The sequence below is a fragment of the Heliconius melpomene genome, chromosome 17 (genome assembly GCF_056956725.1).
Source record: "Heliconius melpomene rosina isolate 202511_hmr_F chromosome 17, ASM5695672v1, whole genome shotgun sequence".
Lineage (NCBI taxonomy): Eukaryota > Metazoa > Arthropoda > Insecta > Lepidoptera > Nymphalidae > Heliconius > Heliconius melpomene.
In genome coordinates, this window is record NC_140405.1 from 13,584,839 (window position 1) to 13,690,347 (window position 105,509).

Consider the following 105,509-nt stretch of genomic DNA (forward strand, 5'->3'; position numbering starts at 1 on the left):
GCTGAATTTGACCCATTTGTATGTTATGCGTAGTAGTAGTAGTTCCATACGTTTGGAAGTTATGCGTAGCTTAGATGACAATATATATTATAATAAGCTGGTCTGATGACGGAGCCAGGTCCTGAACAGTGGATCTTCTACAATTAAATAACTCTACCTATACTGATAAATATAGGTATATGAGTTGTAGTTGAAAATAAAATTGATATATTTTTTAAATTTAAGTAAGTAAGTCAGTACAAGCGCTTTTGAATTACCAGTTAACATATTGTATGGTAGTATTGTCAGTCCTGTAGGAAACTATCACCTACCAACCATCACCATGTATATGAAAGGAAGGCTGAGAAGAATCGCCCAAAAACTATTCCGTTGCGCATTATAAAATTATTTATTAAGTTTGACGCTGTATCTCATATATAGTGTTAAATAGTTGAACCTTAGTGTTAAAGCTCTCTGTGCTTCAAATTCCAACCAATTTTCGAGACATTTCATGCTACGTGGGCTTTTACGTCGCGTTTTGTATTGTTCCACGACCACGACCAGCGCGAGGGATACCGTTGAGTGACGGAACTTAACGCAACATTTTGTCGTGCCAAAGCAGAGAAATGAAAATATTTCGTTTCACCAGAATATACCTAAGTCCCAAAAATAGCAAAAATCATAAAAATATGAAAAGCCTGCTTAGTTCAAAATTGTATGCCGAATTTCAGTATATATATGTGTAATTTATTTAATTTAAGACGATAGTGTCGCAGATTTATAGTATGTGATTCTTAATGTGATGTCGCCTCGATGCCCACTCTGTAATTAATTATTTTAATATCTCTGCTTTGATAAGACAAAACGCGGCGCTAAGTACTGCAACTCAACGCAATCCCTCTAATTCGAGTAGACAGAGAATTGGAGGGCGGAGTGTCGCAACATTAGTTTCCTACTACATTAGGTACCTACCCTGCAATGAGTTGTTGCTTCTTTTTTTTTAATAAGCATAAGCTTCACGCGGTATCCCTAGCGGGGTAGTCAGGGAGAAGTCGGGGTAGTCGCTAAACGCTACGGTTAAAGAATAAGGCAGTAAAAAAAATATTGATTTAATATTAATAAGTAGCAAGCAAAAGTATATATAAGTCGGACACGTGGTTCAACCACAATGTGGCGGATTGCATGTATGTGGATGATCTCAGAGATCAAATGACAGCCTTTGTAATATCCTAGAACTACTAACTCAGAGCAAATCAGAAGCTTCGTGCTGTATTCCGTATATAATTGTAGCAAAGTAGGCAGAAAATACCTAGTGTTACGGCACTCCGTTCAACAACGAATGCAAGACATTCTCTTTATGGTGGCGTAACATTAACTATAACATTAACTATAACTTTAATAATATTTCTTTAATTTATAAATAAAAACAATATTACTTTCATATTAGATAAATATTCAAAAAAGTCAGTGGTTCTCAAATATTTTTTCGTAGATTCCACGATTTGAATATCATTAGAAATGACAATAAAAAGTATATTGTTTTTTTTTGTTAATATTTTGTTTATTTTTCCATGATTAAATTTATGGCGGGTAGATTTTTCTTTAGAAAACGTTATTCACTTATTTGATATATTTTTTTTAATCTTTGGAAAAACATATTATTAATTGACGATATCTAAGACAAAAGTAAATGAAAACAAAAAGCAACTTTAAAATGATATCTATATGCAAAAATTAAAACAATTTTCAAAAGTAGAAAAATAATGTTTTAATGACTTCAAAGCAATCGCTATCTATATATATCTTTCAAAGCAATAGCTATCGATACCTATATACGTATTTACTATTTTAATTCGGTTATTTTTCGAGTCGGTGCTAATCTTGTTTAGAGTTTTATTTTATAAAATAATTTAATTTAGCTTTTATTTCATTCACTTATAATAGTATAATAGCTTCACGCTGGATTTCCTATATAGACGAGTAGGTTAAGAGAACCTAGTGTAGGACATTCTCCACTTTCCGTCCTATTTTCGAATAGCCATAGGATGTCTTGATAGCCAGATAAAAAAATAATTGCCTCTCATTTATTCAGAAGTTTTCTATTAATAGACTTTTTGCCTTCTCTGGCCTCTTCATTTTTGAACTCGGATAAAATTACAATTACTGAGACGACATTAAATAACTTAACTACTTTCCTTTGCGCATTATTCGATAAATTTTCTACCACAGATAGCAATTGTTACAAATCTTCTGAATGTTCCGAATATTCAAACCAATAAACTAAAAGCTCTTACTGAATACCGAATTTCAAATCGTCTAAATCAATAGCTGGCATTACTATGATTGATTTCTCGCAAATTTTAAATGTTTAACGTTTTTAAGCGTTTGATAAACGTTATCAATGTATATAAAGAGAATTTGGATGTATGTTTGCGAATTTAATTTTTTTAATCTAATTATTATTTTGCTAACTTCTGTCATATTTTCAATATTTTTAGTAAATTACATGGAGATTTACAAAAAAAAAATTGTTTTATGAACAATTTATATGTGGAGTGACAAATATAACATTATAGAGGCCGTAGTGGTGAAGTGACACAGCGGCTGACTGTTAACATGATGGTTGTAGGTTTGATCCTTTCTCGAGGCAATGACTTATTTTCACCTCCCCGCTTTAGTAAGAACACAAAGTGTGGCGTCGAGTTTCGCCACGCAAGTCTACATATTTTAAAAATTGGTCGAAAGATATGGTTATTTTACTCTATTAGTACAGAGTGTCTTAATACTAGGTTATGTATGCCTGATTTGGTTTGCGGAATACATCGTGAACCTAATACAAATTACTAAAACAATTTATGTTGCAGTGTACTGGCCCAAGAGCTCTATTTTAATTAGATAACGTGAAGTAAAGACACTTAATTTATCACATAACCGGTGCCGGTACTAACAACGAAGTTAGGACTATACAATATATAGTTTCAAAGCGATCGCAAATATTTGTTAAAGTTAACAAATTGTTTGATGCGAGTCACGACCTATCCTATCCAGCCGTAAGTGGGAGTAATAAAGCGTTTTCTACTAAAACAGGTTATTCCCTTCGGATTCATAACCTAGGAGAATGTCTGAAACAGTCGATATATTTGTAAAGGATGCTAAACTATGTAATTCATTGTAGGATATAATTGCCATTTAGAATGCTGTCCAATTGATTCAATTGGTGTTAGTATTTAACGTCATTTAAAACTGACTTACTAAATGATTAGTAAAGCGGTAGGCGCAACGCGAAGCCCTACAACATAAAAGAGGGGCTGAGCTAGAGACATACGCGTCGCCACCGTACTTACTGCGGACTTGTACTCGGGTCTCTTTTCTTCTCGAGGCGGTAGATAGGGACAAAAAAAGTGGTTTGTGGCGTGGTGACGTCACAGTGCGGGGAGGGTGAATAGTCAGTGTACGGCCGGCCGCCGAACCGAGCGGAAGAGTGCACGATGCACGCACGGTAAACAAAACAATCGCGATGCTGTTCGAGAATCCCAACGCGAAACTGTTCCCGGCTTTCAACATCCCGCCGCCCGTTAGGCTCAGGTGAGCGAGCCTTTATACCTAACCAGCGTAGCCTGTATGAGTGCGTCAGTGACCAGTGTCAAGTGTTCTGAAGCCGTAAAAACGCCGATAGAGTGATATTTCAACGGTTCGGCGGTGCGACACCGTGCCTGTCTCGCTTTGCGGCTCCGCAAACCAAACGTCGATACAACTTTACTGCTCCGTTTTTTCTGCGTGGTCGTGATTCTTTGGAACGTGTCGATGTCCTGACATTCATTGAGACCACGCTTCAAGAGATCGTTCGACTCCATGTCAATTTATTATTGCCAGTAAATTAGGATCATTTTGATTCAGCAATGTCACGTTACGAGTGGTGGTCGTGTATTGATGTGAAGTTCAGACCGACACCGGCTCATTGTAAACAAAAGACGTTATGTGCTGTGTCGCCCTCTTCCGTTGAAGCGTGGTTTTGTTTTTATACCAGTGTTAAAACACTATTTGATGTTTCAGCCGCCGCCCTTACGACTGTCACAATCCGAAGCAACAGATATTTGAGGCACAGATTTCATTTATGATAAGCTCCACTTCTATTTTCTGACTTATTCCGTACATCCATACTATGGAAGTATATTAAGTTTCTCCTGACTCTAATGTGTCAAAGATAGATTCTTGGAAATACATTTTAAACATGTCGACCATTCCTGAGAAGCATTATATAAACGCTATACCATTAGAAGAAACTAACCTTGAAAACTTACTTAGAGTGAACTTGCATTTGGTAAATTGAGGTGCTTAGAAAGTAAAAGTATGAGAATAAATAATGTATCAACAATTTCAACGATTTACATATATTGTATTAGATAAATATAGCTTCACTTTATTTCACGCTCGAGTAGTTTGTTGCTTACATACGCGCATACATTTTTTGTTCGGACGAGTAGTTACGAGAAACCTTTGTTTTAATTATACAAAAAAATCTTGCCGGTATGAAACTAGCAACGTTTTTCAATGAACATTTTTAATTTGGTCTTTTTATTGAAGATTATGCCTTCATTTATGCTTAAATAGGTGCATCAAATTATTAAGGTTATAAAATACTACAAGAGGTTTACATATTTGTACTGAATTTTCAAACGACATGCAATAACTATTATCGATTTTATAAGCCTAAACGTTCATTGGATATATAGATGCAAGGACGTTCAAACTTTATTAGGCTTCTTTGATCAATATCCAAAGGAACATGAAACCGTTTGACTTTTTGTTGGAACATCAGCTTGAGTTGAATATTTTCCATTAAATAAGAACGCAATTAGTAAGTCAAACAAACATTATATAATGCAAAGATATAAAGAAAGCAATTTATTTTAAAGAAACCATTTAATTAATTTTAATAAAAAGCGTTTTTAAAATCTATTGCCTAGATTTTATGAAAGTAAAATGCTTTTTTATTCAGAAATAACTAATCAAGGCAATGTCAGATAATTAAGAAGGGATTTTAAGTGATATTGGGTTCAATTTCCACTTACGGGAACCAACCATACGGGAATCAAACCATAAAAATTTTTTTATGGTTTATCCAATTTAATAAAGCAAAGTGTGGTGCTCCACTACCTTATACATAAAGTCTCCAAAAAATTACATATAATACTGAAGACACGTGGGAACGCATATAAATAATTAAACTTTTATGGAAGATCATGAAATCTCTTCGTGCAGTAGATTGTCTAAATTAGTCTTGCCTATAAATCAAGAAACAACCAATAGATATGTAACTATATACGGTTGAAACGGTCAAGGTGATTCTTATACTTTATCTATCTTCGTCACAGACAACGATCTCACATTGCGGCAATATACAAGTATAAATATAAACATTCATTTATCACAATTCTCATACAAAAATGCCAGCTGTTGCTCTTGTTCTGCATGAAGGAGAGCGACATAATTTTAAAATTTGACGTTTAATTATTGAGTAGCCTACTTCTAAAAAGCTACTATAGACTTTAGAGCTTACGATTTTTTAAATGGTGGCGTTTCATCAAAATATTTAATTATTTATTAGATGTATGAAGTTGTACATTCTAGAATGGTAAATTTTATTGTTTTATTCTTTTTTACCTCCACACAGCTCCGGCATCATGCAGAGTAAGAGAGGTTCTCTAATGATCTATCACTCCGTCCTTCATTTTCCATCTATAACGTAGTCTCGGGGGGTAAAACGTTCTGCTTTACTAATAAAATGAGGAAATAACTTAAAATATTTTATATACAAGCAATAAGTATTCTCTTGAGTGAAAATCAATTTTGTGATGAATTGGGCAAATATTTGTGTTTGCCGTATGAGGTGCTTTAGAACTCAGAATCAATATTCGAAACATATTGCCCATCATGTTGTCTACATAAAATGTTCAGCTTAAAGCCACCTATTAACGTTCAAAGTTATGAACAGAAAATAGATTACAAGGTATAATACGCGCATATTAAAGTGAAAGTAACTTTTAACCAATAAACGCTCTAGTTCCTCAATCAATTTTCGATTATCTTTGTACTTCTTTCCGTAATACACAAAGTCATAAAAGTGCGGTGTAAACAAGTGGTTAGTTCAAAAGAAAGATTTACGAATGTTTATACGAATACATCAGTAGTTGTTTTAAATATATGTTTCAATTCGCTAATAATATTTGCTGTTGCATTGAAAAAATTAACTACTCAACGATTCTTTATATAAATTATTTACCTGTTAAAAGTACTGGAGGAATATTTTTTTTTACATTAAAGCGTTTTTATTTCTAATTCTGAATTGAGTTTTAATTAAAATAAATATTAGGTCTAATTGTTGTACCACTGGGGTGCAGTTTTGTGTCTGATTCTAATTGTGGTAGTTGTGGGTTCGATATAGATTTCACCATTATTCGAACCCGAAAGAGACCTCCACCTATCTCGAAATAAAGCGAAAGACATATTTATAACCCACACTCATTGAAATAAAACATTAATAGTCTAAGCTAAAAATATCTCAATGTTACCATTTACGATCAAAGCAAAGGATAGTTTGGCAATAACTGCACTGCGCCCGGACTGACCTCATGTAACGAATTATTGTTTTTTTAGTATTTTGGCTCACGACCAATAGTAGTCAGGAAGGAAGTAGTTTTCGAGTGACTGTGATTGTGAGTGTCACTACCAAGCGTAAGTGGTTAGACAAAGCGGATTACTGCTTAAAATTTAAACTAAACTTGCGGTAATTGCACTCTGTATCCTGCGTATATGTATGGTGAAAGCTAAAACCCGTTTTACTAAAACAACTATCTCGTGCATCTTATTGTCTTGACACTCTCATCAGTAAATTCATTTTTTTCTTTTCTGCACTTGTAGTAAGTTCTGAGGCAACATGTGCTGGTTTGCAAAACTATATAAGGATCATTTTATTATTTTTAAATGGGATTTGAATCTAAACTTATAGTGTGTACAATTAGAGATTTTCCATGAAATCATATTGAACAAACAGAGAACATTAAGTATTGTATTTGAATTCCTTGAAGCCTCACCATATTGACACTATGCAATTGGATGACTGCCAACAACGCTTAATTCATTTTAAGGCTTGGCCATACGATAACTCCAGAATGAATGAATCGACTCTGAGTAAAGTTTTCCTATTATGTTGCGCAGGTTCTATTTTATTTAATTTTTTTAGCTTCACGCAGTATGCCGATTATAGTAGGGTATGCAGAGAGATCCTAGTATGATGAAAGTCTGTTTTCCCACTTTTGTCTAATTTTGGAGCTATTATGTGTGATTAGTGGCGGATCTCAATGCCACTCTTTGTCTTTTTACTAGAGCGAGGAAATAAATAATTTATCTCATGAGTGGGAATTGAAACCACAACCGTCGCGTTTTCAACTACTCGCTAGGTTACTGCGCCACTTTTTAATTACATAAAATAATAATATAAATAAAAGTATCGGTTGTTTAAATCATTTTTTGCTTTCCGTTTGAACAGAAAGTAATAAAAAACATAAATACAATATGTAATTAAAGTATCTATAAATAGACCAACGAATGTATTAAAACATGTTGAAAGTAGATTCTTGAGCAATTTCTCTTCAAAGGTTCTATCGGAGGCGGATACTTTAAACCATTTACTCTTGAGAATATAATTATTATTTTGTACGTTATAAGATATTCTTAAAAAGAAAATAATGTTTTACGTTTAATATTTCAAACGTCACAAAATAAATATAGATAATTTACCTCTTACCTTTTTTATATACTTAGATGGAAATGGATAGAATTAGTTGGAAAACATAGAAATGTTGTCTATGAATGACAATGCCTCAATAAGTAATAAATAAGTAATTAAATCAAACCTGAAGATTCAATCAGATTAAATAACCTATACTATAAAATATTTGTCCTATATTCTTTGTATTTTATAACAAATACAAAAATCAGAATACATTCGCTTTTGTAATGTAAATAAGATTATTATTTCTAAAATTACACAAAAATGTTTTTAACATAAATCTTAATAAACAATCAAAGTTTAATATAACGAATTCATAATGTTGGTGTTCCGCAACTGAAGTTTGGAAAGTTGTGGAAACTTAGAAAATGGCGACTTTCTTAGGGAAAGCTTTTATTTAATTATTTTTACTTTATTTTACGACTGATGTTCATGATTTATTTCAAAAATTTTACTGTTTATTTTAAAAAAGGGAAAATGTAAAAATCCAATATATCTATACTTCATATAATTATTATTTTCAAACAAATATTTTAGCAAAACGCTTGTGCAGGAGTGGGTTCGTTTGCACACGAGAAAATTAAATATTTAATATTTTCATTTCTTCGTTCTGGTGTCGAGGCGAAGCGTGATGTTGAGTTTCGCCATTCCTTAAGAATTCGGCGGAAAGTGAAGAACAAAATATCTTTATGGGAACTCTAGATTCCCAGATGCCTACTATAATGTAACTTCTATACTACGAGCATTATGTAATATTACGAAGCCGACGAGTTTATCTGGTTGACGGCGCTAATGACAGGAACAACGGGTTTGAATTGGAAACATCTTTTTGTGTTGTAGATATCGTTAATTTATCGAGGTAAGCTATTACCTCGGACACTTAGAATGTGTCATATGTCATACACGACTTCAGTTATATCGACTTCATTGGTCGATTTGGTCGACATTTAAAAAGAGAATACAAGTACACATAGATATTTGCACTGTATTGCTAGGGAGCTTCGTTGTCTCCTCGCTTCGCTTGCCAACGCTCGCTTCGCTTCTTGTAATATTGAAACAAATGAAGTATAATGATGTTAAATATCATTTGTATCACAGCACTTACTTATGCCAGAAGACGCATAAAACTTATAAGTAAATTACAAAGTAAATAATTAGAAACTAGATTTAACTTTTAAATAAAAATGCTTAGATTTAAATTAAATTATGTAAACATTAGACGAGAATATACGAAAGGGCATTGATGATATAAATATAAAATAAAAAAATATGTTTTCAAGATAAACATGGATTTGATGATCATTTGTTTTTTGAGGCCTGTCGTGGCCATGGCAACTTTTATACTTAATTTTTAAGTATAATATAGTTAATGTTACTCGATCTAATATTTCCGAAATGGTTACCTTGTTTAAGTGCATTTACTTTCAAAATCTCGCAGATCCAGGTAAAAAAAAACACAAAAAGGTTAACTAGTTTTTTATAAAACAATTGTGTTCACTTTGTGTGCCTATTCAATTTTTGAAATGAGCTTCATGGATACTCTAAGACCAGCTTCAATTCTTTGGTGGCTGGTGGAATTACTTAAAATACTTTAGTATAATGATGAAGCCTGTTATAGAGCAGTGGCACAAGCAATTATAAACGTGACAGGTTGTAGGTTTGATTCCCACTCGAGGAAATAAAATATTGAAATATATTATTCGCTCTGGTAACGAGCCACTTAACACGCAATGCCTCTAGAATTTAGAAAAATGTAAGAAACGGAAGTGCTTAATGAAGAAGTTCCCAAGTTGCCATCCCTGCTAGGTGCGAGATACCGCGTGAAGCTGAAAAGAGATAAATCTGAACAAAAATACAAGTTAAAGGTTGAAGAAGTTTGATTTTAATAATATACTAAATATATTTTTTTTAAACAAGTGAGTACAGGAAAATGTCAAAGATCATTCACCTACCTGTGGAGTGTTGTGAACGGTGCGGCGGTACGCAGTAGGGTTGTCGAGTTGAACCTAATACAAAACAAAAAAAAATAATCTTAAAGTTTCGTTTTCTTAAATAATGAATTTTTGTTGAAGTTCTGAAGTGGAAAATGAAGACTATTATTACTTATTGTTATACAGCAAATTTAGCAGATATTAGAAAGTTAGAAAGAACACGTAGCTACAGCTGTTTCGAATCATCGTTTTGCTTCGTTAGTTTTCAATAAATAATGAAAGTAAAACTTTTTGTTGAAATAGAACGCAATGCAGTTTGGAAGGGATTTAAATTCTTGAATTATTTAATTACATTTTTATTCAATACAAACATATTACAAAAGTAGCTTCACGCTTTTTCCTGCATAGCGGGACAAGTAGTGTGCAACCTACAATTAAGACACTGTATTCCTCTCAACTCCACTGTATCACTCTTCGCTCAGTTTTAGAAACATTGCAACAAGCTTTTAATCTTAATACTATTTACACTTCTATGATTCTTATGCTTCATGCAGGAGAAAATAAAAGATGAAAAAAGAAACTAAAATATTTGTATTCGACAAGCGTCAGCCCTACCTGACAGCGTGATGGCGTGTAAACGACTCATCTTTCTTTGTTCGATCATCTTTGTTTCCGATTGTTTCTACACAGGAATATTTTACAAGATTATGTTCAAAAGAAAATATTGTATATATTAAGAAATTATTATAGAACTGGTGTATTAAATATTCTAAGACATCCTCTCAAGACAGGCTCTAGTCGATGCAAATATATTATTTTCATTTTCCCGATACTGTTGACAAAGAGCGGCGTTAAGTTCCACCACACAGGACGCAATATCGAATGCGCTTACGATAGTGATTGTGAGTTTGATTCCTACTCGAGAAAATTAAATATTTAATGTTTGCATTTTCTCGCTCTGACGACATCAATGCCTTCAGTGACACTTCGTTCTCATTGCTCTTGAAATCGTCGTGCCGCAGTGGAACAAGGTCTGGCTGTGAACGTCATGGTGGAAGGTCGATTCTCATTCCGGAGATAAATTAATTTAATTTTGCTCCGAAAAGTCCAGGCACTCAGCACGGAATATGTGGATAAAAAACAAAGTGTTACCTTTACCGAGATGAGAACTTGCTACCCATATTTCAACCAGAAGGTTCAAATTAAAAATAAATATTTTTCCCATTTCCGAATGAGAATCGATTGTAACACGAGCGGGACATCTGTCGCTGTTGCCTGCGAATTGGCAACAGCGCCTCATCTTACAAAACGCTATATTCATAATTATGAAACTACTTCTTAAGATAATAAAAAAATAGACTGTGAACGCGACGGTTGTGGGTTCGATTCCCATGAGGGGTAATGTGTTTTCATTTTCTCGCACTGGTTAAATGACGTTGAGTTCTGTCACTCAACATGCAATGTATTTGAAATTGGGCCGTGCGAGGAGAACGGAATATCTTAATACTAGGTTCCCTCTGCCTGCACTGCTACGTGCAGGATTAGCTTGAAGCTAAAAACATATTAATATTTCTATACAAGAGCTGGATCTCAACGCCATTCTTTGTTTAATTTGATATTTAAAAAAAAATGAATCTACTAGTTGATGTAATGATTGTGTTACAATAATTAATAATTGTAGCTTAGTCATTACACCTCACGGTAATCGAAGCCACAACCGCCACCTTTACACGTAGACGCTATCACGTCACACACTGTACCGCGACGGCCCTTAAATAACAATATTACTCGAAGTGTGACGTCATTTGTGAACCCTTCACGAGATTCCACACAAAAGGAGAGACCAAGGTGAAATCCTACGGGACGGGCACCTGTCTCGCTCGCACAGCACTAGTTTATTAGTACGTGTGAAAGAGACAAAACATACATTGTTAACATGCCCAGATTGCCTGATCCTTTACAAATGAAATTGTGTTTTTGGTCTATATTTTATAAATAAATTTTGTAAGGCGCAGTGGCTCAGCATGTGACTGTAAGTGCGATGGGTGTGGATTCAGTTGCCATTCGAGGGAATAAAGTATTTAATATTTTCAATGAATTGGTAAGAAGACGGTTGATTGGTTGAGTAAAATTCCTGAATAAAAGGCCCATTCAATACAAAAAGAGTTTTTCAATTTCAACCCATAGTTCCTGAGATTTCAAAGCGTTCATCCAGACATACTCTTCAGCTTTATAATATTAGTATGGAATGACCTACAGATTACTGATATTTTCTCAGTCTCATAGAACAAAACCCGACGTTAAGTTTCGCTTCTCAACTTACAACATCTTAACACTAAGCTCCCTCTGTATATTCTGGAATATACGGGATAGCGGGATAGCAAGTATTAAAAAATACATTAGTTTACATCACAAACTAAATCATTCACAGCTCAAGTCTATTAAGAAGTATATAAAAGAAAATATAGATGCGCGTGAGCATCGTTTACGGATAACTTATTACAAACATTAAACTCTGTAGAGACACCACGTATAATAAATTTCTAGGATTTAATTAACTCGCCCTAATTTAATTAATGCGCTTTTTTCGCATTTTACGTAGAGCAGGCAGAACGGACTTAGTAATTAGTCACAATTCTTTATGCCTTGTCTAAAAAAAAAAAATTGTGTTGAGATTATGTACAATGTTAGATGATAATAGCAATTATGACTTAAAACTACTACAGTGATTTGAAGCCATTTTGCCGCAGCGGTACATCATCTGTAAACGACGGTTATGAGTTCTATTTCCACTCCAAGGATTGAATTATTTAATTTCCCCGATCTAGTAATAGAGCAAAACTCGGCGTTGTATTTTATCTCTTTCAAAAGTTGGGCAATAAGTGTGGAACGGAGTGTAATTAACACCAGATTAGAAAAAAACTATGAATAGCCATTAGAATAGCCAGTCACTAGATCCTTTTTGCGTACCCCGCTAATATTTAACATGTGTAAAGTTACAGATTTATATATTCTTGCCATTACTTTTTATAGATTGCAATCTTAAATATTTATAAACATTTTTACATAACAAGTGCTATTAAATATTTAATTGCTTCATTAACAATCATAGTAAGTAATTTAATAAACATTACCATTTCATATTCGAAAACCTACGTGTTAGAATTATATATGAAAAATTGTATAAATTAAAGTCCTTGTGACTCAACGCAACTAATATGTATTTGACTAAACGTAATGTGTCGAAGGTTAAGTTTCAAATCCTATTTTATATAATTAATTACATTTAATAAAAAATTACATTTTATTAAAAAAAATACATTTTATTAAATGTCCTTATGAATAAATATATTCCCTTTTTTCTGCACGCCTTATCTCTCATACTGCAGGATAGGCAGAATTCATAAGCTTCCCTCTGTGCTCAGATCAAAATTGAAAGCTGCGGGCGGGTCGTTAAGTTTTAAAATATAATAAATTAAATCATAATTAATCAACTCAGATTAATGAAGATATATTTAATACATAATGATACAGGTTTTTGGGCTATATTTCTTTACTCAGTTCTATATTAATTTCAAGTCCTGCAGTTTTAGTCATCATGGTAACTCTACAACGTATACATTCCACACACTATCCGTCTTTCAATAATCACTGTAGATTTCACTTTTGTTGAAGATATATTTTTTTAACATAAATATATGGTTTTTCTTTTATTTTTTTTATAAAGTAGGAAAGAAAATCTTTTAATATTGGATTTAAATCTGCACTTGTTAGTTTTACGCTGTTCCCCACATAAAATAGGCTAGGTAGAGGGAACCTAGTGTAGTACACTCCGCTCCCGTTAAGACACTTCCGTTCTCCTCTTTCAGCCCAATTCTTGAGGTATTTGCGTAAGCGGCGGAAGTCAATACCTCGCTTTGTTTGGTCTTATTTTTGCTTAATAATAAAATGCCTAAATTCAATAGTCAATCAGCAAATAATGAATATTGTAGCTCCACAGCTGTCTAATAAACTGAGATAAAAGCTTATTTTCTTTTACTTATAGCTTCATGCTCTACTCTCTCTCTAGACAGCAAGGAGACAGAGATGGTTTAATTTTCACTTTACCTTCGAATTTGTGATAATGCGTGTTAAATGATGTGCATTGCGTGTTAATTTTCTTTTTTTAAAACGTCTGAGAAAAGCACTTTCCTGCTTCAAATTACCTATTGTTTCAATTCATATTAGAATTTATTAAAAACTTACACTACTTATTTAATATAGCGAGGCCATCGTGGCATTGTCTGATTGTAAAAGTGTTTTTTTGGGTTCAATTCACAGTCAGGGAATTATTATATATTTTTCTTCTGAAAGATAAACCGCGTTGAGTTCCCCCACTCCACACGCATAGTCTCGAAATTGGATGAAAACGAAGTGTCTTACCACAAGGTTCCCTCTGCCTACACTGCTATATGCGTAACTGTTGTATAGTAATTATACATACATTATGCATGAAAAACAAATGCCATCGAAGAAAGTGATGGACGTCTTATAATGTTATATCAATATTGAAAGCGATCACCCTTTCTATATAATTTTAAGCCGATTTAATTTCACGCTCGATACACTCGCATGTGGCAGAGTAGATAAAAGGAACCTAGAGTTAAGACTCTCCGTTCTCCGCATTGCGCATGAATCCGAGACATTGTTGGTTGTATGGCGGAACCTAACGCTGCACTTTAACTTGTTGCCAGACCTTGTCGTACTGTACCATAGTGATTACACCTTAACTCTGCCCTTTTAGTATTAAATACATTTATTTATAAATGCTTAAAATAAATAATAATTGATATCGCCACAAAAATATCAAAAGAGCTAGTTAGTAGTTTTAACATTACACTAAGGTTTTTGTAGATTCACGCTTCGACAAGACTGGATTTAGATTATTTATATGGAGGTACAAACAAAAATAAAGTACCTGTATGAGAATATAATCTAATAAATAGTTACTTTAGAAAGATGAAGGAAGCAGCTTACCTTTCATTCCTTGAACAATCAATTCACGATATGACTTTTAAATGCTGAACTTGCAACTTCATGGGAGCCTTACTGCTTAGGTATACCTATATAAAACTATGCAATATGTGTGTGTGTGTAAATAAGATTGTTGTGGGTTCGATTCTCATTTAAAGAAATGGTTATATTTTAAACTAGCGGACGCGCGCAGCTTCGCCCGCTTATTTGCACCCTTAGGGGTGAATTAAAATAAACCACGAAACATGTGTTCAATGAATATTTTTAAGAGTCTAAATTTCAAATTTTATAAAAATTTTACCCCTTTAGGGTTAAAATTTTTCAAAATCCCTTCTTAGTGGATGTCCAGATTACGAAAGTTAACATCTGTCCAAATTTCAAGTTTCTACTTACAGCGGTTACGGCTGTGTGCGCGTCTTACCTCAGTCAGTGAGGACAAGTCCTTTTATATATATAGATTATGTTTATTTCTTGCTTCGGAGGACAATCCACTGCGTTGAGTTCTGCAGCTCTACACGTAAATTCTTATCGAAATTGGGCTGAAAGAGGCAAATTAAATATATCAATACCGACGTCCCTCTGTCTATCCTTTTATACGGGCAAATGCTTGAAGCTGCTTATAAAGTTAGCTATGAAGAAGTCGAATCGAGTCTGAAATTAAGAGTGGTGGGTTCTAGGTATAGATTTTTTGTTCTTTCTTTAGTTTGTTAAACTGCGAAATGCCATTAGGCTCCTAGTGAGCATTGAACCTACAATCATCCCGTGTTTTCATTGATCCACTGAGCTACGACGACACGACCGGTGGCGGAACCTAACGCCGCGCCTTGTTAATAAACAAAACAAAGTATATTTTAGAACTGTAGTTTGAGTGTCACGGACGACCGGATTTCAAACGCGACCACACTGCGACCGCGCCCTTCCGCAATCAAAACAATGGACGCTAAAATTTACTGTTATATATATACGTATATCTGACTAGGTTTATCTTATGACTTTACTTATATGAATAATTAAATTATTTTGTTAAAAGAGTATAAATTATAAGATGTTTATTCGAGGGTTGGCTCTATGGTAGTAAGATGAAACGCGACGTTAAATCTCGAGATTTAGGCGGTATGTGGGGAACGTAGTGTCTAAACACTAGGTTCCCTCTGACTACCTTGGTATGTGCAGGATACAGCGTGAAGATAAAAACAAACCAATTGCTACAGCGTAATGTTAAAGAAACAGTCGTTTCAAAGTAAGTGTATTAATGGGAACGGATCGTCTTAACACGAGGTTCCCAGGTTCCCTCTGCCTACCCTGCTAAGTGGGATACAGCGTGAAGCTAAAAGAAAAGAATCCACAATCATTTGGTGTATTTCCAACGAGCAAGTAGGTCAGTATCCCCCAACTCAAAATTCACATTATAATGATACCCTGAGGCTTGAATATTTCATAATTTCGCATTTCAAAAACTATCCGCGTAACGATTTTACTTTAAAATTAAAATTTTTCGTCCAACAAAGAACTGTTTTTTGTTGGACAGTTCGAAATGAGATTTTAAGATTAAAAAAAATGGGAATATTAGACAGTAATTGATAAAAGGGTAGCAGATTTTTACATGTTTTTAAATATCTACTTTAGATGACAAAAAGTGAGTGCGTGAGGTAACTTCGACCTTCGACTATTAATAATACCTACAGCCTTCATCATTAAATGGAAAAAAAAATGAAATGTTTTTCTTCAATTCGAACCAGTAGTTCCTGAGATTAGCGCGTGCAATCAAACCAATAGTTTCTAACCTTATAATAATCGTATATGTTAGTTTAAAGGTAAATACCCGTATATTACGTGTGACAGCCGATGTAAATAGCTATCATATAGAGAGGTCGTATTCGTATCGTGACACTGATCTCAAGGAGGTCCTACATTGAATCCATTTTTAATACTCATCCCTATATGACTCGAAAAGCTTCATGATATAGCTTTTTAATTATAATTATATTTAGTTTATTTTCATTTCCCACTGGGGTAGACAAAGTGTAGTTTAGTTGCGCCACTCAACATGTAATGCTTCGAAGATTAGGCGTTGTGGGTTCGATTTTCTTTTGGATTCTTTGTTACACTTTCTGCCCCTTTTTACACACATAATATATGTCATGTTTATATTACGGAAATCTATCTTACTAGATTACAATATTACAAACTCCTAAATATTTATTAAATGAGCCTTAGTAAAGGGGTTCCGTTTACCTTTGGGTACGGAACTCTAAAACGAGAAAAATGAGCTTCTTTTTTTATCGCATGGCAGTCTAACAGTGTAAAACATGTGTTCTCCATCTACCAGAATTCTGAACTTTGCCTGTTAAGTGATAGAACTCAACGCTGGGGGGAAATAAGAAAGAATAATTCCTCTTAAAGGAACCCATAACCGTTACCTCTCGTAAACGTAATATAATATTAATTCAACATAATTATGACATCTAGAGAATATTAGCATAGCGTTTTTCATTGAAATACTACAGAGTATTTCTATAGGAAGTTGCCTCCGTTGAGTTTTCTTGTCGAGGGATAAAGGAACCCTGACCTATTTTGTTTGCGGAGTCCGTGCCTGTGTCACACCGAAGCGAGCGTGAAATATAATAGAAAGGAACATATTTTTAATAGTATAAAAATAAATAATGGTAATAGGATTTTTTTTCCGTATACAGTTTATTTTTATACTCTAAAGTAGTCTATTGAATAGTGGAACTAAACGCCGCCGTATCTTTAAATAACATGTTTGACATTGATATAATTAATTACCTCAGATTTATCGATTCCATGACCACTGTAATGTTGGATTTGTCTATTCTCAATTTTTTATATTTATTCGTGGACATGTTCCAGTAACATCTAATCGTAAATTATAAAAAAATGTAAATCAAGATCCGAAGCCATATTTTATATTGAAATCATCTGTTACAATTAAAATAGATATTAGTTCGCCTTTTTACACTTTTCACTTGTCAGTGGTAATTTATTTTACATTCATAATGTAATGTTTTCAAAATGTACACACGAATATATATTTTTTTCAAAGTTTATTTTAGTTATGGATATAGTGGTGCGATGGGAGAGTGAGTATATAAGCGATGGTTTTGGGTTCGATTCAAACTCGGGAATGATTTATTTAAATTGAGTTTTGACGGTTGGTGGTTCGTTCGGAGTAATCAATTATTTTCATTTACCCACTAAGTATGTAACAAAACAAACCGTGGCGTTAAGTTCCGTCACTTCACTTCACATCACTATGTATACTCTGCCTACTCTGCCTACCCTGCTATATGCGCGAGAAAGCGTGGAACTGAAAAAATAAATAAGTGACATCCGCCACTAAACCACAGATTCTAAGAACATGTAAGAAAAACAATTTGAATGCTTAAGAGCCATCATAAAAATAAATTCCGTATTTACGATGTTAGTTTATGTTTATGAATGTTGTATCTGTCTTTATGGCGAAGGTTGGGAGTTCGAATAAAACTAGGTTAACAAATGATTTCTTCACCCGTTTTCACTCTAAATCAAGTGGCCTTCATTTTACAATGTTAAAAAGTTAATGAAAAATATAGCGTCTAACTGTTAGCGCGAAGGTTATGAAATCGATTCCCACACGATCATGATCTTTGAGTTCCGCCACTCATCAAACAACGTCTCAAAGATGGGGCAGTGCGTGGGGAATGGGTTCTTGACACCAGGTTCCCTTTAACTACTCTGCTACATAGGCGATACAGCGTGATGACCGGACAAGCGTGAGTCGGGCTCGACCACCTAGGGTTGCGTAAAAAATTGAAGATCCCGAGCTTTTTCTGAAATTTAAGCTCAGCTTAACCACAGGTTATCTGATACCTTACTTCAACTAGCGGCTTTAATACTAAATTTTGCCCCCGTTTTTAAGACTATTATTTTACAATAAATTAATTTTTAACAAAAACAAAAACCGACTTCTAACAATGAACTAAAAAGTGAAAAATAATTTTACAAAGATTTTATAATTTTGAAGTCCAGATTTCCAGATTTTTTCCTGAATTAGTACCACCTGTAGCGATATAATATTATATCTTTTTTAAGTAACCGTTACCGTAAAGTAACAGACCATAATATTAAGCTTTCCTGAAATAAAGGTTCCTGACCGATAGACAGACGGACAGACAACAAAGTGGTTCCTTTTTTCCTTAAAAGGTACGAAACAATAAAAATAAAAAATGTTAATTAAATTACATTCGTTAAATTCGATTTTTATATAACTACTTACTTAAAAACCGGCGAAAGTTCAAAACGGCATTGAGTACCTCCACTAAAGCATAAAAAATAGTGCCTTATTACTAGGTCGCCTACTGTCTCCACTTACCGTGGTGTAAACAGAAAAATAATGTTTAATTAGAAAAATAGAAAAAATAAAAATAAATGAGATATTTTATGTAGCGGTGTGAGTGGCGGACGGCTAACGTCAGTTCTCTGAGATCTGACATGAGGCGTATTGTATTCTTATTACAATATCATCTGTGCAAAATGAATTTTAATTAAAATGTATATAAAATATGTATTTAAATACTAAAGTTAGCCGTCGTGGCGTAGAGGCACAGGGTCTGAATGTAAGCGCGAGGGTAATGAATTTGATTCCTATTCGGAGAAATGACTTATGTATGTACTTTCATTTTCTCTCTTTGATAACAGGGCAAAGCGCAGCGGTAAGTTCTGCCATTGAAAGCGTAATGCCTCCAAATGTTGCTGAAAGTGGAGAACAAAGTGTCTTGACACTAAGGCCTCACTGCCTGTTGTGCTATATGCGAGATACAGCGTGAAATAAAATAAAATATAAAAACGATTCATATTGTAATGTATATATAATTATATACCTATACATACATGATACTGTCGGAATTGGCAAATATTTGAGGTTAATTATCTCTATTTGGGCTATCAAGCACGTATGCAAAATTTCGTAAATGTATGTATGTATGTCCACAAATTTCTCGATAACTAAAAGTCATATCAAGATGATCTTTTTAGGCACGATTAAATTTTTGGAGTATCCTCCCAAGTAACATTAAAAGGTAAATAAAAAATCAGCTCCACGCTGTATCCTACACACTGCAGGTTAGGCAGAAAGAACGCCTTAACACTAGGTGTTAAGGCACTCTGTTCCTCTGTGTGTGTGTGGCGGAATTCAACGCCGCGCTTTGCCTCGACACCAGAGCGAAAAAATGAAAATATAAATTTAAATAAATATATCATTTCCTCGAATGGCGATCGAACCAACAACCAGCCGCATTTACACTTTGTGCCTCAAAAGTTCACTAGTTTTTTAAGATATAGGTGTCCATGTACAATCTAGGTATATAAAAAATACTTGTAATGATTCCTGGCGTGGAAATCAAACCTGCAACTACTGAAAATTTTCAGAAAGTCATAACTATCACAACTATGTCGCAATAGTGTTTTTCTCTACAATTAAGTAAAAGCAGAAAGAGCGCATTCATCATAGCAATTTACAAAAGGAAATAGGAAATTAGATACGTTTTATAGCCTTGTATAAATTATTGGTTATTGATGTTTTTATTTATAATACGTCTATTAATTTTTATGAGACTTTAGATTCCCACTCAGTAAATAAAATATTTTATTTTTTCATTTCTCCCCTTTGATAACGAGGTAAAGCGCGGCGTTGAGCTACGGTACTCAACACGCAATGAATTGAGAATTCCGCCGAAGGTGACGAATGGAAGTGTGTTATTGGGAACGGAGTATCTTAACACTAGGTTCCCGGGTTCCCCTGTCAACTAAAAAAATCTTTTAAGTTAATAGTATCTCAAAACCAAAATTTTATTTATATCAAAATTCCTCTCACGTGTGAAAGTTTCCCATGAAGAACGTTGTAATTCGATTTACCTACTTGTAACATTGTATTAGGGGCGTGATTTAATATTGTATAACCTATTTTACTCTAAAAACGAAATAAACGCGACAGTTTTATATTTATGTAAGTATATACAGGCGTGTATTGGCCTGAGTGGGCTTCATCACGGTCACCGACAGGATAGGAAGGAGGCTGACACCGATTCTAAGATGAATCTCACCTTTTATATTTTTTTTATAATTATTATGAAGTTTTAATATGAGAAACGAGGTCATGTTTATTTGCACGTAAAACTTACCCGCATTTAGTAAGTAGGTGAGGAAACCTAATGATAAAATACTCCGTTTCCACATGCTAATTTTATAGAGATATTGAGTGTTGAGTGTGGAGAGATCCAACACTACCCTTGTTACCAGAGCGAGAATTTAAAAATAATTACATTATCCGAGTGGGAATCGAAACCAAAATCGTCGTCTGTTAAATCAGATTCTTTACGCTAACACGGTTTTTATTTTTATGTATTTATATATATTTTTAAAAATATTAACCTTTTTGTTACAGGTAAATAAAAAAGAAAAATGGCTATAATAAGTCTGCGAGTGGTGAGTTGCATAAAACTTTCAAGAATTGTTATTTAAAATGATGGGGCTCGTTGAGTTCTCCCACTCAATAAGCAGTGGGCGGTGTATGAGGAAAGAAGTCCTTCTGCCTAGCCTAGCCTGCTCTGTATGCGTGGTTCAAGAAAAGTCTGTCTCATTCGAGGTGCAAACCTTGTAAATAGCATCAATATTTGTTTACCCAATAATTTAAACAACGTATGAGCATCCTCGACCTCTATCCGTTTTCCGTTTTTACCATTATTCTGCAATTTTCCTTATAAAATAACCTTTTGTAGCAGTGTTGAGTCTAATTGAGATAGAGTTCAAGCTCTTTAACCCATTTAGACCCATAGCCAAACTAGCAGTAAATAAAAGGTTTTTTAGGTAATAATTGATAGATATCGATGTAAGAAAATAAAAAACGTAAAAAAAATATTATTATTTTTTAATTTAAATATTAAAAAAATACCGTCCTTAAATGGGGCCAATGGGCACATGTAGTATCTAAATTTTCGAAACTATTTTTTCGACACGAAATGTTTTATAACACTTTCTACACTATCAACGCGTTTTTTTATGGCACATTGCACGTCTCAGTTGCTAGCAAAATTTTTGGGAGTAGTGATCTACCCCGTGGTGCTGCAGACTTGGTACTGCAGATGCTGCTGGTCGCATAAATACGTTGATGTTTTCGTCTCTTAAATCGTGACGAGCGATGTAACAAAAAATCAAGCTAATCTATCCTGTTTATATTAGTTAGCAAGTGAAGGTGCCGCGAATTTGCAACAGCAAGATCCTATGTATGTGTGGATAAAACCTACCACCATTTATTGCCACGTACAGCATTGCTATATAGGTAAAAAGATTGATCAGCCTGATCAACCCCTCCCATACCACACTGTAAAACCTTCGCACTAATAAAATTTAGTTAACTTGGTAAAAGCAGTAATCAAAATCGGCTCGGTTTTTCTTTTCATATCCTTTACTGCTGAGTTTCATCTTTTAACAATTCTTAAATTTCTCAAGACGACCTTGTATACTAGTCGTAGTAAAATCACTTTTACACCAACGGGGTTGCTCAAGATTACGGTTCCTCTATGTCTCTTAACAAAAGGTTGATAAATGCTTCTATTAGTAAGCAGGCAGATTAGGAGTGCTTTGTATATCTACATCTTCTTCTTCGTCGATTACCACACCTGGTTTTAGAGGCAGCGCAACTAAATATACCTCTCCGAAGTCTTTTTCTTCATTAATTATAACTGCGATTGCTTCTTGAAGACCCTTATATTCATTGCCGCTACATATAACCGCTAAATATCCTAAGAGTCGTTATAAACTTTGGATGGACATGCATATAAAAACATAAAAATTTACCTCTGATGTGCCCATTGGCCCCAATTGGGGACAGCATCGTAAAAGTTGAATTTGTACTATTACGACTCTTCTTTTCTAATCAAATGTAATTATATTACATAGAATACTAAGTACTTAAGTATATTTTGTACCAAAACAAATGTATTTAGAAGAAAAATTTAAAAATAAATATACTTACATTTTGCCTTCACAGATTTTGTGAAACAGATTTACAAAAGGCACGAAATGAACGATTGTAAAAAATTTTAAATTGGATTTTACGGCTACAACATAAGGATATACTACTTATCTTTACAATTCTAGACATAAACTGCATAAAAATAAAAATATAAAAAAAACAAGGGTACTATTGTAGGTGTACCCATTTAGGCACGGCGGGTCTATATGGGTTAAGTGTTTTTAAAAATACTAAGTATATTAATTGAGGATGTTGTGGCGTAGTTGCACAGCATCTGATTGTAAATGAAATTTTCATTTCTATACATTACTAACTATAGATTTCTTCTGTTAACCCTCTTATATGCGAGATATAGAGCGAAGCTAAAAAAAAATCTATACTAATTTCTAACTAAGCTAATATTAGCTAACAAAATCCTCATCATCATTATTATCATTATAACAAGCTAAGTCCAATCTTGAACGCTTTTTTGGGATGGGTTTATTTTTTTTAAATTCTCATATAGCAGTTTCACCATAACCCCGAGTGGATATCGAACTTACAACCGTCGCGTCAGTGAGATGCTGTGCCATCGCACCACGACGGCCTCTAGACCCAAGCTGTATAGGATATACATAACTAGGTATAAAGCGGGCGACCGTGAGTGAGGTCGTCGCCCGGCTCATTACCGTGTAGAGTAGATTCTAGTAGAGATTACAATGGGATTTTTTATTTTTTTATGTTTTTGGTGTTAGTGTTTCTTTTTATCTGTGTGTTGTATTGATGTATGTTGGTTGTAGTTTGATTTAGGGAATATATAATCTATGGTTTTTAATTTCATTTATGTGTTAAGTGGCTAGCCTAAGGCTGTGCTATATATATATATATATATATATATATATATATACTATATTCTTTTATTTCTTTCTATTTCTGCCTCAAGGGATTTTGGAGTTATAATCATCATCATTTGAAACAAGTCGTTCATTTGAAACAACAATTATATACTAAACTTTTTTATAGCTTTAGTTTTATCAATCTTAAACGCCACTTTTCTCCTATCATCAACTCTTCATATATGTTTTCTCATGATTTTCACGCGTTATTTCTTCTCAATTTTGCTTCATATCTCTGAAACTCACAACCAATATGCCATTGTTTTAATTAATTATATTGTAGAATTCATAATATAAGTGTTTTATAACAATTCAAACAACTGCACTACACTTGTGAATAAATAAAATTAACTGAGCGTACATAAACAATTAAGTGAGAGTGATAGATCTATCATAAAATGATCTATGTTACCTCGCAAAATGCAATAAATATTTTTTATTTACAAAACAATATTTTCTTCATCACTTGCAACAAATGCTATTGAATATGCTTAAATCCAAATGGTATAATAGTAGCTTTTGAAGAGAGTTGCTATTCTGATTCCAGTTCCATCATCAGACCAGAATCAGAAAATTTATCGTAACCAAAGCTACGTACGAGGATATGAAATATTTATTTAAATTTATATTTTGTGTGGAGGCAAAGCCGGCGTTGTGTTTTACCACTCAACACGCAACACCTCCAGAATTCGGTGGAAAATGGGGAACGGAGTTAATACTAGATTCCAGAGGGAACCTAGTGTTAAGACATGAGGCATTACATTACATAGGCAGATGCCTACCCTGCTGTGTGCGAGATACAACTAATTTATTTATTTTGACTTATTTAAAAATCAAACCTTACTACATAGTCTCTATAGTAAAATACTCTGTACCTACACACAAAAGATTAGTGGTAGAGCAATACACAATAACATAGACACGCCACGCTCCGACGGCTAACTAACATTTAAATATTTTAATTTATATATAATTGTATTAATGACAGTGGACGATGGACGCAGGTTCAATTCCTATTTGGAGAACGAATTATTTAAAATTTTGCATTTCTTGCCTCTTGTAACCAAGTAAAGCATAACGTTAAATTCAACCACTCAACACGCAAAGTCTTGAATTCATGCATCAATTAGAGGACGTAAGTAGTGCCTCGACACTAAGCTGTAGGTTCTGCCTTTTTGTGTATTGTGTATGAGTTAAGCTTAAATAAAAATATTTGACGCATTTTCTATCTGTAAACGATGACTGTGGGTTCGATTCTACATAGAGGGTATATTTTTTTAATTTCTTTCTTATTTTCAATGCGTGATGAATTCGGCGGAAAGTGAGGAACGGAAATGTCTTAATGGGAACGGAGTGTCTTAAGATTAGTTTCCCTGGTTCCCCCTGCCTACCTTAGTACGTGCGGGATACAGTCATTTAAATGTTTTATTCATTGGAACCTAGCGTGGAAAGTTATTTTATATATGAAATACAATAAGCAGAGGAAATATAGTGTCAATGTTTTGCCACTAAATGATTATTCTACTTCCTCTCAAAACATTTACGGAACTCAACGCTGCAAGAAAGATAAGAAGCATTTAATAGCCTTAGAACTCAAAAAGGTTCAATTTTCTATTGTATTTAAAACATTTACATAATTTGAAATATATATAGAATATATTAGTTCAACAAACTATGTAGAGCAAGTACGAGCTTCAAGAAGCAAAACCCGATTTCCGAATGACTTAGTAAATTATTATGAAACTGCTTTTTTATTCAAAAATATATTAATGACCCATCGTGGTGCTGGGGCACAAGCGTAAGACTGTAAAAAAGACAGGTTGTGGGTTCGATTAACACTCGCTCTGGTAACTTGGCATAGCACGGCGTTGAGTTCCGCCACTCAACACGAAATTCTCTTTGGTTTGTTCTCTCAGTAGGTAAAAAAATACTAATAGGGTTTGAATGTAATCTTGACGGTTTAGGGTTCGAGTCCTAAGGTATTTTTTTTCACATCTTTACCGCGGGGAACGTAGTATCTGAACACTACTAGGTTCCCTTTGCCTACCCTGCTATAATATGGAGCTAGTTATGCGCTATATAGATTACATTTATATTATGATCAAGAAGAAAGAATTTTTTTTTTGCGCCTACATGCGAAACAAATTATAACGAAACAGTCAAAATCGTATAGGCATTCCTTGGGAGGTGAGCAAGATCGCAAAAGGAACATCCCTTATCCATAATTTGGAAACCAAATTCACAATTTCAATACCTTCCTTTGCAACCTAATAAGGACCATATGTCAAGATCTGATTAAAACTTCTAAGGTCATGTACCAATTAACCCCAAATGTAAGGGGATGAAAATGGGGTGGCCCTTAATATATTGCTCTAAGGTTACAAGTTCATAGAATTAGGTGTCGATAATGAAATTGTATGTATGTACAGTATGGTCTACGAGTAGCACCTACAACCGCCGCTTTTAGAAGCACAAGCTACGGTTGAAATAATACTTCCTAATTTTTAAATTACTCTAAACACTCTTCTCTCCTTAAATTACTGCTTGGCGTATCACTTTAAACTAGAGAACCAATTGACGCGTAACCCGCGTTGCCATAGCAACGTGTCTACAACGAGCAATATTAATAGTCCTACTAATATTAATAGCACATAGGCTATTTAGTTACGGATTTTGTATAAATTGGCTATAATATAACAATAAGTTGATAAGATGAGTGACCCGCTCGCAACTTCACCCGCTTGAACTTAACAATTATTTATATGTTTAAAGACAAATTAATTTTAAATTATAAATGTCCCGAATTTCATCCACTTCCGTCCGCAAAATACTTCACGTACTAATATATAGATACTGCTTTGCAATCAGAGCTTAGGAGCTATTCTTTCTCAGCATCCATTCTTGTTCAGCGACCCATTTAAGGCTAGTTTTGAGCTGTAATCTTCCTATTGTTTGGACTTGCTTGTGGATTGTTTACCTGTGTGTATGTATGTGTATATATATATACTAAACTATTTTTTACTTGTGGCTTCGCCCACATGACCATGTTATGTAATATCATAGTTGTGACAGATTCAAATTGTCTAAGGTAACTCTGATGTATACGGTAAGGATTCAATACAAATATAATTGTCCAATTCGTTCCTGAAATTACTGTGTTCAACCAAACAAAATTTTTAGTTAATATCGCGTTTACAGTCGATATTTTTCTTATTCTTTAAAGGAAAGATGAAGAAATAGGTAAAAAAGATATACCTATATATACCTATCTTTCAATAGTAACAAAAAAAGAACAAAGACCATATTGTATGTCGTTAAAAAGCGTGCGCTCCATTCTTACTAAAAGATACTTCCCGCTCTCATTATAAAAGTACTGAACGAACTTTGATGCGGTTTCCTTTGACCTATATTTGCAGAAATTATTTGATATTTATTTATTTTTGTTTGTAAATATAATATAGTGGGTTTATATTCAGTAAACATATAATACAACATGTGATTGTAAAGTCAAGGGCTGTGGGTTCGATTTCCACTCAGGAAATTGAATTATTTTCATTTTCTTACTCCAGTGACAAAATGAAACTTGGCGTTAAGTTTGGCCCGAAAAAGCGCAATGTTTCGGAAATGGGTCGTGTCTTGACACTACGTTCTATTTTTCTACCCTGATAAGAAGGAAAAAGTATGCAGCTACAGAATCAGTAAAAGTGCAACGTTAAGTTCCGCAAGTAAAAAAAATAATTAACAATTAAATATAGATTATCTTATCTATAATATTTACCAAACGTATAAATTTGGGTGTAACATATGGAACGGAGTGAATGAACACTAGGTTCTCTCTTCCTTCCCTGACGTGCGGCAAAAACGTGGTTGCTTTTGCTAAACAGTTCTTCAAGTGGCAATTGAACCCTTTACTATTTTATAACTATATAGCAACTAAAGTAAGGAACAAAAGGTAATTCAATATTATATATTACCTATATAGGTATGACCTCTCAGATGCCCCTCCTTCCGGTTCCGGAGTCTTGTCAAATAGTGTAAATTTATTGCATTCAGTTATTTTCATATGAGAATTCATTAAATTTGGTATTATTTATTAATTTTTTATTTGACCGAAGGAATCTTTAGTAAAAAAGTTTGGTGTTAATGATATAGTAGGTTCAATTTTAATATTTATATATTTTTCATTAGCTTATAACTGTGGCTACGCTCCAGTGGATATAACGAAGACTTCTAAGTGTCCGGTAACTTTGACCGCAGGTATAGTGCGTTACATAAAAATAATTAACTTCATAAAATACATATAGGTATTTCATCAAGGTAATTATATTGATGAGTGTATTGAACCAAAGAAACTTTTAGAATAAGAAGTTTTGATACTTGGTTCTCTCTTCTACACTGCTGTATGTAGGGAAAGGGATTAATCTGTAAAAAAAGGAGTATTCTTGTACTAATAGATTATTGAGAAACATATATGCAGGAAATGTAAACAGACCGACATTTTAAAATAAACCAAATTTTATTACTTAGAGATCAATGAAAGTATTTTTATACTATAGTTGCCTTAGATAATAAACATATTGGTTTTATTGAAGATACTATCTGGTGTCTAGAACATACATTTTATAATTTTTTTCGGATTTTCGCTGTAGTCCACATATAGTACGGTAAGCAGAGGGCACTTAGTGTTAAGACGAAACTGTTGAGGCATTGCGTGCTTATTTAACGTGACATTCGACGCCACGCTTTATCCTATTACCAGAGCGAGGAAAATAACACATTTCCCTCAGTTGGAATCGAACCTAAAACCAAGGCGCTTACAGTCAGTCATTATACTGCTATACCAAAACGCGATCGAAAACACTTCAATTAGTAGAGTATATAATTATAACAAAAAATGTCCTGAATTGCTATTTTAGATCATATAAATTTCAAAAAAATTGACATCTAAAGATGTCAATTTTTTTATATTTATTAATTTTATCATTTAACTAACAAGCTTTCCGAAACTAAAAAAAATATTTTTAAACATTTTGGCAAGCTTACGTGTGCCACTTCTATTACTGTCACGTTCTATGATTTCGTCGTATGAAAATTCATTTCTTTGACGTCATAAATTTATCCACCCGTCCCTTTCACTCAACGAATATTTCATAAGATAAAAAGAGATGGCTATATATAAATCAACGAATACGTCACTATCTAGAAATATACAGTAAAAGCCCAAATAGTTATAATCACGCATATCAATAAAAATATATAAATATTTAGATTTTATGTTTTGAATTAAAATGATTGGAAATTTAAAATTTAAAATTGGATGAAATTGTAGTGTGTTGACACTTGGGTTTCTCTACGTTCTTTATTTTACGTTTAATTATATGTCCCATGGGCATCTACTAAGATAACTAGGAGGTTAAGGTGTTTTGTTGCAGAACTTAAAGCCAATTCTTGTCTAAACAGATCGTATTTTTTTTTAATCAAAACATTTAAAAAATCGGAAATGTACGAATTTGCTGTTTGAGACCGTTGCAGTTCAGCAGCGTGCCATTTTACTGTAGACGCGGCGCATTTCAGCTTTAAGCTGTATTTCGCACATAGCAGGATAGGCAGGGGGAACCTGGGAACTTAGTGCTAAATTCTTGAAGCATTGCGTACTGAGTGACGGAACTCATTGTCACTCAGAGCGAGAAAATGAAAAATATTAAATATTTCATTTCATTTCCTCAAGTGGGAATCGAGCCTACAATCGTTGCATATTTACAATCGCACGCTTGGGCCCCTGTGCGACGACGGCCTCAACTACTACTTGGGCAATATTCAAGCAATTTGGTTTATTTTCGGTACACTTGTAACAAGGAGAAGGAGTTTATTAATATTTTAATAATTACTAAAGAAACGTAAAGAAAAACTGGTAGGGTGCTAAAAAAATAAAATAGAAACTTTGCTCATATAAAATGCATAGGCGCTTGGCGTGGACACCCTCTTTGTTTTGATAAGGCACGGCGTTGATTTACGTCACGCACCACGCAATATCTTAGGTTTGGTTGGAAAGTACAGGACAGAGTATCTCAACAGTAAGTGCGTTTATATGAGGGATACGACGTGAAACTATAAAAACATGTAATTTTCTATTTATACATATAAATCCTATTCGAAATCGAACCTGCTATCCATTCAATACGATTGCGTCATAATAACAAATGGTCAACAACTGTCCAGACGTATTGTTAATTAGTTGGATTTATAACAGCGGCTGTTAGGGCGTCGCGTAAGTGTTTTATTATTAGACCAAACTAAAATCCGAGTGACCTACAGGGATTAATATAATTAACAGAATTTTGTCTACATATACTCTTAAGTCCTTTACTACGATGGGGAAGGCCTATGTCCAACAGTGGACAAAAGATGGCTGTTGATGATGATGATACTCTTAAGTATGTAATTTAAAAAAAACACTTTTCTTGTATGGGTGCTTAGAATTAGCGTTAGAATTATTTTATACTGTTTTTACTATTTGTTCTCATACTGTCTAACTGTAATTGGTAATGAGATACAGCCTGGTAACAATCAGACAGACGAACGGTCGGACAACAGAGTGTTAGTAATACGGGACCTCGTTTTACCCTTTCGAGACGGAATCCCGTAAAAAAATTGTATTGAAGTTTTTAGAGGAGCTTAGCGCCCACTTTTGTCTTGCCAGAGCGCGAAAACGAAATTAATTAATTAACTTATAACAATCGCGGTCATCATCAGACACTGTGTAGCTGTACCACGACGACCTCATGGAAAAAATGAAATATTTATACGTAGAATTATTCTCCTCCTTCAGCCTTGCTAAAGCATAAAAGCATAGCATATTCGTGGATAAAAGAAATCGTTGACCAAAAAGATCGATAACCTTTTCCTTTTCAAAGTCGGTTAAAACATATTTACTAACGCATAGACAGGAGGCGTTGCTAGTCAAATATAATAAATTAGATCAAATTTGTCTCCCGTAAATTCCACTAACTCCAAATATAATTCTAGATGACGCAACCGTAAAAGCGTCCATCAATATCGATATTTCCGACGCGCGCGCATCGCTCGTGGATCAATTGATTGGGGCCAATGTTTTTGGCCGACTTCGAAAAAAGAAGGTTATCAATTTGGCGTATTCTATGTTTGTATTTCGTAGTACTGTAATCGATTATTTATATCGGTAAAGGATCTAAAATTATTTTTCTCATTGATCTCAGCTTCCAGATTGCCAATTCAGCTGATTTTTGGTGTTCAGAAATTGAAAAAAATGATCATTTTTTTAGATCATATTTCAACTCTCTTCAGTTAGGCCAAGATTTTCCGTCTCCTTTATCGGGGAGTTTCTAAGAACAAACAAATCAAAATAGTCTAATGTAGATTTGACGCAAACTTATTTCCTGTTCGAAGGTGATTTAAAATTCTAGTATTTATTTATTATATTTTTTTTTGCTCATGCTTTTTTTGCTGTGACGTTTACCGACTGACAAATGGCAAACTGCGTGTCATTGTAATTACACTTATTGTACGTTTAGTTTAAGAGTAGACTGCCTCTTATATATTTACAGATATATTTATTAAACTTTTTTTATCTTATCTCTCTCTTTTTCTTTTATATCGGGCTTGGAGCAGAGTAGTAGTGTGTTCAGTGGCGGAATTTTAGAAGTCGTGTTACCAGAGCGAGAAAATGAAAATATTAAATTAGAAAGTTCGACGGCCTCACTATTTAAGTATGACATGTTTAGAAATAAATTCTATTAACTATGTTAAATACTATGTTAATAATAGAAACGAAAAAAATTCTGGACGAAGAAACTAATATCGAAGAGCCTTGCTAAAGTCTTGACTTTAAAAGCATGGCGGGTTATTCAACTACTGTACATGAAAGTAGGCTTAAGCGTCTTTTCAAGATGCTTTTGACTTCTATAGTCGAGTATCAACTTGGGAATAGAGCTCTCGATACACCACTCGCTGAAAGAACCCATTCGATACTGAAAAATGCCTGTAAAATGTTACGATTATCGATTTTTTTTACTGTATAAAAGTTTTTTTACTCTGTTTTTCAAATAAACTATGAATTGTATAATGGTGGTATAAAGTGTTTAAAATTTTTAGGCTACACGCTGTATCCCGCATTTAGCCGAACCATTATTTTTATTAGTTTTTATTTATTTTACGTTACTTTTATGGGTACGCCGTTCAAGTGGGGAGTCGAATGGGTTATTTGGGACTCATGGATCGTCAGATGCAGACCATCCACACTACCCTCGACTGCCACCGACTACGGGAGCCAAGGGAGTCTTGGCTCCCGTGGATTCTAGTGTTAAGATACTCTAGTCAAACTTCAAGTTTATACTACGACCAATTTTCTTGTACATTTTCTAAATAAACCTAGTTTTCATATAACTGAATTATGCGTGCGTCTCTCACAACATACCAAAAAAGATCAAAAAGATCAATTCAACAGTTAAATTAGAACCGAAGTTAAATTTACATAATTATTAGCTTGCAACTTCATTTGTGTGGACTTCAAAACGTAAAATCCAGTTTTTTCCTCAAAACATCCTATGCTGATAAAATTTTTTTTATTAACCAAAAACGAATAATGAAACCTGCACTTAAATCGGTTAACCCGTTTCTGAGATAAGCGAGCAGAAACGCACAGATAAACGGACAAATATTTTAAAAATCTTAGTTTTGAGTTCTATTACATTGATATGCATATATCAACTTAATAGCCAATAATAGATTTTCTCATATATCTTCCACGTACGAACAGCGATCAGTTACAATTTTATTATATTTATAGATAATTATAATTATATATAGATTATGACACCTCTAAACCATATTATTATAAAATTTCTAGTATGAAACTAAATTATAAGGATTGCGTAAAGCAATTAAAGTGGGATGATATGGATATAAAATGTATAGGGCTGTCTCCATACATAATATTTTTAAATAAAATAATATAACTGTTACTTTTATTTTTTTACTCTGGTAACAAGATAAAGACAGGCTTTGGGCTCCGCCGTAAAGATTGAAAAAAGCTCTATGAAAAAAAAAGTGTATGTATATTTGTAATAAATACGATATCACATTCTTTTTTATTTTATTTTATTTTCATGCTATATCCCGCACAAAGCAGGGTAGGCAGAGGGAACTTGGAAACCTAGTGTTAACTCCGGAAACTCTGTTCCCCATTAATACACTTTTGTTTCCCACCGAATTTTCGAGACCGTAATCTGCAAATAACCAAACTCGCATCAAACTACCCTTGAAGTGTATCCTTTCCAATAAAAAACAATAATTGAAATCAGTTGGCGGGATATCGAATTATTCGTACATTTATCGCGCACATACTTGATGCAAATTTAAGACTTATGTAATTTTCTCATGGATAACATTATCAAAAATGGACCACACGGGAAGCACTAGCTTTCAAATAAACAAAGAATCATTAAAATCGGTTCACTCAGTTAGAAGTTCTAGTCAGGTAAAAAACATAAAAAATAATAATTGTAAAACAGTCGAATTGATGACCTCCTCCTTACGGAAGTCAGAAAAACTACCTTAGTATATATTTGCGATAGCAATCTTAGCAAACAAACTCGACCTAAAAGCGAGTACAATATAGGTACACATTTACTATCATTTATAATAGAAATGCCTTTATAATGAAAAAAATAATAATGACAAACCTACACAAGGATGCTCTATATCCTTTTAAATAATTAAAAAAAAATGAGAAAATAATGAAATTATATAAAATATTAAATAAAATTTTCTAAAGGCACATTATGCTGTGTCAGACGTCTGCCACTTGACCGATTTCACTTTGTGTTTTATTATTATTATGAAATTCAAATTTATTTATAAACTAATTTTAGCTCGGGGCTTCGTTTGCATGGATCCTATGGTTCTTGCGTGAGGTTTATAACCCTTGAATTTTAGGATATCATTTTTAGATTCCCCACGGAAGCAATATTTACATTTTAACCCGTTCCTGTCCTGTAGGAATTTTGAGAAATCCTCTCTTAGTTCTTCCTTATACTCCTTAACCGAAACCGAGAACGTCAAAAACGTGGATAGTAATTTATTAAATAGAAAGGTTTTCTTTTCTTTTCATATTTAGATCTAAATTGATTTCACTATACATTATTTACAAAGTAAGTGTAGAACAATATCTCTTCTGAAATTCTTTAGATTACGCAACCGATTTTAATGCGGCTTTTATTCATTTAATAGAGGGATTCAAGGGGAAGGCGAACGAACCTGTGAGTAGATTCTCTCGCATAGCAGAATATTTAGAGAGACTCTGTTACCAATTTTCCGCCCAATTTTCATAATATATTGAACGGCGGAAATCAACGCCGCGGCTCGTCTGGTTATCAGAGCTAGAAAGAAGAAATAATTTACTCCCCAGTCGTATTCAAAGAAATAAGCTGTTCCACTGCGCTACAAGTTCTGGTGGCCTCAGCAAGAGATCATTAGTATTGTATATAATTGTATTATAACTATAAACTAATACAAAACAATCAAAACAAGAATTGTGGCTAAGAATCTAATTTATAAACTGTATTTCGACGAAGTTTAAACAAAGTTTTCTAACACTATCTCGCTGTAACATTTAACATAGTTACGTGTTACCCTAAGAATAAGGGAGGGGAGAGAGGGGGGATGGGTAGGAACTGCCGTCAAACTACGGTAACTTCTGAGTTAGGCTATACAGATAAACTGAATGTTTAAGTCTGAAATTATAAAGCTGATGAGTGTGTTTGGTTGAAAGCGCGAATCTAAGGAAATAGTTTTTCAAATTGAAGTTAGGGTAAGTTATTTATTTCAAAGTTTAAAAATGTTATTATTTTATTATGTGAGGTGAGGTGGAGGAGCCGTCCCGGATATGCAAGCGTACGACTGTAAACGCGACGGTCGTGGGTTCGATTCTCCCTCAGGGGCTTTTTGATAATTTCATTTCCTCGCTCTGGTAAATAGCAAAAGACTGTGTTGGGTTTAGCCACTCAGCACGTTATATCACAAGAATTCGGCGTAAAGTGGGGAACAGAAATGTCTTAATTGGAACAGAGTGTCTTAACATTTATTTATTTATTTTATTTAAACACTTATTTTATATAACATGTTTTTTATTCGTATAATTCACAAGTGTACTTATTTATTTATTGACTAGTGGTTACTGGTGGCTTCGTTTGGGTGTTCAAATAGAAATAACTAACTTCAAAAGCTTTCAAGTTCTCCTGTTTTAGGGCACAGCGAAATAAATAGTAGTTCTTAAGATTAGGATGTTCGACCAACAACTATAAACTATTCAGCATTTAAATTATAATATTTTATTTATCTGTGAATATCAATACACAGATAAATAATATACATATATTACCTATAATTTAAACATGACAACCCTAATTGGTACAGCTGTGACGAGACGGACGGACGGTTTTAGACCGACATTTATATGACTGTGATTTTCATTACACGTCATATACAAACGTTGCAAAGGAAATTGTTTTATATATACATATGTATATCTTATATTATAAAGTTGAAGTTTGTTTGGTTGAACGCACAAATCTCAGGAACTACTCAAAAATCTTTGTTTACTTTTTAGTATTTGTTTTTATAATATATCTTATCTATGCGTACGCCTAATTAGATCACGAAATAGAACGCCGCGCTCGTTGTAATTAGAAGAAAAAAAAATTTTTAATCGAACCTATTATCCCAGTACACTCCTTTAGAATACACACAAGAATTCTTGATTGAGGTTAAATCGTAAATTCCATCATTTGTATTAAAATAAATTGGCGCAATAACGACAAAACAAAATAAACTGACTGATTTTGTATATACAAGAAACGTAATTAATTTTATTATAAATAGAAGCTAGCATTTGACTGTGAACGCGATGGTTATGAGTTCGATTCCCATTGGCGGAATGAATTATTTTAATTTCGTCGCTCTGGAGACAAACCGAAGCCCGGCGTTGAGTTCCGCTGATCAATGTCTTAATACTAGATTCATTCTGCCTTTCCTGCTATATGCAGGATAAAGTGTGAAGCCGAAAATGGTAGTATCTAAATTATTAGACTTTATAATAGTAGGCGGTTCAATTAAGTATAAAAGGACACGGCTTCAAATTGTATAGAAAAAATACGTGTTGAAACTGTCATGGCAGCATGGCACAGGGGCACAGCAGTGCTGCCCTGTTAAAGGGGCAAAGCGTGGCGTTGAGTACCACGTTACACGTAATGCTACGAGGATTCGGCGAAAATTGCGGAATGGAAGTGTTTTAATGGGAACAGAGTGTACCACTAACACTAGGTTTCCATTTTAACCTAAGCTGGGAAGAAAAAAGCATTTCAATTCCCCAAAAGCCAAATAATTAAGACTACCTCAGACAAATCCAAATAATCATGCTAGTTCAGAGCATATGCATTAAGTTTCATTTGTTAGGCCCCAGGTGTTTGCGACGCGGCATTGTAACGGCGACATTTAGGTGTGACTTAGATTTAGTGGTTCAATATTACAAACTAACTAATATAGGAGAGGCCAGCCGTGGCGCAGTTCCTTCACTCAATATGCAATGTCTCGAAAACTGGGCGGAAAGTGGAGAAAGGTCACTAGACACTAGACTCCCTCTAGAGCTAGAATTTAAAAAATATAATATAAATTTAATGAAATAAAAATTAAATTTAAACAAACATACATAATTTGTTGACTCTATAACATAGAATAAAATAAATATTTAAAGGGGCTTCCATACAATAACGTGATATTTTTGTCGGTTTTCAAGATTATGGTACGGATAAATAATATAAACTTTCTATGACTTCTTATGACTCACGCTTGACCGGTTTTCTTAATGTGCTTATATTTACAGGAAAAGAACACAGATATAAACATATATGAAAAAAGGTATTTTTAAATTCATTTTTTAACTACCAATGCCTGTATGTGGCAGGTGTCATCGCAATTTGGCGACGGAACCCTAATTAATGACATATCGACCATCGAATGATTGATGGGTTAACACAAATTGCAGGATAATTTTTAAGTAACATATGGTGTTCCAGGTCGCCGTGGCGCAGTGAAACAGTGTTTAAACGCAAACTCGGTGGTTGGGTGTTCGATTCCCACTCGAAGGAATAAATTATTTTCATTTTCTCACTCTGGTGAGATGGCAAATTGCGGCGTTGACGAATATTGTTCCATAAATTGCGTAGGTACGAACTATCCTAACACTAGGTTACTAGTTCGGTTCACAATGTGCATTTGCTGGAAATTGAGAAAATAGAAGTATTTAATTTATTTTTATAATTAAAATATTTAAAACCTTTTAAATAATATTGTCTCTACAAAATAATGTTCTTTGTAATAAATAAAAGCTTTGTAAAAACTTTCTTACAGAAGTGCCAACGACAAACGAACGTTGTAAATATAAAAAGGAATTAAGTATAAAGAAAGAAAGACGTTATTTCTGTGATAAAAGTATGTACTACTGTTACTTTAAGCTAATAACTATTAGAACAATTTTTACACGACTGCGCGACACAAAGAGGAGTAATGTATTTCGGTGTCGGTCGGTCTATACATGAATGTATATAAACGTTAACCAATTTTGTTTATACTGGCGACTTCTTATTTATTTGGTTTGACAACATTTGATATTTTGGGCTTGATAGCTTTTTATACATTCGGGTTTTATGGTTTCATTTTTTTAAATTTAGGATCCAATTGAAATAATACATATTCTTAATGTTTAGTGAATCTTTCTAAAATACAATAGTGAAAACTGCATATGAATCAGTCAAGCCGTTTCCGAGATCAGCGTGCACAAACACACAGACAAATAGACAAAAAAATAATTGTTTTGGGTTCTGTTATATTGATAAATGCGAGTTGAGTTTAAAGCCAGACGCTTTACTGCGCCCGACGGCCCATTAAATACTTCTTAAAAGTGTCAAATACTTAGGGGAACTTCATAATAAAATTCTTAGACAACTTACACACGCTAATTAGTTTACGAACTAGACTAGAGTATCTAACTAACGATAACGATTCAAAGTTTCCCCCTGTATCCCGCATCATCCCCACGTGACGAGGCGGTAAGTGGGTTCGATGCCCGGACAGTGCATTTAAATTAATGTCGATAATATAATGTGTACTCTAACAATTAAAATACTAAGTAGGTTAAGCGACATTTACTTTAGAAAATGATGGATGTTGCTGTGATCGAAAGTAGAAAAGCTTGTAATGTTGGATGTTAGGTTGCGGAACCCAACGCCGTAGTTTGTCTTTCAAAAATAAGGAAACATAAATATTTAACACATTCCAAATGGAAATCGAATCTGCAATATTTGCTAAGTCTGTCATTTTTAACGTCGTCGCTCGGTATTGGGACAGTGTATGACTAAACGTGATGACTATAGGTTCGATTCCGAATCGAGGGAATAATTACGAGTATATTTAAATTATCCCGCTTTGATAGATAAAGCGCGGCGTTGAGTTACGTCTCCATCACGCAATGCCTCGATAATTGTGTGGTACGAAGAGAGCGAAGTGTCTTACCTCTAGTGTGAGTAAATGTCTTACAATAAAAATTAAGACACTACGCAAATTAAAACATGAAAAATTTCACCCTTTGCCACATGTTGTATAGGTACATACATACCCATATATGTGTTTCATTTGACTTTTATAATTCAATATCAAGCGACCAGGCAACGACCTCGTTACGCGAAAATGTGAAAAAAACATATTTTAATTAAGCATTTTGTTCATACATTTACTAACATACGTACGTCTGTATGTATTTGTATGTACTCGTATGTAGATGCTATTGAATTTTAGTTGGTGAAGCTAAAGTGTGTTTTAAGAAAATTTTAATACCGTCTAGCTAGCAATTTTAACTATTACCTTTGTAATTCGCCTTTTTCGTATTTGTTGTTCGAGAGTATATCTGTATGTTTGTATGTATATATGTATACTATAATGTTTAGTTATCTACTGGCATGGAAAGGGGACCTGGGAACCAAATCTTGAGGCACTCCGACACATGTTATAATTTTCAATCATTTGTACACCAATCCATTTTCTAATTAAATAACCCATTTAGTATGTCAACAAATCATATTAATCCCGTATATTTTCAATATTAATTTAATTGCACTGTCTCGGCATCGAACCCGTGTACCATTTATAACAATTATGATCAAATTTAATCTATTTCAAATATTTTGAACGCGAGTAGGCTATTAATTGTACAGACAATGGCTAAGTAATGTCATCCCCACGCCCAATGAGTTATGATATAAAGGTATATCCTATTGTTCTATGGAATTTTGATAATTTATAGTTTGTATACTCCGTTGCGGTTCAGTTGTCAATGTGTATGACCTAATTGGATGATTATGGGTTCGAATCTTGAGGTTTTCTATAATAAAGTTACTTTTTAACTTGTATAAAATAACTTTTTAATTTAGTGTTAAGACATTTCGTTCTCCGGTTTCATTTTATCGAAATCTGTTTAGTTACTTTTGCGTAATTAAGGAATGCAGCTACCGACAAAATCTTTTTAAGGTTCACTCTGTATCCCGCATATAGCAGGATAGGTAAAGGGAACCTATAACATTCCACTTCCCACCCATTTCTAGAATAACGAAACCCAACTCGTCACTCAAGTATTATATTTTTTTCTGTCGATTTAAGCCACTAGTAAAAAACTATACTAACATACTCTTACCCGTACAACTTAAACTTTGACAATCAAGAAGTCGTATTTACGGCCTGCCAGCTCGCCTCGGCACTGCGCCAACAACGTCCCGAGGCATGGCAGGACTAAGTGTCATAATTGTAATTACTTAAATACTTTAAATTATTACTTTAAAGGAGAAACTGTGGAAATATATCAGTTTTATGTCAATATAACTAACTATAAATGCGATGGACCAATGGTTGTATGAAAACGGAGAATGGAGTGTTTTGATACTAGGGTTATTTTATTTACTATGTTGTGCAAGAAAGCGCGTGTAACTGATGAGAATAATAAAGGTATATAAGTTAGGTGACTTAAATGCTATGTAAGGAATTATATTGGAAGTGGATGTGACCCACCCACAAACAACATCCTCGTCACAAAATACTATATTTATAAAAAGTATTTTTGGATTTTTAGGCTTTCGTGGTGCAGCGGGACAGCATCGATTCTTACCCAGTGAAAGATATTCATGAAAGTTTTCTTTTTCTCATTCACGTAACAAGACAAAATGAGGCACTGAGTTTCGCCATTCAACACTCAATGCTTCTTAAATTTAGAGGTGCGTGGGTAACGGAGGGTTGCCTCTACCTACTCTGCTATATGCGGGATACAGCGTGAATAAACAAAAAAACAACAAACTTAGCAATGTAAAAAAATAATGTATATTTTATACTACTATTTTACGATCGTCAGCGTGGTTTCGATATAAGCCGTCTGGAAAATTGAAATGCGTAATCTTTGACTATAAAATGGTGATACCATTCTGGTTTACCAATGTTTTTCACGTCTGTCTGACAACGTTATGGCTGTGGGTTTGATTCCTAGTCATGGAATTGAACTATTTCCATTTCTTTGTTCTCGGTAGAGTTGAGGTTGAGTTCCGTCTCTCAACACGCAATATCTCTGGAATTATGCAGGAAGTGGAGAGTTTTAAATAATAGATTCCTGTACTTCTCTCTACGTATATATAATATGTAAAACCGTTTCAAACATTTCAATAGGCATTGTAATTAGAGATCCCTTGCATTCGCACCATAAATCCTTCCTATTGTACGTACGGCACCCATAAGCTAATAAGGTGTAAATCTGTCACAGCCATTGTGAAGGAAATCGTTCTTATTCCTTTACAATGTTAGGAATTTCTTTTATATATATACAAATTTTATTAGACGCCGTTTTATCACAGTGGGCCCAAAACGTGTTGCAATGGTTGCATGTTCGATTCTCACTCTGGGAATTGATATTTGAAGTCTTTTAATTTCCGCACTGTGGTATACAAAGTAAGGTATGGTGTTCCATTGTTCAACGCAATGTTTAATTACGAGTATTTTTGATATTTTTATTTTCACAGAGCGGAATGTTTTAGCACTAGGTTTTTTTTATTATTAAGTACTATTTATTTTAACTAAACACTACTTGAGTCACTGGCGCAAGAGTACCAGCCTTGGACTGTAACCACGACAGGTTGTGAGTTCGATTTCCAAACGAGAAAATAAGATATTTAATATTTTCATCTCCTCGCTCTGGTAACGAAGGAAAGCGCAGTGTTGAGGTCCGCCACTCAACACAAAATGCCTCCAGAATGCAGAAAGTGGGGAACGAAAGTGTGTTAATGGGAACAGGATGTCTTAACTCTAGGTTCGCAGGTACCCTCTGCCTACCCTATTGTGCGGCTATGAAGCTAAAAAAAATAAGAAATTATATTTTCTATGAACAGTCATACAATAACAAACAATTAAGTGCATAAATACATACTCTTAATAGTTAAATTGTATGTGCCAGGCCATTAGTGAGGACGGACAGACATTCATTTTATATATATAATTAGATTTTCATCATAAATCATTTTACCCGCACCTGTGGTTGACCGTACAGGAGCGACGACAAGGCGTTAGTGGGTTAAAGGTTGATTAAAGTTTACGATCATAGGTACCGTGTTCACTTGTAGGCTTACCTATAACAACATGTTAAAGTCGTTTACTATTTTAATTGAACGATTGTGGGTTCAATTCTTGCTCGGGGAACTTTTATATTCAATATTTTCATTTCCTCGCTCTGGCACTGAGTCAAAGTGCGGCGTTGAGTTCCTCCACCCACGAGCATGACCCAACATACAATGCCTCAAGAATTCAGCGAAAAGTGGGGACGAACGGTAGTCTTTATAGGGAACTAAATGACTTAACACTAGGTTCCCTGGTTTAGCACCAAAAAAATTACAAAAATATTTTTGACACTTTTTGCTATATCCGTTTCCCACGCACCGCCTATTTATTAAGACTGCGTGTTTAATGGCGGAACACAAGCAGGAAATAAAAATAACTCATTTCAAATCGAACCTACGACCATCGCTCTAATGAAATATAGCCCACCGCTTTCCACTCACCACTATTAATAAAATAACCAAAGCGATAACTCGGTAACTGCTATAACGATACATTTAACTATTCAGAAGGCACTCTATAACTTTGCAGTGGCAGATGTACTTTAAGTTTACGAACGAAATTATTAATTAATATTTCACGACATAAACCAGTTACATTAGAGCTTGGGAACGCATTATTACTTTTAATTTTGATGTAAAATTTTCTAGAGCAATACAAAGCGCGACGTTTAGTACCGCGAATTAACACCGATGTCTTAAAAGTTGGGCGGAAAGTGACTAAGGAAAGGTTTTTTAATACATTGTATCGTGCATATAGCATTGTAGACAAAAGGTAAGCTAATGTTAAGACATTCTATTGACGACACCCATTTTTAAGACATAGCGAGTCGTGTGGCGTACCACAACACCGCGTTTTGTCAACAGAGCGAGAATATGGAAATAATTTGTTCCCTCAAGTGGAAATCTAAATTCTAAAATTAAAAAGAATATTTTGTAATAGTATTCGAACAGAGAGCGGAGAGCTGACTGTCTTGTCACTTCGATCTCTTTACACTCGCTATAAATAAATATATTTTAACCTAAATTCTAAAATATAATGTTATTTACTTCCGCCGCGAATAGTTTATATTACAAAATTAACTGCGCAAGTGTACGTATTAAAAGTTATTTTTGTTTATCAATATGTCAGCATCCGCTATCTCGGGAACGACGGATTGAGATGAAAAGATTATTTGCTTATAATGTGAACTAAATCTAAATATTAATTACACGCTGTCGTGGCTTAGCGGAATAGAGTCTGACTGTCAACGCTATTCTTGAGACATTGCGTGTTGAGTGGCGTAACTCAACGCCGCGTTGCCTCGTTATCAATATATTAAATATTTCACTCCTCCGAGTAAGAATCGAACCCTGTCGTGTTTACAGTCGCACGCTTGCCCGCGGCTGGCATTTATACTTTTTATGACAATAAACTTTTATTATAATAAATAGTTATTTATAGTTCAAAGAACAATTCAAGGATAGCTCAAGCTAATCTGGTTATTACACACGATTGCATGCAAAATGTATGAGCGCGCGTTATCTTCCACGTTTCATTGGTTTTCCGAAATCAATGGCATTTATGCTGCAGCTGGTGTCTTCAGTTGAGAGGTGTTTTAATACTCGCGATGGTTGTCGGTTCGAATGTGATTTAGGGATGTATTTAATAATGGTTTAGTTATTAGAGAAAGGTCAGTAATTAAATATGGTACAGCATAACACTGAAAAAATAATAATGTAATATGAAAAAATATTTTTATAGCTTTACGTGGTATTTCGCATATACTTAGTGTTAAGATACTCCGTTTCCCTAATTGTTTGTTGAGTAATGAAACTCAATGCTTTGTTACCAGAACGAGGAAATAAAATTCTTTGCCTAAACTGAGAATCGAATCCACAACTTACACGAACACTTTTAAAAATAAAAATGTTTAATAAAATCGTTGTATTTTTTCAGGTATTTATAAAGGACATCACATGCATGGACACCCATTTTTCCTATACACACATATATTAACAAATCTGTGGGAGAAGAGAAGCTTATAATATGAGGTAACTTTATATAAATTTAAATATTGTTCCCCACGCTAGTTTAGTACTGCTTACTGTAGGGACTGGAGTTCAAATCCTGAATTTCACATAGCATATTAAGATAGGCAAGGAAAATCTAGTGATTCATTTTTATTTTCTCCACTTTTCATTTATTCAGAGTTTATCTTTGCAGAATTATTTTAAATTTGGTTAGGTGGAATGGAATGCTAATTATAGTGAGTACGCTAGCGGAACCTAAAACTCCGCTCATCTTGATATGATAATACATATATAGCCCTGCGACCCAAATCTGTATTTAGGTTAATAAAGGGTCGTCGATTGAATTCCCAATAGACGAATGCTTGTATATATTTAATATAAAATTAAAAATAAATATTTGAATACCTATATGAATAATATATACTTTTATACTTAATAAAATTTTAATAGTAAAGAGTTTTGTTCGGTTGAATGCCCCAATCTCATGAACTACTTCGAATTATTTTGTTTTTATGCTAGATAGTCCATATTTTGTTGAAGAAGGCTATAGGACACATAACATCACGTTAATCCTTTGTAAAGACCAAAAAGTCCTGTTTTAGAGAAAACACAAATATTGAAGCATTAGAAGACAGAAAACAATACATAAAATTAACTAGCAAATTAACTAGAAAATTAACATTAACATAAAAAATATTTCAACTTTGTAAAATAAATTATAAAAACAAGTTTTGTGGGTTAGAGGGCTAGAATTACTTATTTGTATGGAAAAATGACTTTTCATACATACATACATCAATTAAAGGATTTTTGTATCCGCTCCAGGTTAATTATGGAGGTGAGCCTTATGACAATACTGCCATTGACTCGTTGATGAGCACTCGGAGACATGTGAGCACAGACATACCATATATTCATGAATCAATAATGGTTTGAAAGTCTTTATACCGCAGTGGGCTAGAGACGAGAGTGAGTTCGATTTCGTTGCGTTGAGATACAGGAATCAACACAAAATATTTCGAAAACTGGGCAGATAATGGGAAAAGGATTGTCTAACACTAGGTTCGCTCTGCCTACGCTATTACAAGGAGGATGAAGCGCTAAGCTACTAAAAATGTATATTAACGTTCATACAATGTCGTCTCTAAAATGAACGGGAAATGAAGATAGGAGTGTTGTAACACCAGGTTCTTCTAAATGCGACGACATATGAAGTTTTTTTTAGGTCAAAACAGTCGTGGAGGAATGAGACCACGTCTGACTGTTTATGGATTCGATCCCCACGGCGTTGAGTTCCGCCACTAAACACATAAATTCTCGAAATTTCGAGCATACATTTTAAATAAATATTTTAAATCTTACAACGCGTACTTGTCCTATTTTTTAAGAGTTGTATCAAATAGTTTCGAATAGACGACCAACGTCTCACATCGCCTGGCACTGAGCCACTTATGAAAAATGATATTAATTATGCAACGTTCAAATGGCGACAGTTGATCTCTGAGCGACGTTTTGGCAAAATTTCCTGCACGATTGTAATCTTGATGTGTGTGTGTCCATGTGTTCGTCATATCATATGATATTTAATTGAGATTATCTATATTTAGTTCGTTCGCATAGAATTATAATATTATCTATATATATAAAAGGACTTGTCCTCACTGACTGAGGTAAGACGCACGCACAACCGTAACCGCTGATGGTAGAAACGTGAAATTTGAACAAAAGTTTACTTTCGTAATCTGGGCATCCACTAAGAAGGGATTTTCAAAAATTTTAACCCTAAAGGGGTGAAATAGGGGTTCAAAGTTTGTATGGAAAAAAAATTAAATCGGCACCGATTTTTATAAAATTTGAAATTTAGATTTTTAAAAGTATTTAATTGAACACGTGTTTCATCGTTTTCTAGAATTCTCCCCCTAAGGGTGCAAATAAGGGGTTGAAAGTTTGTATAGGTTTTTTTTAAATCGTCACCAATTTTTATAAAATTTGAAATTCAGACTCTTAAACGTATATAATTAAACACATGTTTCATGATTTTATAGAATTCACCCCCTAAGGGTGCAAATAAGGGGTTGAAAGTTTTTATGGGAAAATTCTTAAATCGCCACCGATTTTTATAAAAATTGATATTTAGACTCTTAAAAATATTTAATTGAACATATGTTTCATGGTTTTCTAGAATTCACCCCCTAAGGGTGCAAATAAGGGGTTGAAAGTTTGTATGGAAAAATCTTTAAACCGCCACCGATTTTTATAAAATTTGAAATTTAGACTCTTAAAAATATTTCATTGAACACATGTTTCGTGGTTTATTAGAATTCACCCCTAATTACGCAAGCGAAGCTGCGCGCGTCCGCTAGTCTATATATAAAAGGACTTGTCCTCACTGACTGAGGTAAGACGCGCGCACAGCCTTAACCTCTGTGCGTAGAAACGTGAAATTTGGACAGATGTTTACTTTCGTTATCTGGACATCCACTAAGAAGGGATTTTGAAAAATTTTAACCCTAAGGGGGTGAAATTGGGGTTGAAAGTTTGTATGGATTTTTTTGAAATCGGCACCGATTTTTATAAAATTTGAAATTTAGATTTTTAAAAGTATTTAATTGAACATTGAACGCGTGTTTCATCGTTTTCTAGAATTTTCCTCCTAAGGGTGCAAATAAGGGGTTGAAAGTTTGTATACATTTTTTTTTAAATCGGCATCAATTTTTATAAAATTTGAAATTCAGACTCTTAAAACTATTTAATTGAACACATTTTTAATGGTTTTCTAGAATTCTTCCCTTAAGGGTGCTAACAAGGGGCTGAAACTTTGTATGGTAAAATCTTTAAATCGCCACCGATTTTTATAAAGTTTGAAATTTAGACTTTTAAAAATATTTGATTGAACACATGTTTCATGGTTTATTAGAATTCACCCCTAAATAAGCAAGCGAAGCTGCGCGCGTCCGCTAGTACTATATATATAGGAAGCTATTTCTTTTCTATGTAAAGCCATATCTTGAAGGGCGAAAAGTGGAGAACGGCGAGATAAAATATTAAATTCTCTCTTTTTTAGTTAACTTCACCCAGTATATAATAGTTTAGTCAGTTAGTCATAGTATCACGATTTAGAACACTCCGTTCCTCATGCACCGCCTAATCTACGAAATATTGTATTAAATAGCGGAACTCAACACCGCGCCTTGTCTTGTCGCAAGAGCTGAGTAACACAACCATCGACCAAAATTCCATTTGCTAAACTTTTTTTAAACAAATCATAATTTTAAAGTCTCATGGGTCCCGTCCCCGTTCCACTATACTTTATTACTTTTAATTACGACTCCTTCGAAAGTAATTTTGCAGACAATTACACGCTATCACACGTTCTCTTTGAGAGTTAAATGTCACATACGATGTGATAAATTTCGTGTGACACCTTGATGAACCTCTCGTTATTTGATAGAAAAGTTCTACGGTTAGTGTCTAATGAACAGACAAGTAGAGGAACATTTATTTTATTTTACTTTATTATTTAAATAGTATATTGAGACCGTCACGGCGTTTATTTAGATACGATCGATTTTTTTAGCCTTACACTATAAGTTCCTGTTTTTTAATCTTTCAAAGAAATTGCGTTTTGAGTGGTGGAACTCGACGCCGCGTTTTGCCTTGTTACCAGAGCGAGGAAATGAAAATATTAAATACCTTTCCTCGAGTGGGAGTCGAACCCACAAACTGTCACATTTATAGTCGCACGTTTGCCGCTGACCACGACAGGCCTGTCTCTGTTCAATCGATTTTTCATGAGGCGTGGGTTCAAATCCTCACACTTAGGAATAACAAATTAAAAGAACGTCAATGCATCAGTTGTGGATTCGATTACTAAAAGATTTTCAGGGTTTTGTATGTGGAACTAAGTGGTGAATTATTACAATTTTCCTTTTCTATGAGAATTAAATGAACATAATTAAAAATACAACACTATTTCAGTCGTTTACAAAATACTGTATAACGCAAAAATATAGCGATACCTTAACGAAGACCGCGATTTTTACCAAAATAAAATCTCCCACCCACCTTCCTTAAGGGTAAGTAAGTAGGTTCAAATCCCCAAAACTTTCTAAATCCGAGTAAAGAATTATATTTACAAGGATATTGTCTTTAAGGATAAAAGGAGGAAAAACATATTTGAGAATGCTCGAGCCAAAGATGTCATTGTATCAAATAATCTTCGACCCACATAGTATATGGTCGAATGGGGTCGATACCGTATTAGAAGCCTTACGTTGCGAAGCCCTTTGTACATTTGAAGTGTTAACCGACTTTGCTACTTTCGTTTTGTGGAATGTTGACTTTTTTTATTATGTTAATCTTTTTTTTCTTATTTATTTTGCATTTTGTGATAAAGGGAAGAATATAATAAAGAAATTAAACATAATAATGTTATGTTTTTTTTACGTTTACACTGTATTCTGTACATACATACACATAGTTTTAAAATGTCCAGTTTTTTAATAGACTTTATAACGCGACAGTTGTAGCTTTGGCGTTGAGTTCCGCCACTCTACGCGCAAAAATTTTGCGATATTTTTCTTAAAATTTAGCATTATAGTTAAAAAAAGCAATCATGTACCAAAACATTATTTCAACAAGACTTTTTCACGAATTTAAACACTAAAATCCCGTCCAATCCCAAGATATACCAGCCAAGTTAACATCGGTAGGAAATATAAATCAAGGAGCGAGTGCAACTAACGTATAGTATACCCGTATACTAGCGTAGCACGTGCGTAGACATGCTACGGCGCTACGGCGTAGCTTTAACTTTATTACCTACTATAGACATGTGAAGATGGTATATTGATATTAGATTAGGTTTTTTATAGTTATGTTTATTATATATAGGAATAGCTTTTTCACACGGTATCGCCCAAGTTGGTTAATTTAAATAACTGCTCGTCGTACTGTAAACTAGTAGTTCCTGAGATTGGCACATTTAACCAAACCCTTGAGTTTGAAATATATATACGGCTATAGTATACCTATACAGGAGCAGGAGATTATACATCTTATATTGTTAAAACGAAAACTGGAAAATTTTAAGAAACTCAAAAAAAAAAATACCAGACTTGGCGCAGGGGCACAAGCAAGTGCCTGTAAGCGCAACAGAATGTGGATTCGATTCAAATTCGAGGAAATTGAATATTAAATAAATAAATTTTCTGACTCTGAAGCAAAGCGCCACGTTAAGTTCTGCCACTCAACATGCAAACCCTCCAGAATTCAGCAACACGTTAAGAAGTGTTTTATATGGAATAGAGTGTCTTAACACTACGTTCCTAGGTTCCATCTGCAGCTGTGTGCGTGGATATCGTAACGCAGCGACACTGAGTCCAATTTTCAAAAGTTAATTAAGTTTTTTAATTTCTTGTTATTTTTTTGAGTTCGATTCTAAGCCGGAGTAATTAATTATTTTCATTTCTTGGTTCTACACCAGGTTTCTTCTCTTCACCCTACTACTAGATAACCGTTGCCTATTCAAAAAACATATGCTTAAATGCCAAAAAACGAACCCGCACCTATCACAAGTGTATTTCAATATGAATGAGCTGCGTAGTCAATTTTTCAAGTGTTTTATCTCAAGTCCTGGCACGCCGGCTATCGATGATCTTCCTCACTTGAAGCTCTTAACATATTTTTGTAGGATTATGGCCTTTATGTTTAACAGAAGTAGGGCTTAAACCGCAAGAATACTTGAACTACCCCCTAAAATTGTATATTGAAGTGGCTAGAAACGCTTACTTGAAATTTTGAATTTAATTTTAATTTTATATTATTAGAAAAGTGTACGGAAGGACGCGGGGTGATCGTAGGTTCGACTCTGACGGCAATGCACTTCAATATACAGTAGCAACTTAATATTTTATCTCGAATGTAGCGGGATAGGCAGAGGGAACCTCGTGTTAAGCCCCTTTGTTGATATCAGAGCGGCTAGATGAAATAGATAATATAATTCATTCTCTCAAGTAGGAATCGAACCCACAACCGTCGCGCGTCACATGACACATTCTATGTGTGGGAGGTAACTCACCGCAGGAACAGTCAGTTAAATAGAAGCAATGTAATGATTTGAATAAATAGACTTATTATTCTTATTCAATAAATAGACTATCTAACACAATATTTTTTTCCTATTGGAAAACACAGTTCCTGAGATTAGTGGAGTCAACCAAACAAACTCTTCAGCTTTATAATATTTCTGTGGATAAATAGGTGTAACTTGGTGTGAATTATCTAACAGTGCGGTTAGACGGATACGTCGAGCGTTCAATTACACCACAGTACTTTGGTCTTTAAATGGAATTAAAATATTATATTTTTACATTAGCAGAAAGTCGTTACGATTTAATCGGTCTTAATATTAGCTTCCCTCTGCCCTGCTGTGTGCGGGATACAGCGTGAAGCTGATTTTTTGTATATTAGCTGTATTGGCAACATTCCACGTTAAAGTAAGTTCTTTTGAACAAATATATATATAAGTTGAAGACGTTTGACAGTTCTACTACTTGTTCGAATTAAAAAAATATGTGATATTCCATATTTGAAGTAAGTCTATATACATTATAATTATACTATAGTTTCGATGTAATCTGTGGTCAGAGTATGAGGAAAGAGACTTTTCAAATATAAAAATATTCAATGGGTCTAATCAAATACCTTAGCTTTATATTATCAGTATAGCTATAAATCTTTTTCTTATATAATCGAAGAATAAGTAAAAAATATATTGTTTTTTCTTACCTTCACGCTGTATAAACAAGAGAGAGAGAGAGTTGCCATAATGTCAAGAAGACACTGCACTGCTCCTCACGCACCTTCCAATTTTCCAGACATCACGTGTTGAGTGGCGGGATTCAAGGCCGCGCTTTGACTGGTTTCCAGAGCGAGGAAATAGAATTAATGAATTCCCCGAGTGGGAATCCAACCCACAACCATCGGCCTTCAAGCCCTATAGAGTATAAATTTAATCATATTCCAGTACATCTACAAACATAAATAATTACGTATATATGTATATGGTCAACGTGCACGGATGCTTGTTATTATGTGGCGGATACCCAACACCGCCAACAATTGCAATGCGATACACCGAGCGAGGTTAAACAACTGATTATACGAACTTAATTCCTAGATTTGCTTGGCTAAAAAAGAAATAATTCCGGAAAATAAAAGGATAGAAGTTTGAGTACACTCGATGGTAGCCGATTCGATGCTCATTCGGGTCAATAATGATTAGGGTAAAACCCGGATAGTTGCCTCGGACGGATACTTGCCTCAGTTTCAAATGCTCCATGTTAGACGTGTTTACAGTGTTTCTTTTTGATCATAATAAGAAGCGTCCCCCGCGTAGGACTCGGTGCCGCATCAGCTGTCGAAGTAGGTGCACGAGTTTTGTACGTGTGAGTAAAAATCTTCCGCGATGATACTTTGACGAGCGTCAGAATTATATTGGCAAGTAATCTCCGTTAAATATAATTATAACTAATTGCGGTTTCAGTAAAATAATTATTTCTTTGATTGCATTAGAGTTTAAATTGCACTGTAATAAACGTTTTGTTGTTAAATATGTTTTATTTATTTTGTAAATAAAAAGGGCAAGTATCCGTATCAAAAAGGATAGTTGCCTTACTGTCTTTTGCGGATTGTTGCCCTGGGGCAACTATCCGTAACTACACATTTTAACGAGCAAACAGATTTTTTTCTTAGTTATTTTTTTCATTTGGTTTTACTTTTTTTCTTGGTGATATTTTTATTGGGCTTTACTATAGTTTATCTTAAATAAAATAAATTCTCAACAGCAAAATGCCTCGCAAGTATAAACGAAAGCCAGGCGTGGTGCCGCGCCACATCAGCTGGACAGAAGATAGCTTAGCACTTGCGTTCGAAGATCTAAATAAAAAACAAAAAAGTATCAACGAAATATCCCGGATTTATGGCATATCCTCTCGAACCTCAAGAAATTCAGAATAGCAATATCAATTAGCAAATTCAAAAAAATGTAATACCAACAAAGAAGTTAAAGTTGATAATTATTGTGTAGAATGTTTTGAAAATTATAATTTAACTAAATCAAAATCAGATTGGATACAATGTGAGATGTGTCGTATGTGGTTGCATGAAACTTGTACAACATTCAAAAACCATTGCATGAGATGTGGCAAGTTGAAAACCTTGGCTTCTGGTAATAATCAATACTAATGCCAAAGTTATTCCCATAATTATTTTTAATATTTAAGATAAATACTAATATTTAATTATTTTTTTAAATTAAAAAATTACATGTTCAAATTTAAAATTTTAAAACCTTAGTACTTTTAAGTGTTGTTTAGGTAATAATTATAAAGGATCTCAGTAAGTAATTAGAACTGAATACTTATTTAATAGATGCTAAGCCAAAGTTAATTCTTATTTTTATTGTTGTTCTACTTTTAAAATAAATAGTAATATTTAATTATTATTTTGAGTCTATTTTGTTGTAATTTTATAATTATATTGACTTTGATTAATACTTAATGAAAGATTGTGTTCAATAACAAAAAGTGATTAAATTTATATAAGTTCGTTTTTATTTGAAAAAAAAAATAGACAGGCAAGTATCCCCCGACCCATTTTTAACGTTAGGCTAGTATCCGCCATAGTAGGCAACTATCCCCTTTTTTAGAGGCTACGTAAAACAGGCAGTACTCAAAATTAATAATATTTATATTTGAAAAAATTGGCTAAGTTAGAAGATTAATATGTTATGTTTAAGAACACACATTGAATAGGTAATGTAGTGGTATACATTTCTAACAAAAGAGCTTTTTCAAAAAGTGTGGCAACTATCCGGGGTTTACCCTATGTAATTTATGTTCTTTTATCTTTTCTATAGTAAGAGAGTAAGATAGGCTATGGCGTTGAGTTCTATCACTAAACATGTAAAGTCTAAATTTGGGTGGTCAGTGTTTTGAAACTACTTAGGTAATTGATTTTCTTAAACTACGGAATGATAAACTTGATTTTTAACTCTTAATTTTTAAATTTACTTTTCTAGTGCCGAAATAGTCAAAAATCAAAGTCTATAAGGAAATTTTCAATATCTGCCATATAACATACCTTAACATTTTGGAGGCAGAAGGTGAAGAAGATTTTCTCTGTGGATTTCCTTTTTACCTTCACGCCGTATCCCGCAATAGCAAGGTAGAGGGCTAAAGTAAAAGAAATGAAAATAATTTATTCCCTGGAGTGAGAGTCGAACCGACAACCATCGTAACGATCTCAATATTATATTTGCTATATATTAATAAGTAAATCTCAGTATGAAATATGTAATATAATTTATCTGTATCGTTCTCATCACAGATAATCCCGGATTTAAGCGAATATTACAATAGCATTCGATGGATTCGATGCAAAAATAGCATTATCGATGTTCAGGTCAATTTGTACTATTTCGGGTGTAAAGTCCATTTTATCTGTTATTATATTTTCGTATTAGTAGTGTTTAGTCTTTAGGAGGTCGGAGAAAAATACAGTCGCTTCATTCTACAAAAATCCAGGAGCGTACGCGAGGAATTTAAAAAGCTAAGAGTAGTTTGATATAATAAATATGTCAACTTACAGACAGATGCCACCTTAGTAATAAATGTTCAAAACATCAGGTTTCCAAAAAGTCTAAAATTAAATATACTCGATTAATCCTGTTTAAGAGTTTTAAAACAATAATATGGTTAATACAACCGCCACCTCTTAGACTACAATCGACTAGCATTCTACATAACATATTACGTATATAGTCCGAGGGACGTTAACAAATCAATGATCCCGTCACCAGCAGGTCATAGGGGGTTCTGGATGAAATATGAACGTCATACATTAATGTCGTGTACACTGTATGAAAAAATTTTATATACAATAACTACCAGTGGTTGCTCCAGTTTTATTTGCGTGAACTGTAAGACGTGAAGTTTCTTAACTCTAGGTTCCCAGGTTCCCTCTGCCCACCCTGCACCCTGCAGTAGTTCCTGATATTAGCGCGTTTAAACAAAAAAAACTCTTCAGCTATTTAATATTTGTATAGAAGTGATAAATGGGATATAACTGTAAGTCAGTTCCAAATTAAAGTATTTATCTGTCACCCTACAAAGGCTGTTTATGTTTATACTGGTACGAAAATCCATATTACATACTTTGGAAATAAAATGCTAAACAAAATTAGGTTTTTGGAAAATGTGTTAGTATAGGCGTCTAAAATAAGATAAGACATAACGCGACGATTGTGGGTTCGATTTCCACTCGGAACAATTAATTATTTGTATTATTGAATAGGAATATTTTCACATACAATATATGCCTGCAATTTTGCTTGCGTGAACTTTAAGACGTAAATTAGAAAAACCCTTTATATCTAGTACCAACTAGAATTTCGGGATATCCTCTCTCAGTGTTCCCCTAAACTCTTCATGTAATATTTGAAATTTCCAAGTCTAATAGTTTCTGTGCGTTGTATGTCAGTCACTCAGTAACATATAGATTCTTTTAAAGTAAAGCCTAAAACATCGATACAAAATATATCTAAATATTTTATGCGCCTACCCGGCAAAATGTGACATAATGAAAGAGTCACAATCACGTAAAAAACACGAAGATTTAACCGGAACGTTGCCATTAAAATAAATAAAACTGGCAACACTGCAAATAAATGATGTCTTGAGGTTGGCAACTATTTTCAATGTAACGGTGCTTTAATAGAGTATTGTTAGATTCACTGTTAGGTGCTCAACCGCATGCTATTGTCACCTAACTTGTCTGAATTATAGGCTGAGCTTATTAAAATTAGTGGCGCTGTAGCATAGGGTGTGGCCGTAAACGCGACGGTTGGGCGTTCGATTCCCACACGGGGGAATGAGTTATTTTTATTTACTCACTCTGGTAACAAGACAAAGCGACGTTAAGTTCCACCACAACACAAGTACAAGTAGTAACACAAGTAAAGTTAAAGAGAACCTTTAAAACGTTACTCTTATTTATTATGTTTTTTTTAATAAAAACATATTTTTCTAAGTAATGGCGAAATGCGATCTGCGAAGCGACCAAGTGGCAAAATCCCCTAGTTGTCTAACAAAAACATACTAACTTTTTCAAAATTATATAATTTCTAATAAAAATATATGTATATTTCTTTTTTTTAGCTTCACCTGTATCCTGCATATAAAGGTAAATAAAAGTACATAGTAAGACTGCGTTCCCCACGCACCTCTCCAATATCCCAGATATTGCTTGTTGAGTGATGGAGAGGATAATCAGCGTCGCATTTTGTTTTCTTACTTTAACGAGAAACTGAACTCATTCCACCCCTCGAATGATAATCGAACCCACGATCGACACGTCTACAGTCACATGCTGTGCCTCTGGGCCACGATGACGGTCTGTATATATACATATTTATATTAAATGAACATCTCCAAGTTCCACGTTCCTGTTGAAAAATCAATACAGACCAACTATAGTCCCGGCTAGACTAATGTAATTCTGAAACTTTCGTACTATAAATATAACGGCTATATTTACCCCTTGGGGAGCTGTGGTAGTGTGGTGGTACAATGTCTCAAAAATTGGGCTTAAATCTATTCTATCACATCTGTCAATCAGTTAAAATCTTTGAAATTAAAAAAAAAACGTTTAAAAATACTTTTACTTAAATATCTATGTACATTGTTATAAAAATACATGATTGCTATAAATATTTGTCTTAAGCAAGTATTGAACCTACACAGTCCACATTAATAAACCAGACCATACCCAGTAGAGTCAGATTGTAGAATTCTTGTGTTTTTAGCGTCACGCTGTATCTCATATATAACATGGTAGGCAGTGGGAACCTAGTGAGTCTTAGGTTCCCAGCTCCACGCACCGCCCAAAAAGTATTGAACCTGTATCCTAAGGCTTTTCAACCCACTAATTCTACATTAACCCAATAAAATGAGATTTTAGAATTCCCCAGCGAAATAGAGGGAACGCTAATACAATTTTAATTGAATCACTTTTTGTTAATGTAATCTTGATATCAATATACAATTAGAAAGCTGATGGCGTTATTAAGAAGAGATTTAAGATGGTGTTCCGTATATTTTTTGTTTAGTTATAGAGTTTGAGGGTATTATAAAATAATTATGGTTAAAATCTTTGAAATGGGAAATTTACTTATTCGTTTCGCCCCGTCCACTATCATCAACCTCCTTATACGTGTTATCCAGGGATCCTTGTACTTTTTACGTGACCGTCTTCCAGCATTATCGATACAATGCTCTCGAAGGTCAAGTTCAGTGCCGGAACCAAATACCATGCTTTGTCTATAACCAGTTTTCGATACTCAATATTCGCTGCTTTTTCCCAAATTCAGTCCTACCTTTCCGCCGGATTCCGAACTCAACGCCGCTCGTTGGCTCGTTACCAGAGGGGGAAAATGAAAATATTTAATATTTCATCTCCTCCAATGGGAATCGAATCCACGACTTGTCGCGTTTAAAGTGCCCCTGCGTCGCGGCTGTCAAATATATGATTTTAATAAATATGATTAAAATAAATGGTTTGCAGTAGAAATATACTACAACTAATCCAAATACACCAAACAGGTCAATTCATCCAATAAACCACGAAAAACGCTGAAAAATAACGAAATCAGCAGTAAAAGTCAAAAATTACACGGAGTTAACAAATTATAGCGCTCACGGCAGGCAGGGATGTCTCCAAACAAGTTCAGTTCAGAAACAATAACACGCGATGCTAAAGCCGCATTAAAATCGGTAAAGCAATTAATTTTCGGCTTTCAACTTTCGTATTGATGTGAAGCAGTTACGAAAAGTTTTGTGAGAATCGATTTTTTGTGATTAAAATAGTTTGAAGGCTGTCGTGGCGCAGAGGCACGCAGGAGTGTGCGACTGTAAATTTGACAGGTAGTGAGTTCAATACTCACTCAAGGAAATTAGATATGTATTATTGCAAAGTGCGGCGTTGACTCAACACACAATGCATATGGAAACATAAGTTTGTCAACTTGCTTTAGGTGTGCACCTAAAATTATGAAATTAGTACGGAACCCTAGGCCAGCGGTCCGACTCGCACTTTTGTCAATTCATGCCGAATCACTGTTTTCTTCACAGATCCCAAAAGTAGGTGAGAGGCACTTTCCTTCAAGGTTCCCCAAATGTATATTATGTTTACGGCCTCCTTCCCCCGGGATGATAAATAAATGCTGAGGCGCCCGGTCGTCTCATCGTATATTGATCGCTGTATTACTAGGATAATAGTTAGAAATTATTCACTGGATTGGTATTGGGTACATATTTCAAAACGCAACTGAAATTCTATTAATTTACCAATTTACATTGTTTCTATTTAATAAAGCATTATTCAGTAAATATTAAATGCCCCAATACGTATAGCGAGGACGTACACGTATTGTTATCATACACGATAGATAAGACAGTACGGCGCCGTATACGATTTACCAAAATAATAATATAAGAATTGAGGCCGTCGTCGTTGTACAGAGAGTGGCTATAAGCGTGGGTTGTGGGTTCGATTCCCTCTCGGGAGAATGAATTATGTTTATTTCCTCACTTGGGAAACAAGGTATAACAAGGCAGTTTACACGCAATTCCTCCAGAATTCGAACGGATGTGTCTTAATGGGAACGGAGTGTCTTAAAAGGTTTCCTATTTTCTTCTGCCTACTATGCTACTGCCTTCTATGTGCAGGATACAGTGTAACGCAAAAAACACAAAAATAAGAAATGGATTATAGGTAGGCCCGGTAGGTCGTGCTCATGGCAAAATTCTTACAAACAAGTAATTAGGCAAAGTTAAAAAAACGTTTTCGATATATAATTATACATGAAAAGATCAGTTTAGAGCTAAATTCAAGGCGGCCTATAAATAATATCTTTAGATAATATCACCCTACCAATATAAATCCTAAATTTGAACCTCAAACACAAATAAAATAGCATCTAACCAATAAACTGTGCGATCTTACGACAAACAAACGGACAGACAGCGACTATCGTAAATTCCGTGCAATTATGCGTCGCGGCGGTCCTCATATGCACTTTATGCTGTGTAAATGCACTAAACAGGGAAATGATTACTTACGACTCAGTAGTTGCTATGGTAACGTCATAATATAAGGGGTGGTTTGTTCTAATTTTCAAAACTATTTATTATATATTTTTTTATTATTTATTTATTTCGTTTATCGTTTCAAAATATTGTTTGAGGTAGGCGTGACGCAGTGGCAGAGTGGTACTGCATGTGATTGTGAACGCGACGGTTGTCGATTCGATTCCCACTCTAAACTTCATTCACTTCTTCGCTCCGGTGACAAGGCAAAGCATCGCTTAGATGAGTTTCGCCACTCAACACACAATGTCTCGAGTGGTGGAAAGTGGGGAACGGAATGTCTTAACACTAGGTTCCTCTGTCTATCCTGCTATTTGGGGAATACGAGCATGGTAAGCTCACCGGCCGGCCTTGCCTGCGACATCGCATATCAAATGAAAAAAAATACCATCAAAATGAATAACCTACTTTTTAGATGTCGGTTAAAATGAAAAGTCAAAAAATTTCTAGGTTAAGCTACATATACTCATATGACTAGGTACTGCAATACCACCTTCTTTTACAGCGGTTAATCTGAAGCAAGACGGTGATTACTCGCTGTCTAAACATAGATTACAAAGAAAGGTTTCGTTTCTTTCCGTTGTTTGTAGGTTTTTAGACGAAAACTTTTTTTTATATGTATGTATGTACGTCACTGCTTAGCTGATACACTGATGTACAGACATCATGTAAAATATATGTAGTATGGTAAAAAAGAGGCCAGGTTATGGGTTCGACTCCCACTCGAGAAAAGGCCTCATTATTACGCAAAGCGAGGCGTTGAGTTATTTCACTCACCACGCAATATCTCCGGAAATCAATGGAAAATGGGGAACATAAGAGTCACGATGGGAACGGAGTGTGAGTGTAATAGGCAGGTGCAGGTGTACCCTGCTACAATAGTAAAATTATTATTCGTTTTATTGTTTTTAGCATCTTATCTGTTTCCCGCATATAGTATAGGCAGAGGAACCCGATTTTAAGACTCCGTTCCACTTTCAGCCCAATATGCATGTTTTTTTAATTTTTTCATTGAATTTCAATCCTTGAGTGTTGAAAAGAGTAACTCACCGCCGGGCTGTGCCCTGACCAGAGCGAGGAAATAAAAATAACTCATTTCTCCAATGAGAATCGAACCCACAAACGTCGCTTTTACAGTCACACACTGTCCCACTGGGTCACGACGGCCTCAACTATAATAGTAAAATTATAATTTAAATTAAATAGGTGTTTTGTATGCAAAGATAGCGCTGGCTAGTTAAAATGTAAATCTGGACTATGAACTTAATAGATTGGTAACACGTTTATCAATATTTATTATGAAAACCTTACCTTTACCCTTTGAGGTCAGTGGTGGCGCAGGGGTACAAGCGTACGACTATAAATGCGACAGGTTATGGGTTCAATTTTTACTCCTGGAAATGAAATATTTAATGTTTACATTTCCTCACTCTGGTAACGAGGCAAAGAGCAGCACTGAGTTCCGCTACTCAACACGCAATGCCTCCGGAATTTGGCCCAAGGTGGGGTGAAGGGGGGAAATGAGAATAAGTAAAATTGATATTATTAAGCTTAAAAAATATATTTAAATTACTTAATTTATATAACTTGTGTGGGCACAAGTTTATACTATGCCATTTCTGAACTGTTATCTTTTTTATTCAAATGGCATGAAGAAAATCGAAAACGACCACAGGAGTACGCTTCGGAGGTCCCTTTACAATGCACTAACACTACCTTCACTTCTCTATCTCAATAAACCAAGCTCTCTCGAAAGTAAAGAATACCGCGTTTTATACAATTTAGTACCAACAACTATATACCAATATAAACTTAAATCCCCAATTTGGGATCGAACCCACGCCCGCCACGTGCATAGACACTATCCTTCAACCCCTCGATACCACATAGCCTTTATAAATTTATTATAAAACAAAATTTGATTAATATAGGTCCTCATTATAATATTAGAACCATCAGCCCCACCTGTGGTTTCCGGTCATTTGGCGGGATGAACGGACGAACGACGTTACGTATCCAATGGGCAATTTTGATTTCGAAGTTTTTTTAGTTTAAAAAATGTTTCAAGGTAGGGTCCATATCTATAGAAGGGTAGCCAGAGGGAGCTTAGTATTGAGATATTTCGTTTACTTTTAGCTTGATTTTCTGCAGGAAAATGAAAATTTGTACAGAATGTAAATCGAACTTACAACCATCGCGATGACAGCCAGACACTGTTTCACTGAGCGACGACGGCCTCAACAAGCAATTGCCTCTAAATAAAGCGGAGAGTTCAACATAGAGCCTTATAACTAGGTTTTCTTGCTACCTAAATGCGGGATACAGCGGGAAAATACAGACAAAAAATACTTTATAAAACAGACAACACCGGGTGTACAGGCTAGTTTTATTATTAACATTAACGTGAAACACAATGGGAAGTACGTATTGTGGCGACTGAATGCCGCAAAACTTTACAGATAATACTCACCGAGCTCCGGTTATAATGCACCGCTACAGATGAAATATTCTATTTTTATTTATTTATTTCAGTGTATCATAGCAGGGTAGGCAGAGGGAATTTAGTGTTAAGTCACTCCATGGTTTGAATTTACGCGAGGGCATTCCCCCGAATGGGAAGCGAATTTACAAACTGTCGAAGGCGTTTGCAGGCACCGCTGAGCCACGACAGCCATAATTTTTTTTTAAGATGTATTTTATCCCGCGTAGTACGGATCAAATCTATTGTTGGGACACTCCGTTCCCCCTTTTCTTCAATATATTTCAAACTTAACTTGTTAAGTGCTGGAGTTTAACGCCGCGCGTGTGCTATACACGAGAAAATGTAAACAATTATTATATATTCCTCCTTATAAAGAGTGTCCAATCACTACTACTAGATATTATGCTTACCCCTCTAAGAAACCTCTAAGCCCCCTTGTACATTTGAAGTAAGTACATATAAAGCAGTCTGTCTGTACGAGTATGTTATAGTTTCAATATGCAATAAGGTATCGTTATCTAAATATTTATGTATATTACCACGAAGCCTAAGGGGAGAAACGTGAGCTTTGGAGCTTTTTAAAAAAATAATAGTTTAGTAGAATTCAAAAATCGATAGTTAAATATCGATTTATTATCTGTAAGGATGGCAGTATAGATGTTGTTTTTGCATATTATTTTAATGAGAGGCATATTATATCGATTCCGGCTAAGGTTCCAAAGGCTTCATAAATCTGTTTCAAGAAGTGGAAAGTGGAGTTTGAATTTAAGTGGGAATCGAACCCACAAACGTCACGTTTACATTCAGATACTTTGCACTTTAAATACAGTACACACTACACCTCATATTTTATTACAACACTAATTAAGAACCAATTAATTCTTTAAGCGCGAGTAACTCCATGCTTTCAAATTTGAGCGTAAATCATTGAAAAAGTTTTTGATTAACAAACTGAAATTTACCTAATTTGTGCTTTTTTTCCTGAAATTTATTATAAATAAAGTTGTACTTAAAAGCTGCTTTTTCTGTAAAGCCGCCATTATGACGTTTATGTTTTTTAATTTGGCTAGGATCTAAAATCATTCTTCCCAATATAATAATAGATTACATTAATTCTAAGTAAAGGCTTTTTTAGACTTAAAAGGTCACAATTTAAAATAGATACCTGCCTCCGCCCAGACGAAGTCGTGTAGAATAATCGATATTCTGTAAATAAATTGTACGCCTAATTTAAAATCTTATTTCTATTTCAATAAAGCTTAAAATACCTTATTTAGTAATTTGAGTAAAGTTAATTAAAGTATTTACGCTATAAGAAAATAAACCTTATTATTTGATAATATATCAACATTCTATTAGATAGAAAAATTCTTAAACTTGTTTCCAACGTCATCTGGCGGAAGTAGCTTGTACTAAGACGTAAAAAGTTTCGACTTGTTTTTTGGCAAAATGATAATAGATGGCGCTGTAATATTTTAATTTTGTTTGTTTCAGGTTAGTCTCGCGAAATGAATGTGGCCGAATGTTGAAAATAGCGAGGTAAAAATTTATTTGTTAATTAAGGAACCAAAAGAATTTGTTGTGACGAAGCGGCAAAGCGTATGTCTATAAACGCGACGGGTGTGGGTTCGATTGCCTCTTGGGGAAATTAATTATTCTTTCGCATAATATCAAGGCCAATACACAGTGTTGAGCCCTGTTTCTCAAGTCCTGACTCAAATAGACATAAGTATACTTCAAATCTTTTTTGCAAACTAACTTTGAACGCCAGTTATAGGTTCAATCTGTCCTTGGAAAAAAAAAGAAGTGAAGAGAAACTTTATAAAAAAGATATTTCACGATTATAGAATAATTTCTCATAAGTTACAACTTTTAGGGTTAGGCCACTTTCATATTTTGTACATTTAGTTATACATCTATAGGAAATATGAAGAGCCGGCATAAATCATTCGACCCTTATGTCAGCCTGCGTTTGATTGTTGGTTAAATAGCGTGGAAATTTCTATTGAGTTGAGAATTAATATGGCAGAAGCCTTCCCTCGATAGTTGCAGCATTTTAAACTTGCTCCCCGTACTGGTAGTCAAAACGCGGCGTTAAGTTCCACTACACACCGCGCAGTGCCTTGAAAATTGGTTGTAAAGTGAAGTGAGGGGTTAACCTAGCCCACGTTACTCATTTTCTGTTTTTTTTATACCTTTTTTCGACGATAACATAAATATTAATTTTGAAAAATATAAATTAATTTTGTAATAAATTCAATAATAGGAAAATTACTAAAATACAATTAAAATATTGTGTAATCGAACCCGCTACTCACTGTACAATTTATATAGGTTTAATATTAGCCACCCTAGTTAATAGCAAAAGGACACAATAGCCTCATTCGTCTGCGCTTTATGACTGGAGATAAGTGAAGTGAATAAAAAAAATATAATATTATAATTTTATTACGTCTTGATACAGTGATTTTTTGACGTGAAGGTAGTGGATTCGATTATCGATGGAATCAATTATTTTTATTTCCTCGATCTGGTAACAAGGCAAAGCGCTGCCTTGAGTTTCACCTCTTAACATGTGATGTCTCGAAAATTGGACGGAGCAGTAGTAGCAGAGTGTTTTAACACTAGCTTTCATCTACCTACAATATAATCGATAATCAGTGCCAAAATAAATAAAAACTTCAAGATCTTAAAGCCCGATTCTTCCTACCAGCACCGGAACAAAAAATGTTTTAATATAATCATTACTTTCAATGAAAATCAAACCCACAACCATCGTGTTTATAAATGTGAGATAAATATTCTATTAAGATATTCCTTTTGTCACTTTTACTTTATATTATTATCATTCGGTACTAAAACGCAGGCGGTTGCTAATGGTCGGTCGCATGTCGGTGATAGGTGGGTGGAGTCGGATGATTTAACTAGCTATTATAACTATACTATAACGTATTCGTGGCTTTTCTTGGTAATATTACACATATTTTTTAATAAAACTATTTATAATTGCATATACTTAATACAATTTTTTCTCACTCTGGTAACAAGTCACGAATGTTATATTAATCGTATTTTTATCGTTTAATGTCACGAATGTTATATTAATCGTATTTTTTTAAAATTATTACCACTTCTTATCTGATCAATTCTTAACTTATAATGATGTAGGTAATACAAATAGCAGGTCGTAGTTTAGATGATTTTTTTATATTATTTTTTTAAGTCAAAATATTTAATTAATCCATTCCCCTAAATGGGAATCGAACTCAAAACAATGGCGGTCACAGCCAGATTTTGTTCTATGGTGTCCCGATATTCTCTAATAATTATAATAATTAATTAGTAATAACACTATAATTCATTACATAGATTAATTAATTAGTGCATTGAATAAATAATGAAGAGAAATTATTATGACATAAGTATTAGGTTATTAATTTATTATTATTAGCTTTACGCTATATCTCGCCCATATCAGAGTAGTCAAAGGGAACCTGGGAACCTCATTAACACACTTCTATCCCCCAATTTCATCGTCTTAAATAATTTACATAAAATAATTATAATAATTAATTAATAACAATGTGTAACTTGGAGGAGAGAAACTATTATGACATACATAAGTATGAGGTGTATTCCTACCACAAATCGAATGATATTATAAACTTATTGTAAATCACCATTGAATGTTAGAATGACGCGTTTGAGCTCGATTCCCACTCGGAAGACTGTTAGAAAATTTTAAGAAATTTAAGGACATTTCTATTGAATTTGATTTTTTATTTTCACTGCATACACTATTATAAGTAAGAATGATCACTTGAAAAGAGAGAGATAAAGAGAGATTTAACATTTTAAACATGGTAAAAATATTTTATTATTTGTTTAATATTAAATAGAGACTGTCGTGGTAGGGCGGGATTGCGAGTTCGATTCCCACTCGGGGAAATGAAATATTTTTATTTCTTCGCTCCGTAATAAGACAAATTGCAGCGTTGAGTTTTGCTAATCAAAACGCAATATCTTGAATTTTTTATAATGCATGGAAAACGGAGAGTCTTAACACTAGGTTCCCTCTGCCTAGTCTGTTATATGTGGGATACAGAGTGAAGTTATAAGTAAGTATTTAGCGCATTGTCGAGTTCTGCCACTCCCCACGCAACATCTCAATAAGGCCAAAAGTAGAGAACGGAATATTTTAACATTATAGGTTCTCATTGTTTACCCTTTTCTCAAAATCCTGCGGCTGTGTTAAAATTAAAAAATATATATGTAACTAGTTCTCAACGAACTTACTTTTAATCGGATAAAAGTTCGTCCATAATTGGTTGTTGATCTTTTGTGAATTCTCATCATGCTCGGATAACGGAGAGTAGATCGTAAAAGTTTTATAAAAGTAAAATCCAATTTATGAAAAACGATAAAACTCTATCAGCTATAATGATATAATGTATATAGTGTTTCTTATAGACAGTATACATCTCCCATGTACAGACAGCAATAACTTACTATTTTATTATATGTATAGAATATAGATGAAAAATTTTAAACATATTTGTTTACGAGACAAAGAGCGGCGTTCACTACCGCGACTCAAACCACATGTCGCGAAAGTGGATGGAAAGTGGGAATCGGAGAGTGTTAAGCTTAACACTACAATACTTTCCCTATGCAAAAAAAATAAGCCTTAAATACAATTAAATGATTTGCTAAAAACTTACTCTACAGGGTGTGTCATTGGATAATAATCATTAATAGAGCCCCAGCAAAGTAATAAAAATGTTATAAATAAACATAATACACATAAAATTACGCCAGAACTGCCATTACGCAAATTGAAAGTGTCGTTAGGCATCAATGATAATAACGAAAAGATATTATAGAAATATCGAGGTTATCATTGTGGAATAGAATGGGGTCAGAGTAGATCTTGTGGTACGCCTAGCTTTTTAAAAAATAAGTTACAATTTTTTATTTTAAATATGTTTCAGTCAGTATTTTCTAAAATCTCTCTTTGCCGTTGTCATGCAGGGTGTTTACGCTCTTAGCGGGGTAGACAAACGCTACCACTCGCCCACCTTCATCAACCTCTTCATCCGCCATCAACCAAGGTCTTCCCATGCTTCTCTTAACACTCACTCTTGCTTCACAATTGTCTTTCATCTTTCATCATTTATTCTAATTTGTTAAATCATGGAACTGAAGATAGATACTCGAGGCTTGGGTTTATTCTAGTAAAGGCTCAGATTGACTCAAGAAAAACTTAGTATAATATTAATATATATAAAAAAACATTATATTACTGTCATTTTGTGTCCTCTAAGAAAATATATTTTCCCCAAATCGAAAAATAACCATGTAGTCCACACGAGTAAAGCGCGCGAAATATTAGTAGGTATATAGTACATAAATAAAACACTAAAGAATTGGGAATAAAATAAAAAATAAAGAACGAATATCGCAAGCATTCATCAGAAAATGGTCGTTTACAATATTTTTTTTCTTTTTTCAAGGAAAAACTTGAATAGTTAGAGCTACCGTGGGGATAGTTTTTTGCAAGGCGGGGTCCGGTACTAATGAATCTTATAGACTATGAATCGGCAAAACTTCTTTCAATAGGGGAATCGATGGAAATTTTGCATTTGTACTTGTTTTACACTATTTTACCTATTAATAGTTTTAAATTAATAGGCCAGTGGTGGAGAGTGTGACTGTAAACGCGACTGGTGGAATCGATCCCCACTCGGGGAAATGCAATAATTATTAAAATGTATGTTTTCATTTCTTCGTTCCGGTGTAGGGGCAAAGCGCGGCGATGAGTTCCGCCATTTAACACGCAATATCTCAAGAAAACGACGGAAAATGGGGAACGGAAATACCTTATTGAGAACGGAGTGCATAACACTAGGTTCCCAGGTGCCTTCTGCCTACTCTGCTATATGTGGGATACAGCGTGAAGCAAGAACAAAATAATGTTATTTTGTCTAAAATAGAAACTATATCTTACAAATTGAATAGAAAACAGTACCTAACACAATATGAACAGATTTTCCGCAAAAACGAACGATTTAAATTGAATAAAAAAACGCCAACCCATCCAAAAAACCGACTATCATTTAGTAGCTTTCCCAACCACGTATAAAAAAGCGTCCTAATGAAGACACAGACTGCAATGTCATCTCCACTGTCCTCGGACAGTCCCCTATCAATCTTTTTTCCTTCTAAACTTGCTTAATTATCTCGTAGTGTACTAGATAGGGGAGGGTTTTTAATACACATTGTTCATGTCATTGATTTATTAAAGATAATTTTGTCCTGTTCCGCCGCTTCAGTTTTACGTTGTATCGCGCGTATAGCAGGGTGAGAACGGTTGTGGGTTTGTTTCCCACTCGGGAAAATTAAATATTTAATATGTTCGTTTCCCCGCTCTGGTAACGAAGCGAATTTCCCCATTGACTTCCGCCACTCAACAAGCAATGCTTTCAGAATTCGGCGGAAAGTGAGAATGCTAGAAACTCCTCTCTCAACTGTATTATAGATGGCGAAACTCAACGCCGCATTTTGTCCGTAGCGGCTGACGTCACAGCAAACGCCTACTTTAGTAAACACAAAATTAGAGCACGCCCTACAAACAATTTGCTTGTGAAATTTTCCGCTCAGAAAATCGATCGTCACATGGGTGTGAAGACAGTGACAGTTGACGTGAACGTTAAACAAAAACAAAAACTTCTTACAAGTTAAAACACACGCGATTATTGTATATTAGACTAGTAACCTCAACGCGACTTCGCCCTCTTAAAGTAATTATTATATTAAAGCCGAATTATATAAATTTTTACACAAATTGCAGCCTTTGTGCTTTGATGATAAGTACTTTGATGTATAAGTTATATTACTGTTAAGTTTCATCTAAATCTGTTCAGCAGTTTTTGCATGAAAATTGAACTAACATCCGTCCTTGCAAACTTTGATATTTATATTATTAAGTAGGATATCTTCTACAAAAGCCTTTTTTAACCGACTTCAAAAAAGAAGATTATCTGTTTTACATGTGTGTATGTATGTAATAATACTCTTTTCGTTCGGAATGTTTTACCACTTGGTGGTACGCGGGAAAAACATAAAGTTTTTATTTTTATTTTATATCGTTGTGCCATATTTGGATCAAAATGACGAGAGATATTTTTTAACTTTCACGCTGTATCCCGCACATAGAAGGGTTGATACCATCGCAACGTGAAGCTAAAAAAAACATATGAAAACGACGTACCCAGCGGCCGTCCCGAAATATAGCGCAACGATATCTAATATGTATAGCTATATTTTTATTTAAATTATTCTGATTTTCCGCTTCGGTAAGGCGTTCAGAACCGCCACAGTACGGGCGGAAAGCGTCACGGGCGGAAAGCGGAGAATGGAATGTGTTAACATTATTGTATTAAGTATTTTTTTAAGATTTAATAATAGAATCGTGAGTAATATAAATTCTAATAAATAGTGCAGGGATACATGCCTCTGACTGTAAGCGCGACGGTTGTGGGTTCGATTCCGATTAGGGGGAACGAAATATTTAACATTTCATTTCCTCACCCTGGTAATAACAAAGCGTGGCATAAGTTTTGTTACCTATGCCGCATATGTGTGAGATTATCCCTGGATGTAAGCTGGGGAAGCAGAGGGGACCTAGTGTTTTGAAGTTAAGACACTCCCTTCCCCATGTACCGCCCTATTTTCGAAACATTGCGTGTTAAGAGAGTCGCCTTGGTAGATGAGGGAAATGGAAAAAAAAAAAATCATTTTACCGAATGGGGATCGAACCCACAACCGTCGCGTTTACAGTCGGAACCTACTGCGCCAACTTCATATTATTAAAAATTATATATGGAGCAATACTGTTAAAAAAAAATTATATATATGTATTTAATTATATCATTAATTCAATATTAAAATTTATCTTTTATTAAAAAAACTTATTTACTAAATAAAATAAATCCATATTTACTAAAATAAAGCAGATATAAATAAGATGATTAATACTGAATATTATATTATAATAAGAAACACGTTATTTTTAACTTTTATTTATTTTTTAATACAAATACTACAGAAATGAAGCAATATAATCTATATTACATATCAAAATTTTATATAGTCTACGCTCACATTACTGTTTGGACATTATACATTGAATTTACATATAAAATAAATAATTTAAGCATCCTAAGATATATCTAAGCGTTAAAATAGTGACACACATATTAAATACAGACATTTATAAAAACAATTTACTACAAATATTATAGTAACAGATAAAACAAAATATTCCAAAAAAAATACATCCCCCTAGCAACGTGACATAAAATTCTCGCCCCCGAAGTAAAATGGCTGAAAAACCGAGCGCATGCGTCCAACTCCGCTCGATAACTACCCTAGGGGCTATTGAAATGGCACGCACAGCACATCACTACACTTTACTTTATAATCTACATAATACAATTCTTCTTATTTTGTTCTTTAATTGTAGTTATACACAACTCAACCGGCATGTCCGGCTACAGCAGTAGATTGAACTTACTGCTGTGACAGGACAATATGGCCGAGAAGTGTTTCCTTCGGTGTTCAGGCAGCATGTGAGACGCGACGGCTTGTAGCATCCGCCCAACTTGCGGACATGCGCACTGAGGGTTAAACCCACCCCTAAAACCCCGACCCCTCAATGAATACCCCCAATCAACTATCGATTTTCTGTTAAACTTTTTTTTCTTTTATTATCTGTGCCCGTGCATTACGTTACGTTATGCCGAAATTTGTGTGACCTAATTATTATATTTAATCCTTTTCCATTCAATAGTTGTTTTAGTTCCCACTTAGCTTTATTTAATAGCTTTTTCTACTAAAATCTCCTCTTTAATTCGATTTAAGTAACTAATTACTGTTCTTGATACTTCCTAGCTGCAAATAAACGTGTGAATAGTAAAATTATAACACATATCTAAATTTATATATAAAAATGGCATACATTCGCAATGCTTACGTTTAAATTACAAAGCTTGTCTATGGCCGTCCGCTGACCCCATCCACACCCTCAATGAACTCGACTATCGATTTTCGGTTTAAAAATTATACCTAATTTTACATCTATTCTACGAAACTCTTGTTCTTGTGTAGTATTGAAAATAATAGTACTTTCGTTCATTTTATACATGTTTATATTAATATTTTTCTATTATATATATTATTAATTATTCTTAGCTTGTAATAAATATTCTTTTGATAATTAATTAAAAGAAATCAATACAATGACGTGATTACATACAGCCAATACGAAAGCATAAATTAATAAAAATAAAACAATATAAAATATTTAAATTACGCCATAATTATAAGAAATTAAAATTAGATTATATTTAAACACGATATTCTATAAAAAAATATATAAGAAACTAATACTAAAAAGCCTTGTCTATGACAATTCGGAAATAGGTTAGATACAGGTCGTCGCCCTCGCCGCCCGTTGTCAGCGCGACGGGGACTTGCGAAAGATATTTTGTGAGATGTTACAAATGAAATCTCATTTTATTTTTCGTACTTTGTACTAGTAATAATATTATTTTTTAAATTATATATTTGCGGAATTTTTATTAATTACTAAAAAGCAGGGCGTTGTGGCGCAGGGACAAAAGCGTGCGTCTGTAAACGCGTCGGTTTTGGGTTCGATTCTCACTCGAGGAAATTAAATATTTTAATGTTCTTTTATTCGTTCTGGTAACGAGGCAAAGCAAGACGTTGAGTTCCGCCACACGACAAGCAATTCGGCGGAAGCGGTGGACGGAAGTGTCTCAATTGGAACAGAGTGCCTTAACACTAGTTTCCAAGGTTCCGTCTGCCTTTAACCTAAATATTAAAGACTGAACGAAAGCGAGCAGAAAATTAAAATATATTTTTATATAAACCCTTCCAGTGGGAATTAACTGCGCCACGAAATACTGTATGAGTGTATGTGTAAACTTTTGTTTTATATAACTTCACTCTTTATCCCGCCCAGAGCATGAGGGAAAATGGTGTTATGACACTCCGTTCCCAACGCACCACCCAATCCGACCGCGAATCGAGCCAAAAACCGTTACGTTTACAATCTGTTTATTACTTCGTTCACAAAAATGTTTTCACTACGCAAACTAACTCATTTTACACAAAATACATTCATTTTACTTCACACTGTAAGTAATTATTTAAAAGCAACATTACTTCAGTTTCAGTAAAGGGTTTATTTAAACAATTTGGAAATTGAAAAATGGCGTCTCGCCGTCTCGGAAACGTAACCGGCTTGTTTCGTTCCCACGCTTTAGATTGCGTCGGTTTTTATGAAAATTTTAGTCAATTCAAAAAGTAATAGTTAAAAACAAGCATAACATTTTTCCTAAAAACACAAGAACTTTTCCTAAAGAGCAAGTAATGTTTGTGAAAAGTTTCATTGGTTTATTTCAGGAACGAGTTATTTATATTGAGAAATATATATATATATATACTAGTGGGCCCGGACGTGGCTACGCCCGCGAAAATATAAGCCTAAATAATTAAAATAAGTTAAAAAATAATAATAAGTGGAGATTTATTATTAGAAAAAAAATCTGAGTAACCGAAATGAACAAACAAAAGAAGTAAAAGTAACTAAAGGAAATTCTTAATATTAGAAAAAGTACCTAAAGTTTGCCGTCCGCGCGTACTAAACATTTGTCTATATTAAATAATTATTAATTTTGGCGAACAATATTAAATAAAATTTCAAAAGATTAAAATTACGATATTTTAAGTGTATAATATCGGTATAGATAACCGAACTGAGATAAATTAATTATAATATCAAATAATTACATAAAAAATAATAGTAATTCGAAAACATATAAAAATTTACAAAATCATCAGTCATCTGCCCGTAGGCATCGGTCATACTATACCACTCGTAGGCTAGGTCATTTGGAATCAGTGACATCTTAATTATTTATTAGAATATTACACAGTAAACTATAATTTCCATCAAGATGAAATACTAAAAGTGACTATTATATTTATTTTCATAAGGATGAATATTAAATTATAGAGATCATCTAATTTTTGTTAATACAAATCAAATCTATATCGGCGCGCGCCATGTACGCATTAAGCACTCATTTTGGGTGACGTTTTCTAACTACAAACTTTGCTAGTCGTTGCTTAGCAACGGTGGTTGTTATTAACATGGCGGAATAAATTGCATGTCAAATTAATTATTTTAATATATTGGTATATATCGAAAATATTACAAATATGAGAAAAAAAAGTATCCTATGTTCATCCCGAGACCCTCAAGTATCTCTATATGAGTATTTTATCACAATTAAATTAGCGGCTTGGCCCTGATTGCGTAAAAGACAGACAGACAGACAGACAGACAGACAGACAGACAGACAGAGTTACTTTCGAATTTATAATATAGGTATGGATAAGTATGCTAATCTTAGGGATTACCAGGATAGTTCATTTATCGAAGCACTTTAGTTGCGGTTCCCTTTACACTACACTTACCTCATATACATCGCTGTCAAGTCTGAGATAACTTATAAATGAAAATGGCATCCTCAAGATCGATATCAGACTTGAGAACGGTTTCTAAATTTACCAAATTTGTTAGGCTTTAAATTGTATACATAAGTATTATTATAATTTCACGCTGTAACAGATCTTCCTGATCTTTGACCAAATTACGATGAAAGTGTCGCAATTTATCTCTATTTCAATGTTGACTAAATTATGACGTAATATATTGCGATTATACAATGATTTTTCTCGCTCTCGAAGTTAAAAAAATAAATGCCTTACGCCATGGGTATCATATTCAGTATATTCCTTTGCAGCTTCGCTCCCATTAAAGTCAGAGGCGGGTCTAGCCTTCAAAAAAGGTTATTCTCACAGAGCCACCTTAAGCCGGCTAAGTGCGAGTCCGAGATGAACTCACTCATGATCAATTATCACTTTCTCGTAATAATTAAAACAATGAAAATAATTATTTCCTCACCATCAGTCACCATGGCGTTTACAGTCCACCGCTGGGCCACTGCGCCTCGACCACCTACATTCTACATGTTCATTCAATTGGGCCTGTATTCTGTATAAGTTATATTACAACGTCCATTTAATATAAAAAGGTCAGTATTGTAAGTCCGGTAAGCCGTGAGACGCAGTTTTACTTACAACTTCGTATCAAATACTTAAAAAGATAAATGGCCACACTGATTTATAACCGTCGAGGAATTCTTAAAGGAAAGTAAAAGAACATCTATCAAGAAAGTTTGTGAAGGAGATTACGTATTCATTTGTAATGATAACAGGTGGTGTTCCTTTCAAATTTTATATTCAGCGGTAGAAATGGTCTCGGTTGGGTAATTACGTGGTCATAGGTTCATTTTCATTTCATTTATTGTTTATTTTTAGATTTTAAAGCGGTAGACAGAAGAAACATTATGTAAAGATAGTCCGATCCCAACGCACCGCCCAATTTTCAAGACATTGCGTGTACAATGTCGAAATTTAACGCCGCGCTTTGATACCAGAGCGAGGAAATGAAAACAACGTTTTCATTCGAGTGAGTCGAACCTACAACCGTCGTGTTTATAGTCACACGCCCCATACACTTACACCTAAGACAAATATTATCTATACTAATATAATAAATTTTATTATATTTTATCTATACTAATATAATAAAGCGGAAGAGTTTGTTTGTTTGTTTGTTTGTTTGTTTGTTTGTTTGTTTGTTCGTTTGTTTGTTTGAACGCTAAGATCTCTGGATCTACTGGTCCGATTTTCATTGTTTTTGTTTTGTATGAAAGCTGCATTCTTCAGAAGTGCTATAGGCTATATAACATTACATTACACATATATACTAATATATTTTAAAGTACATTCTAATTTGACATGCAATTTATTCTGCCATGTTAATAACAACCGTCGTTGCTACGCGACCGCTACCGCGACGTTTTGATATTCATCCTTATATCCTTATGAAAATAAATATAATAGTCACTTTTAGCATTTTATCTAGATTGAAATTATAGTTTACTGTATAACATACTAATAAGTAATTAAGGAGATGTCACTGATTCCAAATGACCTAGCCATCTAGCGGGCGGCACAGTATGACCGACGCGAACGGGCAGATGACGTTGACGGTTTTATAAATTTTCATACATTTTCGAACTTTATTTGTTGTTTATAATTAATTTAAAATACACTTTGATTCTCTTCTTATTTTATTTGATATTGCCCGCTAAAATTATCCTACTTAATAGAGAGAAATGTTTAGTTATTTCGTAGAGTTGATATCTATGTACGCACGTACGGAAAACTTTAGGTACTTTTTCTAATATTAAGAATACCTATCCTTTAGTTACTTTTAATCCTTTTGTTAGTTCATTTCAATAACTCAGATAATTTTTTCTAATAATGTGTATCTACTTATTATTCTTTTTGATTATTTGAGCTTATATTTTCTTACTAATTCTATTGAGAATTGAAAATAATTTCATGAATATATTTAATAAATATTCTTATAGTTGAAGCAGGCGTAGCCGCGTCCGGGTCCACTAGTACTAATATAATAAAGCGGAAGAGTTTGTTTGTTTGTTTGTTTGAACGCTAAGATCTCTGGATCTACTGGTCCGATTTACTATGTTTTTGTTTTGTATGAAAGCTACATTCTTCAGAAGTGCTATAGGCTATATAATATTACATTACACATGTACATGTATGTACTAATAAATTAAAATACTTTCTAATTTGACATGCAATTTACTCTGCCATGTTAATCACAACCGTCGTTGCTAAGCACCAGTTTGCAAAGTTTCTTTGTTGTTATAAGAAAACGTCACCCAAAATTAACTTTATTATTTTGATATTCATCCTTATAAAAATAAATATATTATATAATATTTAATAAATATTCTTATAGTTCAAGCAGGCGTAGCCGCCTCCGGGTCCACTAGTCTATACTAATATAAAAATTTGTTTGTTTGAACGCTAAGATCTGTGGATCTACTGGATCGATTTACTTTGTTTTTGTTTTGTATGAAAGCTGCATTCTTCAGAAGTGCTATAGGCTATATAATATTACATTACACATATGTACTAATAAATTAAAATACTTTCTAATTTGACATGCAATTTATTCTGCCATGTTAATAACAATCGTCGTCGCTACGCGACCGCGTTCGTTACCGCGTCATTTTGATATTCATCCTTATGAAAATAAATATAATAGTCACTTTTAGCATTTCATCTAGATTGAAATTATATTTCTATAGAAATTATATTCTTATATTTCAAGCAGGCGTAGCCGCGTCCGGGTCCGCTAGTAAGAAATATAATTAAATCATAAAGTTCACTCAAACGAAGTTATAGACTACTATTAATACAAAGATATAAAAGTATATAAGTACCTAAGTTCTATTAAAAAGTATAACCACAAAGTAAAACATTTATATTTGACCCAGGGCGGACAGGGCGGACCTTTTCATAGCTCGTGTAAATACGAATTTTTCCTTATAAATTTCTTGATTAAGAAAGTATATGAAGAAATTTTGAGTAACTCTTTGATTTCATGTATACGAGTATAATATAATTTTATATTTTTAAATCAACAATGAGTGATAATCTGTAAACGCGGTCGCGGTGCTCGACTCCTACTCAGGGGAATTAATTAATACAGGAGGTGGGCATAAGAGTCGTGGTTCCGAGGTCCCGCCTATCCTGCTATATGCGGGATACAGCGTGAAGCTGCGCGGAGCCTCGTGTAAAAGCTAAGTAACCCCTAAAATCGATAGGCACTCACTCACATATTAATTACACATTCTACTCGTCGTAAGATAAAATGCGCAAGGGAGAGCAATTTGAGTAGCAGCTGGATGCCGGATGTTTATTTTCAATAAAATAAAATAATGGAACCCGCGGGCGGTTTTATATATATGATTCTAGGATAGCACATAATAAATAATGTTGTACTAACAAATTATTCATTTTATAATATTAGCATAGATTCTATCAATAATATAATATAAAACGAAAGTTAAGTTATAATCCTACATGCTCCATATCATTTATATTTTCTTTGAGGTCCTTCACTCAACACGGAATGCCCCAAGAATTTGGGGGAAAGTGGGAAACGGAAATGTATTAATGCGGAACGGAGTGTCTTTACACTAGGTTCCCAAGTTCCCTCTGAAACTATAATAATAAAATATCCCTGAGTAGCTTTGAACTCACAACCATCTATCTCATTTACATTTACTGTGTCCCACTACGTCACCTTGTACTATGTATAAAGAATTGTTCCCGCTGGCGCTATATTTATTACACGAGCTTTTAAGCATAGGATTATTTTGCATTTGGTCGCTTAATGACGTTCTTCGTACTTGTATGGAGGAATATGATAGTGTTGTCCTGTCTCATTTTTCTTTCACTATTACTGTTCCGTAGCTTTTAAGGAAAAAAGGAACCCTGATAAGATCGCTCTGTTGTTCGTCCGTCTGTCTGACTGACTAACAGGAATCAACTGGAATTATGAAATTTGGCAGCTAGCATCTACAGGTAATACCTACTAGTTCAGGAAAAAAAATGAAAAGTATACATTTGTGGTTCAATCCTAAAAAATAATAGCCTTAAACGGATAGCAAATTTTAGTATTCAAGCCGCTAGTTCAAGTGAGGTATCAGACGAAAGGACTCTGTCTAAGTCAAGCTTGAATTTCAGAAAAAGCTTGAGATCTGTAATATTTGTACGGAACCCTCGGTGGGCAATCCTGATGTGCGCTTGTCCGGTGTTTGTTACTCTATTTTTTAACCGACTTCTGTTTGGTTTTTCCTCCAGAAACAGAGTAGACAGAGGGTATCTAATGTTACTACATGCTCTGTTCCCCATCCACCGTTCAATATTCAGGACATTGCGTGTTAAAGTAGTATAAGTAGGATTTCACATTTCCCGTCAAGTCCAGACAAAGTTGGTTTGACTGATAATAATGAAAAAGTGATACAGCCCAATTCGGTGCACGGTATCTAATACTTATTTAAGATTTTTTTTTTTTTAAATGTAATACGGTTTTTATGAACTACGAATGAATTTTTATTTATGAATTTTTATTTTTATAAAAATACGCATTTCAATTAGGTATAACGGCAGGAAGAAATCGTACAATATAATTATATAAATTGGAAACGATGAAAATGAATACTACTCTTTAAACTTCAACTATTTTTAAAACGCAAATAAATACCTGTATGCTTGTTAAAAATAGATTATTTTTTATACTATGCTTTATTTTAGAATGAGACGTCCTATGGCACATTTATTAATATAAATGTTAGATGAAATATATAATTTTGTCGCTTTTTTCTAGCTTTCGGCTAATGATCGAAGTAAGACATTATTACAATACAAACTTTTAGATTATTAATCGTAATAAAAAGTTTTCAAATTAATATAAATATGGGTATACTCATATACCTAAGCAATTTTTAGTAGGCGTTGCGATCAGCGCATTTTTTAGGAATTTTAATTTATTATTCAGGCCAGTCGTAGCACAGGGACACAGGCATGCGAGTGTAAACGCGAAACATTGAAAGTTCGATTCCCACTCGAGAAAATGAAATAATTAAATTAATATTTTTAATTTTACGTTCTGATAAAAATTGTATTGTTAATTTCACTTGGTTGCTTACTCTTTTCAATTTATGATCTTCGATCATTAATTCTTTCACGCCGATTTAAAATTATTACATTAATTTAAGAACTTAATTATTACACGTCAAATATCCGATCTCATGACATTTTATATTTTACTATTCTAACTTTTTCTAAATAGTGTAGTAGAAGAAACTACCGGTAAAATAGAAAGGGACGACACTATTGGATAAAAGGCAAAATATTTCACAAAATGTTTATTATGTAAGTGATTATTAGTGACTAAGTAAAGTATTTATAAGCTCATTTTATATAATATATTAATTATTTTACAACAGTGTCGTTTTTTTATTATTGTTGTGTCGATGTTTAAAAATAATATTATTAACAATATTTCTAAGACTTTTAATTTTTATTTCACTAAACATTTATAAATTTCTTGTAACCCATTAATATAAACAACGAATAAAACGCAAAAAGGACCGGTCCTAGACAAAACCACCTGTCAATGACACTTGACAAGCGTTGAAACGCCGTTGAAATACGAACCATAGCTAACGCTAAACTAAAACAATTTAAAATGTTATTACGGTTAAAACTTTTAACCACGATTTCACTCAATATGATAGCCTTTTTCGACATGTAAATATTTCAATTTGAATTTCTTTTTTATATTACGTTACAACAATAGACTTATGAAATAATAAAAATAAATTAAAAATCACCCAAAAAAAGCACTGGCAGTTCAGAAAACAACAAGAGGAAAGAATTAGAAAGCGTTTCCCGCTGATTTACAAAGCCCATTCGTCTGTGACATTGCGTTTCGCTTACGTAAAAAAATAGAAATTTCGTTACTTATTTTCATTTAGTTAGTTATTTATAACTTTATTTCAACATGATGGTGTATTCTAGCGGTGCTCTGGGCGGGCTGGAGGTGGTTGATGGTGGGTTGGTGGGCGGCGAGCTGGCGGCGCATGTGTTAAGCGCCCAGGCTGCCGCCCACGCTGCTGCTACCGCCCATCAGCAGCAGCAGCAGATAGCTGTGCAGCAAATTAGTGAGTATATTTAAATTATTATTTGTATATTAAATGAACAATAATTGATACAAAAATGGGCCAAAGGCTAAATAGAATTTCCTACCAGTTAATATAGTCATGGGATACAAAGTGTGTAGGAATACAAAATAATATAATCATTAATATCTTAAAAATACTATAAGCTAGATGACCAATTGGTTTATTTTATTATACAAAATGCATTCTTAAAACTAGTTCTTTTTCTTTTGTTTATTTTGACTATTGTTATGTAAATCCATGCAAAATTTATATTGAATATTTAGGTTATATATTGAATATAAGGTTGAATATTTCTAGTACTTTTATTTTCAACAAGATAAATAACTTAATAAATGATATATTTAATTATTTTCTTTCTATACAATTTACAAATATTTCATTTATATAACTGATACTTAAAATTTTAATTGATAGGTATAAGGACATAAAATCACTATTACAGTCTAAAAGACTAATAGTAATTTTTCACTTTTTATTAATTAAATTTTGACCTTAAAATGTACCACAGCCTCATAGATATTACATTAAATATAATTACAGTACCTTATTAAATCAATTATGGATCTATATAAATGTAACAAACTAAATGTGTGCAAATTGAAAAATGTATAGCATAGCTTCTTTCTTGCATAGCAGAGTAGGGAGAACCTAGTGTTAAGATACTCAGTTTCCAAATTTTTGTCCAATTTTAGAAACTTTGGATGGCTGAACTCAATGCTGCACATTTTCTGTCAGGCAGGGAAATGAAAATAATTTAAATATAGATACTCATTTGGTTTACTTTTTTTTTTATAAAACATCCAAGTGGCCTAAATTTAAAACAAAGTTTCAGACTGACTAAAGTTTGGCCGAAACAAACTGAACTGAAACAGAAATAAACTTCTTGATATAAAAATATATGTACATACATATGTACATATCTAGTTAAAAATTTACTGCTTAAAAGTTTTATATAGGTGCTGAGAGAGTTAAGATTAATGGAATTTGAATAGAGTTTAAAATCTGGAAATGACTGACAGTTCTTTGTTTGATTATCCTTCATGGAAATGAACTATTTTCATTTCTTCAAATGTGGTGAGAAAACAAAAGCACAGTATTGAGTTCTGCCACTTAACACACATTGTTTAGGTGGTGATGTGTCAGTGTCTTAACACTAGGTTCCCTGCTTAGCCTGCTGTTTGTGGGATAAGACTGAAGCTATCCTCCATAACTTAAATCAGGCAACATTTCTTCAGAAACCTCACCATCTTCGGGCCGTTCAACTCCAGTGGCCTCAACAGCTGGTACCACATCGCCTTCCCCAAGCAAACTCTTCGTAGGTGGCCTTAGCTGGCAAACCAGCTCTGAAAAACTGAGGGAATATTTTGCAATGTTCGGCCCGGTCACAGATGTACTGATAATGAAGGATCCTGTCACTCAGGTAGGTGTAGGTTTGATTTTGTAGGTACTAGTGGTGGTGTTGAGAATGAATATTATTATATATTTAAATTTACATAAATAAAGTCAAATTGATAATAAATAAAAGCCTTAATGGTTTTGGAAAGAGGTTCTTATTACAGGCACTTTTTTAATTGATTTGTTTTATATCAAAATATGAAAATGAAATGAACTTTATAATTGCTGAAATAATCTTATTTTAAAATATATATATTTTTAAAGACTATTCAGTATATCTTCAAACAAAGAATGTTTAATAAAATTTGTTCTCAATGAATACTTTATAAATAGATATTTTAATTTGTAATATAAATTGTTAATAAGTTGATCTTTTAAATTATTTATAAATAAGAACTTTATTGTGTACAGCTTAAACATGTGAAATTTGTGTGAAATTATTGCAAAAAAAGGAAATTACAATTATAGATAAGAGAATGGACTACATAGAGTATCTCTGTATGATAAACTGTGTAGTTAGCTACTAAATATCTATTTGTTAAAAGAAAAAAAAACTGTTGTAAACTTGAATGGAATTCGAGCAGCCGATTTAACTTTCAAAATAGCGCATGGATTAAAAATCTCCCGCACATAGCAGGAGCAGAGGGAATTTGGGAACCCAGTATTAAGACACTCCGTTCGCATTAAGAAACTTTCGTTCCCCATTTTCCGACGAATTCTGGAGGCATTGCGTGTTAAGTAGCGGAACTGAAAGCCTCATTTTGTCTTGTCTCCAGAACGAAGAAATAAAATTATTAAATATTTGATTCCTCGGAATGGGAATCGAACCCACAACCGTTCCCTTTACAGTCGTACCCTTGAGCCCCTGCGCCGTGTAAACTGCTTTGCTCCTCGTATTATGTTTTATTAATTGATAAACGCCGGTTGCACGTACGAAAAATGTCACGTGAGACTCGACGACCGCCTGACCGTCGCACGCGCCGCCGAACGTCTGTCTGTATGTATGGACCGACCGACCATACAGACAGACAAGAAATTAAAAAAATATATTTTTGCTTTCTATTATTCTTTTGAAGTGCCTCTCTATCCATTTCAGTCACAAATACTAAATGTACAGACAAAATATTTTTACTGTGTTAGGACAACCTATCAGTGAATATTTAATTTAAGTATAATTCAGCAACATGAAAAATTTTGTCCAGTCCATTCTCTATTAAGAAAGTTATAATTATAAGCTGTTAAAATCCTTTTTGCAATCATTTCACAAATATAATAAAAATGATAATATTCGCCATTACTCAAATATAATTTTAAATTGTTATTAATTTATTTCGTATTCAAAAATAACCTAAGTGAGAGAAACCAAAAACAATAATTTCATGTTTTTTTTTTCAATACATATAACTTCTACAGCTAGAATAACGAAGCGGACTAAAAATGGTCAGTGTTTCAGCCTTACGGCGGTTAGGTTAGATATACTTAAATAGGACGGATTGGATTTATGTACCATAAACAAAATTTTGTTTTTTTTTAAATTATTTTTGTGTGTTATCTGTATCGATTTTTATTCTCAAATTGGGTTTATTTTTTTTTGTAGTAGATTTGATTTTATATTTTATTTATTCCTGTTTTTATTTTGATTATACTTAGTTTAGTAAAGAATAATTATAATTTTGTCTATGGTACAGTAGACGAGTAAATAGTTGGGCTATGGTTGAAATGAAGTATTTAGGTACACTAAGAATATTTAATGTGAAACGCATGCTAGTCTCACTAACATACTAGAAGTTAGGCATAGACTTAACTTTCCGATTCTTGTCTGTCTCTTTACGGTTTGAAATCTATGGTAGATTCCCGTTTTGTAGGTTGGTCGGTTGGTGTTGCCATGTAAAATAATAATAGTATTTAGTTATAATTGGAAAAGTTGCCATAAAAACAGTTATTTTTTATAAACATTCTTAATTTTTCTGTTTTGTTGTATTTGTTTTAAATATATTTCTCTTTTTGTAGGCTTTTCATTATCTTTTTTTGTATATTTTAATTTCCATAAAAGTGCATGCAGCAACACTGACTCCAATATTTATAATAATAAAGAAGTACATTTCACTCATTAGAAATATAGCTAAAATTGCCGGTTGTTTAATTTAAACATGATTTAGTAAGAAAAGTAATTTTAGTATAGCAACATTGGGGTTGATACAATATACTACTGAAATAGTAACAGGGTGACTGCTCGGTAGGATTATTAGAAAATTGTGCTAGCATAGTTCTTGAATATATTTTATATTTCATAAATTTTTGGGTTGTGACATACAACAAAAATACCATAATGTATGGTAGAATTTGTTTGTGGTTTTTTAACAAAATATGTAAATATTCGATAGTTTGAGAATAACATGTTTCATATTATATTTATTCGCCCACTAGTGATAATAGAAACTAAAATAAGCATGAACGTAATGTTTATATCCTGTAAAATTACCCTGAATTTTGATGAGATTTTAACATGTAACGTAGGTTTTGTTGGTAATTGTAAAGAAATTAGTACCTTTTAACAGTATATTTTGATTTACCCTATAATGTTTATGTCATACAGAAATCTCACTTTCAAAAAAATGTAACAAGCATATTTGTTTTTATTTGTATACTAATATTTTTTGTACGACATATTCATTTTGACAGTGCGTAATTTTAAAATACTGAGTTTTCGCCGCGCGCAGCGCTCGCGCGGCTTCGGTTTCATCACGTTTCAGGAAGCCTCATCCGTGGACAAGGTGCTGGCCGTTCCTGTTCATACTCTAGACGGCAAGCGCATCGATCCAAAACACGCGACGCCCAAATCGGCGCCCAAACCAGCCAAAACCAAGAAGATATTTGTCGGTGGAGTGGGACAGGACACTTCTGCAGATGAGGTTCGCGCCTACTTCGCACAGTTCGGCCTCGTCGAGGATGCTGTGATGCTCATGGATCAGCAGACCAAGCGCCATCGTGGTTTTGGCTTCGTGACCTTCCATTCCGAGGAGTCCGTGGAGCGCGTCTGCGATATCCACTTCCACACAATCAAGAATAAGAAGGTGGAGTGTAAGCGCGCTCAGCCAAAAGAAGCGGTAGCCGCCGCGCCGCTTGCGCTCGGAAAGCGACTGGTATTGCGGCCGGGCCGTGGGTTAGTGTACGCGGGAGGAGTTGGCGTAGGTGGCGTGGGTGTGGGGGGAGTCGGCGGGGTGGGCGTGGGCGGTTATCGGTACGCGCCGTACGCACTGCCGGTGGGCGGCGTGGGCGTGGGTGGCGTGGGAGGCGTGGGCGTGGGTGGCGTGGTAGCGCCGCCGGCACCCGCGCCCGCGCCGCTGCCACAGTTCGGAGCGGCGTACTCGTTGGCGGGCGTGGACATGTCGTCGTTCCAGGGCGTGGACTGGAGCGCGATGTACGGTGTGCCCATGTACATATAGAGGCGCATTGGCACACGGTAGCAGCGAGTGCGGTTTCGTTTTCGTTTCCCGAACAGTTCCTAATTTATTTCGGATTTAGCGACGTCTTGCCGCGTATCTATCAGTATTCGATTGTTTAAGGAGGACGGCTCGTCGTAGGTTAAGAGTTCGAGCGGTGTAGGCCCGGTGCGGGACCCGATGCAAAGATACGCATTTTTTAAAAAAGTTATTTTAAGGCGAAGATCTCAGATAATTAATTTAGTTGAACTTTGAAAAATATTTTTTTCTTTCTTGGATTTTTGTAATAGCGTACGTAGCGTACGTATATATAATGAATAGGTAGTGCACGATCGTTGGCAATACGATGAATAATAACTACATATATTTACATATATATTATATAATATATACATTTATGAGGAGTGTATACTGAATCTCATCGCTGTATTATATTTTTTATTGTGTTCGATTGCGTACTCGGGCCGTGTGACGTGCGTCACTTGCGTATAATCGTATCAGTATTAAATTTTCGTGCCATTTATGAGAGTTGTGCCAAAAAGCGTTCTATTTAACGTCTGCCGTTAGAAAAGAAAAAAAATCTTGTCTCTATCTATCAGCAGGTTCTGAGAAAAAGAATATTCTCGACCATTCAATTTCTTCTAGATTCGTATTTTTTTTTATATTTTGATAACGTCGCGCTCATGTCGGAACGACGTCACACTCACGTCACTGCGACGTCATGGAGACGTCATGCGCACGTCACGCGGCGCCGACGGCAGCTCACTCATACATATCTAACGAGTAAAGCAATCATTACATGGCATTGTATGACTTAGTAGTTTTAAACATACAGTGACTTTTGATATTTGCTGGTTGATATATGAAATAATGATTATTTCTCCTTTCATACTCTCGTATTGTGACGGTATTTCGATAAAATTTTGACATTCACCGTTATATTAAACATCGTTCAGAATTTGAATGTTCGCAAAGTCTTATTATCTGTATTTCTTTAATAGAATATAAATGTTTCAAAATAATAAATAAATAAAAAGACAGTCAATTATACAGTTATTTAAATTTTATTCATCATTTTCGTACGTAGGAGGATTTGTACCTTTACTATATGGTAATGGGGGGTGGTAATGGGTAATGCACAAGGTCTATAGCCATTTGTGCTATACTATTAAACAATATGATTTTACAATTAAGAAGATAAGACGATACTTTATAAGTGTAGGCACAAATCCTTCTACGTACAAAAAAAATCAATATGTCTGAAAGTAAGTGAAAAAACATTTTTTAAACAAAGCGTTATTGAGAGGCTACAGAAGCAAATATCAAAAACACTGCAAAACTGCCATTCACGTTTCTATTGAGATACGTCTCTATAGATCAATCAAAAATATTATGTTTAACGTTAAATAAAATAAAAAGTCAATTCCAAGTTAAAAAATAATAAAACAAAATTAGAAAATGACTGTTTTAATAAGCATATAATATAACAACAGATAAAATAAGTGGTTTAATTAAAGAAATGTTGAACGTAAAACATATATTTTTGACTAAATGGCGTTTTGAATATACATAATTATATTAGTTAATATTATTAGTTTAGCAGTTATAAGGGAATGCGAACTAACACCCCGAGTGTACCGTGACAATACCTTAGCCTAAGTATTAAAACGCTGTAGAAGCCACTTGTCTTTGCCTGGATTTTATAAATTTTTATATTATATATTATGGTCATTATTGACCCACGTTGGGCGCCATTTTGTTTATAATAAAATATTTATATTAGGGCCGTTGGTTGAGTATTTTTGATTTAGTTTTCGACCTTTTTGCGGTGTAGAGAAAAAGGATAGTGTTAAGACACTATATACTTTACTTTTTAGATAATTTCAATATATATTGTTTTATGGTGCAGAACTTAATTAGGTTCTGTTAAATAGCTTGAGGAAACGAAAGAAGAAAATTGAGAATTACTCAATAAAAATAATTCACTGATAAGAATTGAATTCACGACCATCACGTGTAAATCTCATTCACTTCGTCACGATGGCGTCATTTGCTTATTATTTGTGGCTGAATAATAGCACGTCGGGTGCCATTTTTAAAGATCCAAGGTTTTTTTATCTAGATATTCTCTTTGTGTTGAGAGTACAGGAAGAGTGCCCCAGTTTTTCTGTAACCTTGGTTTGCTTTTATCCTAATGCCAGTACTTAGCCTCGGAATTTTGGTTATATATTCAAATTCCATTATTATTATCTATAAATTAAATGCATTTTTTTAAATCTATGTTATTAAATATATTTTAAAAAATAGAGCCTTTTTGCCTATAATTGTAGTTGTTTTTTTTTTTTGTGACAAAACCAGTGAATCTCAAAATTTTTCGAAATTGTACTTATGTAGGTTAGGTCTTAAAAGCAATACTCGAATCTTTATACTCTGTGATTAATTAAAAGTATTATAATTATTAATATTTAAAAAAAGACGATTGATGGTTGTGTTCGTGCAATTTCTAGTTTTTAAGTCTTTCGGACTTGGTCCTTTATGCACTTACTGAGTACTTAAACAGTTTTCTATAGTGTTTAAAAAAAAATCAAGCAATAATTCTTAGATATCTTGCCGTAAGCCAGGCAAGGACAAGGGGCGAGTAGAGCTATGCATGAGGTAGTTTGTCGGCCATATTCCCCCGCAGGTCGACAGATTAAGTAATTTTGGCTTTTAATATCATATTTGTTTTTTTAATATTTCAATACAGTAGGAAATCGATTATGTGGCCTTAAGTTAATCGAATTACCAACCGCGACCAATTATATTAACCCTATCATGTAATCTCAGAAAATATAGACATATGTGCGTTAATAAGTATATATATCGTATGTTGGAACATTTATCTCTTAATAAACGTATTTGCTATTTTTGAATAAACACAACATTATGTAATATTATGTATGTACAAAACCAGCTATTCTGTATGACATCCAGTGTATTGACATCCGATAACCCGAATTTTCGATTGTCCAAACGCCTAACGACAACAATTATTCCAGTTAACCGAGTTTCTACTGTATATTGTTTTTGGTTTAAGATTTTTTTTATTTTGATTTTGACACATGTTTAACTCCTATAAGCCAAAGTTACTACGCTATTTCACATGTATACACTTATCCCTTATTATAGCAGTATTCTTTATATTGTAAGTAGGTTAGAACCTTCTGAGATTTGCGTTCGCCGCGTTTTCCATATAACTTTGAAGTGACTGATTTTTTTTTTCTTTTAATTTTGACGGTTTTTTTATTTTGGAACCGAACGAAAATGCGGCGTTCGCGTCGCCCATAACACCTTTTGTATAGTATTTTTTTCCTGAATTACTCAGTATTAGACGGTTGATATATAATATTGTCATGTAACCCTGGCCGCTTTGTGTCTTGCTCAAGCAAGGCCCTTAAATATGTACTTAATTTTTTTTATTATACATATGTATATTCGAAGTGCCGCCATTTGTGGCGCTTCACTAACAATATTTATATTTTTTTTCTTTAAACACTTGTATTAGTTTGGTATGTGCCGGCTGAGGCCATTCTCAGTCGGTGTTTAGTTGTAGTTTTTGTATTTAGCTGTAGTAGTTACTTTGCCCGTATCTGTATCTAATAAAGCACTTAGATACCCGATGTGTCATTACATGATATTAGAACAATGTGTGTTTTATTTCGACCGTGGGTAGTTTGTTTGGGTTTTTGTTTCACGGAACCCTTTTAGCTTATGCACGAACCTTTTTTTATTTAAACTCATATCGGGCGCCATTTTGACGGAGTGGGGTAACCAGAACAACGGTAAGTCGGCTTGAAAGACGGCATGTCGAAGTAGTATTCTGGAACTAACAAATCTCTAAATTTTCCAAATCTTGGCATGGTTTAATCATACGTAAACATTTATCTTCCAAATTCACTGTCAATTTCAACAGGCGTTTGCCACACGTTGGTTGTGAAACGTGCTATTACGATATTTCTCTTAAACCCAAATAGCTGTATTGGCTTTGAGAGAATTATCAGGACCTAGACACGTAGTGTAGACCTTTTAGACGCTTCGCTTAAGGCCTACAGTCTTCCCGGTTTTGTATCTGATTTGCCAAAAATAGGCCAAATTTGCATATTTTGCTCAATTGATTCTCAATTTTTAAATTGTTCGTGGTCGCAGCCATAGATTAAAGAAAGTTATGCCTAATATGTTTACGGCCATATTGTGTGCAAGGCAACATGGCCACCGGTTGCGACTGAATGCTGGCAAGGGTCAAGCGTGCATTGCGCCAGAGTAGTTTAAGGATAAGACAATAATATGGGAGACGTTGCCAACTAAGACGCTATATTCTAATTTATTGCCATAGAAAAAAATACATTCCTCTCTAGTCATTTTAATAAGTTAAGATTCGATGTTGTTTTGGAGGGAATTTCTACTACAAGTCTAAACTTGCTCAACTTTTTCTTGCCTAGTTGTAGTCTGTTCTCTAACGACGAAAGCTTGCGCAGTAGTGATGTGCCATACACCTTACATGCCAGCACAGCGATGGTAACGATAGTGATGTTCATACATTGCTTCGCAATTCCAGGCTCACTGGACCAATGTAAACAGAAACAAAAATTATATTCATAATTACTATAAGGTTATAATATATACATGGATTATTATACAACTTTTGGATTGGTATAATATAAAGTATGTTATGAAAAAAAAAATACGTTGTGTGTTTTAAATGTACGGCAGATGCTAGAGTAGTGATGTAGTGTAGTGATTTTGAAAATTTACATATATAATATTAAACATAAGTAACTAACCGAAAGCAATAACGTTTATTATATAAATACAGCACGTGCGCGCTGCAGCTATCGACACTGTGTAAAGTACATCACTAAATAATGGAGTGCACATATTTTGTATGCGATCGAACATGGCGGACACGGCAGCGCGCGCATTTAGATTATTATTATACACACAGCATACGAAATTACAATATTTTTGTATCATAGGGTCGGTGTATTCTGTAGCGAGTTGGTATTTGTATTTTAAAGTTAATCATCGTGATAAATATTCGAACACTTGTTGATAAGTGATGTGATTAAATATGTTTAACGTAGAGGGAACGCCGCTTGGGGCGTGCGGCTGTGGTTTTGACTTAGAGCATTGTGGTATAAAAACCCCATACGCGATTATAAGTACCTGCAATGCGCGAAACTAACATGGCGGCACATACTCGTATATAATGCTATTGTGTTTTACGTCACATTAAGTGGCAATTGACAAGTTTTACGATTATGCTACAGTATTGAACCTAAGTTTGTTTGTCTTCATTAAGAGTTCATCGATAATAAAAGGGTTAGAGTGGCTTAAAACTGGTATATTTTGGTTTTGGTCGCCTTGAGTAGCTATCGTGAAACTTCTATTTTTTTACCCTAATAGAGGCTGTATTGACATTCCTTTATGTATATTATTTATTTGGTTGATTGCATTTTACGGTAGTATCTACTTAAACATAGTTTACCATAGACAACGTAGATATGGGCTGTTTTTCTCCACAGACTGCTAATAGGCGAACATTGTGCAATATGTAATGGATTTTTATTGTATAATCTGTTAAGGATGCCCGTAGTGGGGAGGAGTGGGGTCTGTAGAGTAGTTTCGTTTTTTATATACATCAGAAATTGTTCCCGGGCATAGACAATGTTTTATTTTAATAATTCCTTCCCAGGAGTTTTGGATTTATATATTTTAATAAATGATTACTTTTGTACTTTCAAAATGATTATTAATGAATGTCTATGCCATTGGAATGGATTCTAACTTTGCTTCCTTTGCAGAGTAATTAAGATTACTGAATGTTATGTAAGTTATCAGATAATCCATATATGTAGATAATGTCACTGCGTCTTTTAGACGACGAGCGGGCCTTAGGGGCATAGCTAGTGTAGCGTAACGCGCAGGCCGCGCGCCTCTTTTCAACGCCTTTATCTATGGTTCATCTTCACTTAGTCGAAAATTAGAAATAAATGGTAAAAAAACACAGCTGATCTTTCATTTATCGCTTTTTCGTACCCTACATTTTTTTATTAAAACTCGATGTAGATAGAAGCTTCAGGTCCCATTTTGGGCGCCAGTTTTTTCTTTTTATTTTACTAGTTAGTTCAAACCCCTGTTTTCGGTAGACATTAGTTTATAAATGTTTGGACTCAACCCTTGGATAGATGCATGAGAGAAGTAAAGGACCGTAAAGTATTGAGAATTGCGGTGAAGTGTGCATGGCCGGCGCGGCTTCATCAAGACACACGGCAACAAGAGCGAAGAAACCCCATTCTATATAACGAGACAATACTGAACTTGAGTTACTCGGAGATCCCCCGGAGGATGCTGAAGGTACTGCATCAGTATTGTCTTTTACCCACTGCTGTATGCTTAGTTTTTTATTTTAGTACCCTCTATAGTAAAGTGCATCCCAGTATATAGACGTAGTTCCATAGACAATTGGGTGCTGGGTCTATACATGTAGTTGAATGAATTTTCTTAAAAAATATATAATGTGATGATATTTAAAATTTGGAGATGCTTGTAAAGTTTTCAAATCTCGTAGACAACCTAGTGTAGATTAGATGGGAGAAGCATATCATCTGACTAAAGACACAATCGCATTGTGCCTTAAAATTTAGGTTTTTTTTTTTATTTAAAAAAAAAAGACGCTAGAAACGTTAGAAGTAGAAAACGGACCAATAGTTTGGAAAAGTGACAATATTTTTTGTAATTTATTTAACCCGTTGATCTATATGTGATTACCGAACGAATTAGTTCACATCGGTAGTGTATTCTAGTGATATAAATATAATAATATGGAATTTTCTAGAAAAAAAAACCCCTTCTGTAGTACAAAGTATATGTAAGTTTAAAATGACATGTCTTCCCGACAAATGATAGACTGATTAGTGGTCTGTAATGGTTAAATCCCGCTGGGATGCACTAGTTTTCGTTTGTGTAAGGGCACTTGTTTGGATCGCCATTTTGTCTATTGAACATAGACAATTTCTAATAACAAATTTCTTTGGTTTTTCTATATTTCAACAAACCCAGGTCTGAAAAAGTGCTTTTTCAAGGAATTAATAGATTTGAATGTAGAGTAAAATGTGTTCAGTAGAATTATATCATGTTGAACGGTGAAGCAGTGCCTCGTGTGACAATATCACATTAATATTTTTCAAACTTTATCCCCAAAATGTATTTTCAGTACATTGTATATTTATTTGAAGATTTAATACTGTGTGTAATTTAAACGCTTATCAAATAGTCTAGTCAATGAATAAATTGTTAATTATCTTGTTTTTTCTAGTTTAGTTTAACAATTATTTTTTTGTACATTTTTTAATTTGCGCGATTACTTTTATTTATCTATGACAAATATTATTTGGACTCGCGTAAATATGGTTTAAGATCTTTTTTAGTTAGTTTTGTAAATATATAGAATAAGATTGTTATTTAAATGATTGTGTGTATTTTAATGTAATTTCTTCGTAGGGTTTTAGACTTAATCTTTCTCTCATTTCGTCGTGAAATTTTTGAAATAGTTATTTCTATTAGTAGATATTTCGACGAAAAACATAAACGTTTGTGCGCGAACACGTTTTATTATGACATATCGTTATCTTAAAATAATTATTACAATATCCTAATGTTTGATTATATAATCTGTATTTACTTAACCTGTGGACTTGATGTTATCTATTTGAAATAGCGGTTTTCAGTTCGACGTTCGCTAACAAACGCCATGTTTAAAATTGATACAAAAGTGCTCTACGAATTTGTATAACATAAGCTCATAATCGAAATTAACGTATTTACATTTTTAGACGTAGTTTGGATTTGTAATTCATACTTGGAATGTATAGATTTTTTACGACAATCGATATATGGCAACACAGTTCTATTTCATATGAAACAAACGCAGTGTATAGCAAATTTTCTTCTTCAATGAGGTTTTTAATCTGTTTTTAATATAAAATTTTCTGTATACTGCGCTATTTTCAGTCTTAATTAGTTTGTTAATGTTATTGACATATAAAATTAATTTACTGTGTTGCTGTTGCATGTGATTCGACCATTTCTAGTACAGGGATGTTGGCCTAATTCTTATTACACTACGTGTCTAGGTCATACAATAAAACAAACATACATTTAATACTACACAAACTCATTGACAATAATTATCACTGACAAATGTCAAATTCGGTTTCATAAATTAAACGACTTGATAGGTTTAAGTCGTGTTTCCTGCGCGAAATAATCGATACAAAATCGATTTTTCCCACAACACATCTATTGTTATTACGAATTTTAATCAAAATGGTCCTTTCACATGGCATAGCGTAGTTTTTTATCATGAAGAATATTGTATGTATTGAGAGTTAGCTTTGATTATTTATCTACAGCGGAAGCGACGAACTAAACGGTTTAAATAAATGGTTTCGATTTCACTGGTGTTCTTTATTTTCTTTTTTTGTTTTCACCTGTTACAGAATAGAAGATAAGTTGCATAATATATGGATAATCTTAAGTTATTAAACGAAACATATATTTTACCACTGCAAACAACAGTCGTGAGTTCGAATCTCACTGAGAGAATTATTATTTAATAACACTTTTCAAGTGAATAGCAGAGTGGACAGGTCCGGTACTTTTTTTTTCAATTTCCGCCAAGCTTTCCGAGACATTGAATGTTAAATAGCAAAATTCAACTCCGCGCGTTGTCTACCAGAGTGGAGAAATGAAAATAAATGTGAACGTACCATTGCAATACGATGGCCTCTAATTAAATCTTCTAATGTAAAATACATTTACATTAGAAGAACGGCAGCCATGGTGGACACTTTTACTAATAATAGTGATAAAATTGCCGAATTTTATCTAAAATAAAATTTAGTAATTCATATCACTATTATCCACCATAGGCCATAGCTAACTCGTTAAATTAATTACTGGTCATTGTTCTAATTAAACCAAAAAATAAATAGGTACCATATATTTCTTATCATATCGCAGTGGGCAGCAGTGTTTTAAAAAAAATCGTGTTACCCTTTGGGCTCGGAGCATTGAAAGATGTTCATATAATATATGAAAATATATAAAATCGAAAGGTCACTCACTCATCACCAAATCTCAGAAACTACATGTGCTAGGAATTTGGAATTTTGCATAGGAGTTACTTATAGAACGTAGGTGCTCGCTAAGACGGGAATTTGTAATATTCGACTTCTAAGGGGTTGTTTTTGGGGTTGAAAGTTTGTATGAAACTTCGTTACAACAAATGCTAGGAGTCTCAAATTTTGCATGAACGTCACTTATAGGACGTAGGTACTCATGGAGACAGAAATTAATAATAAAGTAGTTCACGCAGGCAAAGCCGCGAGCGGGCCGCTAGTATGAAATAAAATCACGTACCTGGCTTTTAAATACCACACGCTGAGAGTTTTTAGGCATGATGTAAAAATATTTATGAAAGTAGAGCAATTTCCCTGAACCCCAGCTCAACGTTTCAAGGTGGTCTACAGTCTACACTACTCGTGTGCTTCGATTCGTGGACTACTCCAGGCTGACGGCTGTGCTGTGTTCGATAGCTGCGCAGATTTGTTTTTAAGAATTTTCTTATGTTTGATTATTTTCTTCCCGAGCTTACAATGCGTAAAAGTTCAGAAAGCCTGATTTCAAGATGGCTACGACTCGTCGACCTTACTGTTCATCGAGCAAGGCTATATAGCCTCATATTAATTATTTCCCACTTACGAGGTTTCTATTTCTAATTAGCCATGATTTCGACGCCGCAAAAAGACGCTGGTTTTTTCTAGCTTTATCCCGTACATAGCAGGATAGGCAGAGGGAGCCTGGAAACTCGTTAAGAAACTCCGTTCTCGTAAAAGCAATAAATTCTGAAGACATTGCGTGTAGAATGGCGGAATTTACTTAAAGAATTATTGTAAATGTACCTAAACTTTAAAAGATATGAATGAATCATTTCGTCTTCTCGTAACTAAACAAAACCACCGCGTTGAGTTCCGCCACTCAACACTTAACACGCAATGTCACGATAATTTGTCTGTCCGTGGGGTACGGAGTGTACTAACACTATTTTCCCTCTGCCTACCCTGCTATATCAGGTACTTAATAAAGACCGTCACGTCATTGTCAGAATAAAAATATCGCAAAGATAACAGTATACTTACTTATTTATTTGTCTTTAAAGTGTGTTGGTAGGCCTATTAAGAATTTACTAAATAAAAGAAGTTATTCTTAAATGTGTTTTATTTTTCCTTATCATATCATTATAGTTATTATACAGACAAAGATAAACTTAAGTAGACATATAATAATTAATAACCAATATAATAACCAATAAATGCTCACAGAAAGCGAAGAACCGAGAGTCTTATTAGGCACTAGGTTCCCAGGTTCCCTCTGCCATTCTGCTAAAGGAGGGATATAGCATGAATATTATTAAGTTTTCAATGTTAATAAGTAACTATAAACAGGAAGTTTATGGGTTTCATTTCCACTTTTCATTTCTCCGCTATGGCAAGACGCAGAATTATTTACCGCCTATTAAATTTGCAACCGTGGCGCAGGGGCACAAACGTTGCACTATAAACGCTACCATTGTGGGTTTGATTCCCACTCAGGGGAATGAAATACATAATATGTAATATTTTCATTTACTCACTCTGGTAACAAGGCAAATTGCGGCGCTGACTTCCTCAACATATACCTAACACCTCGAGAATTCAGAAAGACAACAAAATAAAAATTATGAAATCCGTTCAGCCATTTACGCGAGATTTCACGACAAAGGGAAATAGGGATTCATTTCTAAGTATAAAATATATTAAAGCAAAACAGACAAAAAAATCAACCCCTCAATTAGGTTTCAAGTGAAACAAAATATAATCTATCTCCTGACAGTGACAGTTGCACAATTTTTCCCGCTCACAGCAAATGCCGCCAACCGTGAAATGTCATGTCACTACCAACATTACGTGAAAAAAATAATCGCTCAGTGACATAAGTTCTCGGTTTCCACCGTGAAAGGGTAATGAGCGGATAATGCTGAGGAACAGACTCTTTTTAAATAAAATAGGTTGACATTTCCACCAACAAAGCTCTGCTCCCTAGAACTGAGCTGAGATTTCATTTTAACTCTTCCCGCTCGCTCGGTCCTTTCCGCCCGACTATTTGTTGCTAGAAATATAAGTATGTACCTATACAGTTTACTCTTGCGAGTTCAACGTAGTCATTAACAAAAAAAGACCCGCACATAGGACTGTAATAAGGCTTAAGCCATTTTCCTGATATGGAGCGCAGGGCATTATCAATTCGAGGAAACAGGATGGCTCGTAGATTTTGCACATTCTACAATACAAGTAAAATTAGCCCTGTTTCGAGCCTCTCGCCAATCTTTTTACACCTGTAGCCTCTGGTCTAACTTTACCAGCACCGCAGGTACAATGCTACGTGTTCAATATAACAATGTGCTGTGGGCGGTGCTAGAGGGGCCTCGGCATTGCAGTTCGTCAACGATGTTTGCGGGCAAAGATGACTCTTATACAATGCGTGCGGGTTGCTTCTATAATAATTACGCTTACAAGCAGCACTAACAGTCTCCTCAGCAGATTGGTAGGTAAAATTAAAAGCTGGAGGCCCTGGAACAGTACCTATACAGGTTATATGGTAAAAATATGTATATCACGTAATAAAAATACTTCACACGAGTTTCCTTTCAATAAAGTTTCCTTTCAATACCCTCTTTTTACAGGAGTTCGCTAACAGTAATTAAATTAAGCATCGAACCCTCAACCACCGCGCCGTAAGAATAACTTCACTAAAACGCCTCGTACCTACTACATACTCGTATAATGAAAAAATCCCATCCCATTGTTATTTTCTGTGGGAATATCCACAAAAAAAAACAATGTAATTTTCAATAGAAAAAACAACAAATATCCCAGGACAAATATCCAAATTATCCATCAAAAATACTCGAAACTCATACAAAAGCATATTTTCCTTTTAATCATTTTAGAAGGTGGCATCTAAAGCGATATTTAGGTAGAATGTACGAACATACATACATTTTAACTGCCATAAAAAATCAAAAGGCATTTTTGTACGTGGGCATAATTCAAATCGCGTCGTTTAGGCGACGGCCGACGCAAAATAAGAAATATTCTACGAATGTGTGGATTTGTTTCCATTATTGATGATATCACGACGGTAGAATAAACAATATTACAGAAGTAGACGCGACAGGTTATGAGTTCGATTCAAGGAAATGAAATGTTTACTGGTAACGAGGCTAAGCGCGGCGTTGAGTTTCGCTATTCAACACAACGATTTGGGCGTGCGAAACGGAAATTTCTTAACGAGAACCAAACACTAAGTTTCCTTCGACGATCCTGTATGTGATAAAGCGTGAAGACAAACAAATAACTCTAAATGGAGTCTTAACACTGGGTTCCTTGCGTTTTACCACTAATTATCATATATTTTTAAAATAATAAACTTTTGCAATGTACATTTCATTAGCAGACAATGGAAACCCCCTTATCCCGCATGTGGACATTTTAAAAATATTAAAAAAGCGCGGTAACGTTTAGAAACGACACCTGCGAGCTTTAATTGCGGCGAAACTTGTGTTATGTAAATATATTGTTTTAACGTGAGATAATGGTGTTGTTTTTTGTTTTATTTTTTTAAGCTTTACGGTGTATCTCGCATAAAACACGGTAGGCATAAATTATTTAGTGTTAAAACACTACATTTCCTACATACTACCCCATTTTAGAGATTGCGCGTTGCGTGGCGGAACTAAACGCCGCTTGCAATAAGATATAACTTTGGATAGCGATAGATATGGCTTTATAGGGACTAACTCACTATAAAATATGAGAGTGCAAAATGAACGTAGCTAATGGCGTGTGAAGAGATAAGCTTTGTAACGCTCATTTATGATATATTTGTTTTGGAGGCTGTTTAGAAATGTTGGTCTATGGAGTAATACAAGTAGGCCTTCATGGCGTAGTGATACGATTGTGGATTCGATTCCCAATTGGGGAAATGGTTTTTTTTTGTTTCCAAATTTTTCCAGAAAAGTACAGCGTTGAGTTCTGCGACTCAATGTCTCGAAAATTGGGCGATGCTTGGATAACAGTGTGTTAAGTCTTAACACTAATGTTTCTTTTGCCTTATTTGCCATGAGGATGAAATTAAGATTTTATCAAATAAATGTCAAAGTTTTGCTTAACAGGGTACGGAAATACCTTTAAATGGGTGAAAAATAAGAGACAGAGTATGTAATTATATCATTGGGTTTCTATCCCACAATCACCAGAAATACCTACATTGTCTACCAGAGAGGGAAAATTAAAATATTGAATATTTCGTTCCCTCGAGTGGGAATCAAACCCATTAGCGTTAAATATGTACAGTCGTACGCTGGTGTCGCTGCGCTATGAAAGCTACACGACGGGCTTTCGGAAAATGAAAATAATTTTAATAAAATAAATGTCTCGTGAAATTAATTGAACAAAACTTAGAATAATCTCGTTTACTGTCAAATCACGTCACTTTAATTCATTATCTATATTATATTAACAAGGTAACCAAAACTTTGCGACTCCTTGAGAGGGTTAGGTACCCTAAATAACTTTCTTGAAAAATTTCTTTGACGGCTTCGGAAAAATACCTTTAATGAAATCGACCAATCCAAGCCTCCTACGTGAGAATTGAACGGTCCTCTTCTCGAACGACTATAATCTAAATCTCTTTACGAGCACAAAACTATTACATCATTTTAATTATGCACTAAGTAGGTACATATGTACATACAACTATAACTGAATGTATGTATGGTGGCATCGTATCTCCCGAAAGGATGAACCGATTTTGATTAAGTTTCTCTTGTTTGAAAGGCATAATCGTAAGTGTTCTTAGGTTGGTCCAAGGTTCAAAAAAATATGGTCAACCTTTTGAAGGTCAATAGCCAAAAAAAGAGTATTTTATAGAAAAAATCATTACAAACTAGTTGCAGTTCATTTTATACAAAATGACTGTAAACTTATTTTAACTTATTTTTGTCAAGTTTTATAAATTTACATACATCCTGAAATTAGTACGGAACCTTCGGTATGCGCGTCCGACTCTCATTTGACTGGTATTTTTCTCTCTCTCAACTACTCAACTATACTTAATATGAAAATATAAATTATGCAATTAATTAACATAATACTGTTAAAGCTAACATAATTTACAACGACAGGTCGGCAGGTGTGTTGTCCGTCAGGGCGGCCATTTGTATTCATTACTCATCCAACCCACAGGTATCAACTTAAGATTAAATGCTTTAACTTGTGAGGAAATTTATTATTATATAAGTAAATTAATATAATTATGAAGAAATAAGTTTTAGTTTATATTTACCTTAAAAATTAAAAAGAATCCCATTTACTATCTAAAAAATCTTAATACAGAATAATGATAGTTGGATAGTAGGAACACAAGAGTGCGACTGCAATTGCGACAGGTTGTAGGTTCGATTCCCAGTCGCAAAGCGCGGCGTTCAATTCCGCCACTCAACAAGCAATGGCTGTAGAATTCAGCAAAAAATGGGGAACGAAACAGTAAAGTAATCACTTTATTCCGTTCCAATACGTTTTTTTTATTATTTTCTATTGATTTCCCTTTTTAACACGCTTAGATATATTAATAAAGTAGAGCGGTAATTAAGTAATTAAATCGAAGAATCTAAATTACACGCACTTCTAATAGTTGGTACTTCTATCATCATTGGTGATGATGATAAAGATGAATGTAAGTTTTTTTTTATATTTAACCATACGTAATGATATGTTATCAAAACATTTTTAAAGACCACATGATTTGAACACACGACCCCTTAAAAAGCGATTGCCCCAAAAAACAAACACTTAATAATAACTGCGTGAAGACTATTAACTAAATAATGATCCGGGGTTTTTGCCCGCCATTAGCCGGTTTCAGCCGTTCCGCGACAAAATGGCCGCGGGAAATGACCTGTGAACTGATAACTGGAGGGTCAGGCTATATTGTATGATATAGCGATTTAATAAGTTCCTTGATTTTAACGATTATTTATCTAAATGAAATTATTAAGATATAGCGATTTTATTATGCTTTTTGATGTTGTATTATTTTAAGATATATCCAAGTCCAAGATTATTATTTTAAAAGCTTTTATTTATTTTCATTTTCTGTTACTGGTTGACAAAGCGAGACATCAAATTTCGGCACTCAGTATGCAATATTTCGAAAATTGGACCGTAAGTGAGAAATGGAATGTTTTAATACTTGATTATTTAAAAGCGTGAATGCTCTTTTTTGTTATAAGTATTACTAGCTTTTGTGATAGATGCATGTTTGATAGCCATTCAGTTGAGTATTTACATTTTTTCCTTCTAAGGTAGCAGTAAAATAGATTATAGCAAAATTATTTTTATAAATCTTCCTCGCCTTATTACTACCTCGATTTTTTACTAGGTACTCCATAAAAATAAAATAAAGTTATACATATAAGTACTTTGCGTCGCATCGTATTGAAATATGCCTGCTGAACCACTTAGGAAATATATCATGATCCTCAGATATCTGTTGTGAGTGACGAAGTGGTAAGAGACGCAATTCAACGCCGCGTTTTATTCTGTTACCAGAACAAAGAAATATATATATTTTAAAAGAAATTAAAATAAATATCTACAGTCGCTCCTCTTATGAACCTATCCGCGCCTCTCCAAAAGCTACATGACGAGAGATTCACTGGTTTTCTATTTCACTTATCAGTTGGGTTAAATGGTTTGTTCGCGTTTGTTACTGTAAAGTACGAGCGTGTGCGGTCGCGATGGAAACACTAGTCGTAGATTGTATCTAATTAATTGTTGTGCTTTTTCACACCGTATGGTATGCTGAGGAAACCTGGCAACCTAATGATCCCAATGTTAAGGCAGTCTGTTCCCATTAAAGCACTCCGTTCTCCATATTTTCGCCGAACTTTAGACGCATAGCGTATTTGTGCCCCTGTGCTACGACTGATATTATATAGTTCTAATTTATTTTTTTCTGGAATTGCTATTATTTTTTTAAACAGATCGTTATTAGTTTAAATAATTTTTATATTAACCATTAATTTAAACATTAAGATAAAATCTGGAGGCCACCATGGGGCAGCGGCAGAAGCATACGAATAAAACGTACACTAACTAAACGCAATACGCGACATTTGTGGGTTCGATTCCCCTCGGGAGACTGAAACATTTAATATTTTTATTTCCTCTCTTTGATAACAAACAAGCAACTAGGCAGTCACACTCCGGCACTCAACACATCCAGAATTCGGTAGAAAGTAGGGAACAGGGAACAAATGCCTTAATACTAGGTTTCCAGGTTCCATCAGCCGTGCCTATTACTTGTGGATTACTGCGTGGAGCTAGAAAAAATTATCATTTCAGATTTTGATTAGTTACCATCAGCGATCAAATTACCAGCATGTTGACAAATTAACAGATCGATTTTTTACTAGGTACTCCATAAAAATAAAATAAAGTTATACTTATAAGTACTTTGCAATAAAACAAATTCACACTCGAAACCATCACATGCCTTACATACCAGTTTTACGGGTTCTAATTTAAAAAAGTAATACTAATTTTGACATTTCCTAAGTGTTTATGAATTGAATTGTTATTAACGAATCTTAATTATTTTGTAAAATATAAATAAAGAGTTTTTTATATAGTTATTTGTTTATATTTGTTTATATATGTTCTTTTTTATTGTTTGTATTTATTGAGCTCTGCTTAGAAAAAAATGGAATTTCACTGGCTTAGAGATTTATGGAGTTTTACACAATGTCCAATGGTCAAAACATTAAGTATTAATATATAGCATTAGGTATTCATTCATTCAAAACATTAAGTATTAATATAGCTTCTTAAAATAAAAATATCAGTTAAATTAATATTATACCAATATCTAATTTTTATATATTTATATCTTTCAAGTTACAGAATCGGAATGTTACGTCCATAAACGTCACATTTGACACCAAATGTCAAGTGATTAGATAACCTAAAAATAGAAAAATTTCAAGTTTTAACAATAATAACACATATAATCAACATATAATTAAATATCATTAAATGCTTATAAAATATTACAAATAACTAAATGTACATTATTGTTAAGTGTATTTTTATGTTAAACAATAGATACTTGTTATAAAAGCTTAATAAATAAATATTAAAACAAAATGAGACTTCTATCGCAAATATTTCAACCGGTAATTGTTATACCAAAAGGAGCTAAAATAAAAAACACTGAAATTACATGTAAAAGTCAAAAAGTAAGTGTTCTATTATTATTATTCATTCCTTTTTTTTAATTCGACATTATAGATTATTTTAATATATTTAACATTTTACTTTTAAATTAATGCTTAAATAATAAAACTTATTTTATTTTATATAATTTGGCTTGTGAATTAGAAATTATTATTTTTTAGATGTAAATCCACATCATGGAGTTAGTGAAATTAAATTTAGAATTATTTAATTTGCTAAAATGTTTTTCCACACTTAGGAAAGAAAAATATATTTTTAAAAAACATTTGAAAACAAACAACCGAAAACAATTTGTACATTGCAGAATTTCGTAAAATATATATTAAAGTAGATTTTCCCAATCTAGTTAAACATAGTATGATATTCCAACTATTTAAAATATTTTTGAAAAACAAAAAGCAGCTAACCCACTGCACCACACAAGCTACAGATTTACTATAAATAGGACTATAATGATTAAAAATATATTATTCCAGCTTCTTCTAGAATGTGGGCTTGTCAGACCAGCAAGTGCAGGACTTTTCACATTATTACCTCTTGCAAGAAGAGCTTTAACAAAGCTTGAAAATATTATAACAAATTGCTTAGACAGGGTGGGGGCTCAAAGAATAAATTTACCGTGTCTGACTACAGCTAAACTTTGGAAAATGAGTGGAAGGCTAGAAGATATTGGGCCAGAGTTGATTAATGTTGAGGACAGACATGGAAAAAAGTATATTTTAGCTCCTGTGAGATGTTACCTATACCTTTTTTTTAGCTTCATACATTTATATCCTGTATATTACGTATCCTGTATATTGCAGGATAGGCAAAGGGAACCGAGTGTTAATACACTACATTTCATGTTAAATTTCCCCAATTAGAATAATTTTGAGTGGGAATTAAACCCACAACCATTATGTTTGCAGTCACATGGTGTTGCTGGGATATAATGCCCACTTAATTTTTTTTGGTGTAGATAAAAAGTATTAGGATACTTTTTACAATATACTTAAGAATGATATAGAAAAATTAATAAAAAGATGCCATTTAGTTTGTAATGAATTTCCTTTTATTTCTTAATTGAAACAAAAAAATCACAAAACACAGATTAAAATACAAAGTTGACCTTACAATTTTTTTTATATTACATACCCAAGGCCACTGTAACAGAAGAAAATTCTTACTAAAAATAAATATTCAATATTTTTATGTCTTCATTTCAGACTCACGAAGAAGCTATCGCTGATCTATTAGTGGATGCGAGTCCCATATCTTATAAACAATTACCATTTACATTATATCAGGTACAAAATATATTTTTTGTGAGTTTTATGGACGGTTTTCAAAGAAGCATGGGTTCAAATCCTGCATTCAAGATTTTATACATTTTTTTAAAAAGTATCTATACTTTTTCAGATTGGCAACAAATATCGTGACGAACACAGACCCAAGCACGGCTTACTAAGAGCTAGGGAATTTAATATGTTGGATGCATACAGTTTTCACAGTTCAAATGAATGTGCAACAAAAACATATGATGTTATGACACAAGCTTATAAGGATATATTTAGGGTTTTAGACTTACCTGTGGCTAGAGGTAAGTTTTTAGATAAAATTTTGTTTCACGCCGTATCCCGCACATAGCAGAGTAGGCAGAAGGAACTTGAAAACGTTACTCATTATGTTACTTCCATTCCCCACTTTCCGACAAATTCTTGCATTGCGTGCTGAGTGGTGGGACTTAACGTCGCACTCGTTATCAGAGCAATTAAATTAAAATTGTAAATATATAATTCCTCTGAATGGAAATCGAACCTTCAACCGTCGCTTTTACAGTCGCACTCTTGTGCCACTGCAGCACGACGGCCTCAATTGATTGATTGAATTGAAACAGTGATCTAGAATTAGGCAATTAGAACTAGGCTTGTATATCAATAATCCATAATTAATGAATACTTGTAAATAAACAAAAATAAATAATTACGAACATGCATAAACTGCCACAAATAACCATAAATTACCATAATATTTCAGTGGACGCGCCATCTGGTGATATGGGTGGTAGTTTATCCCACGAGTGGCAATTACCAGCGGCGGCCGGAGAAGATTGTCTGTCTCTCTGTCCGTCCTGTTCTCATGAAAGTTTGGATGAAGAAGTTTGTATAAAGTGTGGGAGTAAAGTTAATAGAGTTAATAGTATTGAGGTATGTTTTCATATATTTGAAACAAAGTAAATTAAGTTTATTTATATTTGTATATAGTATTAAAATGGCGGCGGGCAGTCGTGGCACAGGGTTCACAAGGTACACTCGAGAAAAATTAAATGAAAATGAATATATATGCATCTGCCTCTTCTGCTGTATGCGGAATACAGTTTGAAGTCGCGGCACAGCCGCACAAGGGTGTTACCGTAACACGACGGTTGTGAGTTCGATCCTCACTCAAGGAAGTGAAATATTGATTTACATTTATATTTCCATTTCTTCCCTCTGGTGTCGAGGCAAAGCCTGGCGTTGAGTTCTGCCACTCAACATGCAATGCCTCCAGAATTCGGCAGAAAGTGGGGAACAGGGTGTCTTGACACTAGGTTCCTTCTGAAGCTGATTTGATTTATTTTTTACTTCACGCTTTGCCTTTCCTTAGTGGATTAACCAGAGAAAACGGGGCACCTTATGCTACAGTCATGGTGGTATCTATATATTTTTTCTCAGAAAGGCTGTAATTTAGCTTTGAACAGTTGATATGTTAGTGTATTTTTTTTTAGTTTTTCAAGGCAATTTTTTGTTAAATGAACAATATAGGCACAAGCCAATTCTGGGGTGGACACGGACCACTTGCCTCATGTCTTTAGGCCCTATTTGAACGCCCATGGCTACGTTTATTCTATTTTTTTATAGTTATATTTTTTTACAGGTCGGCCATACATTTGTACTAGGCACAAGATACAGTGAGCCATTAAAAGCTAATTTTGTTGGACCGAAATCAACGCAACCGATACATATGGGTTGTTACGGTATCGGCATTACCAGGTAACTTATCAATAATCGAAATATACTGTAATTTCAGAATCAGCATTGTATTTGCATTTTTGAAACATTGCAAGAAACTCAATCAAAGTTTGAGAATAGTCTTTCGTGTAGATTTACATATGTAAAAAAGGCCATTATGTCATTATTGCAACAAATGAGCGATACGAAGGAAAATAAACATGAGGGAATTAATGTTAGATTAATCTAAAATTAATTAAAAAATTAATAGGGTTTAGGTTTCAAATTCAACGAAAAAACATTCTAATTTTAGTTTTATTCTGCATATATGTATAACAGATAGACAGAGAAATCCATGTGTCAAAATACCGTTCTCAATTTTTCGTCTGAATTCAGAACAAAGCGGGGCGTTGAGTACCGCTACTTAACACAATGTCTTGAATATTGGTCTTTGCGTCAACGACTGGAATTTTATCACTAGGTTCTCTCTTCCTTTCGTACTATACGAGGGATAGAGCGTAAAGCTAAACAAGACTTATACAAATGTTATATACATATTTATTTATTAGGTTATTGGCAGGCACTATAGAGGCTTTGTCGACTGAAACATCTATACGATGGCCGAAAGCAATAGCACCATACACAGCCATTATCATTGGTCCTAAGGTAATATTCTAAAAAACATATTATCTGTGTATCACTCGTCTGTCAATCCAGTTTGTGGTTAAAATTAATATTTAGGTATAATTCTTGAGATTTGAATTGAGAGATGTAAATTATATAATATTAAAAGTTTAATTGTCCCCGTGGTTCGCCCTGTGCTGATACCGTCATGGTGCATCAGCAATGGTTATTGGTTTGAGCCCTACTCGAAGGTATTAATTATTTTCATTTTCATCACTGTGTTAAGAAGACAAAGCGCGACGTTGAGTTCCACTGCTCAAGACTTAAGATCACTTAATTATCTTATTGATTTTCTTACAGGAAGGCTCAAAAGAATGGTCAAGCCACGATTTCTCAAAAACTCTGGCTTTAGCAGAAATGCTGGAACAAAATGGATTAAACAATGATGTTTTGATAGATGACAGACATAATCTCACTATTGGGAAACGGTTAATGATGGCGGACAGGTGAGAAATGATTCTACATATTTATTAGCTTCATGTATCCTGCATATAACAGGGTAGGCAGAGGAAACCTGGCAACCTACTGCTAAGACACTGTGTTCCCATTAGGACACTTCCGTTTCCCATTTTCCGCCGAATTCTGGAGGCATTGCATATTGAATGGTGAAAGTCAAGCCTGCCTGACAAACTATTTAAATTTTTATGCTTTGCGCCTATTCATTGTCAATTTTTATTACATTTATGCCATATCCCACAAATAGCAGAAAGTTTGAAAAGAAAAGAAGTATTGCGACATCCTATTTTCTCAAGTAGCGCATATTTTTTAAACGTTCCATATTGAGTGCTGGAACTCAAAGTTGCTCATTGTCTTCTTACCAAAGAAAACAAATGAAAATAAGTTTTTTTGCGAGTGTGAATCGAATACACTGTCGCATTTGCAGTCGAACCTTCCCGCAGCGCCACGACAGTTATTAATAATAATAAACAAAAAGTGCCGGATTTATTTTTTTGATTTTATAAACAAAGAGACTTTTCCAGTCTTAGTCACCGTCGAATTAAAAAATAAATCAGCTTCACGCTTTATTCCGCACACTGTAGGGTAGGCAGAGGGAACCTAGTGTTACAATACTCTCTTCCCCACTTTCCGTCGAATTGCGTATTGAGTGGCGGAACTGAACGCCACACTTTGCCTCGATACCAGGGCAAAGAAATGAAAATATAAATTTAAATAAATATTTCATTTCCTTGAGTGGGGATAGAACCCACGACCAGTGCCTCACTGTTAAATAATTTGTTATATATATTTTATAAATTTCAGGGTGGGGTACTCATACACAATAGTGTGTGGTGCGTCAGCGACGGGGACTCCGCCCCGCTACGAGGTGCACGGGGGCGGAGCACCCCGTCTGCTAACTGAAGGGGAGTTACTCGCGCTGGTAAAGGGAGATGTAGGGCATGCTAGTGTTCAATATAGGGGATAATAAATGTTTGTTTTAGTCCGTTTGTTTGTTTTATTGAAAATCTCGCGTAAAATTGCGCACAATACATATGAGCAGAAAACCTTCAACTGTTACCGAAGAAATTTTTCAATGCAAACTGAAGCAAGTACAAAAGAGAACATCAATAGCTACAATACGTAGAAACTTAACTGGTTTGTCTATTACGATAAGAAATACTATAAGGAAAATTATAGCCGATTTAAAGGAGCTCAAGCTGCTTGAGCTTGAGCTGTAGCTCAAGTATGGCTTCAATTTTTCAGACACTTGGGAAAAAAAGAAGAATGATATCTGTGACTGGAT

General features: G+C 34.1%; 2 protein-coding genes across 5 annotated transcripts; both read left to right on the forward strand.

Annotated features, from left to right (window-relative positions):
• The first annotated feature begins 3,430 nt into the window (after positions 1-3,430).
• LOC146530443 (RNA-binding protein Musashi homolog 1-like) lies at positions 3,431-91,175 on the forward strand. Of its 4 annotated transcripts, XM_085201069.1 has the most exons (5): positions 3,442-3,564; positions 43,294-43,388; positions 77,679-77,821; positions 79,063-79,262; positions 81,958-91,175. In XM_085201069.1, exons 2-5 carry the CDS (start codon positions 43,384-43,386, stop codon positions 82,681-82,683), a joined length of 1,074 nt encoding a protein of 357 aa, XP_085057195.1. In that variant the 5' UTR covers positions 3,442-3,564; positions 43,294-43,383; the 3' UTR covers positions 82,684-91,175. The 4 variants fall into 4 exon arrangements, with proteins under 4 accessions (XP_085057192.1, XP_085057194.1, XP_085057195.1 ...); XM_085201066.1 differs by lacking the exon at positions 43,294-43,388 and having other exon boundaries at positions 3,431-3,564; XM_085201068.1 differs by lacking the exon at positions 43,294-43,388 and having other exon boundaries at positions 3,431-3,564; positions 79,078-79,262.
• Positions 91,176-99,812: 8,637 nt separating this feature from the next.
• Positions 99,813-105,211, forward strand: ProRS-m (prolyl-tRNA synthetase 2-like protein, mitochondrial). The gene is made up of 9 exons (XM_085201202.1): positions 99,813-100,117; positions 100,592-100,843; positions 101,321-101,401; positions 101,514-101,694; positions 102,132-102,301; positions 103,011-103,126; positions 103,654-103,750; positions 104,069-104,214; positions 105,029-105,211. Exons 1-9 carry the CDS (start codon positions 100,025-100,027, stop codon positions 105,189-105,191), a joined length of 1,299 nt encoding a protein of 432 aa, XP_085057328.1. The 5' UTR covers positions 99,813-100,024; the 3' UTR covers positions 105,192-105,211.
• The last annotated feature ends 298 nt before the right edge of the window (positions 105,212-105,509 follow it).

Coding starts and splice junctions, on each gene's coding strand:
- LOC146530443 (XM_085201066.1), top strand. CDS start 3,497: ATGCTGTTCGAGAATCCCAACGCGAAACTGTTCCCGGCTTTCAACATC. Junction 3,565..77,678: donor CCGCCGCCCGTTAGGCTCAG/GTGAGCGAGCCT, acceptor GGTGTATTCTAG/CGGTGCTCTGGGCGGGCTGG. Junction 79,263..81,957: donor TGAAGGATCCTGTCACTCAG/GTAGGTGTAGGT, acceptor CGCCGCGCGCAG/CGCTCGCGCGGCTTCGGTTT.
- ProRS-m (XM_085201202.1), top strand. CDS start 100,025: ATGAGACTTCTATCGCAAATATTTCAACCGGTAATTGTTATACCAAAA. Junction 102,302..103,010: donor ATAGAGTTAATAGTATTGAG/GTATGTTTTCAT, acceptor ATTTTTTTACAG/GTCGGCCATACATTTGTACT. Junction 104,215..105,028: donor CGGTTAATGATGGCGGACAG/GTGAGAAATGAT, acceptor TATAAATTTCAG/GGTGGGGTACTCATACACAA.